This window comes from Malania oleifera, chromosome 5 (assembly GCF_029873635.1).
Source record: "Malania oleifera isolate guangnan ecotype guangnan chromosome 5, ASM2987363v1, whole genome shotgun sequence".
NCBI classification, from domain to species: domain Eukaryota; kingdom Viridiplantae; phylum Streptophyta; class Magnoliopsida; order Santalales; family Ximeniaceae; genus Malania; species Malania oleifera.
Window position 1 is genome coordinate 34,076,755 of NC_080421.1, and position 144,179 is coordinate 34,220,933.

General features: G+C 36.0%; 2 protein-coding genes across 11 annotated transcripts in view; both read right to left on the reverse strand.

Moving 5' to 3' along the window:
- Nucleotides 1-38,854: 38,854 nt before the first annotated feature.
- LOC131156291 (uncharacterized) lies at nucleotides 38,855-91,269 on the reverse strand. 10 transcript variants are annotated; one of them, XM_058109843.1, is made up of 5 exons: nucleotides 91,026-91,269; nucleotides 84,558-84,896; nucleotides 84,326-84,395; nucleotides 52,294-52,473; nucleotides 38,855-39,692 (listed from the first exon to the last, which is right to left on the reverse strand). In XM_058109843.1, the coding sequence occupies exons 2-5, from the start codon at nucleotides 84,578-84,580 to the stop codon at nucleotides 39,024-39,026; spliced, it is 942 nt and encodes a 313-aa protein (XP_057965826.1). In that variant the 5' UTR covers nucleotides 84,581-84,896; nucleotides 91,026-91,269; the 3' UTR covers nucleotides 38,855-39,023. The 10 variants fall into 10 exon arrangements, with proteins under 10 accessions (XP_057965826.1, XP_057965827.1, XP_057965823.1 ...); XM_058109844.1 differs by having other exon boundaries at nucleotides 91,030-91,262; XM_058109840.1 differs by lacking the exon at nucleotides 84,326-84,395.
- Nucleotides 91,270-143,810: 52,541 nt separating this feature from the next.
- Nucleotides 143,811-144,179, reverse strand: part of LOC131155383 (uncharacterized) — a 1,026-nt gene continuing 657 nt past the window's right edge. The window contains exon 1 of the mRNA XM_058108467.1: nucleotides 143,811-144,179. This exon is cut by the window's right edge and continues 657 nt beyond it. Within this exon, the coding sequence (XP_057964450.1) occupies nucleotides 143,904-144,179 (276 nt within the window). The 3' untranslated portion in view covers nucleotides 143,811-143,903.

The window sequence follows — 144,179 nt, forward strand, 5'->3', positions numbered from 1 at the left end:
TCTACATGTGGAAATACTTATGTTGTCTCAATCAATACATCCACGCTTATTTCTCACAAAATTTCAAGGGAAGGAAACTATTCAATGTGGAACTCCCAAATGACAAATCTTATTTTTGGGTATAATCTCATGGGATTTGTAGATGGAACTCATCCATGCCCACCAGCTAATGATCCAAAGTACAAAACTTGGATTCGTCAAGATCGACTACTTCTTCTTACTATCTAAATAGATGTCACTGGACCAGTAGGACCAATTGTATCTCGATGTAAAAATGTTGAGGAAGCATGGTGCAAACTCAAAACCACTTATGCCAATAAATCTAATACTCGGATGGTTAGTCTAATTAATTCCCTCATCAAGGTTAGTCAAGCAAGAAAGAGTATTTCTGAATTTATGCAAACTATTCAAACCATTATTGATGATCTTGCTATAATTGGGCGCAATACGAGTGATGGAGAAATAGTAGTACATATGCTCAATGGTTTCTTAGATGATTAAAAAGAACTTAAAGTTGCCGCATGTACAAGAGAATCGCCCATCTCCTTTGAAGAATTAGTGGAAAAGCTTATGGACTATGAAATGAGTCTCAAGAAATTACACTCGACAGACTCTCACATCACTACCCAATATTCAAAAAAGCAACATAGTAAGAAAGGCATAAACGACACCTTTAATACCTTTCAAAAATAGTCACAATTTAGAGGAAACAATAATGGCTACCTAGGGAACAAAAACAATCAACTCCAATAAAATTCCTATAGAAACCGTGGCAACCAAAATTTTTCCAACAATTTACAAACTCAAGGAATCTTGTCAAACTCAAATCGGACTTGGTGGCCTAACTTCAATTGGAATCAACCTCGAGTCTTCTGTCAGTTGTGTGACAAGCCCGGTCATGTTTCCAAAGTATGCAGATCATGTCCCTTACCTATCTCAACCTCGAGTCTTCTGTCAGTTGTGTGACAAGCCTGGTCATGTTTCCAAAGTATGCAGATCATGTCCCTTACCTATCACCTGGCCGCAAGCCAACTTCACAACTTATGAAACTCTGACTAATCAGTCAGGTTGGATAGTTGACTCTAGGGCATCTCATCACATCACCTTAGATTTTCATAACCTATCTATTCACTCCGAGTATGGTGTCAATGATTGTAATGACCCAGGAATTAAATAATTAGGAAATATAATGAATGAAATGGATTAATGGGTAATAAGGGACAAAGTAAGGATTTAAGAAGGAAAAGCAGGCCCCGTTGACGAATGTCCTGTCTTTGTCGACGAGTGTCCTTCTAAGCTTGTCAAAAACTCCAGTTTTTTGTCGACGAAGGAATCCCAAGAGAGTAAATTGGAAACTTTGAATTTCCTCGACGAAGGTATCTTCTTGTCAACGAAGTCTCTATAGCGCCTCGTCGATGAAGCCCTGCCTATAAATAGACTTTTTCTTCATTTTCTAGTGAAAACTCGCCAATCCCCTTCTATCTCTCTCTCTCTCTCTCCAAAATGGTTTTCCCACCTTCTCTCCTCGATTTCGGGCCGAATTTGACCCGGTTTGACCGTCCGAAACCACCACAAGGTTTGTGGGATCGTTCTCTACAAGACTGTAGGAGCTAATCAGTGGGTTGTGAGGTTTGGGAAACATCCCAAAATTAGGGTAAGTGAGTTATTATGGGATTTCCTTAACGAATGTTGTTATTTGGAGTCTAGGAAGTAGTAAGTAAGTATTTTTCTTAAGATTTGAGTTAATTAGAATTTATTTTAATTAAATTAGGATTTTTGGATTCAAGGTCCAGGTGAACGTTGTGGGTATGAGTTTGGGGATCCTACAGGCGTAGTTTGAAAGTCAGTTAAGGGGTAAATTTATATATTAAATTAGGTTTTTCATGAATTAAAAAGGATTATGTGTGATATATATATATATATATATATATATATATATATATATATATATATACACACACACATATATATGTTTTTATGTGAGTTAAAAATGTCAGCCATGAAATTTATGTTTTTTGAGCTTAGGATTGTTTATATAGCTATGTATATGTGAAAGTAAACGAATGAAAGTGAAATAAATTTTCTGAGGATTTAAGTAAGAAATGAAATGTATTTTCAACATATAAAGGTTAATTATGGGTTGGCTTATTTTGTAAGGAATGTATATGAATTTTATAGTTAAACTGTGTGGCATGAGATTCTGTACAAATATATGTTAAATGTATGAGATACGGGCTAAATAAGTAAAGTATTGAGAATAAAATATAATATGAACAATGTTGCTTGTGTATGTTAAAGCAACCATATAAATGTAAGACAACTGAAAAACAGTCATGTTAGTAGATTATAACGTATTTCTATGTGAACTAACTGTAGCAGATTCTAGCGCATTTCTATGTGGACTAACTGATGATGGCTAAAGACCAGTTATAGTACAAAGGAATGAAATGAAAATGTTATGCAAGCAAATGACAATGAAATGGCAATGAAATGAAATGACAAATGTGAACGATGTAAATGGGAAAGAGAAATGAAATGAAATGTTTAAGTTATGAACATGAACAGATGTGTATGAATGAATAATGAGAGAAAGAAATAAAGTATATAATATTAGAAGTATCTATGTATGTAGAACACGTTACGATTGGGCAAGGCAACCTCTTCGCTTGAGCGCTTGCTGAGAAAGGCGAGTGCACTAGTAGCTTCAGATGTGGCAGTAGCTACATAACGTTCTAGGGCAAAGGGAACCTATTTGTATGGGCAAGTAGAATTTTCTATCCTTAGGGTCTTTTCCGGTAAACTATTGTTGAATGCATGAGTACGAGATTAATCTAACATTTAAGGGCTTACTAAGTATGGTAAGTGCCCTGATATGCTTTAGTTGTGACCTTAGGATTACCTAAGTATCAGAGCAGAGGGATGCGACTTGTATGGGTGGGTAATCACCCCTATCCTTGGGTAATCTCATGGGTTAAATATTTGCATGTAATTTTTTATGTTTAGAAAACAATTTCAATGTTAAAAGATGTTTTTCAAATTTAATTAAAATGATATCTACTTACCTCATGTTGGCCACACGCTGTTTTAATATGTATGTTTCTTCCCTTACTGAGATGTGTCTCACCCGAATATGAATGTTTCTTTTTTAGGACATCCTCGAGGTCGGGCTTAGGAGCTCGAGGGTATTTTAGCATTTTTTAGGACTATATAAGAAAGGGTATATGTTGAGCATATTTTGGGGATGTATATGTTTATGTTTTATGCCTTTATGTTGTATGGCTATTGAGTAAGGATGGTTGTGAAAATACTGAAATGTTCTAGAGATGTATGTATTTATGGAAATGCAGGTGATGGTTGGTTTTTATGGATTTATAGATAGAAAATATAAAATTCTAGTATTACGGTATTATGGTATATGTTGTATGGAGATTATGCCTATGTTTTCCGCTGCGTATGTATATTATGGATTATCAGGATTTTATCAGGTATAGCACACCAGACCTGAGTTTAAGGGTTCGGGGCGTTACATTATGGTATCAGAGCGATGATTTTTGGGATTTTAAGGATATAGGAAATTATCTATACCGGAGTATAGGAATAAGTTAGGATAAAAATAGGAGATGAATAGGTTAGGTATTAAGAAATAGGTTTGATATAGAGAAGTATAGGATTGTGTTTTGTAATTTAAAGGCGAAAATACATCGATGATTTCCTATGATTTTTCTGAAGCAGTCGACGGCCTTAGAAAAGCCACGGTAAACCTTAGATGTTTTTGTTTCTGAATTGTGAGACTGGTCCTTATGTGAAGATTTTGGATTTTTATTGGATTTTAGTTAATGATTATGATATTTGAAGTTATAATATGGAAATCTTATCTCTTTTTTGTCCTATTTTCAGGATGGATTCTAGAGATGAGAATGTAGAGGCTGAAGGAAGGAAGGATTCAGTGACCTCTAGTGAGGGAAAAATAGATACCTCTAAGGTGCTGCGAGGTATCGTTTGTCAAGTTAAAGCAGAAATGAAGAAGGATCCAAAGGAACAGAACTTTCCACCTGTAGGACAGGATTGCAGCATAAAAGAATTTATGAGGATGAACCCTCCAGCCTTTACAAGAGGACTTGATTCAGTGGTAGTAGAGAATTGGGTACAAGAAATAGAAGAGATTATGGTTGTACTCGACTGCACCGACGAACAGAAGGTCCGCTATGCCGCTTTCAAGATGACAGGAGAGGCGAAGAGCTGGTGGCTTTCTGCGAAGCTGCTAGAGGATCAAAGGGCTGTAAAGATAGCTCTTACTTGAGAGAGATTCAAGAAGCTGTTCTTTGATAGGTATTTTCTTTCATCTGTCAGAGAGGAGAAGATTGAGGAGTTTACCCATCTGACTTAGGGGGATATGACGGTTGCGGAGTATGCGGCTAGATTTGTGGAACTGTCGTGTTTCACTCCATTTCTGGTCCCAAATGAAGTAAGAAAGGTTAGGAAATTTGAGAAAGGCCTGAGGCACAAGATATATAAGTAGGTGGTCGGGTTTCAAGCTTTTCAGAACTAATTGATAAGGCCTCGGTGTTGGAAAAAAGTATCCAGGGCAGTACTAAGCCTTCAAAGTAGAAGAAGAGACCTACATCATCCGGCTTTCATTCTGAGGCCAGTTAGGGATCAGCGAAGAAAGGGAAAGAAGCAATGGGCTCTGTATGCCCAAAATGTGATAAAAGGCATAGGGGTGAATGCTGGTATGGCACTCCGAATTACTACAGGTGCGGTAAGCTAGGGCACCACAAGAAAGATTGCCGAGAACCCTTGCCTATGGTAGCTGCTCAAAATCAGGACAAGGGAAAGTAGTAGATACCACTTGGAAAAGGTGGTCCACCTCAGTTGTATACACTTCGAGCTGAGGAGGATGTCATTAGAGAAGCACGTATGATAATTTTATTTAATGAGAAATGATGGAATGATTTATATGATGATATGCATGTAGAGTTCTTATAGTGGTAGTTAGCAAATGAATTCAAGTAATGTGAAAGCATGATTAGTTGGTAAAATTTTGAGGACGAAATTTCTTAAGGAGTGGAGAATGTAATGACCTGGGAATTAAATAATTAGGATATATAATGAATGAAATGGATTAATGGGTAATAAGGTATAAAGGAAGGATTTAAGAAGCAAAAGCAGGACTCATCAACGAATGTCCTATCTTCATTGATGAGTGTCCTTCTAAGCTCATCAACGAACTCCAATTTTCCGTTGACGAAGGAATCCCGGGAGAGTAAATTGGAAACTTTGAATTTCGTTGACGAAGGTATCTTCTCGTTGATGAAGTCTCTATTGCGCCTCGTTGACGAATCCACGTGTCTCATCAACGAAGCCTTGCCTATAAATAGACTTTTTCTTCATTTTTCAGTGAAAACTTGCTAATCCTCTTCTCTCTCTCTCTCTCTCTCTCCAAAAACGTTTTCCCACCTTCTCTCCTCAATTTCAGGCCGTATTTGACCCAGTTTGATGATCCAGAACCACCATGAGGTTCGTGGGATCGTTCTCTACAAGACTGTAGAAGCTGATTGTTGGGTTGTGAGGTTTGGGAAACACCCCAAAATTAGGGTAAATGAGTTATTATGGGATTTCCTTAATGAATGTTATTATTTGGAGCCTAGGAAGTAGTAAGTATTTTTCTTAAGATCTGAGTTAATTGGAATTTATTTTAATTAAATTAGGATTTTTGGATTCAGGGTCCAGGTGAACGTTGTGGGTATCAGTTTGGGGATCCTACAGGGGTAGTTTGAAAGTCAGTTAAGAGGGAAATTTATATATTAAATCAAGTTTTTAATGAATTGAAATGGATTATATTATATATATATATATATATATGTTTTTATAGGAGTTAAAAATGTTAGCCATGAAATTTATGTTTTTTTAGCCTAGGACTGTTTATATAGCTATGTATATGTGAAAGTAAACGAATGAAAGTAAAAGAGATTTTCTAAGGAATTAAGTAAGAAATGAAATGTATTTTCAGCATATAAAGGTTAATTATGGGTTGGCTTATTTTGAAAGCAATGTATATGAGTTTTATGGTTCAACTGTGTGGCATGAGATTCTGTGCAAATATATGTTAAATATATGAGATGCGGGTTAAATAAGTAAAGTATTGAAAATAAAATATGATATGGACAATGTTGCTTGTGTATGTTAAATGCAACCATGTAAATGTAAGACAACTGAAAGACAACCACGTTAGCAGATTCTAGCGCATTTCTATGTGGACTAACTGATGATAGCTAAAGACCAACTGTAATACGAAGGAATGAAATGAAAATTTTATGCAAGGAAATGACAATGAAATGGCAATGAAATGAAATGACAAATGTGAACGATGTAAATGGGAAAGAGTCACTTAAAGTGAAATGAAATGAAATGTTTAAGTTATGAACATGAACAGATGTGTATGAATGAATAATGACAAAAAGGAATAAAGTATTATGATATTAGAAGTATCTATGTATGTAGAATACGTTACGATTGAGTGAGGCAACCTCTTCTCCTGAGGGCTTGCTGAGAAAGGCGAGTGTACTAGTAGCTTCAGATGTGGCAGTAGCTGCATAATGTACTAGGGCAGAAGGAACCTATTTGTATGGGCGCATAGAATTCTCTATCCTTAGGGTCTTTTCCGGTAAACTATTGTTGAATGCATGAGTACAAGATTAATTTAACACTTGAGGGCTTACTGAGTAAGGTAAGTGCCCTAGTATGCTTTAGTTGTGACCTTAGGGTTACCTAAGTATCAGAGTAGAGGGGTGCTACTTGTATAGGTGGGTAATCACCCCTATCCTTGGGTAATCTTGTGGGTTAAATATTTGCATGTGATTTTTTATGTTTAGAAAACAATTTCAATGTTAAAAGATGTTTTGCAAATTTAATTAAAATGATATCTACTTACCTCATGTTGGCCACATGCTGTTTTAATATGTATGTTTCTTCCCTTACTAAGATGTGTCTCACGCGAATATGGATGTTTCTTTTTCAGGACATCCTCGGGGTCGAACTCAGGAGCTCGAGGGTATTTTAGCATTTTTGAGGACTATATAAGAAAGGGTACATATTGAGCATATTTTGGGGATGTATATGTTTATGTTTTATGTCTTTATGTTTTATGACTGTTGAGTAAGGATGGTTGTGAAAATACTGAAATATTCTGGAGATGTATGTATGTATGGAAATGCAGGTGATGGTGGGTTTTTATGGATTTATAAATAGAAAATAGAAAACACTGGTATTACGGTATTATGGTATATGTTGTATGGAGATTATGTTTATGTTTTTTGCTACATATGTATATCATGGATTATCAGGATTTTATCAGGTAGAGCGCACCGGACGTGAGTTTAAGGGTTCGAGGCATTACAATGATGATGTCATGGTTAGAAATGGTAATAACGTTCTGTTAGCCGTACAAGGCTTAAAATCTTGTTTTGATGTTAACAAACAAGTGGAACTTAACATTTTTTGTTGAGTGGTGATATTTCAGAACTCACAAGGATCACATATGTGAAAGTAAGGTCAAAGTGCTCATAAGGATCAAATGAAGTTTAAAAGAATCAAAGCATGGGAAGCTAAAACCAGCTCAAGCAAACATCCAAGGGATTTCAAAGCAAATATAAAGTGGATGATTTCAAGCTTAGCATATAAGGTTTTAGGAAAAACAATGTAAGTACTTCAAAGTCAAAATATCTATTAAAATATCTTTTGAAGCTTTTTAGGGGAATTATATGGACTTAGAGACCTATTTAAAAACCCTGTAAAAAGTTTTATAAAAGGATAAATAAAGAGATCAAATCATATTTTGAATTGAGTTTTAAAAATCAAAAAAACAGAACGTCTGAAGACTGAAGTTTCTGCTTAAAAGCCTAAAGTGGCAACTTCAGATAACTGAACTCCAAGTTCGGTCGTCTGATGAATTACTTCAGACGTCTGAAGAAAAAGCTCAGTCGTCTGGAGAATTATTTGTGAAAGACAATAACTAGCAGAAGCACTTTAGACGTCTCACCCTTGACCTCGGTCGTCTGAACTCGACTCTTTAGTCATCTGACCTTTGACCTCGGTCATGTGACCCTGTATCCAGTTAATTTTTTCAAAAGGCTCAGGAACTTCAGATGATTGAACTCAAATGTTTAGTCATCTGAACACTGTTAACGGTCATATTTTTTTAAAAAATTATTTTTTAAATATCCGTTGCTTGTGCTCCAAATTTTCTTAAAACTTGGGAAATACACCAAGTAAGCTTGGGTAACAAGAAAACCCTTTTAAATGCTTATAAACACATGGTTATCCAAATCAAAACTCACCAAGTATTGAAAAATCTTCTATAAGCTCTTTTGCTCTCAAAGTTCTAACTTGCTCATCTTTTGCAAACTGAAAGTGCTGGTGTTCTGAGATCATTGATCATCAATCCCTGAGATATACTTGCTGATTTCTTATCTGGAGAAAAGGGAGTTTGGTGAATTATATTCTTAAGCTTCAAAGTGTATTTCATTCTTGATATTTAAATTTTGAAGTACATAGATTTCAATTGTACTAATCAACTCTTTGTGTGAGCATTCTTTGTACAGATCTATTTGATTTGTATCTTGTAGATTGATGATTCCAAGGAATGTTTGGATCTTTGGCTAAGCACAAGGGGATATTGCTTAGAGAGGCGGGCTTTAGCCTAATTGAACGAACGAGGGTAGATTGTTTGGAGAGGCGGGCTCTAACCTATTGAAGGAGTATGTAAAGGTGTTCTTCCGCCCGATAAAGGAACAGATTTAGTGAATCCTTTGGTGGTTTGCCAAAGGCGAGGATGTGGGATGGGTATAATTTGAACCTCGTGAAAATCCCAGTCTCACTATCTCTTTCCCTTACTCTTTATTTTTGAGCACATATTACTTGGTTAAACACCCAAAGATAAATTAACTAAGATTTTATCTAAATTCTAAATTTTGGAAAGAGTGTGAATGTTTTTGTTGAAGATCATTTTGAGAAAGCTAACTCATTATCAAAAGGATTGCATTAACAACAGGGCTGCACACAAGTTGAAAATGCTAAGAATTTTCATTAGTTGCAACGTATATCTTGATTGAATGTGTTTGATTGGTTTGAATAGTGTGATTGATTGAAAGGTTGATTGGTTACTTAATTGTTTAAGTACTTGTGTTGTGGTTGTGGATTGAATTTTGTTTTGAATATCTATTGTGTATCTGATAGAACAACAAGAAAACGGGAATTCATTAAAAAGACTTAAAAGAGGTTAAGGATTCTTGAAGGGAATTAAAAGAAATTTTAAAACCCAATTCACCCCTCCCCCTCTTGGGACTACACCTTACTTTTCATTTGGTATCAAAGTGGGGTTGTAGAAAATCTTAAGTAGTAGCTATAAAAAGATCTTAATGGCTCACATAGGCATAGCTCCCTTTGGAGAGGGACAATCTTCAACTAAGCCTCCTATCTTTTTTGGACATAACTACACTTTTTGGAAAAAATGAATGCAAATATATCTTCAAACTATGAATTGGAAAGCGTGTGAGGTTGTCATGGATGGTGACGAAATTCCCTTTAAACTAGTAGATGGAAAACAAGTTCCTAAGGAGAAAAATGATATGAAAGACTTAAATCATAAGATGCTGCAAGCTAATTCTAGTGCCATGAATCTTTTATATTTTGCTTTAGATGCTATTGAATTTAATAGAGTAATGGCTTGCAAATCGGCTAAGGAAATATGGGACAAGCTAGAAGTCACTTATGAAGGCACTATAGATGTTAGGGATAATAGGATTGATATGCTTACAAGCGAATATGAAGCTTTTAAGATGAACCCAGATGAATTTATAACTAACATGTAAACTAGGTTCACTTACATAATAAATTCACTAAATGCCTTAGGAAAAACCTACACTACTTATGAGATGATAAGGAAAATTCTTAGAGGGTTGCCACCTATATGGGAACCAAAAGCCACTGCCATAACGGAAGGTAGGAACCTTAAAACCACTTCTTTAGAGGAACTTATAGGTTCTCTCCTCACATACGAAATGACAATGAATAAAAGGAGTGGAAAAACCAAAGCTCAAGAACCAATAGCCTTTAAAGTCTCAAAAGAAAACTCTAGTAGTGAAGAAGAAATGAATGAAGATGAACTAGCCTTCATATCTAAGAAACTTGCAAAAATCCTTAGAAGGAAAAACAAATTCAAAAGAAAAAACCAAGACTCCGAACCAAAAGAAGAAGAAATTAGCAAAATGAAATCAAAGAATAAAACCCTCACATGTTATAATTGCAACAAAGATGGACATATAAAATCAGAATGTCCACTACTAAAGAAAGAGTCTAAGAAGAAAAACAAAAAGGCCATGAAAGCCACTACTCGGGACAACATGAGTACAAGTAGTTCGGAATCTGAACCAAGTGACCAAGAGGTTATTTATACTTGTATTCTGGCATGGGACGATGAGGAAGGCTCCTCATCCAAATCCTTAAATAATTCTTATAGTGATTCATCAAATGAATCCAATGATGAGTGTATGTCATCTTATGATGAATTACAAAATGATTTATTCAAAGTACATAAGATGTTAATCAAAGTAAATAAACAAAACACATCATTGAAAAACAAAAATGATGGAATAATGAAAGAGCTAGAATCAATTAAAATTGCTAAAAATGATAAAGATTCAAAACTCAAGAAAATAGAAAATAAGTACGAAGTTGCAATAAAAGAATTAGAAGCTAAAAATCTTGTTGACAAATAAAAAAACTTGAAAATTAAGAAATTAGAAAGCAATAATGAACAGATGATAGAAGACCTTCGATCTCTATCCTCTATGGAATATGAGAAAGATATATATATTTCTGAATTAGAAGATAAAATCAGAAAATTATCTCAAGAATTAGAGAAATCACTAAAGAAAGTTGATAACTAGAAAGATATTGAGATAAATGATCTTGAAAATCAAATTAAAGATAAAGAAAAAATCATTTACAACTTCACAAAAGGAAAGACAAACTTTGAAAAATGATAGGCTCACAAAGGATGACCTTAAACAAAGAAGGCATTGGATTTAATGGGATTGAAAATAAAAAGAAAAAGAATCTTTACATGGGTCATCCAAAGATTATGCTAGCACATCTTCTAATGCTTACACTAACACCATATGCTACCTATGTAAGAAAAAGGGTCATATAAAGTTTGAATATCCATTAAAGAGAAAGGATGTAAGAATTAAACAAGTATGGAGAATAAAAGAAAAATCAGGTCTTATGAAACCTTCTTGACCCAAGAAAGTATGGATACCTAGATAAAAGACCTTAAAAATCTCAAAGAATTTATTAGAACAAATAAAAACACAAATAACATTGTTGGCCAAAATCATACAATGATTCATACAAGCTTGAAATAGAGAGTTTTAAAATTTTTAAAGAAAATTCATATGAAAGCAAAAATCAAGCATATTACATGAATATTTTGATAAGAAACGTTTTAAGAATGAGAGATACTTGAAGACAACTTGAGCAATATGACAAAGCAAATGAAAATGAAATACATGTTGTGCTAATTTGCTATATATACTACATGTATGATCATGACTTGACTCATATTAATAATGTATGGCTCATTATATTGCAAACTTGAGCATGATTATGAAGCTAAATCTTGATATAAGAAGTATGGAGTTTGAGCATGAGATTATTGAGCATGAGCATAAATCTTGATATAAAATTAATTTTTGACTATGCATGCTAATAATGAATCAAGTGGATAAATTTGTCTTGTGCTGCTATTTATATTGGTATCCATGAATTATGAATGATATTTTTGATATCCATGAACTATGCATGATGTCATATTAGCTTTGATATCTATAAAGTATTTTTGGTATCACATTTTAAAATTTTTAATTGGTATCACAATTTAAAAGGCTCAATTGGTATCACAAATTGATATTTAAGAATGATAAGCATAATTGAACTCATGAGCATGTTATGATATTGATGATGTTAACATGATATTGGTATTTGGTGATTGTGTTCATGAGAACATACAAGATATGAATCAATATATGAAGCATGGATAATAAACTTAAAAGCATAATTGGTATCAAATCTGAATGAATTAAATTCAGGGGCAGTATTATGACTTATTGCTTGTATTATGTTTCTTCTCTAATTATTAAATTGGAATCATGGAATAAATAATTGGTATCTTGAATTATTATGCATGCAGAAGTTTAAAGTACTATATTTTTTATGGTTGCTCATAGCCTTAGTACTTAAAGTCTTACTCTTTTTGATTGATGTCAAAAGGGGGAGAAGTTTTGGCGGGCAAAAATTGAGCGTGATATTGAAAATTTATGACCATGATAGATATATCAAAAGGAGGATGAGTACTTGATGTTGATTAATATTGATATTGAATAATGTGATTTTGATATATGAGCATGATACGTGAAAATATTTTTCATAATGACCTTGAGATTGCAAAAATTGTTAAGATGATGCTTATTGAAGGGGGGGCCTTTTTAAGGCTTACTCAAATTTTTGCCCATTATTTGTCATCATTAAAAAGAGGGAGATTATTGGCCTTACAAAGTTTAAAATCTTGTTTTTATGCTAACAAACAAATGGAACTTAACATTTTTGGTTGAGTGGTGATATTTCAGAACTCACAAGGATCACATATGTGAAAGTAAGGTCAAAGTGCTGACAAGGATAAAATGAAGTTTAAAAGAATCAAAGCATGGGAAGCTAAAACCAACTCAAGCAAACATCTAAGGGATTTCAAAGCAAATATAAAGTGGATGATTTCAAGCTTAGCATATAAGGTTTTAGGAAAAACAATGTAAGTACTTCAAAGTCAAAATATCTATTGAAATATCTTTTGAAGCTTTTTAAGGAAATTATATGGACTTAGAGACCTATTTAAAAACCCCGAAAAAAGTTTTATAAAAGGATAAACAAAGAGAGCAAATCATATTTTGAATTTAGTTTGGAAAATCAAAAAAATAGAACCTCAGAAGACTGAAGTTTTTGCTCAGAAGTCTGATGTGGCAACTTCAGATGACTGAACTCCAAGTTCGGTTGTCTGATGAATTACTTCAGACGTCTGAAGAATAAGTTCAATCGTATGAAGAATTATTTGTGAAAGATAGTAACTGGCAGAAGCACTTCAGACGTCTAACCTTTGACCTCGGTCGTCTGAACTCGACTCTTCAGTCGTCTGACCCTTGACCTCGGTCGTATAACCCAATATCCAGTTCATTTTTTCAAAAGGCTTAGGAACTTCAGATGACTGAACTTGAGTGTTCAGTCGTCTGAACACTGTTAAGGGTCATATTTTTTAAAAGATTTATTTTTTTAAATATTCATTGCTTGTGCTCAAAATTTTCTTAAAACTTGGGAAATACTCCAAGTAAACTTGGGCAACAAGAAACCCTTTTAAATGCCTATAAATACATGGTTTTCCAAATCAAAACTCACCAAGTATTGAAAAATCTTCTATAAGCTCTCTTGCTCTCAAAGTTCTAACTTGCTCATCTTTTGCAAACTGAAAGTGCTGGTGTTCAAAGATCATTGATCATTAATCCCTGAGATATACTTGCTGATTTCTCATCTGGAGAAAAGGGAGTTTGGTGAATTATATTCTTAAGCTTCAAAGTGTATTTCATTCTTGATATTTAAATTTTGAAGTACATAGATTTCAATTGTACTAATCAGCTCTTTGTGTGAGCATTCTTTGTACACATCTATTTGATTTGTATCTTGTAGATTGATGATTCCAAGGATTGTTTGGATCTTTGGCTAAGCACAAGGGGATATTGCTTAGAGAGGCGGGCTTTAGCCTAATTGAACGAATGAGGGTACATCGTTTGGAGAGGCGGGCTTTAGCCTACTGAAAGAGTGTGTAAAGGTGTTGTTCCACTCAATAAAGGAACCGGTTTAGTGAATCCTTTGTTGGTTTGCCCAAGGCGAGGACGTAGGCTGGGTATAAGTCAAACATCGTCAAAATCCCGGTCTCACTATCTCTTTCCCTTACTCTTTATTTTCAACACATATTAATTGCGTGGATGGTTTAAATTGGTAATCATATATACTACGTATATTTGGAAATCAAGTAAACTTAAAGTCTAATTTTTATTTGGGTTGCGAAAACCAAAAGGGAGTACGTTGATTAAACCATATTTTTCGGAAACCATAAGGGAGTACGTTACTTGGTTAAACACCTAAAGATAAATTAACTAAGAGTTTATCTGAATTCTGAATTTTGGAAAGAGTGTGAATGTTTTTGTTAAAGATCATTTTGAGAAAGCTAACTCATTATCAAAAGGATTGCATTAACAATAGGGCTGCACACAAGTTGAAAAGGCTGAGAATTTTCATTAAGTTGCAACGTATATCTTGATTGAATGTGTTTGATTGATTTGGATAGTGTGGTTGATTGAAAGGTTGGTTGGTTACTTAATTATTAAGTACTTGTGTTGTGGTTGTGGATTGAATTTTGTTTTGAATATCTATGGTGTATTTGATAAAACAACAAGAAAACAAAAATTCATTAAAAAAACTTAAAAGAGGTTAAGGATTCTTGAAGGGAATTAAAAGAAATTTTAAAACCCAATTCACCCCCCTTCTTGATACTACACCTTAGTTTTCACGTTCCTATTACTCATATTGGATTTACCACTCTTAATTCCTGTGATTCCACTTTCAAACTCAACAATGTTTTGTGTGTACCCAAAATCAAGAAAAATCTTCTTTTCTGTCTCTCAATTTTGCTCTATAACACCTCTATTGAATTTTTTTTCTTGATTTTTTTCTTATGAAGGATCTAACTAAAACTAAAGATGTAACCCCAAAAGGGGGTGAATTGGATATTTTTAAATTATTTAGCAAAATTTCGGTTTATCTTAAGCCTTTTAAAATTAATCCAACTACAACCTCACACCAATAACAACAACAAAATACTAATCAGTGAAGGTACTATACCAATCGACAATCCTAGGTATATATATAAAGTCGCAAATACAATCCTAATCTAAACTTCGATTATTTCAATATTCAGTTGAAAATTTCAGCAACAATTAAAGATTTTCTCAAGGCACAAATTTAGTAATATAAGTTAGGTAATCTTGAAACTTATGCTTCAATCAAACAATCATTCACAATAAATTTACCTCAGACAATCACACCTGAATTTAGATATTAGTTCTTATCTGATTTTTCATCCAACAACATAAACTCACAACCAAGTTAATAACTTGATTCAAATACCATCAAATCTCAGTATTCATCAAATTTCCTACCGAATTTAAAACATACATGATGTTGACCTTATAGGTCATACCCTGTTTTCATTATGACAAATACTCTGGTATTTAATGTCTGTCAACTTTGTATGTGGGATCATATTGGCAAGATCATATGATGGCATGAGGTGACTTGAAGAAGATAAAGACCCAAAATATTTATTTTCTTTTTAATTTATATCCTTTTCAATTCGGGTCTTTAATATTTAATTAAAAACAGTTTTAATAATTAATGCACATCATACATATAGGAACCATAAGCTCAAAAATGACCTTAGAAAGACGCTAAGTCCTCGCACTAGCACTTAGGTTAGTCCCCATTATCACATATGCTATCAGAGAAAATTTTGATTTAAAACAGGACTTAAGGTTATAAAGTGATAGGGTTTCGAGTGACCAAACTAGGTAAGATAAAATAACTCGATCGACCGAACGTTTGAAAAAGTCAAAGTGTTGACCTAACTTCTGGGGACCGAACCAAAAAGACCTTAGCGTCTTCGGTCAACCAAACATTTATCCTGACTTTTTTCCACAACTTGGGCGCTCGAACATTTACATTCAAAATACCCTCGAGCGACTGAAAGTGTAAGTTGGTAAAACCGAACTTGAGACTAGGCGACCGAACCTCAAGCAGGTTGGAAAATCACCTTGGTCAGCAGACTGAATATTTGTCCAGGCACCCAAACATGAAAAACTTGTTTTTTTCTCATGTGTCTTTTTGGGCAACCAAACCTATGGCTTGGTCAACCGAAACTCTCGAGTTGGCCTAATTTTTACCAAATTTAAATGGGATTAAACAGAGTTAATTTTTTAAAACTCATTTAAAACAATTCTAATAATTCTCTTGGTGTCCCCAATGGTTATAATTTTGGCCATGTCTATAAATATAGGTTCATTTGATCAATTAAGGGGCAATTAGCATTTTTATTAGCCAAAAAATTCTCTATATTTTTTAGAGAGTTTTTTCCAAACACAAAGCATATATACTCTCATACTACTATTCCTTTGCTAAATCAAGCCTTGTGAGAGTACTTTGAGTGATTATACTTTATTCTCATTTGCTAGAAACTCTCATTGTGCTCATCGTATGTTTGATTTTTGGTTTGATTTTTGTGGGTCTTGGCATTCGAATTGCAAGACACCTTAGCTTGTGTTTTTATTTGAGCAAAAAATCATTTTCACAAGCTTACGTTTCAAATATCTCTTGTGCTTGAATCTTGAGAAAATAATTTTAGAGATATTTTGATTATTCTTGTGGGAAATCTTTGAAACCCTAAACTGTGATTGAGATATATATCTATACGTAGTTTCAAAGATTAGCTTGTTAATACACTTATTGCACTTGATCAATCATAGACATTATTCTGAGTGTTTTTGCACACATATAGCACTGAGCTTATAATTCTTATATTATTGATGTGCTTTGATTAATATTGGTACAAATCTGCTTGTTAAAGAAGCATATATTTTGTACAGATCTTGTATTGTGAATTGGTTGTATTATAAGCGTGGCTTGAGGGGGCGTTAATCCAGTCTAGAAGGATTGGTTGTAAAGATTGAGGTCAGCCCTATGTTAATTTGACCTGGTTGTATTTTGGTGCAGCTCCACCTTTGAAGTGAGCCTTAGTGGAATCCTTGTGCTTATGAGCCAAGGCAGGGACGTAGGCACATTTTTTGAACCTCGATAACTTATATAGTGTTATTTCTCTTTACTTACTTTACTGTGCATGCATAATTAGTTTACTTGTGTAATTTAATTTTAGCTGAATATATTGATTTATTTTATATCTACACTAGATTGGCCCTAGGGTTAAGTAACACTGCTGCTAGATATATGACCTAGGGGAGAAAATTTTTAAGTACTAATTCACCCTCCCCCCCCCCCCCCCCTCTTGGGATTACAGTAAAGCTAACAATTGGTATCAGAGCCTAGTAGCTTAGACTGAACCATTTTTTTGCAAAAGATCTAGATGGCTCATAACACTATAACCCCTTTCCTTGAGGGACCCTCTTCCACACGTCCTCCTATTTTCAGTCGTGTCAATTACACCTTCTGGAAACAAAGGATGCGCATTTACCTTCAGAACATTGACTGGAAGGTGTGGAGAGTTGTCTCTAAAGGAAACTATGTTCCCATGAAAACTGAGGGTGAAATTAGAGTTCCTAAAATTGAAGATGAATATATTGATGAGGATATGAAAGCTCTTAGTATAAATGCTAATGCCATGAATAATCTCTATTGTGGACATGATGTTAATGAATTTAACAGAATTATGACATGTTCTTCTGCTGAGGAGATATGGGATAAGTAAGAGGTCACCTATGAGATGTAAAGGATAGTAGGATTGATATGTTAACCAGTGAGTATGAAGCATTTAGAATGAATACTGGTGATTCCATTCAAAGCATGTACACTCGCTCCACACACATTATTAATTCACTACATGCATTAGGTAAGGCCTATCCCATGTATGAAATAATTAGGAAAATCCTTAAGGATTTGCCTCCTATTTGGGAAGCAAAGGCTATGGCCATATATGAGGGTAGAGATCTTAAGGCTATGTCACTAGATGAACTGATAGGTTCACTTATCACCTAAGAGTTAGCTATTAATGAGAGATTGAATAAGCACAATAGAATGAGAAAAGTGGCTGCATTAAAAACGTCTACTAATACATGCAGTGAGTGTAGTGAATCTGAATCTAGAGACGATATGGTCAAGCTAACCAGGAAATTCAACAGGTTCTTCAGAAAGAATAGTAGGACATACAGAAAGTTTAGAGATTCAGTATCTGAGAAGGGAGGGCCTAGTAAAAGAAAAAAAAAATCAACGCTCCCACATGCTACAATTGCAACAAGGTCGAGCATATCAAACCTGATTACCCATTACTGAAAAAGGAGTTTAAGAAAAAGAAGAAAACCATGAAAGCAGGCACCTCGTGGGATAGACAAAATAACAGCGATTCAGATTCAGATTGCAGTGACTTTGAGATTGCCAACTTGTGCCTGATGGCACGGGATGATGAGGTATTGTCTTTTTACTCCTTATCTTCATATTATTTTAATGATGATTGTGATTCTGATAGCATGCCTACATATAAGGGATTGCAATATGAATATATTCGTGTATCTAAATTGTTAAACAAAATGACTAAGGAAAATGATGTTTTGAAAAAGAAATGTGAAAATTGGTTAAATCTTTTTGAAATTGCAAAGAAGTCTCATGTATCGACTCTCAAAGAAAAAGATTTGAACATTACCAAGCTTGAGAGAAAATTGGAGGATGGCTCCATATTTATAAATTTACTGAGGGCCAACGCAATTTTGAAAGACTTCTTGGGGCCCAAAGAAACTCTCTTAGCAAAGAAGACCTTGGATTTAGTGGTATTGAAAATGTGAGACGAACTGATCTTTATTTGGGACATTTCACTCAAAAATCAAAATCCCAAATTCATCCTAAAGATCCTTGGTGTTGAATGATATGTTTTAAATGCAAACAAATTGGTCATATTCAATTTGACTGTCCACTTAGAAATAGACATGTAAGAATTAAAAAGGTGTGGAGAGTCAAAGGTGATCCAGGCACTCCTTTGGATCCAACAGAATTTGGGGACCAGCATCAGTTACTTAGATTTTCTTACAGGTGTGCTTAAGATCGTCTTCATCCAAGGACAAGTGGTACTTAAGCAACAAGGCCAAGTTTGCATGCATCACTCCCAATAATGGAGGGTTCGTAACATTCGGGGATAATGCAAAGGGCTGAATCATCGGTGTAGGTAAGGTTAATAAGAAACCTTACCTAGTTATTCATAATGTATTACCTGTTGATGGTTTGAAACATAATCTATTAAGAATCAACCAATTTTGTGATAAAGGGTATAAAGTATCTTTTGAAAATGATAAATGCATTGTTGAGAGTAAATCTGATAGCAAAGTACTTTTTAGTATTGTACGTCATGAAAATGTGTACACCACTAGTTTTGATAATTTAACTTCTCAACAAGTTACATGTTTTTCCACTCTAAATGAAGCTAGTTGGTTGTGGCATAGACGTTTAGAACATGCAAGCATGGATCTGTTATCAAAACTTGTGAAAAAGGATTTGGTTAAAGGCTTACCTAAAACACCTCTTGTGAAATATAAGATTTGTGATGCATGTCAAATAGGTAAGCAAACAAAATCAAGTTTTAAGAAAAAGAAATTCATATTTACCACCAGACCACTCGAAATGCTACACTTAGATTTATTTGGTCCTAATCAAGTTCAAAGTCTAGGTAGAAAATTATATGTTTTTATTATCATGGATGATTATTCTAGGTTCACATGGGTGCTATTTCTCTCTCATAAAGATGAATTATGTGAACAATTCACTAAACTATGTAGAAGAATTCAGAATGAAAAAGGCTACAAAATCATACACGTAAGAAGTGATAGGGGAACTAAATTCAAAAATGATGGCATAGAAAATTATTGTGACCTTGAGGTCATTTCACATAATTTTTTTGCATCTAGGACCCCACAACAAACCGGAGTTGTAGAAAGAAAGAATAGGTCCTTGCAAGAAATGGGTAGGACAATGCTAAATGAATACAAATTACCCAAATATTTTTGGGCCAAAACTGTGAGTACTTCATGTTATGTCATGAATAGAGTGCTAATCAAACCCTCACTTAATAAGACTCCATATGAATTGTGGAATGACCATAGACCTAACATCTCCTATTTTCATGTCTTTGATTGTAAGTGCTTTTTACTTAGAGATAATAAGCACCTAGGGAAATTTGACTCTAAATCTGATGAAGGTATTTTCCTAAGCTATTCACTTAACAGTAAAGTATACTGAGTATTTAATAAGAGAACATTAATTGTTATTGAATCTACTAATGTTGTGTTTGATGAATCTAATCCATTTTCCAAAAGATATGATGAAGATGATATTGAAATTAGAAAATGTTTAAATAAGCTATGTTGACCTTATTAGTCACACCCAATTTTGATAACGATAAATACTTGTTGTTTTTAACGGCTATCTAAGGATATGTTCAGGTATACAATTGGAAAATCAAAATTATGGCACAAGAAGTAGAGATTGAAGACCCTGAAGACTTTGTTTGTATTATATTTCATTTCATTATTTAATATGGGTCTATAATAGAAAATAGGATCTGGGTTATAATAATTAAATGCATCACATGCATGATATGAAAGGTAAGCTCAAATGAAAAAGACCTAGAATAACCCTAGGACACTCATGCATGCTTTAAATATATATGCTCACATGAATAGGGTTTATGTATAAGGGACTTGAACCGAAATGTATGAAAAATACATGTTCGGTCGACTATACTTGAAAGCACTATATGCCGTGATCGACCAAATTGATCTGAGTCAACGGTTTGACCAAGGAGTTTGGTCAACCGAACCCTGCCAGTTCAAGTCACCCAGTCCACTAAACTCCCTCCAGGTCAACTATTTGACCATACAATCGACTGCACTTAATGCTTAAGCCAACCGCCTGGTCGATCGAGTCCCCATGTGGGTTTGGCCAACCGCCCGGTCGACCGAACTACTCAATACAAATCCACACGGTCGACTGAACCGCGCAAAAATGAAAAAATCGCCTTTGGGAACCCTAGTCTGGTCGACCGAACTTTCAATTCAAATTTTTCCCAGTCGACCGAACTTTGTCACTGGGTCAACCGAACCTCAAGTCTGGTCAACCGGTGCTCTCGGGTTGCCAAATTATTTTTGCCGCGGTTAAATTTTTTAAACAGGGTTAATTGGGTTAAAATGGTTTAAAATAATACTAATAATACCCTATGTGTCCTGGACGGTTATAATTTTGGGGTAGTTTATATATACCCCCTCTTTGAAAAGATTAGACACTGATTAGCAAACTTGATTAGTGAAAATTCTCTGAAATCCAAAATCTCTCATACTCACTTCCAAGTATCCTACACTCATGCTTACCTTGCCATATTGCTAAAAATCCCTTTGTAAGTGTGAATTGAGTGTTCTTAATTTAAAGGTTTGCTCTCTCCAATTTGTGATTGATTGAGATTATTTTTTTTTAGAGCAAGACCTTAAGTTTTTCTTATGAGACTTTATCAATAAGTCTTCCCTAAGAAAACTTCATTTGAGCTTCTGAGTGTTGCATTGTTATTGCAATATCTTAAGGAGTTCTTATTCAATTTTGGTTGCTAAAAATATTTTCAAATCATTTTCAAATATCTTGTGTGTTTCATTTTTAGAGAAAAACTTGGAGAGATATTTGTTTATGTTCTAAAGATCTTTGTTGCAATATTCCTTTATTAGCATTAAATTTTGAACACAAAGATCAAACCATTTTACAAACAAAATCTGAATATCTCTTAAGGCTTATACTTTGAGAAAAATATTTGTTGAGATGTTTAAAGTGTGCTAAGGATCTTTGTTTGTGTATTATGATAGAAATCATTATTTTGACACAAAGATCATATTATTTACACTCTCATGCACTGATTGCAACATTTGCATAAATATTTGAGAGTAGACATTTAGACCACATTGAGCTTACTTCATTATATCATTTGGTGGTGTGTGTGACTATTTGTATTGTGTGCATATCTGCTTTACAAGAAAGCATAATCATTGTACCAGCCCTATTGAGAAAAATATTGTTGTATTCCAAGTGTGGCCTGAGGGGGCGATAATCTAGTCCGATAAGGATTGTGTGTAAAGGTTGAGGTCAGCCCTATGCTAATTGACTTGATTGTTTAGGTGCCACTCCACTCGCATAAGTGAGTATTATAGTGGTAATCTTTGTGTTTTTTAGCCAAGGCAGGGATGTAGGCAATTCGCCCAACCTTGATAACACTTCTAGGTGTTACTTACTTTTTACTGCTTTCTAGTGCATGCTTGGTCGATTAAATTGTGTTATTTAATTTATGCTACATATTGCAATTGATTTATTTTACATGCACTAGATTGACTTTAGGGTTTTGAAAATACTGTTGTTAGGGTATTGACCTAGGGCATCAAGTTTAAAATACCAATTCACCCCCCCCCCTCTTGGGATCACGGTAAATCTAACAAGCTAGCTATTGAAAATAATGTGGACATCAATTCAGAAGCAAATAATAAATCAATTTAAAATGATAAAGTTGAAAGTGAGGTTCAAGAGCTACCTAGGGATTGGAAATTCATTTGGAACCACCATTTAGATTAAATTATAGGTGAACCTTCACGTGGTGTAGCCACCTGATCTTCCTTAAGAAATATAGTTAGTCATTTTGCATTTTTATCTTAAGAAGAACCCAAAAATATTAAGGAAGTCATAGAGGATGAATATTGTGTAATGTCTATGCAGGAAAAGCTTAACCAATTTGAAAGAAGTAAAGTTTGGACCCTATTTCCTAGGCCCAATGATCAAACTATTATTGGAACTAAATGGGTTTATAGAAATTAAAAGGATGAAAATGAGGTAGTAACTAGAAATAAAGTTAGACTAGTTGCCCAAGGATACAATCGAGAAGAAGGGATAGATTTTGAGGAAACCTATGCTCTCGTAGCTAGAATGGAGGTCATCCATATGTTCCTTGCTTATGCCGCTTTTAAGAACTTTAAATTGTACCAAATGGATGTTAAAAGCTCCTTCTTAAATGAATACATAAATGAAGAAGTATATGTAGAACAACCTCGAGGATTTGAAAATCATAAATATCCTAATCATGTCTATCAGTTGTCAAAAGCCTTGTACGGATTGAAACAAGCTTTTAGAGCTTGGTATGAGAGGCTTAGTGGTTTTCTCTTAGAAAATGGTTTTACCCGGGGCAAAATTGATACTACACTTTTCATCAAATCTAAAAAAGATCATATGCTCCTTGTGCAAATTTATGTAGATGATATTATATTTGGAACTACTAACGATGAATTGTGTAATGTGTTTACCAAATGCATGCAAAGTGAATTTGAAATGAGCATGATGGGTGAACTCAGTTTTTTTTTAAAGACTGCAAATTAAACAAGTTAAATATGGGACTTTCAAATGCCAATATAAATATGTTGGGGACTTGCCCAAGAAAGTTGATATAGAAGATGGTAAAATTCTTGGTACTCCTATGAGTTCTTCCACCAAACTTGATAAAGATAAGCAAGGAATCCCTGTTGATGTGAAACTTTATCGTGGCATGATTGGTAGTCTCCTTTATCCTATAGCTAGCAGGCCTGATGTTATGCTTAGTGTATGCATGTATTCTAGGTTTCAGGCTACTCCTAAGGAGTGTCATCTTTTAGTGCTCAAAAGAATTCTTGGGCACCTAGTTGGGACTATAGAATTAGGATTATGGTACCCTAAGCATACGACATTTCAGATTGTTAGTTACACCGATGCTAACTTTTCCAGTAGTAAGGTAGATAGAAAGAGTACTAGAGGCACTTATCACGATTTAGGACAATCTCTGGTTATTTGTTCTCCAAGAAACAGAACTCAGTTACTTTATCCATAGCCGAAGCAAAATATATTGCGGCTGGAAGTTGTTGTGCTTAAATGCTTTACATGAAGCAACAACTTATGGATTTTGGATTGCACTATGATACAGTTCTAATTAAATGTGATAATACTAGTGCAATCAACTTTTCAAAGAATCTTATCTCACATTCATGAACCAAACATATTGAGATTAGACATCATTTCATTCATGATCACATGTAGAAAGGGAATGTGGCACTTGAGTTTGTGTGCACTAATGAACAGTGGGCTGATATTTTCACAAAACCTCTTCAAGAGGATAGGTTTATACAGATTAGATGAGAGTTAGGTCTGATGCATAGTAGATAGGCCACATAGAAAATTGATAGAGTGCACAAACTTCGGGGGAGCTACTCAACGTAGAAATATATGGCTCTAAAAACTTTAATAAATCTATCAAGGCTTTATACCTTGTGAATTTGTTTATGGTTTGCAATGCATGGCTATCATATCTCTTGCATGTTGATATCTATACTTATGTTTTACTATTTTGGTCCATATTGGATTGTTTGAGTTAGCTATTTCGGATAATTGTAAATTTGAACTCAATCAGATCATTTATATACAAATATTTTTGGGAAATGTTCTATTTTCAAACGGCATACTGCCGAATTTTCTAAAAATCTTCCCAAACCATATATTGTACTTAAAAGATTTTTACTCAATGTCTTGCCTATATGCGTAAAATTTATCAGGGCCCTTTTTGCTATTGCCAAAAAGGGGAGAAGTTAGGCAAAATTGGGTACCTTGAGAAAATGTTTGAATTTTTTTAAATCTTTAAAATTCTCATTATGCATATTGTCAGGGGGAGCCTTTCTTGGCTGTACCCACTTTTGTATCATGTATTTTTCATCATCAAAAAGGGTGAGAATATCGACCTTATAGGTCATACCTTATTTTAATTATGACAAATACTATGGTATTTAATGTCATTCAACTTTATGTGCAGGATCATATTGGCAAGATCATATGATGGCATGAGGTGACTTGAAGAAGATAAAGACCCAAAATATTTATTTTCTTTGTAATTTATATGTTTTCAATTTTTGTTTGTAATATTTAATTAAGAATGGTCTGTAATAATTGATGCACATCATGCATATAGGAACCATAAACTCAAAAATGACCTTAGAAAGACCCTAGGTCCTTGCACTAGCACTTAGGTTAGTCCCCATTATCACATATGCTATCAAGGGAAACTTTTGATTTAAAACAGGACTTAAGGTGTTAAAATGATAAGGCTTCGGGCAACCGAACCAACCAAGGTAAAATGCCTTGGTCGACCGAACGTTTGAAAAAGTCAAAGTATTGACCTGACTTCGGGCGACTGAACCAAAAAGACCTTAGCGTCTTCGGTCAACCAAACATTTGTCCTGACCTTTTCCAACAACTTGAGCGCCCGAACATTTACGTTCAAAATACCCTCGGGTGACCGAAAGTGTAAGTTCGGTAAACCGAACTTGAGACCAGGCAACCGAACCTCGAGCAAGTTGGAAAATCGCCTTGGTCAGTGGACCGAATATTTGTTCAGGCACCCAAACATGAAAAACTTGCTTTTTCTCATGTATCTATTCGAGTGACCAAACCTATGGCTCGGTCGACCGAAACTCTCAGGTTGGCCTAATTTTTACTAAGGTTAATTGGGGTTAAATAAGTTTAATTTTTTAAAAATCAATAAAAACAATTCTAATAATTCCGTTTGTATTCCCAACGATTATAATTTTGGTTATGTCTATAAATATAGGTTCATTTGCTCAATTAAGGGGCAATTAGCATTTTTATTAGCAAACAAATTCTCTGTATTTTTTAGAGAGCTATTTCCAAACACAAAGCCTATACACTCTCATACTACTATTCCTTTGCTAAATCAAGCCTTATGAGAGTACTTTGAGTGATTATACTTTATTCCCATTTGCTAGAAACTCTCATTGTGCTCATTGTATGTTTGATTTTTGGATTGAGAGTTGAGCATAGGTTTTCCCCTGATTTAATCTAATAAATCTATTGTGTGGGAAACCTTAAAGCTTGTGGGTCTTGGCATTCGAATTGCAAGACACCTTAGCTTGTGTTTTTATTTGAGCAAAAAATCATTTTCACAAGCTTACGTTTCAAATATCTCTTGTGCTTGAATCTTGAGAAAATTATTTTAGAGATATTTTGATTATTCTTGTTGAAAATCTTTGAAACCTTAAACTGTGATTGAGATATACATCTATACGTAGTTTCAAAAATTAGTTTGTTAATAGACTCATTGCACTTGATCAATCATAAACATTATTTTGAGTGTTTTTCCACACATATAGCACTGAGCTTGTAGCTCTTATATTATTGATGTGCTTTGATTAATACTGGTACAAATTTTCTTGTTGGAGAAACGTATATTTTGTACACATCTTGTATTATGAATTCGTTGTATTCTAGGCATAGCCTGAGGGGGCGTTAATCCATCCGAGAAGGATTGGTTATAAAGGTTGAGGTCAGCCCTCTGTTAATTTGACCTGATTGTATTTTGGTGCCGCTCCGCCTATGAAGTGAGCCTAAGGGGAATCCTTGTTCTTGTGAGCCAAGGTGGGGACGTAGGCACATTTTCCAAACCTCGATAACATATCTTGTGTTATTTCTATTTACTTGTTTTACTATGCATGCATAATTAGTTTACTTGTGCAATTTAATTTTAGCTGAATATATTGATTTATTTTATATCTGCACTAGATTGACCCTAGAGTTAAGTAATACTACTACTGGATATAAGACCTAGGGGAGAAAATTTTAAAATACCAATTCACCCCCCTCTTGGGATTACAGTAAAGCTAATAAACACAAATTATAAGGTGCCAAAATTAAAGAGAAAGGGAAAAAGAGCGAACACTGGATTTTTTACAAGGTTCGGCCTACAGCCTACGCTCCTAACTCAAGCAATTCACTGTGAGGATTTCCTTTATGACTTAGTTTATTAGGTGAAGTAACCCTCTCTCCATTGGTAGGTGAAGACCCTTCTCTAACGAGAACACCCTCTCGCAAGGCAAGTATTCAACAAACTTGAATAGTCAAAAATTGTAAAATAGCAAGACAATATTCGTACAAGAAAATAACTCTCAGTAAAGAAAAATTTGTACATTTTTAAAGCACAACATACTTCAAATAATCAATATCAGATTGAAGCTCACCAGTAATCTAAAGAATTCTGATTGTTGAATGAAGATTTAAGAAGAACGAATCAGAATATCAACTAGGGATTTCAGGAAAAGCTCACCACAGTTTTTCGGAGAGTATAGCAACAGTATAACACGAATTTGAATTGTATATGTGAGTTTGGTTTCCCTAGTTTGCAAAAAAAAAACAATCTCTATATAGATTAGGAAACTTTCTTACCATTTTTCCCAAGTTTGGAAACTCAAACGTTTGAATTTGCCCCACTACTAGGACTTTAAAACATAAACTTCAGTCACCTAATCGATGAGGTCAGTTGCCTAAACTTATTGAAAATAGTGCATCAAAATAAGCAATAGCAGTTCAATCGCCTGATCTCGAGGGTTCAGTCGCCTGATCCGACTATGTTTCTTATTAACACTGGCAATAGCATAAAGTCACCTGACCACTAAACTATTTAATGTTTTTCACATGTTTTTTTTTTTTTTCCAAAACTTGTATATGTTAATTTGAAAACGTATTTTAGACCTTACAAAAATATACTCCATGTTCTAAATCAAGTCTCTAAGTTCAGAATGAATCCAAGGAGCTTCATAAACAATATTGACCTTAGAAGTACTTAGATGATACTTAACAATATAAATGCTAATAATGTCCTAAGTCTTCATGTTGCTTCAACAATTGTCCAAGCTTTGATCAACTCTTCAATATTCTTCATATTCCTCATGACTTGTAGCTTTAATTCTAAGCTTCATTCAATCTTTTCAAGTTGAATCACTTTGCGTTGTCAAATACTTGATTCTGAAACTTAATTTGAAAGCACACTTAGAAAACTTAATTTGTTATCATCGAAACGAGATTAAGCCTTGTTAGGCCAACACTAACCATGGGGGCATCCTTGGTGCAAGGTCGGAATAAAGGAAACATCTATAATTGGCAGACTCTAGTTAGCCGCACAACCTCTTTACCACAACACTCGGCTCTCATAACAACCTTGTCCAGACCTTCCCTCCCAACCATTAGTCTCTAGTACAATCATCTTGGTCATCCGTCCTCCAAAATTCTACATCAAATCATTGCATCTCATAAACTACCTTTCTCTAAGTCCAGTTCCTTGTCTCATTCTTGTAATGCATGTTTATGTAATAAAAGCCACAAACTCTCTTTTAGTGTTTCGTCTTTAACTTGTTTTAGACATTTGGAAACTCTATTTATGGATGTTTGGGGACCTTCTCATCTCCCCTCCTTTGATAACTTTCACTATTATGTTATTTTTATGGATTACTTTACCAAATATACTTGGCTTTATCCTATCAAGAAAAAAATCATATGTAACTTCCGTATTTGAACGTTTTAAGTCTCTTGTTGAAAATTATTTTTCTACAACGATTATACAGATGGATATACAGATGGAAGTGGCAAAGCCACTAGTTTCAGACATTTTCTTTCTTGAGTTGACATTCAACATCTCAAATCTCCTTGTTAGGCCAACACTAACCATGGGGGCATCCTTGGTGCAAGTCCAGAATAGAGGAAACATCTATAAGTGGCAGACTCTAGTTAGCAGCACAACCTCTTTACCACAACACTTGGCTCTCATAACAACCTTGTCCAGACCTTCCCTCCCAACCATCAGCCTCTGGCACAGTCATCTTGGTCATCCGTCCTCCAAAATATTTCATCAAATAATTGCGTCTCATAAACTACCTTTCTCTAAGTCCATTTCCTTGTCTCATTCTTACAATGCATGTTTATGTAATAAAAGCCACAGACTCTCTTTTAGTGTTTCGTCTTTAACTTGTTTTAGACGTTTGGAAACTCTATTTATGGGTGTTTGGGGACCTGCTCCTCTCCCCTCCTTTGATAACTAAGCGTAAACATCGTCATGTTGTTGAAACTACATTAGCCTTGCTACATCATCATTCTATTCCACTCAAATATTGGTCCTTAGCATTTCAAGCTGTTGTTTACCTCATCAACCGAATGCCCTCTCCGGTAACACGTCACCAATCTCCCTTCTTTCATCTCTTTAAGCAGTCACCGAATTATTTATCCTTAAAAACATTTGGCTGTCTGTGTTATCCATGGTTAAAACCCTACACCTCCCACAAACACCAACCACAGTCCCATCCTTTCTTTAGCTACTGAACTCCACATCATGCATATATGTGTCTTGATCCCTCCACCAATAAAATCTACATCTCTATACATGTCATGTTTATGGAACAAAATTTCCCCTTCAGAATAACAAATCCAATACTATGTCACCTTTCACCCTACCTTCCTCCACCAATTGTCTATCCAAATCAACTCAAATGCCCATTCTTGCATCTTCTCCTAATCACTTCTAATTTCCTGTCACCTCTACCCTTCAAGTTGAATCTATATCTCCAACTCTTACTTCTACTTCACATAGTGAGTCTTCTTCCTACCAAACTGAATCTCCACACCAGGCCATTTCATTCTTGGGACCCTCCTCCACTCCTCCGCTGTCGAATGCATCCAATCCTTCCTAGGTAAGTATCTCATCTTCGATATCCTCTCCCGCATCTATAATTCTAGCAAAATCTTGCCCTTATAATATCTGGCTATGTAATAACATTACAAAGCCAAAATGTATTTTTGACCTTCACACCACCACTACTGCCTCCACTATTGAACCTTCCACCTTCAAACAAGCCCAACAACACCAATCATGGCGTCAAGCCATAAGCGAGGGATACAATTCCTTACTCTCCAATCACACGTGGTCTCTTGTTTCACGCAATCCTACACAAAATGTTATTGGGTGTTGTTGATTAAGGTGTAATCCCAAGAGGGGGGGTGAATTCGGTATTTTAAAAATTCTTTGAAACCTATTTACCAATCAATCCCTATTTCTATGTTTAACTAATTAATGGTAGGGACTTATGTCTGAATTAAAGTTATTTTATCAATGAATTCCTTTTTACCCAATTAAGTGCGTGTAAAGTTATTCAACATACACAAGCAAGCAAGAAATTAAAATACGATGCGGAAAATAAAAAGGATAAGGGAAGAGAGAATGCAACCGAAATTTTATGAGGTTCAGCCAACTCGGCCTACGTCCTCGCCTTGAGTAACCCACTCAATGATTCCACTATAATCCCTGCTCCTTAAATTGGGACGAAACTTCCCTTACAATCCGTTGCTTACAAGAGATACTGCTCCCTCCTAATCCGCTACTTACAAGAAATACAGCTCTCTCCTCACACCCAGTTCACAAACTGAACCTTGAATACAATTTAATCTGCAAAACACTCAATATTGCTTCTAACAAAGCTAGTGAGTACAATTCAAAGTCCTAATACATAATCATATGATGAAACTTGAAGTTCAGAATGTATGGAAACAATACAATCGTTTTATCAATGATTATGCTTCAACACACAATACTCTTTTTATGAAATCTCCCAAATAAAGATATATTTAAGCACTTTGGAGAATTTTAGGGTTCTAGTTCACTTGGTAAAAATGCACAAATATATATTTTGTGAACTTATCAAAAAGCTTTGAAGATTATATCAATTACAATCAAAAAGGTTCCTTTCAAATATTCAATCTCAACACAATCTTTGTTATATGCAAGCATGTGTATATATATATATATATATATATATATAGATAATGATGTTCAACACTCACAAACTGAATATATTGTTGTTCAGAAAAATATCCCTCAAAAAATGCATATTTATAAAAACGAAGGATATTTAATCAAGCGTTAATATATCTAAAATATAGATCCTTTAACAACCACACACTAGAATCAAATCTTTTTAACCAATAAAAAAAAACTTAATCAAGTAGTGAGATTATCCAAATAATCTATGTGAAAATATATTCACTATCAATCACCCGGCTTATTTCAACAATAGATTTGGAATGAGAAGTTCTTTGAAAAATAGATTTACTCTTGAATCAAACACTATTCAACCAATAGCTAAAACCTTTCTCAAGTAATGATCTTGTTAAAAAAATATTTATATGTATATGCACATTCAAGATCAATTTCTCTAATGATATTCAATAACAAGTAATGAGATGAGGAGTTCTTGAAAACAATAACTTGAATGATCAAACCTCAATACTAGAATGAAAAAACAAGATGAGTAAACAAGTTCCCTTCAAGATTCTGAGTTGATGTGCCCAAGTTTGATGATTAGAAATTGAAGTGTAGGCAATCGTATAGCAATAGGAGCAAGTATTCCAATATTCTTTCAACAAGATGGGTTCTTCTCTTTCTTATGTGTCTTAGCTTAGTTCTAGGGTTTAGATATTTAGTATTTATAGTGTCTTACCCTTAGGATTGATCTCAACCGTTGGATCAAAAAAATAGTTCGCGAGTTCGTTTAATAAAAATATGTTTTTTAAACTTTCCCGCGACTTCAGGCTACTAATGTTGAAGTTCAGGCTCCTAAAGTGACTTCAAGCGACTGAAGTTCCACGGTCAGGCAACTGAAGTACCCCGACCTTCTTGTTGTGTTTTCCCATTAATTCTTCAGGCTACCGAACTTAATCTTCAGGCTCCTGAAGAAATTCTTCAGGCTACTGAGGGTGAGTTCAGGCTACTGAAGTCCCTTTTTTCTCAATTTTCCTTTTATTTTCTTTTAATTTAAAAATCTATTTTACTTTCTTTCTTGGCTCTTTTATAAAGGTACTTTCCGAGGTTTTAAGAATATTTCTAAGTCCATAAAAGTCCTCTAATGATATACATTAAATGCATGAATCCTAAAATCATTCTAAGTTATGTTGAGCATCAAATTAAATCATATGAAAATGTAAGTACATGAGTTCTAAATACCCATTCCCAAGATGTTGTTGAACTTTGCCGCTTGCATCTTGATTCTCGTACTCTTTGAGTTCCATGGATCTTGCCAAGATTTGTTAGCTTTACTTTGTGACTTCCATGACTCGTTATCCTTCCGTCCATGCTTAACATAGGTCATGTTCACAAACTCAATGCACAGATCAAATACCAAGTGATTTGTCATTATCAAAACCGGATTGGACTCGTAGAGTCAACAGTTGTAAGTGGGTCTATAGGATTAAGAGGAATCCTAATGGGTCCATAGCTTGTTTTAAATCTTACTTAGTGACCAAAGGTTTCCATCAACGACCTGGGATAGATTTTTCGAAAACCTACAGCCCGGTTGTCAAACCTGCAACTATTCGGTTATTACTTACTCTTGCTGTGACTAACGATTGGTCTTTTCGCTAACTAGATGTGAATAATGTGTTCTTGCAGGGCTTTTTATCTGAGGCAATTTTCATAGACTAGCCCCCTGGCTTCACCCACCCCGATCTTCCTGATCATGTCTGTTGCTTACGCAATGCCATATATGGACTTCAACAAGCCCCTCGGGCATAGTACCATGAACTTCGCAATTTTCTTATCTTGGAAGGCTTCACCAACTCTTAGTCGGATACCTCATTGTTTATGTTCTACTCTTCCAACACGGTTATTTATCTATTAGTTTATGTGGATGACATCATCGTCACTGGATCCTCCACTGCTCATGTGACTACCTTCATCACTGTTCTTTCTAGACAATTCTCTCTTAAGGATCTTGGTAATCTCTTATATTTTCTTGTGGTTGAAGCTCACTTTACCTCTAATGGTTTGTTTTTGTCTCAAAGGAAATACATCTAAGACTTCCTACATCGATTTAACATGGTCGATGCCAAGCCTATCTCTACCCCTCTTGCAACTACTGAAGCTCTCACATTGTCAGATGGCTTTCCACCAATTGATGCTACCTTTTATTGCCAAACTCTTGGGTCATTACAATACCTCTCCTTGACATGTCCTAACGTGTCCTTTGCCATTAACAAGTTGTCCCAGTTCATGCATTCTCCTTCCACACTTCATTGGTTAGCAGTTAAACGCTTGCTCCACTATATGATTGGAACTCTTGACTATGGTATCATGCTTCGCAAAAACTCACCTTGGAAACTTCATGCATTAGCCGATGCTGATTGAGTTAGTGATCCTAATGATTGGACTTCAACCTCTGCTTATATTCTTTTTCTTAGCACCAATCCCATCTCTTGGAGTTCTAAAGAGTAGAAGACTATCACTCGCTCCTCCACCATAGCCGAATATCATGCCATTGCCTCTACTGCAGCAGAAGTAAATTGGGTAATGAATCTCTTTCAAGAGTTACGTGTACCCGTATCCCCTACTCCGGTAATATACTGTGACAACGTAAGTGCTACTTATGTATATGCCAATCCAGTCTTCCATTCTCGTATGAAACACATCGCCATCGACTTCCAGTTTGTTCATGATCAAGTTGTTATAGGTCACCTATGTGTTTCCCATGTTCATACTTCTGATTAATTGGCTGACTCTCTTATCAATTAGCTGCCTCAGTTCCCCTTTCTTACTCATCGAACCAAGATTGGTGTCCTCAATGGCCAGTCAATCTTGCGAAGGCATGACAAGTCAACACCTGCCATTGCATCTCCGATCATGCCCTCCATCGCTTCTCCAATCAAGCCTTGAATCTCTCCTTGAATCTTGGCTGCAATTACTGCATTAACTATGTATATTTGCATTTACTATGTATATCTCCAACGTTCATCTCTAAACATGTATAAAGTCATGTATAGCCTTGTGTCATTAACAAATGAAATATATAAGATTCATACCTTCTCTTTAGAAGAAAGGAGCCTCTAGCTGTCTTAATGACAATCAAGTATGATATTAGCTAAAGTAACTTAACAAGATACAAATACAAGCTCACAAGTTAGAAATACAGTGTAGTAGATAAAGGTTCAGATTTTTGACAAAGAGTATTCTTGTCAAATATATGTATTTCGATTGCCCATTTTGCTTTTAGAGAGGATCTTGATATAAGTGAATCAACTCTTAGCTTTTTGGTGTTTCATTGCTTTTGAATCAACAGGAATGCCCAACATTCATTTTTCTTGATGGAGAAGGTCTTCACTCATACATCTTGTATCTTTTCAAAAATAAAAATAAAAATAAAAATAGTTTGTTTCTAAAAAATTTCAATTTTGGTGAGGAAAATTTAAATCATTAATCTATCATCTAAAACAAATGTGGATTCAAAAATATTATTAAATCATCTATAGCTTTCAAAAGAATTTCCAAAGGTTGAGAAATAACTAAAGTATAATACTCAGATTTACTTAGTGTTAGTACCATAATACTCTGATTTACTTGGTGTTAGTTGCAGCTGTCATATCATCCATGTAGGCATCTGTTATCACATTTGAACAATGCATCTATCACTGTTGTGTAGATGCATTTCTCACTGCACCTATCATTGCATCTACACATTTTGCTATTTTTGTATGTGCATCTGACTATAATCAATTTAATAAGACCAACATTATACAACAAATGATACACACACACAAAATTTTATCCTTATTTTGATATGTTAGTTATTATTTGAACATATATATAATTTAATTAAGGGGTATTGAGGTTCTTTTTTTTTTTTTTTTTCTTTTTTCTTTTGGGAAGATGATTGAATACAAAAGATTATTGAAAACTCTTTTGAGCCTTTCTTAACTAATAGTTAAGATATATTTTTCCCAAATCATCTAGGTATCCTTCCTTTGAAAATTTAATATATATTGATTGTTAACATGTGAATAATAGTGCTTTTTTTAAATGTGATGACTCAAGAAAAGCATATTCAAAGTTATTCTAATCAATAGTAAAGATATGAACAAATGTTTTAAAATTATGACACTAATAAGAAAAACACTCATTATATACTGGAAAGTTATAATAGGGTATTGTAGGAAAATAAAGGTAACTGAAGTGTGCAAATTTGTTTTTTTTAAATCAATTGTCCCGCCCCATAATTCAAATGCACTATTGTTCTTTAATAAGTTAATTACACTAGTATGAGTTAACTACACGAGCAATTTTCTTTACTCAACTCTATTTATGTGTCAACAACCACAACAAAATAATATGTTGTCGTCACAATTGCCACCACATATGATCATCACATGTCATCACTCTTGCCTCCACCCTCTATTTATGTCACAATGATGATCAACACTACCCCTAAAGTTGTTGTTGTTGCCAGCACCACACATACCATGCCATTGCTTAGATACATTGGCATTGACTACTACTTCCACTATACATCGTCAACATACCTTTCATTTAATTTCACTCCGTAAATACTAAGTTTTTTTGTTGAAATCAACAAAAACTAACACACATTTCTTTTAAATCATTCATTAACAAAAAGATGAAACTTATAAAAAAAAATACCATAATTAGAAGAAAAAAAAAAAGATATTTTTGTCCACGAGATTTTCACTTTTAGTATTTTGCCGCTTATGAAAAGTAATATCAATCTAATTCATTAAACCATCGTCATTATAGAAAACATGTGAATCATACAAGTGTTAGAAAGTTTAGACTCGGGTAATAAATCCAAAAACCTCCTTTTGGGAAACATTTTTAATCATGTAGATCTTGTTTTGAATTACATTTGATTCATGGTACAATTTATTGGGGCATAGTGAAGCTGTTAAAAATTCCACTTGTGAGTTTGTCTCACATTGGAAAAAAGGAGTAAATGATGGGTATTTATATACATGGTTGGGTCCAGGATCTAATAGGCTTAAGTTTTTGGGTCAAGTTAGTGCTCACCCATGTATATCAAGCACACCTATGGACTCCTCCAGTGCTAACAAGTGGTATCAGAGTCGACGGTTCATAACTCTGGGTGTGGGAGTTTGTGACCGACGGTAAGAAGGATCACCTAAGCTGCCAAGATAAATCCAAATAGGATCAAGACGTGGGAGGTAGGATTGGTTTAGAAGCCCACTTGGAATACAATCCGAAACACGTAAGACGTAGTGGTAAGACCCACTTGAACAAATTGTTAGAGAATTAGTCCCATGAGGGAGAAGATGACTTCCATTCAAGGGGAATCAGTTGGAACTCACAAGTGAGGGAGAGATTGTTGAGAATTTCACTTGTGAGTTTGTCTCATATTAGAAAAAGTGAGTAAATAATGGGTGCTTATATACATGATTGGACTCAAGATCCAATAAGTTTAAGCTTATGGATCAAATTGATGCTCACCCATGTGTATTAAGCACGCCTATGGACTCTTCTAGTGCTAACAGAAACATGGGGCAATTCATTGAATTTAAGAGAAGTTCAATGAGACCTTCACGCTAGATGTAATAGCCCAATGAACTTTAAAATAGAACAAATAATATGGGCCCCACCAAGTCTACATTCATTGTGAATCTACTATTCATAAATTTTGGACCAAAATTTTACTTTGATTCTAAAATTTCCATTCAACCCTAATTGTGAGAAAATGTGAATGAGGTCAATTTTAATTTTGGAAATAGTCATTATCATCGCTCCCGAGCAATTATCTCACTTACTATCAAGAATATATCTCCAAATAAAAATACTCATTCCCAAATCATCTAGAGCTCAGCCTCCCATTAAAACTCTTAACTATCAAATCAATCTAATACCCTAAATCCACCCCAAATATAAAATTATACCAGTTTCAAGTTTTAAATTTTAGTTAAATTTCTCATTTTTTATTTTTAGATTTTTTATCAAGTCTAACATTTTATTAGAGTTTGAACAATAAATACATGTCTATTTTATATTTATATTCTTAATCAAGAATAATCAAAATGCAACGATCACCAAGTCACCTATATTCATTTACATTTAAAACTCAATTGCACAACCGAAACATCTACCTAAATCTTGAATTCTTGAATGCTCTGCCTCCATGAAGCCCATTTGTTCAATCTGGGTCTGGGTGTCGGTTGCTGATGATCACACACTGGTGAGAATAACTTAAAAAGGGGCAAGGACAGAAAGACCCACTGGGGGAAAGTGATGTATCTGCTTCACCAGCCAACCCAACCTAGGGAATCTCAGAAGTCTTGCAAATAAGAGAAAGAAAACAGAACACGTAGATCATCCTTACGTGCATGCAATTGCCTCCAGTGGTGACAGACTTTGCTGCTATTTAGTTTCCAAAATCTGCATCAAGCAATTATCAAACAAAGACTTCTTAGTCGTAGGCAGCAAAAACAACATGCTGAGGATAATGTTCACTTTGGGTAGGTTGGATAAGGATGAATGTCACCATTGCACGAGCAAATATGACAATTTTGAAGTTGCTTAACAATTTTATTTTCATACTGTGCTTGAGAACATGAATTTCAACCCTTTAATTTGAATTTGGATGAATTTAGATAAATTTTAATATAATTATATATTACATTTTATTCAAATCAAACACAAATTCAAATCTAAAGGCTCTCCAAACATGAGGTTAGTATTTTCTGAGTGGCAAGTTTTTTTTCCGTTCATTTTTTCCTCACTTCAAAAAAATAAAAATTCCCACACCCCCCCCCCCCCCCCAAACTTCTATATTTTCCCCAATTTTTACTGACTAATAAAAATAAAATAAAATAAAAACTTCGCCTACTTTCCCCAGCTCTATCTTGTCACCGACGTTTCAATCCTTGAGCAAGTTCATTTCCACCATTCCTTGTATTAGCATTCTCTTTGATTGAGAAGTCTTCTTCTATTCATTTTTCATTTAAAACATACTTCGTCTACATTTATTTTTCCTTCCCCTCAATTTTCCACACTACCAATCAAAAAGATGAAAAAGACATATCAACCATTTTTCCTTTCCCTCTTTGAAGTACCGAATTACAAATCTAAGCTCATAATCTCAATCCAGGCTTAGATTTTTATCAAGAAACTACAAGCACAACGTGAAAAATAGATAAGTCTTGATCACCCAAAAAACGCACAACTTTTGACTGGCACAACAGTCCCCTCTTATGTAAAAGAATCTTACAAAAAAATAGAGTCCTGGGCAGGTAAGTTTTCAAAGAAGTCGCAATTCATATTCAAGTCTTCATGCCACTTCTAACACCGTAATTAAAGCAAACACAAATTTGACTTCAGGCAATTACTGGACTAACCATGATTTGTCATTTAGATTTTTGGGCTGCGCAGATGAGATTAGGAGACAAAACCCAATAAAAGTTGAGGCATTTAGGTTCAAATTCAAGGTCCCAAACTTTTTTAAAATACAAAAATGGGCTTGGATTTGGACGAAAAATGCTCTTGGCATTTATTCAGTGAAACAGATGAACTGTTACAAAGCATGCGCACATTTTAATGGGATGGAGGGTAAGGTAACCCCAAGCCCACCGACATGAGGCATAGGAACCACTTGGTGAACGTCAAAATTCAGACATCAGAAGTCATTTCCATGGCAGCTGGTCCTCCAATGCCCTTAACACATGTTTTGAAAATTTGTACTAGAGACTTTTAATGAGGAGCTGATAACTGCAAGACTGGAGAATAGGAAAGATTTGTAAGTTTGGGTAAATTTGACCAAAATAGTATACAAAATTGTCTCATGTTTTATTTTTAAATCTTAAAATCTGAAGCCTCAAACACAACAACCAATCTTCAATTTAAAAAACAAAAAGGATATTGAGATAGAAATGGAGTTTGGCACGGGATGTTCCCAATGCATGCTTGTCCATGCTTCATATAATAAGCACAATACAGAACTACCTAGCTTAACCTTTTATCTGCAACATTACTTTTTGAAACATACTTATCATATGAAAGTGGTCCATCTGAACATCTGCATGTGCAGACTGCAGAGCCAGCCAGATGAGTTAAATTGATTCCACCCCTTTGAGCATATGTAACGCATTGTCATTCACTTGTAATAGTCAAACCTGCATCAGTGTATGGTCCTAAAAAACAAAGTAACAATCATATCATGCACAGTACACTGAGCAAAAAGCAACAGCCTCAGAAGAATCACAACAAAAGTGACTACAGTGTCGAAACAACTCTATATAATTCTGCCTTGACTATATGTTTATCCAAAATCTTCAAAGAGAAAATAGACTAATCAATTCCCATAGTACACAGTAAGTGAAACAATGTAATGGTAAAAGTTGATGAACTGTACAAAAGAGTAGTGAACCGGGGTTCTATGCTAGGAGGAGCGAGCCAGCCAGCTTACCGTCCCACTGACAAATCTCAAGGCAAGCGGACCCAGCATTCCAGCAACTATGGGCAATGATGGGTAGGTGAGAGTGCCAAGTATAAACCAGTTGAAGCTTAGAAGAGCAACTGCATCAGAAGCAGATTTGTTTTTAATGGCCAAGAAGAACTGAACTACACTCTTCAACGAAATTCCCACAACAATGAAAAGTGCCACCACGAGGGGCATGCAAGGGTCCCCAGCTTCCCAGATAATCATTCCAACCAAGACTGATAGTACTGCACTAAAAAGAGACTGGGATACCACATGTCCTCTCTGTTTGTGGATAGTTTCATTTAAGTTTGAATTTCTGGGAACAGTCTCAGGTGTAAATGCTTGGATTGGTTCAATGGCTTTTGTTTTTGTATTCAAGGGGTGAGGCAATTCACCCTTACTATTGCACCTGCCCTCCCAAGCTTCTCTTTGCATCATAAGCTCTTGGAGAAGGATGCCTCTTCCATTATAACTGGATTTCCAGGATTGAATCCCGTATTGAATTCCATGGTCATCAGCAGTTTGAGTTCTTTGGTCACTGCTTACATCATCTTGGCCCTTGAAGCTCCAAAATTGTTCACCTTGAATCTCCTTCAGCCGCATATTTTCATTCCTCAGATCCTTCAACTGTTGGTACAAATACAACGCTCAAAACAGACCAACTTTATGTAAACTATAACGCATAGTACAGTGAAAAATAACAAACAAAAAATTAAAAGCAAAACTGAATTCAATGCAATACAATGCCACTTAAAATGTATGTGAAATCATGGAATTCGGTCCTTGCATTGGGGATCATGTGGAATTGAAAGAGTATTTAATTTTACCCAATTCTACAAACTCCAAACTAAGGACTCAATTTAATGTTCTCAACCCAGAGCCGAGGCTATTAGCATTCTCTATTCTCATAAATGTGGGTTCAAACAATTGCTTTCCCACCTCAAAATATTTACCCTATGTTTGAATAGGTTTTGGATTTGAAGTTGTACTAGATTTAGATAAAATGCAATACATAAAATAATAGTAAAATTTGTCCAAATCCATGCAAATCCAAATCCAAGGTCTGAAATACATGCTCCTAAATGCAGCTTTAAAGAATTGTGTTTGAATTTGAAGAGAGCATGAACCTAACGTCCATACCAATAATTTTTTAGATAAACAAGACAACACCAATAGTTAAAACCTTATGGGCTATTTGACATCGTTTTTGTTTTCGGTTTTCTATTTTCGTTTCGCTGTAGCAAAAAAACAAATTATGAAAATGCATTTGTTTATGTTGTTGGTTTTTTATTTCTATTGATAGTTTTTAGCTATTTTTGAAAAATATGATTTTTACTCGTTTTGACAACCTGTAGCCAGGATGTTTTGCTATCCAAAATATTTTTGTAAGCGGGGAAGACTTGAATTCTTATTGAATTAATTTTTCATATGTACATCCCAATCTTATATAATACAATCACCTATTCTAAACAAGGAAACAATCCCCTTACCGAATAATATCAAATCCTCCACATTTACCCACTTTCCTAATTTGTTTATTATTTACAATGATACTTGGGATTTTAACACTCCCCTTCAAGTTGGATCATAAATATTAATCATCTCCAACTTGCTAATGAGATAATCAAAGTTCTGTCGTCCCAACCCTTTAGTAAAAATATCTACAGTTTGTTCCTTGGTAGGTACATAAATCATACAGATAATTCCTTCTTCAATTTTCTCTTTGATAAAGTGTCTGTCCACTTCCACATGTTTAGTCCTGTCATGTTAAACGAGATTGAGAGAGATGCTGATAGTTGCCTTATTGTCACAATCGAGTCTGAAAGGAAATTTCACCGGGACCTATAATTCTTCCAACAGTTTCCGTAACCACAGTCCTTCACATATCCCGTGAGCAACTACCCTAAATTCAGCTTCAGCACTACTACAAGCCACCACATTCTGTTTTTTGCTTCTCCAAGTTACCAGATTTCCCCAGACGAATGTGCATAACCTATTGTAGACCTTCAATCTTCCACTGATCCTGCCCAATCTGCATCTGTAAAGATCTTAACTTCCTTGCTTTCACATTTCTTAAAGAAGAGTCCTCTTCCCAGGAATCCCTTGAAATATCGTAGGATCTTGTACACGGCATCTAAGTGGGCTTCTTTTGGTGAATGCATGTGTTGTCTTACTACACTGACTGCAAATGCAATATCTAGTCTAGTATGTGATAGGTAGATTAGCTTGCCAACCAATCTCTGATACCTTTCCTTTTCAACTGGTATTCCATAGTCTTCAACCCTCTTTACCGCTTCAATCGAGGTTTCGTTGGGTTTGCATCCAAGCATGTCAGTTTCAATTAGGAGATCAGTAACATACTTTCACTAAGAAACACTAATTCCCTTTCTCGTTCTCGCCACTTCCATGCCCAAAAAATACCACATTTGTCTCTCAAGTCTTTAACTTCAAATTCAGCAGCCAGAACTTTCTTCAATCTCTCCATCTCTATAGTATCATCACCAGTAAGGATTATATCATCAACATACACTATTAGAATTGTTCTCTTACCTCTTTCAGACTGTTAGAAGAACAGGGTATGATTTGATTGCCCTTGTCAATAACCTTGATTCTTTATTACTTTTGCAAATTTGTCAAACCATGCTCTGGGAGATTGTTTGAGTCCATACAAGGACTTCTTGAGTTTACACACTCTGTTCTCTTCATCTTTCCCACTGAATCATGGTGGTACAATCATGTATACTTCTTCTAACTCGTCATTTAAAAAAGCATTCTTAATATCAAGTTGTTGTAGTGACCAATCTAAGTTGGCTGCCAAGGATAAGAGGACCTGAACTCTATTTAAGTTTGCCACTAGTGCAAATGTCTCCATATAGTCAATGTCGTAAGTCTATGTAAATCCTTTTGCAACAAGTCTGATTTTATATCTTTCAACTGTCCCATCAGATTTATATCACTGTGAAGACTCATTTACAACCCGCTGGCTTCTTCCCTCTCGGTAAATTTATCAACTTCCAAGTTCCATTTTTTTCTAGGGCCCACATTTCCTCCATGACTGCCACTCTCCATTTGGGTATTTCTAGAGCTTTCTGAATATTCTTTGGAATTCTCATCCTGTCAAGGTTAGAGACAAAAGCACGATATCCTGTAGACAATCTTTTATAAGACATGTAATTAGACCAGGGGTACCGAGGACATGACATGATTTGTTTTCTGATAATAGGTAAATTGATATCATCAGGTACAAGATTATTAGAAGAAAGCTCAATTACCAGATCAGGATTGGGCGTGGACTCATGGTTATTCCGAACCATCACCGGTTCCAACGCTCTTGGTGCATCAGGTATGAGATTCTCCCTATTCTTTGTGTTCGGCTTTCTTGAGTAAACAAGTATGTCTGCGTTGTTTTGATTTCCTATATCTCCCCCTGAGGTTAAGTGTTATGTTGTGTTTGGCAGGTCCAGAAGTGATGCAATGGAAGGCTCGATAGATGGGTTAGGGAATGAAGCAATGGGAGGCTCAATAGGTGGTACGGGTTCAGATGACAAGGATTCAGTAGTAAAGAGGTCAAAGAACCGATCTTCACTCCGTTTCTCCCCCTAAAGAGAGGGTTTTGGGAAATAAGGAGTGGTTTCAAATAAAGTAACATCAAGACTAACAAACAACCTTTTCGAAATAGGATCATAGCATTTGTAGCCTTTCTGGGTAGGGGAATAACCAAGGAAGACACATTTAATGGCACGGGGATCCAATTTATCTTGGTGGTGTGCATGAACATAAACAAAAGCAGTACAACCAAAGATTTTCAGCGAAAGACTAGAGGGGAGTCGAGAGGTAGGAAAGTGTTCCTGGAATTTCTGAAGAGGGGTGACAAAGGAAAGTACTCGACTCAGCATTCGATTAATGAGATGTGTGGCTGTTAAGATGGCATCACCCCAAAAATAGTTTTTTATGTTGGTGGTGAACATTAATGCCCGGGCTACTTCAAGTATATGTCTATTTTTTCGTTCAGCAACCCATTTTGTTAAGGGGTATCCACACAAGAACTCTGATGAACAATCCTATTTTCTTGAAGATAAGTTCCCAGAATAGTATTAAAATATTCCATACCATTATTAGTAGGTAAAATTTGAATATTAGTCTGGAACTGTGTATGAATCATGGAATGAAAACTGATGAAAATGGAGCGGACTTCAGTTTTTTCTTTCAACAAGTAAACCCAAGAAAGACAAGTATGGTCACCAATAAAAGTAACGAACCATTTTGTATTGGTGCGATTGAGGGAACGTGAGGGACCCCACAAATCACTATGAATCATAGTAAATGGGCGAGATGGTTTGTATATGGATGATGGGAAAGAAGTACGACGGTGTTTTGCAAGCTCACACACTTCACATTGAAATTCAGAAGACATTTTATTTGAACAAATAGAAGGAAACAAATGTTTTAAATATTAGAAATTGGGATGACCCATCCTTGAATGCCATAACAAAAGTTCACTATCTCTAGAAATAGATGCAAAATCACAAATTGCAGTATTACATAGTTCACTCAAGTTTGCCTCCTCAAAGTAGTAGAGTCCCTCATACACCTTAGCAGTGCCAATCGTCTTCCTCGATGATAGGTCCTGAAAAACACAATGAGATGAAACAAATTTAGCAGAACAATTTGAGTCTTTTGTTAACTAGCTGATGGATAATAGGTTGCAAGATAACTTGAGAACATGTATGACAGATTGTAAAGTTATGGAGTCGGATATGTGAATACTTCCTTTACCAGCAACTAGTGAGAGGGAGTCATCTGCAATTTTACTCTCAAATTCCCAACATATGGTGAGTAGGATGAAAACAATTGATAAGAACCATTCATATGATCAGATGCACCTATGTCAATTATCCATGGAAATTTGTAATAGGATGTAGTATTTAAAGCTGACAAATAATTACCTCGATGAGCCAGGGAACCAGAGGAAGACTGACCTGATGTTTGAATTGATGAAATCATTTTATACATCTAATCTAACTGCTCAGGACTGAATGCACTACTTTAGGAGGTATTGGTTTTTCCTCGTAATTTTTCAATTAACCCGTCAGTGCTAGCCTGGTACCCACGATTTTTTTGGTATTGTCTCGGCTTGCCAGTTTTCCATGAATCTCCCAACACATATCTTTTAAATGACCTATTTTTCGACAATGTTCACACCATAATTTACCTTTTTGTGGTCGTTGACTGGATCCCCCTAGGCCTTTTGATACAAGGGCCGAGACATCAGGCCCATTAGTGTGCCCATTTGGATTTGGGGCGGATACAAGGAGGTCCAGCCCAACACGGTCACTTTGGGGCCTTAACATCACACGCCTCCTACTCTCCTCCCTCCTAACTTCTACAAAGACCTCTCGGGTTGAAGGAAGAGGTCGTCGGCCAAAGATGAGTCCCCTTACGTCGTCCAGATCTCTATTAAGGCCGGCAAGGAGCTCGAAGACCCTTTCGTTTTCGAGCCTCCTTCGGTATCGTGTGCTGTCACCGGAGCACTCCCACTCCTCGTCGATGCTGAGGTCGAGCTCTTGCTAGAGACTGGTCAACTCCATGAAATACTCAGTAACGCCTCTCTCACCTTGCCTCATCTGCCATAATCGGGTCTTGATCTCAAAGATTTGTGAGTAACTCTCGACGTCGGAATATGTCTCGCGAACGGCATCCCAGACGTCCTTCGCCGTTGGCAAGAACAAGTAGATTTTCCCGATTGACGACTGCATCGAGTTGACGAGCCAAGCGGTGACCATGGAGTTTTTGGACCTCCATTTTTGCAAGCCTACAACGTCGGTAGAGTCTGGTTTCCTCCATTCGCCGGTAAGATAACCTGGCCTCCCTTTTCCTAGCCCATTCGAACCCCTAACAGATGTGGCCTCTGAGTCGCCGTCGATATTTTAAGAAAAGGTCGACCCTCTGCTGTTGACGGTGCCGCTGGCCATAGTTAGCTAAGGTTGAGAAACCCTAGCTCTGATACCATGTAAGAGGAAGCCTTGAATTCTTATTGAATTAATTTTTCATATGTACATCCCAATCTTATATAATACAATCACCTATTCTAAAGAAGGAAACAATCCCCTTACCGAATAATAACAAATCCCCCACATTTACCCACTTTCCTAATTTGTTTATTATTTACAATCATACTTGGGATTTTAACAATTTGTGCACCAGGCTGCTCTAAATTTGTCATATACAATAAGATTGTGTTCTTGTATAGTGGATTTTAAAATATACTAATTAAGTAAAATAATTATCATATTTTTTATTTTTAGTATAGAATTTTTAATTATATTTCCTTTTATTATTATAATCATATTTTGTAATTGTTATTTGATTCAAGGACAAAATGAGCATTTGTTTAATCAAGTTATTAATTTATTTTTTTCTAGTTTTCCATTTTTAGTTTCTGTTTTTGGTTTTTAGTTTTCTTTTCTTGTTTTAGTTTTAATAATTTTTTATAGTGATACCAAACGGCCCCTAGCAAATATGGAAGAAAGATATCTCCTAGCATAGATGCCTATACCACTAGGTTTTGGATAACAACAGATTTGCAATGTACACAATAGCTCTCAAATCATTTGAAACAACATCAATGCAATTGAAAATTTCACAAACTGGTTTCCACAAGATGCACAAACATTTTCCGGTTCTGACAGTGAAGTTTCAGAACACATATTAAGAAAAAAATGCGTGGAGAATTTCTAGCAGTGCTCACATAACTAGGGAGACCCCTGGTTGCACCAAATATGAGTCTCGTGACAAAACAGTTTTTGTTAAAATCCCAAGTATTATTGTAAATAAATAATTAGGAAAGTGGGTAAATGTGGGGGATTTGATATTATTCGGGAAGAAGATTATTTCCTTGTTTAGAATAAGGAATTGTATTATATAAAGATTGTGATGTACATATGAAGAATTAATTCAATAGAATTCAAAAACTTCCGCTTACATGGTATCAGAGCTAGGGTTTCTCAACCTTAGCTAACTATGGCCAACGGCACCGTTAACAGCAAAGGGTCGACCTCGTCTGCAAATATTGACGGCGACTCAGAGGCCACTTCTGTTGGGGGTTCAAATGGACTTGACAACATCTCCTTTCCACTCTCAGTGGAGAAATTAAACAAGAAAAATTATCGTGAGTGGACTCAATCCATAAAGTTGGTGATTAAAGGAAAAGGGAAACTTGGCTATCTTACCGGCGAACGGAGGAAACCCGACTCTACCGACGTGGTTGCCTTGCAAAAATGGAGGTCCGAAAACTCCATGGTTACCGCCTAACTCGTCAACTTGATGCAACCATCACTCGGGAAAATCTACCTATTCTTGCCGACGGCAAAGGATGTTTGAGACGCTGTTCGTGAGACGTATTCCGACATCAAGAGTTACTCGCAAATCTTCGAAATCAAGACCCGACTGTGGCAGATGAGGCAAGGGGAGAGAGGCGTTACGGAGTACTTCATCGAGATGACCCATCTCTAGCAGGAACTCGACTTAAGCACTGACGAGGAGTGGGAGTGCTCTGGCGATAGCACACGATACTGAAGGAGGCTCGAGAAAGAAAGGGTCTTCGAGTTTCTTGCCTGCCTGAACCGGGATCTGGACAACGTGAGGGGACGCATCCTTGGCCGACAACCTCTTCCCTCAACCCGAGAGATATTCACAGAAGTGAGGAGGGAGGAAAGCAGAAGGCGCGTAATGCTAAGGCCCCAAAATGACCCTGTCGGGTTGGACATACCCGTATCCGCCCCAAATCTAAATGGACACACTAATGGGCCTGATGTCTCGACCCTTGTATCAAAAGGCCTAGGGGGATCCAGCCAATGACCACAAAAAGGTAAATTATGGTGCGAACATTGCCGAAAAATAGGTCATTCAAAAGACACTTGCTGGGAAATTCATGGAAAACCGGCAAATTGGAAGCCGATACAATACCAAAAAAATCGTGGGTACCAGACTAGCACTGACGGGTCAATTGAAAAATTACAAGGAGAAAAAATCAATACCTCTTCAAGCAGTGCATTCAATCCCGAACAGTTAGACCAGCTATACAAAATGATTTTGTCAATTCAAACATCAGGTCAATCTTCTGGTTCTTTGGCTCACCGAGGTAATTATCTGACAGCTTTCAATACTACATCCTGTTACAAATCTCCATGGATATTTGACTCGGGCGCATCTGATCATATGACTGGTTCTTATCAATGTTTTTCATCCTACTCACCATATGTTGGGAATTTGAGAGTAAAAATTGCAGATGGCTCTCTCTCACCAGTTGTGGGTAAAGGAAGTATTCGCATATCTGACTCGATTATTTTACAATCAGTCCTACATGTTCCCAAATTGTCTTGCAATCTGTTATCCATCAGTCAATTAACAAAAGACTCGAACTGTTCTGCTAAATTTGTTTCATCTCATTGTGTTTTTCAGGACCTATCATCGAGGAAGACGATTGGCACTGCTAAAGCGCATGAGGGACTCTACTACTTTGAGGAGGCAAGCTTGAACAAACTGTGTAATACTGCAATTTGTGATTCTATATCTATTTCTAGAGATAGTGAACTTTTGTTATGGCATGCAAGAATAGGTCATCCCAATTTTCAATATTTAAAACATTTGTTTCCGTCTATTTATTCAAATAAAAAGTCTCCTGAGTTTCAATGTGAAGTGTGTGAGCTTGCCAAACACCGTCGAACTTCCTTCCCATCATCCATGTACAAACCATCTCGCCCATTTACTATGATTCATAGTGATTTGTGGGGTCCCTCACGTTCACTCAATCGCACCAATACAAAATGGTTCGTTACATTTATTGATGACCATACTCGCCTTTGTTGGGTTTACTTGCTGAAAGAAAAAACTGAAGTCCGCTCCATTTTCATCAATTTTCATTCCATGATTCATACACAGTTCCAGACTACTATCCAAATTTTACGTACCGATAATGGTACGGAATACTTTAATACTATTCTGGGAACCTATCTTCAAGAAAATGAGATTGTTCATCAGAGTTCTTGTGTGGATACCCCTCAACAAAATGGAGTGGCTAAATGGAAAAATAGACATATAGTTGAAGTAGCCCGGGCGTTAATGTTCACTACCAACATGAAAAACTATTTTTGGGGCGATGCCATCTTAACAGCCACACATCTCATTAATCGAATGCCAAGTTGAGTACTTTCCTTTGTCACTCCTCTTCAGAAATTCCAAGAACACTTTCCTGCCTCTCGTCTTCCATCCAGTCTTCCGCTAAAAATCTTTGGTTGTACTATGTTTGTTCATGTTCATGCACACAACCGGGACAAATTGGATCCACGTGCCGTTAAATGTGTCTTCCTTGGTTATTCCCCTACTGAGAAAGGCTACAAATGTTATGATTTGGTCTCCAAAATACTGTTTGTTAGTCTTAACGTTACTTTCTTTGAAACCACTCCTTATTTCCCAAAGCCCTCTCTTCAGGGGGAGACATGGAGTGAAGATCAGTTCTTTGACTTCTATACTATTGATTCTGTGTCATCTAAACTCGTACCATCTATTGAGCCTTCTGTTGCTTCATTCCCTGACCCATCTATCGAGTCTTCCATTGCATCAATTCCTGACCTACCAAACACAATAGAACACTTAACCTCAAGGGGAGATACAGGAAAGCAAAACAACGCAGACTTACTTGTTTACTCAAGAAAGCCGAACACAAAGAACAGGGAGAATCTCATACCTAAGGAACCAAGAACGTCGGAACCGATGATGGCTCCAAATAACCATGAGTCAATGTCCAATCGTGATCTGGTAATTGAGCTTTCTTCTGATAATCCTGTACCTGATGATATCAACTTACCTATTGCAATGAGAAAACAAACCAAGTTGTGTACTCAATACCCCTGGTCTAAATACATGTCTTATAAAAGCTTGTCTACAGGATATCCTGCTTTTGTCTCTAACCTTGACAGGGTGAAAGTACCAAAGAACATTCAGGAAGCTCTAGAAATACCTAAATGGAGAGAGGCAGTCAAGGAAGAAATGCGAGCTTTAGAAAAAAATGAACTTGGGAGTTGATAAATTTGCCGAGAGGGAAGAAGCCGGTGGGCTGTAAGTGGGTCTTCACAGTGAAATATAAATCTGATGGGAGAGTTGAAAGATATAAAACCAGGCTTGTTGCAAAAGGATTCACACAGACTTACGGCATTGACTATACAGAGACATTTGCACCAGTGGCAAACTTAAATACAATACGGGTTCTCTTATCCTTGGCAACCAATTTAGATTGGTCATTACAACAACTTGATATTAAAAATGCTTTTTTGAATGGCGAGTTAGAAGAAGAAGTATACATGACCATACCACCTGGATTCAGTGGGAAAGGTGAAGAAAATAGAGTGTGTAAACTCAAGAAGTCCTTGTATGGACTCAAACAATCTCCCAGAGCATGGTTTGACAGATTTGCAAAAGTAATAAAGAATCAAGGTTATCAACAGGGGCAATCAGATCATACCCTATTCTTCCAGCAGTTTGAAAGAGGTAAGAAAACAATTCTAATAGTGTATGTTGATGACATAATCCTTACTGGTGATGATACAATAGAGATGGAGAGATTGAAGAAAGTTCTGGCTGCTGAATTTGAAGTTAAAGAATTGGGACAAATGCGGAATTTTTTTGGGCATGGAAGTGGCGAGAACGAGAAAGGGAATTAGTGTCTCTCAGCGAAAGTATGTTACTGATCTCCTAATTGAAACTGGCATGCTTGGATGCAAACCTAGTGAAACACCGATTGAAGTGGTAAAGAGGGTTGAAGACTGTGGAATACCAATTCAAAAGGAAAGGTATCAAAGGTTGGTTGGCAAGCTAATCTACCTATCACATACTAGACCAGATATTGCATTTGCAGTTAGTGTTGTAAGCCAACACATGCATTCACTAAAAGAGACCCACTTAGATGCCGTATACAAGATCCTTCAATATCTCAAGGGATCCCCAGGAAGAGGACTCTTCTTTAAGAAATGTGAAAGTAAGGAAGTAGAGATCTTTACAAATGCAGATTGGACAGGATCAGTGGAAGATAGAAGATCCACCACAGGTTATTGCACATTCGTCTGGGGAAATCTAGTAACTTGGAAAAGCAAAAAACAGAACATTGTGGCTCGTAGTAGTGCTGAAGCGGAATTCAAGGCAGTTGCTCAAGGGATATGCGAAGGACTGTGGTTACGGAAACTTTTAGAAGAATTACAGGTCCAGGTGAAATTTCCTATCAAACTCTATTGTGACAATAAGGCAGCTATCAGTATCTCTCTCAATCCAGTTCAACATGACAAGACTAAACATGTGGAAGTGGACAGACACTTTATCAAAGAGAAAATCGAAGAAGGAATTATCTATATGATTTATGTACCTACCAAGGAACAAGCTGCAAATGTTTTCACTAAAGGGTTGGGACGACAAATCTTTGATGATCTCATTAGCAAGTTGGAGATGATTAATATTTATGATCCAACTTGAGGGGGAGTGTTAAAATCCCAAGTATTATTGTAAATAATTAATTAGGAAAGTGGGTAAATGTGGAGGATTTGATATTATTCGGGAAGAAGATTATTTCCTTGTTTAGAATAGGGAATTGTATTATATAAAGATTGTGATGTACATATGAAGAATTAATTCAATAGAATTCAAAAACTTCCGCTTACAGTTTTCACTGGCTTCAATAAATCAGAAACAATAACATGGTGATCTCTATTATATTCCACGTAAAGAGTATGTCCATGTGCAGGAATTTTCCACTAAGTGTCATTAATTAAGAACTGCTGAAAATGACACAAGGAAGAAAACAAACTCATATGAATGAGACCACTCTCTTAGGCATAACCCACTCCAATTTGGTTCATGTTCATTTTTTGTGCATTTCAACTAGTTTAACATGGAAAGATCTTCAGCATCTTGTCTTGTATAAATTTTCTTCAGAAAGAGAAGGATAGAGCATCTCTTGATATTAACTGAAGAAAGCAGAGGTTGACAAAGTGGCTTGTGGAGCCTCCTTGCCAGCAGTCACCAACCAAAAGCATAGGACATACCAGATGAAAAATCTGTCTACAGGTTTGTGGTGCAAAGGCTGTTTAAAGAGTTTTAGGCTGGATTAGAAAGATTATTATAGCTCAAGACCAGCAAAGATCTGACATTTAGGGTTTTCAATGGTGTACTGCAGGATTCTGACTAGGGTTTGAAACAAAGAAAAACAGATAGGATTGATTGCAGAGTCTGTGAAAACAATGTCATATGAGCATCCAGCATCCAATATGCCGAAAAAAAAGAGGAGAGATAAGCCACTGGGCTCTCTTACCTCAGAACTCAAAGACAACTTCGAAGTTGGTGATCAAGAATACTTGGCAGCCAAGCAAACCTGGTGACCAAGAATATACTTGATGGCCAAGTATTTGACTAGACTTTAGACCCATGAACCAGAAAAATTACAACCCATGCAGAAACTGCAAAATTACTAAAATATCCTGAAAAATATTAAAAATAAATTTTCCTGTTGGATTTCAAGAAAATTATTGTTCTGCCACTGAGAACAACAAAACCAATATTTCAAGTACCATTGATCCATGGCTGCACCAATCTATGCAGGATGGAGAAACTCCCCCCAAGCATTGAAGCATCAGAGCATAAGAATTCTTAAAATTGGAGCTGTAACCTTTTCTTCTGCCCTTGGAAGCAACAAATTTGAGAATAAAGATAATTCATTTCACTTCCACATCAAAAAGGGGAGCCTAGGCGCAACGGCAAAGTTGCCGCCATGTGACCTAGAGATCACGAGTTCAAAAGGCATGGAAACTAGCCTCTTGCAAAAATGCAAGTAAGGCTGCAGGCTATAGACCCATCTTGGTCCGCCCCTTCCCCGGACACCACACAAGCAGGAGGACCCATCCAACAACAAACGAGGTCGTTCTTGGTTTTATAACCATGATATATATCCTGTACACTAGTGTACTGTCAGTGCACAAGGCTTCTACACCTTTGTGGATTCGGGATGGGCATGATGTACATAGCCTATCTTCCACATTTGGAGAGTGAGCTTTTTGGTACTCGAACTTCTGACCTTCAAGGTTGGGTGTAACACCCTCGCACCCTTACCACTGGGTCAAGGCTCACCCTTATACTAGTCAATATGACTAATATTAAATATTTATTTGTAAGGTGATCAAGTGTTTACCTCACCCTCTAACAATTCAATTTTCATAATAGCTTTGTCATTTTCCTCTTCAAGTTCTGAGAACATCAACTCCATCATTCTGTGCTCCTTTGTGGCTGTTTGCATTTGTTCTTCAACTTCGTTTTTATCCCACACAAGATTCTCCAACTCTATTTGCATCTCATCCAAATGCATTTCCAGCTGCACATTACAAATGTCATCAAATCAATAAAAAATTTGCAGTGTGAGTTTGGAGAAACAGTTCAGGCTTTAAAGAAAGATCCACAACTGTAAAGAACGACTAATTGAGATCATTGTGCCTGGTAGATATAAATCAACTCACTGAAAGGGCACAACAAATTTACAAATTTTAAGAAAAAAACATAAAATAGAACATGTATCAAAAAGAGAAGGTGTCATACACGCCTTAGTGGCTTGCTCACTATTTATCTGAGACAAAAACTGACTTAACAATTTTAAAACCCATTAATTCTTAGTCTGCTAATGAGTACAGAATAACATTTGAAGACAACCTAGAAGAAATTTATCACAACTTAGCTGGATGATAACATCTGAAACTGCAACAAAATTAATTTCCATTGTTGCGTATCAAAATCCCAGAGTTCTCACAAAAGTTATCTCCACCTATTTTTTAAAAAATAAATAAAAGGTAAATTTATAGAAGCACAGTGCAAGTCATCTGACAGTACAAACAACAGAACCACACAAGTTGCCAACTAAAGGCTCTTGCAGCCCATCCCAACCTAGGCGTAGGGTCAGCAACTCGGCAGTCAAAAATGGATTATGAGTCATAAAGCAGCTCTAGGTATGAAAGAAATGAACAAGTTCTAATTACCATAGTTAGAACCTGGACCTTCCGCGGTTAGTGAGTGAAAATAGAATTGAATTTCTGTATTTCTTGAATAATAATTTTGTACAGCCCAATTTACAATATATATAATACAATTGAAAGTTCTAACTATGGAAACAATCTCCTAATAGAATCACTCTTAATAATATACAATCTCCTATCTTTACATACTTTCCTAATTTATTCAAGATACACGGAGATACTCGAGATTTCTACACTCCCCCTCAAGTTGGATCATAGATATTGATCATATCCAACTTGCCAATGAAATCATCAAAGCTCTATCGGGCTAATCCTTTAGTAAAGATGTCTGTAATTTGTTCCTTGATAGGTACATAAGTCATACAAATAGTTCCTTCTTCAACCTTCTCTTGATAAAATGTCGGTCCACTTCTACATGCTTAGTCCTGTCATGTTGAACTTGATTGAGAGATATACTGATAGTTGCTTTGTTGTCACAATAGAGTTTGATAGGGAATTTCACTGAGATTTGTAATTCTTCCAAGAGTTTCCGTAACCACAGTCCTTCACATGTCCCTTGTGCAACTGCCCTGAATTCAGCTTCAGCACTGCTTCGAGCCACTACATTCTATTTTTTGCTTCTCCAAGTTACCAAATTTCCCCATACAAAGGTGCAATATCCGGTGGTAGACCTTTTATCTTCCGCTGATCCTGCCCAATATGCATCTGTGAAAATTTCTGCTTCCTAATTTTCACATTTCTTGAAGAAGAGTCCTTTGCCCGGAGAACCCTTGAGATCCCTGAGGATTTTATACACAACATCTAAGTGAATCTTTTTCGGTGAATGCATGTGTTTACTTACCACACCGCAAATGCTATGTCGAGTCTGGTATGCAATAGGTAAATTAGTTTACCAACCAATCTCCGATACCTTTCCTTTTCAACTGGTATTCCGCAGTCTTCGACCCTTTTTATGACTTCAATCGGGATTTCACTAGGTTTGCATCCAAGCATGCCAGTTTCGGTTAGGAGATCAAGGATATATTTTCGGTGAGACACTAATACCCTTTTTTGATCTAGAAACTTCCATTCCCAAGAAGTACCGTTTTTTGTACCAGGTCTTTAACTTCAAACTCAGCAGCTAAGACTTTCTTTAATCGTTCCATCTCCACCGTATCATCTCCAGCTAGGATTATATCATCAACATACACTATCAGAATTGTTTTCTTACCACTTTCAAACTGTTGAAAGAACATAGCGTGATCTGATTGCCCTTGTCGATATCCCTGATTCTTTATCACTTTCGCAAATTTGTCGAACCATGCTCTGGGAGATTGCTCGAGTCCATACAAGGACATTTTGAGTTTACATACTCTGTTTTCTTCACCTTTCTTGCTGAAACCTGGTGGTATAGTCATGTAAACTTCTTCTTCTAACTCACCTTTTAGAAATATATTTTTAATGTCGAGTTGTTGTAGTGGTCAATCTAAGTTAGCTGCCAATGACAGGAGGACCCGAACTGTGTTCAATTTTGCCACTGGAGCAAATGTCTCCGTGTAGTCAATGCCATAGGTCTGTGTAAACCCTTTTGCAACGAGTCTGGCTTTATATCTTTCAACTGTCCCATCAGCTCTATATTTCACTGTGAAAACCCATTTGCAGCCTACTGGCTTCTTTCCTCTCGACAAATTCATAACGTCCCAAGTTCCATTTTTTTCCGGGGCCCATATTTCTTCCATGACAGCTTCCCTCCATTTAGGAATTTCCAAGGCTCCTGAATATTCTTTGGAATTTTATCCTGTCAAGGTTAGAGGTAGAAGCACAATACCATGTAGACAGAGTTTTATAAGACATGTATTTTGACCAGGGATATAAAGTACATGACCTAGTTTGTTTTCTGATTGCAATGGGTAAATTGATGTTATCAGGTTCAGACTTATCAGAAAGAAGCTCTTGGTAATTTATTACCTGATCGGGACTAGGCATGGACTCATCGTTGCTCGGAGCTATCACCGATTCCAACTCTTTTGGTGCCTCAGGTATGAGATTCTCCCTGTTTATTGTTTTTGGCTTTCTTGAGTAGACAAGTATCTCCTTATTAATTTGTTTTTCTGCATCTGCCCCTGAGTTTTAAGTGATCATTTGCATATGACAGGTCAGGAAATGATACAATGGGAGATACAATGAGAGACTGGAGACTCGATAGATGGGTCAGGGTATGATGCAATGGGAGACTCAGTAGTAGAGAAATCAAAGAACCGATCTTCACTCCTCTTCTCCCCCTGAAGAGAGAGCTTTTGGAAATAAGGAGTGGTTTCAAAGAACGTGACATCAAGGCTAACAAACATTCTTTTTGAGACAAGGTCATAACATTTGTAGCCTTTTTGAGTAGGAGAGTAACCAATAAAGACGCATTTAATAGAACAAGGTTCCAATTTATCCCGATTGTGAACGTGAACATGAACAAATGCATTATATCCAAAGATTTTCAAAGAGAGATTGGAGTGGAGTCTAGAGTTGGGGGAATATTCCCGAAATTTCTGGAGAGGAGGGGCAAAAGAAAGAACCCGACTCGGCATTCAATTAATGAGATGTGTAGCTGTTGAAATACATCGCTCCAAAAATAGTTTTTCATATTTGTAGTAAACATCAATGCTCGAGCTACTTCAAGTATATGTCTTTTTTTTACATTCAACAACCCCATTTTGTTGAGGGGTATCCACACACGAACTTTGATGAACAATTCCACTTTCTTGAAGATAATGTCCCAAAATATTATTGAAATATTCCATACCATTATCAGTACGTAAAATTTGGATTTGAGTTTGGAATTGTGTTTGAATCATGAAGTGGAAACTGACGAAAGTAGAACGGAAATTAGTTTTATCTTTCAACAAGTAAACCCAACAAATACAACTATGATCATCAATAAAAGTAACAAACCATTTCGTATAAGTGTGATTAAGGGAGCGTGAAGGGCCCCATAAATCACTGTGAATCATAGTAAATGGGCGGGATGGTTTGTATGTAGACTTTGGAAAGGAATTACGCTAGTGTTTTGCAAGCTCACAAATTTCACATTGAAAATCAGAAGATGTTTTATTTGAACAAATGGAAGGAAATAAACGTCTTAAATATTGAAAATTGGGATGACCCATCCTAGAATGCCATAACAAAATTTCACTATCTCTAGAAATAGATGCAGAATCACAAATTGCAGTATTACATTGTTCACTCGTATTTGCCTCTGCAAAGTAGTAGAGTCCCTCACACGCCTTAGCACTGCCAATCGTCTTCCCCGATGATAGGTCCTGGAAAACACAGTAAGATGAAACAAATTTAGTAGAGCAATTGGAATCCTTTGTCAACTGGCTAATGGATAACAAATTGCAAGACAACTTAGGGACATGTAGAACAGATTTTAAAGTTATAGAATCGGATATTCGAATATTTCCTTTGCCTGCAACAGATGAGAGAGATCCATCTGCAATTTTAACTTTCAAATTTCAAGCACATGGTGAATAGGATGAGAACAAATGATAAGAATCAGTCATATGATCAGAGGCACCCGAGTCAATTATCCATGGAGATTTGCAATGGGATATGGTATTTAAGGCTGACAAAAAATTACCCCGGTGGGCTAAAGAACCAGTGGAAGACTGACCCGATGTTTGAATGGAGGAGAACATTTTATATAGCTGTTCCAACTGCTCTGGACTGAATACACCACTTGGAGTGGTATTGTTATTTTTCTCGCCTTGTGACTTCTCAGTTGAATTATCGATAGTAGACTGATAGCCACAATTTCTTTGATTGTGCCTCGGCTTCCAAACTGCAAGCTTTCCATGAATTTCCCAGCAGGTATCTTTTGAATGGCCTAGCTTGCGGCAATGCTCGCACCATAATCTCCCTTTATGTCACTTTTGTCCAAATCCTGTAGGGGCTTTTGAAATTAGGGCCGAAACATTAGGCCCATTAGATTTCGGGTTTAGGGCTTATATTTTAGGCCCAATTTGGCTGATAGGTGTCTTCAACATCACGTTTCTATGGCTCTCCTCCCGCCTCACCTCTGCGAAGACTTCTCAAGTCGATGGTAGGGGTCGTTGGCCAAGGATCCTTCCTTGCACATCGTCCAAATCGCGGTTAAGGCCGGCCAAGAACTCGAAGACTCGTTTGTTCTCGAGTTGTCTCTTGTAGCAGGTGCTGTCACCGGAGCATTCCCACTCCTCCTCGACACTTAGGTCGAGTTCCTACCAGAGGTGTGTCATCTCCATGAAGTACTCGGTGACATCTCTCTCACCTTGCCTCATCTACCACAATCGAGTTTTTATCTCAAAGATCTAAGAGTAACGCTCGACATCAAAGTACGTCTCTCGAACAGCGTCCTAGACGTCCTTCATTGTTGGTAAGAATAGATAAATCTTTCTGATTGAAGGCTTCATCGAGTTTACGAGCCATGCAGTCACCATGGAATTCTCATACTTCCATTTTTGCAGTGTTGCAACATCGGTTGAGGCGGGCTTTTTTTTTCTCTCTAGTAAGATATCCTAATCTCCCTTTGCCTTCAACCACAAGTTTGATGGACTAAGCCCACTCACGAGAATTTTTTCCGTTTAATTTCTCCACCAAGGGTGAAAAGGCCGAGTTGTCTAGCAAATTCAAACCCACAATGGATGTGGCTTCAGAGTCACCGTCGAGATTTTCAGAGGAACTAAACCCTCTGCTGTTGACGGTGCCGTCGGCCATTGCTTAGCTAAGGTTTAAAAACCCTAGCTCTGATACCATGAAAACAAAATTGAATTTCTTTATTTCTTGAATAATAATTTTGTACTGCCCAATTTACAATATATATAATACAATTGAAAGTTCTAACTATGGAAACAATCTCCTAACAGAATCACTCTTAATAATATACAATCTCCTATCTTTACAAGATACACAGAAATACTCAGGATTTCTACAGCGAGCAAATCCACAAGTGTGATAACCTGAGCTCGCCAGGCGCCAACTATATGTGTTAATGGTTTGGTTCAGTTCGGTTCAGTTCTAAGGATAAATGCAAATGAAATCAAACTACTTGAGCCCCCTAAAATCATAACAGGTACCTATCCAAACCACCGCTGAACCAAGTATAGATCTATATTGCTCCAAAATTCTAAAATCTCTCTTACATATATTTTACATTTATACATATACACGCTTGAGCTTCACATCTTTTGGGAATAGAACCCTAGGGTCAAAGTTTGAATAATAAAATTGGATGGTATGTCTATGATTTGAAAAAATAAAATAAAATAAAGTGGAGGTAGGCATAGAGATATGGAGAACAATGTAGCTTTAGCGATTTCTAAAAACAAATCTCTAAAAATTTTAATATGCATTATGCATAAGATCGCCCCCAGTGACCAAAAATCCTAAATCCACCACTGCTTTAAACCGAACCTAATTGAAGTTTTCTAATTCAGTTCGGTTCAGTTATGAGCAAACTAAACTTTACAAATGGTAAAATTATATATGTATAACAAAAATGAAATTTGACATTCATTCTAAACTTCTAATAGCTAAGAATTGGGAAAAAAAAAATTCATATAACTTTCAATATTTAATGTAAACCTAATAAAATTTTATTTTTTTTTTCATTCCATTAATAGACAAGGCTATCCCCGAGTCCCACCCAGATATTCCAACCTGTACCTAGCCACCTTAACATATAACATGCACAAAAGCCGCTGCATGCAACCTCCTTGTGAATTTCATCTAATATCTAATTACTTAGAAAAAGGGCAGCTCTCTGGAGTTTATTCTACTGAAAGGAGATGGACCTTGAAACTATTCACCGGAGTCTCCTTCCCAAATTGCTCAGATCACAATAAGGATGAAAATTCAAGCTTAAGAGAACTCCCCATTTATATTCTGCTCGCCAGCAATGAAAAACACAACCAGTGCTGCAGACAACCTCTCTCTCTCTCTCTCTATCTCTCTGTGTGTGTGAGTGTGCGTGAGTGTGAGAGAGAGAGAGAGAGAGACCAAAGGGGGGATCATAGAAAATGTTACATTGTTCAAATGCCAGATGATAAATAAACAGCAAGAACAAACAAAGAAAGAACGAAAAATGCAAAGGTCTATTGTCTTAACACAAAAGGTCTATTGTCTTCTACCATTAATTGTAAGTAGAACATTCATACAAATTAATTACTCTTTTGGAGTAGCCACTAACCAGATTTCAGATTTCTCTACATGAATGACCCTCACACCAAACTACAAGCTACTAAATCCAAACATAAGAAACTCCCCATTTGTATTATAAATTGCCAGCAATAAAAACACAACCAATTCTGTAGACACGCTGTGTGTATCAGTGTGTGTGAGAGAGAGATATAAGTAGGTCGTCCAAAATGTTCCATTGTTCAAATGCCAAAAGACAAATAAATAAATCAACAGCAAGGGAATAAGAATGAAGGAAAGGGAAGGGACACTAAGTGATAGTAACGGAGTAATTTATGAGTGGAGGCTGGGAAGTTGTGTTACAAGTTGGGAACTTGAAAGTTTTCTTGTAATTTATTTTTTACCTGATTTAATTTTAGGGAACGTTTGTTTCGCAGCATCTTTCAAGATTCCCAAGAATGTGCTGCCTATGGCATCTTATTCCCACGTTTGATTGATAATTGGAATCTAATGTGGTAGGCATGTTCACATTCCGAGGAACGAAATGATTCCCATGGAACATAAGCATCTTATTCCCACCTCCCCTATGGATAAGTTTCACGGAAATCCTACTTTTTGGATCAAATTGCCCTCACTACTCTGGCTTTTGGACAATAATGCCCAATAACAAATTATTAATGAGATAGAAGTAAAAATTCTAAATTAGCATAAATATTAATTATTTTCATTAAATAAATACCATGTCAATTAAAGACATTAATTATAAAGTTTTAATTAAAATTTAGTTAATTTTTACATAGGCAATAAATAAAATTTTAATTAGAAAATATTAAAATGGCAGTTAAAAATATCAATTGATATAACTCTAATATATTGCAGCCCAACCTGGTCAACGTCGGCTCGTTGGCGCCTTGGGTGGTTGGGAAAGGTTCGTTCCCCCTCCGATGGCCTCACCGACGGCGGGGAAGGCCGTCCAAGCTGGTTCCGAAGTGCAGTCGTATGCGCAGACCGTGAATAAAAAAGTGGAGATACTTGCGTTCAAAATTCCTATGAGATTGCTAGTTAATATCAATGGTGAATTGGGATTTATTTTCTCAGAAGCGGAAATGGTTAAGGTTGAGGAAGAGTTTCGTTTTGCATTAGTGATGAAATTTTTGAGGAATTGGCCATCTATTGATAAAATTGGATTATTGATTGTGAAAATGTGGGGCTTGACGGAAATTCCAACGATCAGTGTTATGGATGATTACCATGTGCTTATACACATGAAAAATGAACGTGATTTTGCGCATGGGTGGGCAAGGGAAGGTAGAACGATGGAAGGCAATTCATTTCGGCTATTTAAGTGGACGAAGGATTTTGATGTCAAAAAAGAATCTCCATTGGCTCCTCAATGGATTTTCTTACCGAAGTTACCAATGCATCTTTACTGAGCGAATTTTCTTCAAATTATAGCGACTCATTTTGGTCATTATCTCGAGACTGATAATGCAACAATTAACCATACGAGAGCCTCGGGGGCATGTATTTGCGTGGAAGTCGACCTGACGATGGAGCCGGTTAAGGGATTTCCTCTTATTTTATCTTCGCGACAATGTATTTGGCAAGATGTTAAATATGAACAAATGGGTTTTTTTTACTCTAAATGTTGCTGGCAAGGGCATACATTGATCGTTTGCAGGGTAGAAGAGAAGCGAAGGGATGAGGGAAAATATAAAGAAAAAAAGATATGGAAACCAAAGATGAATGACGGTGTAATGGATATCAGTATCGATGTAGATAAAGGGGCAAAGAGGGTGGAGCAAGAAGCAGGACCAAGTAATGTGCCAATGACGAAGACGACTAAGGATAGGTGCCTTGTATTACCGGAAATTCCTGCGACTTAAGAAAAAGAGGATTATGCAATTCAAAAATTTGATGTACTGCAGAAAGGCTTGGAAAATAATATGAATGAAGGTTCAACAGAAAGTGATGAAGAGGAGTGTGAGGAAGTTGGGTGTGATGATGATGCTCGAGTTTCATATGGTAAACCTATGTCTCAAGAGAAAGTGGATCATGCGGACAGTATTAAACAGACTAAAGGTGGGAACCATGGTTTGCATCAGGGGGAATTGGCTCTGGGCTATTCGTCCAAGAGGGAGGAAGGTGAAATTTCAGTGTTAAAGGGCAAAGAAAAAATGTATGACTCTGATACAAGGCAAGCATGGACTTTTGAAAACACCAAAACCGGAAAGGAATAACCTGTGAGGAAATCTCAGAGGGTTCACATCAAACCGCATAAATTAAATTTATGACTGATACAATTTTTTTTTTTTTTTTTAATATTAGAGGGTTGGGAAGGTCTAGAGGCAGGTTAAAGAAGCTGATCAATAAGTTTAATGCTGGTTTGTTTGCTATTTCATCACCTTTCGCATCTGAGAAGCAGATGGTAATGCTGGGTAATTTTCTAAATTATCACCATTTTATATCTAATGAAAATCACCTTTGACGTGATTTCAATCACAATTTAGATGATCTCCGGGTGGTTCTTCAGGAATAGCCAAAGGATTTTGGTGAGTTTTTTCTATGCCAAATGTTCTTATGTTGAAAGAAAGGAATTATGGCAGCAACTGGAGGCATGCCAATGGGATTTCCCTTGGTTGGTCCTAGGTGATTTTAATGTTATTTGAACGGATGCGGAAAGAATTGGTGGAAATCCAAGACCACTCTTACCTATGATGGAGTTTAATGACTGTTTACATCATTGTGGTCACTTTGATTTATCAAACACGGGCTCTCGTATGTCATGGTGCAATGACCATGAAGGGGTGGCTCGTAATTGGGTTAAGCTTGATCAAGTTCTTATTAATAACGTTTTTTCCAACCTATATGGTTCGGATAAATTCAAATATCTGAGTCGGAAGTCTCTCAGATAATAGTCCTATGATGGTGTATACAAATACGTCATTCTCTTTGTATGGCCCTACCCTATTTCTGTTCCTTAATATATGGGGTTCGCATGATTTGTTTTTGTCATGTGTTAAAGATGTCTGGATCAGGAATGACTCGGTCTCGGGTCTTTTGAAACTTGCTATTCGTCTTAAGAGCACTAAAGTTGCGTTACGTGCATGGAATAAAAATTTTTTTAGGAGAGTGGGAGAAAGCCTACAAGTTCTCAAGGAAAGGATGGAATCTCTAGAAAACCAGCTGCAATTAGGTTTTTTTGAGGAGGTCAAAGCTGATTACTTGACTACTAAGTTGGAGATTCAGATGTGGGAGAATAGGGAAGCATCTCGCTTAGGACAAATTGTGAAAAAAAAAAAAAAAATGGTTGATTGAGGGGGATCAAAACTCTAAATTCTTCCATTCAGTTATCAATCATAGGCAGATAAGGGTCATATAGACTGCATGGTTCTAAATGACGGGAGGATTTTAGATGGTGTGGAAGGAATACAAAATGAAGTTGCTGCTTTTTTTCAGAATTCTCTCAGAGGCTTCAGTAGTAGAACCTTGTGATCTCTCCAAGTTAATTCAAAGGCAGATTTCAGATGCTGATAATAATTTTCTCTGTGCCGATCCAACGGAAGAAGAAGTTAAAAGAGCGGTGTTCTCTATTCCCAAAGAAAGCAATCTAAGACCAGATGGGTTTGGCTCTGAATTTTATATTTCTTGCTTGGACATTGTTAAAAAAGATGTTTTGGATGCAGCAAAGAATTTTTTTCAGGGCACTCCTCTTTCCAGGTTCTTTTCCTCTTCATTTATTGTTTTAATTCCGAAGGTGGACAATCCTTCTAGCTTTGATAAATTCCGGCCTATTAGTTTGTGCTCTGTGGCTTACAAAATTTTTTCCAAGATTATTATTTTTAGGCTAACTGAAATTGTTGATAAGTTGGTCTCACATGAGCAAGGTGCCTTTATTCCCAGGCGTAGTATTTTTGAGAATATTACGCTTGCACAAGAAATGGTTCATTCTTTGCACACAAAAAATGGCTGGCGACAATTTGATGGTAAACTGGACATGGCTAAGGCTTATGACAGAGTGAATTGAAATTTTCTTCTAGAGGTTCTTAAAGCTTTTGGCTCCTTTGAGAAGTTTTGGAAGCTCATAAAAAATTATGTGGAGTCCCCGTGATTTTTCGTTATGATGAATGGAACTCTTAAAGGGTTTTTTCAATTGACTAGAGGCTTGAGGCAAGGGGATCCACTTTCTCCTTATTTATCCATCATAATGGAGGAGATTTTGACAAGGTTGCTTAGGAAAAACTATGAGATAGGTTGTATTGGACAATTTAATCATCCGATTGGGGCTCCTTTGGTTTCGCATTTGCTTTATGCTGATGAAATTCTTATTTTTACAAATGGTGAGAAAAGGTGTATTAGAAATTTGGTTTACACTCTAGAGATGTATGAGAAGTGGTCGAGTCAAAAAGTCAGCAAGACAAAGTATGCATTATTCCTTTCGAAATACATTACTCTTGCTCGGAAACGTGGGTTATTAAGAATCACGGGTTTCATGGAAGGTAAATTCCCAATTACGTATTTAGGTGCGCCTTTGGTTTCTGGAAAATTGTCTTCCAGGATCTTGAAACCTCTTGTGGAGAGGGGGTGGAAATATAAGTTGCTCTCGCAAAGTGGAAGATTGATTTTATTAAGACATGTGTTATGTAGCATGCCGATACATTTGATGTCAATTATTAATGTTTCACAGGTCACATTTTCTCACATCAACTCTCTTCTTGCTAATTTTTTTATAGGGAGAGGTGAAAGGTAAAAGGAAGATTCATTTGCGCTCTTGGGAGAAAATTTGTAAACCCACCTCTGAAGAGGATATGGGCTTGAGAGATCTTAAAGAAGTCCAAAAATTGCTTCTCATGAAATTTGCCTTAAGACTGCTCACTTCTAACAATCTATAGTCAAGTTTTTTCAGGGCTAAATATTACAAGAAATGATCATTTATTAATAAGGAATGAGAGACCAAATGATTCTCGGTTCTAGAAATCGGTGATGGCCACCATTCCGGAAGTTATGGATAATGTTAAAATTTTGGTAAAAGGTGGGAATTCTTCTTTTTGGTTCAATAGGTAGCTTACATCAAGCCTGTTAGCGGTGCGCATCAAGGATATTTCGAACAAGAAGCTGTGTATTAAGGATTGTTGGCTGAATAACAACTGGAACTCTGATTTATTAATGGAATTGGTTGGGGCCAACAGAACAACGGAAATCTTGCATAATGTGCCAGTTGGTAAAAGTGGTAAGGATATATTCATCTAGAAGCCTACCCCTGACGACAATTTCTCCACAAAAAGGGCATGGGAGGCAGTGAGAAGCAGAAGTGATAATTTTGAGTGGAATGACTTGTTTTGGAATTCTCTATTGGCTAGAAGAATCTCAATGTGTTAATGAAAAGCCTAGTTTAGATGCTTGGCAGTAGATGATAGAATTCAGACAAAAGGAATATCGATGGCTTTGGCTTGTGATTGCTGTGTGCAGAAAAGTCAAGAAAACACTTATCACATTCTTTCTTTAAGCGAGGTGGCTTCAGAGGTTTGGCGTCGGGCTAGTGTGGTGTTGGGGATTCCTTTCCAATGGTTCCTTCCCTAGAAAAATAGAATTGCAAACTGGTTCCACTATGCTCGAAAATCATCTATTAAAGGTATTTTAATTGGTCTGATTCCGTGTTTGATTAGGTGGTGCCTCTGGAATCGAAGATGCAAAGTAAGAATGGAAGGAGTTTACAAAGTGTGGATGAGACGTGGAGAAGTGTTTGATACTAGGTTAGTTCTTTAGCTAAGAGCTTTAATTCTTTTTGAAAATTGAAGATATCAGACATTACAATTTTGAAAGAGTTTCAAATTTAGCATCAAGGAATTTGTGCCAGGCTTAGAAAAATTATCTCATGGGTTAAACCCCCAGCAAGGTGGACAAAACTTAATTGTGATGGAAGCTGTAGGGGCAATCCAGGTACTTCAGGAGATGGAGGAATCATTCGGGACTGCCATGGCATGGTGAAAGCGGTTTTTTCAAGTTATTTTGGCAATGGTACAAACAATAGTGCAAAATTACAAACAATATCAAAACAAGTTGGAAAGAGTTTTTTTTGGAAACAAGTTTTAAAAACAGTGTTTTAACTGCCCAGGCGACTAATCCTTGTCTAGTCAGGCGACATACATTTATGCTGAATTAAATTTGGGAAGACAATATAGGCCCAGGCGACTGACCTTTGTGAGTCCAGGCGCCTAACTCTATTCTGACTGTGATATTAAGCTGAATTTCAAAAGCCTAGTCGACTAACCCTGATGAGTCCAGGCGCCTAACCTTTATAACGGCTATTTTTAAACAGCGTTTATGTTGCTTGTGCCCCAAATTTTGTTAAAACTTGGGAAACACTCCAAGTAACTTGGGCAACAAGAAAATATGACTTTTTAAGTCTATAAATACATGATTTCACAAATCAAAAAATACATCAAGAATTCATAATAGCAATCAAGCATACAACTTTCATACTCTTCCAAAAGATTTCTTACTCACATACTTGCTGGAGTTTTTCTGAGATTTGCTAAGCTATTTTTTCATCGATCTTTGAGCATAAACTCTAAGTTTGATCAATCCAAAGAAAGATCCTGGTGATATAATCTCTGAGCTTCAATTCTATTCTTCATTGATACTTAAATTAAAGTATTCTTAGTTGTACTCTAACTTGTACTAATATGCTCTTTTTGAGAGTGATTCTGGTACGCAAGAAGTGTTTCTTGTTTTCTTGTTTCTTGACGGTTCAGGGATGTTGAATCGTTGTACCAAGCGTGAGGTATCGCTTGGAGAGGAGGGCTCCAACCTATTGAAGGATTGTTGTAAAGGTTTGCCCTGCCTATAAAGGAGTAGTATAGTGGAATCCTTAGGTGTGCTACCTAAGGCGAGGACGTAGGCGGGTATAGCCAAACCTCGTAAAAACTCGGTCACTCTCTCTTCCCTTACTCTTTAATTTTTTGCATATATAAATTGCGTGGATGTTTATTTGAATGCTGGGAATTAATTTAATATTGAGATTGAGGAAACTTTAATTAAAGAAAGTACGTTGATTGATCTTTTGCGGAAACCTTAGAGAGAGTACATTAATTAATCGTTTGCGGAAACCTTGATTAAAGGAAGTGCATTGATCAAGAAAGCTAATTGATAACAAAGTTTGAATCTTGGAAGCACTGCTGCAATTCATATATTCTTTAATTGAATAACTTGTGGATTTTGTTGGCTTATTGGATGATTGATTGGGTGTTGATTTAATTTGCTGCAAGATCAAATTGAATTACTCTTTCATAAATATTTAAAAGTGAATTTGATTCTCAGCTGATATTGTGATTCAAACCATCCTTGTGTGATTGCTAAGAATAAAATAAGTTGAGAAAGAATTTATAAAAAAAGTTTTTAAATGAAATTTTTAAACCCAATTCACCCCCCTCTTGGGACTACACCTTATTTTTCAATTGGTATCAGAGCGAGATTGTAGCAAATCTTAACCTAGAAGCTACACAAAGATCTTATGGCACAACTAGGCATAGCTCCCTTTGCCGAGAGTCAATCCTTAACTAGGCCTCCTGTTTTTTTGTGGTCTTAACTATACTTTTTGGAAACAAAGAATGAGAATCTACCTACAAACTATGTATTGGAAAGCGTGGAGGGTTGTCACATATGGTGATCTTATCTCTACCAAACTTGTAGATGGAAAAGAAGTTCTAAAAGAAGAAAAAGAAATGACCGAAAATGATCATAAGATGTTGCAAGTAAACTCAAGTGCTATAAATGCATTATATTGTGCCCTTAATATAAATGAATTCAATAGAGTCATGGCATGCAAAATAGCCAAAGAATTGTTTTCTTACCACTTTCACTAATGAAAAAACATAGTGTGATCTGATTGCCCTTGTCGGTATCCTTGGTTTTTTATCACCTTTGCAAATCTATCGAACCATGCTCTAGGAGATTGCTCGAGTCCATACAGGGACTTCTTGACCTTACATACCCTATTTTCTTTAGCTCTCTAACTGAAACCTGGAGGTATTGTCATGTAGACTTCTTCTAACTAGCCATTTAGAAACGCATTCTTAATGTCGAGTTGCTGCAATGGCCAATCCAAGTTGGCTACCAAGGACAGAAGGACCCAAACTATATTCAATTTTGCCACTGGTGCAAATGTCTCCGTGTAGTCAATGTTATAGGTCTATGTAAACCCTTGTGCAACAAGTCGGACTTTCTACCATTCAACTATCCCATCAACTCTATATTTCATTGTGAAGACCCATTTACAACCAACTGGCTTCTTCCCTCAAAGCAAATTCATAACGTCCCAAGTTCCATTCTTTTCCGAAGTCCACATTTCCTCCATTACAGCTTCCCTCCATTCAGGAATCTTCAAGGCTTCCTGGATATTCTTTGGAATTTTTATCCTATCAAGGTTAGAAGTAAAAGCACGATACTCTGTAGACAAGCTTTTATAAGACATGTACTTTGACCAGGGATATTGAGTACATGACCTAGTTTGTTTTCCGACAGCAATGGGTAAATTGATGTCATCAAGTACAGGCTTATCAGAAGGGAGCTCATGGTCATCTATTACCTGATTAGGATTGGGCATGGACTCATGATTGCTCAGAGCTATCACCGGTTCCAACTCTCTTGGTGCCTCAGGTATGAGATTCTCCCTGTTCTTTGTGTTTGGCTTTCTTGAGTAAACAAGTATTTCTGTGTTGTTCTGTTTTTTTGCACCTCCTCCTAAGTTTTAAGTGATCTTTTGTAAATGATAGGCCAGGAAATGATGCAATGGTAGACTCAGTGTATGGCACAAAATCATCAATAGAGAAATCAAAGAACCGATCTTCACTCCATTTCTCCCCCTGAAGAAAGGGCTTTGGGAAGTAAGGAGTGGTTTCAAAGAATGTGACATCAAGGCTAACAAACAATTTTTTTGTTACAGGATCATAACATTTGTAACCTTTCTGAGTAGGAGAGTGACCAATAAAAACGCACTTAATGGCACGAGGTTCCAAATTATCCCGATTATGAGCATGAACATGAACAAATGCAGTACATCCAAAGATTTTCAAAGAGAGATTGGAGTGGAGCCGAGAGTTGGGAAAACATTCTTGAAATTTCTAGAGAGGAGTGGCAAAAGAAAGAACTCAACTAGACATTCGATTAATGAGATGTGTATCTATTAAAATGGCATCGTTCCAAAAATATTTTTTCATATTTGTAGTGAACATTAATGCTCGAGCTACTTCAAGAATATGTCTATTTTGCGTTCAGCAACCCCATTTTGTTGAGGGGCATCCACACAAGAACTTTGATGAATAATTCCATTTTCTTGAAGATAATGTCCCAAGATATCATTGAAATATTCCGTACCATTATCAGTACGTAAAATTTGAATGTGAGTTTGGAATTGTGTTCCAATCATGGAGTGGAAACTAATAAAAATAGAATGCACTTCAGTTCTATCTTTCAACAAGTAAACCCAACAAATACGAGTATAATCATCAATAAAAGTAACAAACCATCTCGTGTGAGTGCGATTAAGAGAGCGTGAGGGCCCCCATAAATCACTGTGAATCATAGTAAAGGGTCTAGATGGTTTGTATGTGAATTTTGGAAAGCAATTACGCTGGTGTTTTGCAAGTTCACAAATCTCACACTGAAATTCAGAAGACGTTTTATTTGAACAAATGGAAGGAAATAAACGTCTTAGATATTGAAAATTTGATTGATCCATTCTAGAATGCCATAACAAAATTTCACTACCCTAGAAACAGATGCAGAATCACAAATAGCAGTTTTACATTGTTCACTCACATTCGCCTTCTCAAAGTAGTAGAGTCCCTCACACTCCTTAGCACTGTCAATCGTATTTCCTGATGATAGGTCCTAGAAAACACAATGAGAGGGAAGAAATTTAGTAGAACAATTGGAATTCTTAGTCAACTGGCTAATGGATGGTAAGTTGCAGGATAAATTAGGAACATGAAGAACGGACTCTAGTGTGATGGAGTCAGAGAGTAGGATATTCCCTTTGCCTACGACAGACGAGAGTGATCCATCTGCAATTTTAACTTTCAAATTTCCAGCACAAGGTGAATATGATAAGAAAAGATGATAGGCATCAGTCATGTGGTCAGAAGCACTTGAATAAATAATCCAAGGAGTTTTGGATCTAGAAGTTATACTCCAGGCTCGCAAAAAATTACCTCTTTGGGCTAAAGAACTCGAAGACATATTTGTGGAAGAAGCCAATACCTCAATTAGCCCGTCGTGTGGAAAAATTGCCTCGGGCCTTCGAAGTGCTTTTCCCCCAATTTAGGGTCAGAGGGTGTCGTCATCGCGAAAAAGGTCAAATTCAGTGTTTGACACCGAATTCGGCCTCCCGATAGAGTGAAGAAGGCGATCAACATCCCTACTTGTTGAGTATCCCAAATGACCACTGCGGTTGCAGTAGTAGTGGTGGTCTTCTAGGGGTTGCGATTGTGAGAGGACAGCGACTGTGCAATTGTGACTTGAGGGTGACGGCTGCATCTACTGCCAAATGATGGTTGCAACTCAAGGCGAACCTAGCTCATCGACGTTTTTATGGCCGAGTTTTGTCGTGGATGTTCCAAGGTTTTTTGGCTCATGGTGTTTCAACTGCAGAATCAGAGGCTTTCCGTTTGACAGCACTAGCACCTTCATTGCAGCCGACTGATGGAACTTCGAAGAAGGCATCGACTGCGACAACTCAAGGCTCACTCTCTCGTGCTTGCTTGGAGAGAGTTTTGGCGAGGAAGGAATCATCCTTGATGATGATGACAATGGCGACAACGATGATGATGAGGAAATTGAAGCTTCACGACACAAGATCAAGAGGCCTCTAAGAATCCCATCCCGGTCATCGTCGGGCAATGTAGCCAGGATGCTAGATTTCTCCGCCTGCGGGATCCCGCGATGACGTCGGCAGTGCGCCCAATCCGTGTCGGCATCGCCAGTCCAGAAGATGTCGTCTACGTCGAGCTCGTCGCCATCGCTGCCACCGACTGCAGTTTTCGATTGAGATAGAGAGCGGCTGTCGAGGAATCGATTGGACGACGGAGCTCTGCTGTTGACGGCACCGTCTACCATTGCTAACTAAGGTTTAGAAACCCTAGCTCCGATGCCATGATATCAGAATGAATAATTTCTGTATTTCTTGAATAATTTTGTACAAGCCAATACAAAGTACTTATAATACAAACTCTACTCTAAATATGGAAACAATCTCCTAAAAGAATCTCACTCAATAATATACAATAAATACCCCCTAAATCTCTCCAATATACACGGGATCTCTCCAATATACATGAGATTTCTACACTTATACATAACTCCAAGAAACCAGCACAAAGCTCTAACAGCACCAAACAGCCTCTATACAGTAAAAAATCAGAAATACACAGTGAGCATCCTTCTGGAATTCATGGAGACCATCCCAACACACAACATTTAACCATTGGAGCAAACTACAAACACACGATGAACAAGATAAAAACAAATCAAGAGCACAGCAATACCACTGCTTCAGGCCTCAATGAACTCAATAAACATTGACCAACAGCTTCGGGCATTATCAAACAATCATTCCTAGAATGCCGCACATGCGCAGCTGAAAAGGTGATATCTTTAGACAAAAAAGATGACAAACAACTTGGTATTATGGTGTGGAAATGATTCAAGAAATTTGGGTGGAAATCAGAGCAAAATGATTGCTCAAAAGTATCTCACGTGCCAGTGCATGGAGGCTCCTCTAGCTGTGAAATTTTGAAGGTGGCAGATCAGCAGGTTCAGTGGCTTGCTACGTTGGTTAGTTTTGCAAAATATGAGGTATTTCTTGAGGTTTTGAAGAGGAAAGCAGCATTCAGGATCCTTCCAGCCACTGCATATTTTTCCGGCAACTCCTGAACCTACTCCTAGACTTTGGTGATGCTGATGATCCTTCTACAGAAGAAAGTTGCGTGATATTATGATGTTTAGGGTTTGATTTAGCGGAAGTCATGCCATTAGGGTTTAGGTCAGATCTTGCTCAAATACCATGTTGACTAATTGGGTAAAATGGAAGACTTAACATCAATGATAGGTCTCTCTCTTTATTTATAATATATGTCAAGTGCAATGTCAATAACCATAATACCCTTACTAACTCACACTTACTAACATAACTCTTTAACACATACTAATAATGCTAAATGACTAAATAAGCATTAATAGAGGCAAGGGATCCCCTATCCCCATTTTTCTTTACCCTATCTAGATGTGCCGAGTAGGATGTTTAATCATGCTCAAGGTCTCAATGTCATTCAAGGCCTTACGGTAGGTAGAGAGGAGCTCATGGTGTCCCATCTCCAATTTTCCGATGGCACCCTTCTTGTTTCACAAAAAGATCGCGACATGAAGTTTCATAAGAGACCCTTACTCCACCAAAAATCTTCGAGAATATTTTAGGCCTTAAGATTAACATGTCTAAAAATGTTGGAGGTTCCACTTGGAGGTTGACTCCCTTTGGCACATGGTATTTAAAAGTAAATATGGCACATGGTATTTAAAAGTAAATATGGTTCACATCAGAACGGGTGGGATACTAGAGGAAGCAGAAATGCATCTCACGCAAGTCCTTGGAAATTCATTTCTCCTATAACCGACCTATTTTACACTCTTACTTGCTTCCAAGTTGGATGTGGAAATAGTAATAGTTTTTGGGAAGATATTTGGGTACGAGAGATTTCATTGGTGTGTTCAGTCCCTCGTCCTTTTAGACAGTCCAGGCTGTATAATACCCCAATAATTGATTTCTGTTCATTTGAAGGGGGTCACTTGGGATTTTTGTTTTTCAGATATCTCAATGAGAGAGGTCGATGACTTGACTATTATGTTGAGTGTGTTGGATTTTTTTTCTCCTAGAGCAAGAGATTACTTGAGGATTTGGGCAGAGGACTTTCTAGATCTTTTCGCAGTGCATCTTTTTTCTCACAACTTATGAAATCCTCGAGTCCTAGTTCTTTACCCTTGAATAACTTCATTTGTGAGGCAAGGTTCCACTCAAAATCAGTGCCTTCATGTAGATTTTGGTCCATAACCAGCTTAATACCAATGAGTTGTAGCAAACAAGGAGACTTTACATGGTGATTAGTACAAATATATGCTTCGTGTGCCTAGAGTCAAACGAAATGACTAACCTTCTATTTCTACATCGCCAGGTAGCCAAGGGATTATTTGGAACCACTTATGTAGAAGTGTTTTCAAAAAAACATGCTGAATTTAATAATTTGTGATAATAAGTGCTAAATAGGCAAAGTGCTAAAAGTTATAAGTGGTATTTGGTTGCGTTTAAAATAAGTGATATTTGGATACTTACTTTTATTGTAGGGTGCTATATGATTATTTTTAAACACATTTTAAATTAAAAACATTAATATTTTAAATTAAAAATTTTATTAATTATTATTTTAATTATTTTTAATTAAATTTTAAATATTTCCAATTAAATAAAATAATATAAGATTATTATTTTTAATTAATAAATGATAATAATCTTGTTGTTAATGCATATTTATAACATATTACTACCATATTAATTTATGATAAAAAAATATTATTAATCAAATTTAAAATAATTTATTTAATGTTAATTTAAATTAATAAATAGTTCTTGTTCAATCTTGAATTGAATTATAATAACTAATATGTCACAATACATATTAAAATAATATATAATTATTTTTCAATATATTTAAATAAAAATATTGATATTTTTATAATTAAAATTTTAAATGATAATTATATCAGATATTTTTTATTAATTAAAATAATATATTATTATTTATTAATTGAAAATAATTTTTTTATTAATGTATATTTATAACATATGATTATCATAATAATGTATGTTAAAATAGTATTAATAACTAAATTAATTTTTTGATTTATTTAATGTTAATTTAAATTTATAGATGGTTCCTTTTATTCATACCAAATTTAATTATATTTTATTAATAGTTAATATGTTAGAATAAATAATAAAATAATATATGATTATTTCCTAATTATAATATTTTTAATTAAATTTAATTAATAATATTGTTAATTGTTATTTCTAATTAACATTTAAATATTTTTATTAATTAAAATAATATAATATTATTATTTTATTAACAATAATAGAATTTTTTTTTATTAACAATAATCTTCTTCTTAATGTATATTTGTAACATATGATTATCATACTAATTTATGTTAAAATATTATTAATTAAACTAGTATTTTTAACTTTTTTTAATATTAATTTAAATTAATAGGCAGTTCTTTTTCATTCTAGAATTGAGTTTTGTTTCATCAATAATTATATTATCGAACATAATAAAACAAAACATAATTATCTTCTAATATATATTTTTTTAAATCATAAAATAGCCACTAAATGAGGATATGCAGCAAGATCCCAATTCGAGGATGTTTTAGAACTTGGTCTCACGAGCACAAATCAGGACTCAATTAATGAGTCTAAACCCCCTTAGCCTTTCTTCAGGTTGCCTTATCATTTGGCTGCGAAGCTGCTTTATCATTTGTCACGTCATTTGCAGCATGTGGCTCCTTATTGGGCATATACACCCCTTGCCATGTATCACCCCTCAGTTGGGCATATATTCGTCCCTCTTTCCATCGGCAGCACATCCATGTAGAATCTTCTTGTTGGATATAGAGACCAACTCATGCTTCAGCCCCAAATATATACTCCTCACACATCATGTGGCCTACACTTCAGCCACAAATCTCTCACTGGTCATTAGAACTTCCTGATCTACCGCAACCTATGCTTGATCTTTCTACAAATTGCTTACTTCGCATATATAAGAGCATCATTACATGCGTACAACACAATCTCTCCTCTTATATAAAAGGCCCCTCTACAATATGCAATATAAAACAAAATAAATCCATTCAACTAGAATGAACATCCAAACTTGCCCTTCATTAAAGCAAGCATGTATGTAAAATTTTGAGATTGGTCAAATATTAACATCTTTTTTGTCACCACAAACCTTGTGCATGCATGAGTTAGTAACCTGAAAGGCACAATATATATATATATATATATATATAGATATATGTATGTATCAACTTTATCAATTAAACAATCATATAATTTTATAATTTAAACAGTCATCTCTATCATAGTCAGGATTTGAATAGGAAACAACCTCTCTACATAAAAGCAGTGGTAAGACTGCATATACTCTGACGACCCTCCCCGACCCTTGCAAAGTCGGGAGCCTTGTGGCCCAAGGAGACCCTTTTTGTCTCTATTCGAAGTCAAAGAATCTCATCAAACATTCTCATCAACACAAAAACAACAACAAACCAAGCCTAAGTCCCACTAGGTGCGGTTAGCAACATGAATCCTTTTTCATCAATTTATGCGATCATGGACAATTTCCTTTAAAAAATTCAAGGCTATTAAATCCTTACTATCTTATTCCAAGCTATTTTAGGTGTACTCCTAGCCCTTCTATCACCCCTTACAATAACTAACTCATTTTTTCTCACTGACGCATCATGTGACCTATGTTGCAAGTGTCCAAACCATCAGAGTCATCCCACCCTTATCTTATTTTCTACAAGAGTTACACCTAACTTTCCGTGAATATGTTCATTTCTTAATTAATGTTTTTACATTATACCACTCATTCATCTTAACATTCTTATCTTGGCAATTTTTACCTTTTGGATATGTTGTTCTCTTAGTTGTCAAATATTAGCATAGCTAATCTTACAGTTGTTCTATAAAACTTCACTTTTAATTTTAAAGGTATTCTACGAGCACAAAGCACACTTGAAGCACTTCTCCATTTTATCCAACTTGCTTTAACTCTATGCATTACATCTTCTTATATTTCTCCTTCATCTTGCATAATAGATCTAAGGTATCGAAATCTACTAGTGCTATTGATTTCTTTATCATCAAGTTCAGCGTTATCTCCAATATTCCTCCTACTATGACTGAAATTACATTTCATATATTCTATCTGATTTCTACTTATCCTAAAGCCTCTAGATTCTAGAGTTTTTCTACATAACTCAAACTTAGATTCTACTTCATCCCTAGTTTCGTCAATTAATACAATATCATCTACAAATAACATACACCATAGAACCTCATTTTGGATATGCCTTGTTAGTTCATCCATCACTAAAGCAAAAAGATAAGGGCAGAAAATCCTTGATGTATGCCTATTGTGATTGGAAATTCTCTAGCTTTCTCCACCTATGCCTAACACTACTCATTATGGTCTTAAATAATGACCACGACCGTTACATAACGCCATTACGTAACGGTTTTTTGGGATACCAATACCGTTACGCACTATGAAATTGGTGGGAAGAAAAATCATAGTTGTAGCGGCTGTTACGGACCGTGACCGTTACGTAAAGGCTGCTACAGCCATTATGTAACCACTACAAGACTATGACGCCAAAAAAAATATTTTATTTTTTACTTTTTCTTCTCACTTTTTCCCTCTTTCATAAATCATTCTCAATATACCATGTGGTGAGAGGGGGAAAAGATTATATTGAGGATGACAATGATAGAAAATTTACTATTTCTTTAAATTCTCACAAGAGATGCATTAATTAACAATTTGAAAATACTAACTTGTTGGGAAAATATTTTATTTTGATAATATATGTAATGTGAAGGATTTTTTAGAAGAAGAATAACTATTCTTATTGAATTTCAAGAGACACGATTACAAGATAAATAATAGTGGAAGACCACCAAATTAGGAAGGCTACAAAATCAGCAAATCAAATCAGCAAATCTCTAGCAGCAAACTGAAACTGATAGGAACTGAAATAGTAATTTCAGATTTTAAAAAATAGAATTTCCTAATTTATTCCCTAGAAATCCGACACCCCCCCCCCCCCAGCCCTTCTCAAGTTGGAGCGTAGATATCTATCATGCCCAACTTGCTTACAAGGAGCTCAAAACTAGGTCTGAAAAGTCATTTGGTGAAGATATCGACTATTTGTTGAGTAGTAGGAACAAAAGGCAAGCAAACAGCTCCACTATCAATCTTCTCTTTTATGAAGTGTGTGTCAATCTCTACATGCTTCGTGCGATCATGTTGTACCGGATTTTGAGCAATACTTATGGCAGATTTGTTGTCACAATACAACTTCATTGGCATGTTCACCAGCATCCGTAGCTCTTCAAGAATTCTCTTCAGCCATAGCATCTCACAAACTTCGTTAGCCATAGCCCTATATTCTGCTGCGGCTGCTCATTGCAACCACATTTTGTTTCTTACTTTGCCATGTAACCATATTTCCCCTAGACATAAGTACAGTATACTGACGTGAATCTCCTGTCAATAACTAAGCCTATCCAATCTACATCAATGTATGCCTCTATGTTCTGCTGTGTGGTCTTTTGGAAGAGTAAACCCTTGCCTGGTGTACTTTTCAAGTATCTGAGAATTCGTTAAACTGCTTCAAAATGTTTCTCGTAGGGTGAATGCATAAACTAACTCACCAAACTCATAGCAAAAGCAATATCGGGCCATGTATGTGATAAATAAATTAAATTTCCCACCAACTTTTGATACCGAGTTGTATTCACTGGATCACCTTCCTTGTCATCTCCAATTTTCTGATTGCAATCTGTTGGAGTGTTTGCTGGCCTACAACAGCTCATCCCAGTCTCCTTAAGGAGGTCAAGGACATACTTCCAATGGGAGACAACAATCACTTTCTTCAACCGAGCAACCTCCATTCCAAGGAAATACCTCAGAGATCCTAAGTTCTTGATCTCAAATGTTGATGAGGGGAAAGTCTTCAATCGATTCATCTCAAGTACGTCATCTCCAGTGAGAATTATATTGTCTACATACACAATCAGTATCACTATCTTCCCATCCTGTGAATGTCTTATAAACATCATATGATCACCTTGCCCTTGAGTATACCTCTGACTTTTAACAAACTTAGTGAATTTCTCAAACCAGGCTCATGGTGACTGTTTTAACCCATATAAGGACTTCTTCAGTTTACACACCTTTGTGCCAAACTTTTAACCAAATCCTAGAGGTGCATCCATGTACACTTCTTCCTCCAGGTCTCCATTAATAAATGCATTTTTTACATCCAACTATTGCAGAGGCCAGTCACGATTAGTTGCAAGTAACAAAAGAACTCTTACAAAGTTTAGCTTTGCAACTAGGGCGAATGTTTCCAAGTAGTCAATGCCATAGGTTCGAGTGAATCCGTTGGCGACCAATCGAGCTTTCTACTATTCTAGAGAACCATTTGCACCCTACAGTTGTCTTTCCTCTTGGTAGATCAACTAACTCCCACATGCCATTTTTTTCAAGAGCTTTCATCTCCTCAAAGACAGCCTCCTTCCACTCAAGAACTTTCAGAGCATCCTGCACAGTATTAGGTTTCTCCATACAGGACAATTGTGAGGTAAAAGCACAAAAAACAAGTGAGAGATTTTCATATGACACATAATTGGACAATGGATGTTGGGTGCAAGACCTCACACCCTTCCAGACAGCAATGGGAAGTTCAAAATCATCGAACTCAGGATTGGAACCAGACTCGGGTTCAGACTTAAAGGACTCAGAACTTGAAGATGAAATGGACTGAACATGATGTAAAGGTTCGGTGAGGACATTACCTGGAGGGTTTACGGATTCTAGACAGTGTAAAGGATTGGAAGACCCTTTCTTTTGAGTTGTCCTCTGTCGCGAGTAGACAATGTCAAATGGTACCAATGCTGTGGTGTTTTTTTCTTTTTCTCCTTTGTTAGTCATTATAGGATCATGAACATCATGAGATGGCACTGTAGGAAGACTTGCCTTTTCAGTATCTAAAAAACTCGACTCACTTTCTCTTGGTATAATAAATCTTGGGTTTTCAAGTTGAATAATCAAAGTTATTTTGCGAGTCTTTAGCTTGGAAAAAATCATGAAACATAGCCGAATCTTTGTTTTGGTCTCCCCCCCCCCCCCCCCCCCTTTCTCTCTCTGAAGATGGGCATAAAATAGGGATGTAATTCAAAGAATGTAACATCCATAGTAACAAACGTTTTTTTGGAAATGGGTTCGAAACATTTATACCCCTTTTTAGTGGGAGCATAACCAACAAACACACATTTTGTGGCTCAGGGTTCAAGTTTTCCTCGAGTATGACTATGAATATGAACAAAAGAAGTACAACCAAATATCTTTAGTGGTAAGGAAGAAGACAGCCGATTTGTTGGATAAAACTTATGAAAATCATCAAAAGGTGTTTCAAAGCTTAAAACCTCATTAGGCGTTCCATTTATGAGATATGTAGGAGTAAGAACGGCTTCACCCCAAAGAAATTTAGGTACCTAATTAGTAAAAAGCAATGCCCGAGCTACTTCCAACAAGTGTTTGTTTTTTCTTTCAGCCAAACCATTTTGTTGCGGAGTGTTGACACAAGAGCTTTGATGAACAATTCCTTTTTCAAGAAAAAATTGGCCCAAAATGTTTTTGAAATATTCTCGACCATTATCACTCCACAATATTTGAATATTTTTTTGAAATTGTGTCTGTACCATGGTGTAAAAATTTTTGAAAATTGTTTCCACTTTAGATTTTTCCTTTATATAATAAACCCAACTTAATCTTGTGTGATCATCAATAAAGGTCACAAACCATTTTTTGCCTAAATACGTAGATGTTCAACATGGGCCCTAGATATCACTATGAATTACAGTAAATGCTGTAGTTGGTTTGCAGGGTTGGGTGGAAAAGGATGCATGATGATGTTAGCAAACTGAAAAACTTCACATTAAAAAGAAGATGGACTTTTATTCCGAAATAAATTAGGAAACAAGTATTTTAAATATTGAAAACTTGAATGGTCTAACCTATAATGTCATAACATGATATCATTATCTTTGAAAACAGAAACAGAATTTAAGCAAGTACTTTGACATTGTCTACTTGAGTTAGGTCCATCGTCAAAATAATAGTCCATCTTTTTCCTTAGCACTTCCAATCATCCTCCCCGTGGTCAATTCCTAAAACTCACAATAAGAAGAGTAGAAATTAGCTTGGCATTGATGATCAGAGGTAATTTTACTGATGGACGGAAAATTGCAAGACAGATTTGGAAAGTGGAGCACATCATGGAGAGTTAACAACGAAGTGAGTTTGATAGTTCCTATCCCAGAAATTACTGAGAGTGAACCATCTACAATTTTGACCTTTTCATTGCCTGCACACGGACTATAGGATGAGAAAAATTTGGAGCAACCAATCACATGATCAGTTGCGCCAGAATCAATTATCCAAGAATGAACAGAATTAGGAATAACACCTAAAAATGCAGTAGCAAGAGAGTTACCCGTCCGTACCAAAGAACAAGACAGAGTTAAGGACAGTTTTGTAGATTGAAACAATTTGTACAGGTGCTCTAATTGTTCCTTGGTAAAAGGGACTGCATACGAGTTGGTAGAAGGCATCTGAGTCTCTTATGCAGTGGCTTGGTAAGCGTGACTGTCACGTTTGGATTTTGGCTTCCAATTTGCTGGTTTACCATGAAGCTTCCAACACGTCTCCTTCGTATGCCACGGTTTTTTGCAATGCTCACACCATGGTTTCTCATGCCCTTTGAGTTTTGTAACTGTGGGACAAAGGGCTGAATTCTGGGAATAGTAATCAGCAGTTAATAGATTTGGGTGGAATAATGGGATTGGGTGGAATGGTTTCGGAAGTATCGGAAGAGCCGGTAGGATTTCTTTGGGCGCCGGTCATCGCCGACTTATACGACATCATCATCAAAAGAAAAGAGCACGAGGCTCTAATACCATGAAGGATTTTTTAGAAGAAGAATAACTATTCTTATTGAATTTCAAGAGACAGGATTACAAGATAAATAGTAGCGAAAGGCCACCAAATTAGGAAGGCCACAAAATCAGCAAATCAAATCAGCAGATCTCTAAGCTAGAAAACAAGAAACTGATACTAGAAACTGAAATAGTAATTTCAGATTTTAAAAAATAGAATTTCCTAATTTATTCCCTAGAAATCCGACATAATGGGATATTTATGTTCAATATTTTTCAACTTCAACCTTCTTTCTTTTCTAGTTATTTTATATTTGTATTATTCGTATGTCTTATGTGTCTAATAGATTAATGGAGTGTATAATGTATTTTGCTTTATTAATTAATTTAGTACACATAAGAATTTATCACAAATAAAAACAATGCATGAGAAGTATAAATACGCGCACACACGTAATTTTTCTATCAATGGTGGCTTAAAACAAATGTAAACTTGTTGCCCTTACCAAATAACTTAGTTAGTCAAACTAAAGGATCCAAAATACACAAACTCTTTCTAAGAAGGGCTTAAAGCTTAAAACATGCAAGTATGCTAATATGCAAAAGGTTGTGCGTGCTTCAAAAAAATTCACAGCCATTACACCCGCTTCCCGTTATGTAACATCTGCTACTCCCGCTTCTCGTTACACCCGTTACCATTATGTTACACTACCCGCTACCGCGATTTAAAACCAAGCTACTCATTACACCATCATACATATCCTTAATGACATCATTATACCTACTACATGCACTTTCTTCTTCTTTTTTTCTTCTTTTTTTTCCCTGAAGCCCGCCATAGAACTTCCCAAGGTACCCTATCATACGCTTTCTCAAAGTCAACAAATACCATATGCAAGTCCCTCTTCTTTTCCCTACACTTTTCCATTAATCTTCTTAAAAGACATATAGCTATTGTAGTAGATCTCGCAAGCATAAAACCAAATTGATTTTCTGAGACATTCATTTCTAGCCATTATCTTCGTTCAACTACCATTTCCCACAGTTTCATTATATGACTTAAAAGTTTAATTCCACAATAGTTATTATAATTTTAAATATCTCCTTTATTTTTGTACATAGGTATTAAAGTGCTTTTCCTCCATTTGACTGACATTTTCTTAGTTTTTATAATTGGTTTATATAAATTAATTAATCATGTAATTTTGTTATCACCTAGGCATTTCCAAACTTCAATTCAAATGTTATCCGGTCCTATAACTTTTCCAATTTTTATTTTTTTTAGTGCAAACTTTACTTCATTAACTCTAATTTTATGAATAAATCTCATATTTTGTCTTTTCCTCATTTATTAATTCTAAGTTTGAGTGTTCTACTTGATTTTCATTAAATATCCTACTAAAGTAACTTCGCCATCTCTTTCTTTTATATCTTCTTCCTTAACCAAGATAGTATCATCCTCACTTTTTATACACTTTACATTACCTAAATACTTACTCTTTCTTTCTATAACTCTAGCAACTTTAAATATGCCTCTTTCCCTTTCTTTTGTATCTAATCTAGGATACAAATTATTAAAGGATCTATGTTTTGCTTCACTAACGACCTTTTTTACATCTTTTCTTGCCCTTTTATACTTCTACAAGTTTTCTATATTCCTACATTTTTGTCATATCTCATACCAAATTCCTTTTGTCTTTATAACTTTTTGGACATCTAATTACTACCAACTTTCTTTGCCATTCAAAAATCTTCCTTTTAATTTACCTAAAATCTCTTTTTGCTATCTTTTCAACAAAGCTAACTATCCTACTCCAAAAAGTGTTTGTGTCAACGCCACACTCTATTGTCCAACCTCCATTTCTTTTTATCATCCTATTTTTATTTTAATTATATTCTCTCTATAGGTTCCACCACCTAGTTCTCTTGCACTTATTTATTTTATCATTTCTCTTCCATTTTTTAATATATATATCTAACACTAAAACTTTACGTTGAGTGGTTAAGCTTCTCCTGCAATAATTTTATAATCCTTACACGACAAATGATCTACCCTCCTAACTAAGAAAAAATCTGTTTTGACTTTTATTTTTTCTACTTTTGAAGGTTATTAAATGTTTTTATCTCATCTTAAAGCAAGTACTCATTGTAATAAAATCATGTGACATGGTGAAGTCTAAAATCATCTCCCCCTGCTCATTTTTGTCTCCAATCTATATTTGTTGAGCTAAAATGGAAACAGAGAGTATTGATGAGTCTTGATGAGCCTTGATGAGGATGAGCTCCGGATGAGGATGAGTTGCAGAGGAGCTAGCTTTGATGCGCTGGAGTGAGAGTGTCGGTGCTAATCCATCCCGTTGAATCTCATTAAACACCTTCCTTTACTATCCATCTCATTAAACTATATAATGGAGAAGTGTGTGCGTGAATATGATGTATGTGTGTGTGAGAGTAATCGTGCAGAAGGTGAGAGAGAGAGAAAGGTGTGAGAAAGGGTGAGTTGAGTTGAGTGGTGTCTCCTCCTCTTCTTGTATTTTCTCCCAAGTTATAGTGAAAGTCGGTGTGCTCTGTGGATGTAGGTTAGATTGGACCGAACCACGTTAAATCTAGTGTTCCTATTTCGCTTGTTTTTTCAATTGTTATGTGATTGTTGTTCCTAGATCTCTATCAATATTCTTCGTATATCCTCTCATAACCTTTATTATTTATTCCAACATGTCCATTCCTATGAATATTTTTTCAGTCTTTGATATCCCTTATATAATACTACTATCCACATCTTCCCAAAATTGTCTAAGGGCTAAGCCTACTTGAGGAGCATAAGCACTAATGACATTTATTATCTCTTGGCTAATTTCATCTTGATTTTTATACTTCTATCCCCCAACACCTACAACGCTATCTTTTAAGTTTTTGTCTACAACAATTTCTACCCTATTCTTATGTTTTTCTTTTCCAACGTACCAAAGTTTATATTCTGATTTTTCAATTTCTGTAGCTTTCTCCACCCCCCCAACTTAGTTTCTTGAAAGTAGATTAGATTAATTTTTCTTCTAATAATCACTCTGTCCACAATTTCCATGCTTTTACCCATGTCCCAATATTCCAAGTTGCTAATCTAATCCTAACATCCTGAACTACTTTACCCACCCACGTCCAAAATGATGCATAAAGCCTTGCATATTTGACACTGTACCCAGGCACCGACACGATGCATTGCTTCGGGGCCACGACCTAGCCCACCTTCGCCCACTTTTCTCTATACCTGGGCGGTACAAGTAAAATGCGTCACCCACAAGGGATACCCTAGCGAATAATTGGTATGGAATCATATCATATTGATCTAACAAGTTTTACACCAGCTGTCAGCTACCTAACGCAACCCTCCTCCTTTACTCGAGCATGGGACCGACAATGTGTGAAAAGATTAGGACATTAATTGCATCAAAGATTCACTAGTTTCAAATCTCAAATTGTATACTATGCTCGCGTTCAACAATCGAGGGAAAGATTCTTCCATCTTTATTAACATGCATAGAGTACAATCAGATAACGTAATATTTGAGCCTACTTACATGGAGTTCTTCTTATTTGATATCCCCTTTATATTTATAAAAAAAACCACTTTAAAAATCAATGTGATAGCTTTCATGCCTTCTTTTATGATCCACAATTCTATGAACTTAATCAAATTATTAGACTAAAAAGGGCTATCATCCGCTTTTGAGTCTAATAATCCAATTATTAAACTCAAAAGGGTCATTGTTCGCACCCCCAAAAAAAGGAAATGAGGGGAATTAATTTTTCCGATAGTGATTGAGTACAGATATAATCATTTTTCTTTCAGGGGTGGGTGAATGCACACAAGATTGTTCTTTTGTGATATGATATACTAATTTTCAAAAGGGTTCTATAATTACATAATAGCCGTTATGATCTGCAAAACAAGTTGTGCAGCTGATGGTTCAAAGTGGAAGTTCCAATATCTAGGCAGGTGATAAGACAAAATACTTATGTGATTAGCCGGTTATATCCTCTACAATTTGAATTTGTATGTGTGCGCATAAGAGCAGGCACAGGGAGGTATGTTTGTGTGGGAAGCATGTGGGACCTTGTGTTCATGTGATTTAATTATACAAAAGCAGCACAAAGCACAATACTTTGTCATCAAATGGTAACATACTGGATATTATTTAAACAATATAACACACCTGTAAGCATGAGTCTAACATGCATGAGATCGTCATAGCTCTCCACCTACACTCTAAATTTCTTTCTCCACTTTTGCAAGTCAAAGTTCCCAAATGTCAATAGAATTAGGTATGCATAAATAAGTCATTATGAATTTTAGGAAAAACTGAGGAAAAATAGATCATTGTGTGTGTGTGTGTGTGTGTGTGTCAAGATAGCACTCATGCATAATTAAGGAAGGAAAAAACTAACCAGCCTCTCCCTCTGCAATGCATTCAGAACTCGGGCAGGAAAAGAAATAAGAGTAACTACCCAAATCACAATACTCCAGAATATATTCAGTTGAAAGAAAATTGTAGCAGTCACCAACTCCATCCAAATGCAGATCACAATACAGATACTTTTAACACCAAGCATGCACAGCAATTTAAACAGAGAAAAAGGCTTTGTCACCAAAATTATAATGGTAGCCACTAATTCAAGAAATAATTCCATCAGATCCACAATTATCCTTCAATATCAGTTCCTTCTCTGCTTAACTACATTTCCTCAATAGAAGAGTTAAAAGAAAATTTTTAAGCTCCCCATATCCTGCAAAATAGTATTGTCACAATAAGAAAATACTCTCTCAAAAAAATAAATGAATTGCTCTCATTAATATATTGCAAAATAAGTGAAAACATAGGCAGTAGTCATGCAGACAGTAAAAGCAATCAAGTCAACTACATACTGCACAACTAGATCAAATATTCTAACTTAAATAAGCTTTTGTCACAGACCTCTCTGAATCACAGAAAACAAAAAGCACAGCCAAACCCTGTCACAAAATAACATCTGCCATAAATTTCAAACAGAGAACAACATGTTACCATTTCTAGACGTATGAGAGAATGACACTAAATCATATGTATTCAGATATCTATCATTTTTTGCTGTAAAAGGAAAAACAGAACTTAAATGAAAGATTACTTAAACGGTTAAACCACAGAACTTTCAAATTTTCTCAAGGTTTCTTAGTTGAAGTTGGAAATGATTATCCCAGTATTTCATGGGAAGTCACCGTATGGGCTTCACATGGAAAACTTTAACGAGGACTACTATTTATCCAGATTTTAGGATTAATCTAAATTTGGGTTGGGAATACTTGGGTCTACGTAAAACCAAACCAAGCATAATTCTTTTCCCCTCAAGTCTTCTTAAAGCAGAAACGAATGTGAACATGGAATAGAAAGCAACCAAGCAACCAACTTGATAGCTAAACATGATTTGGAAAGAATGAAAGAATGGATGATTGTTAGTCTTTTAAATGATTGTTTTTTTCTCTTGGCCCTAAAGGGCTCAATTTATACAGCTTACTTACGCACATGGATCACATGGTTTAATCCATAGAAGGTGGGTATTTATACACATGAATCACATGCGTTAATTCATACAAGGTAGGTATATGCATTCCGTGGGTAAATTTACATAAGGTGGGAATATATACATGGATGTATTTATGCACAAAGTTGTATCTTGCTAACAAATCGACTTGAGTTTGGAAACTAAGTGCTAAAAACAACCAGGACGGGCGCTTTGATGAAGATGTTAGTCAGTTGTTCGAAGGACAGAAGACAACTTAGGAAGTAATGGCACAAGGTGAAGCGTGGCCATAGTAGTCCACAAATTTGAGGCCGGAGAGGAGCACGCGGAACTAGGCGGCCTAAGAGTAGATCTGAGCCTGTAGAGGGGAGCAAGGAGCTAGGAGCATATCTAAGCCTGGACAAGAGAGCAAGGAATTAGGAGAAAATTTGAACAAAGAGCGGGGAGCAAGAAGCCAAGAGCATGTCTGAGCTCAGACAGGTGAGCAAGAAGCTTAGGAGCAAATCTGAACAAGAAGAGGGGAGCAAGGAGCTAGGAGCATATCTAAGCCCAGAGAGGTGAGTAAGGAGTTACGATCAAATTTAAGCAAGGAGATGGGGGCAAAGACCTAGGTGCAGATCTAAGCCCGAAGAGGTGAGCAAGGAGCTAGGCAGCCTATGATGACATATGAGCAGTGTTGATGGGGTGCACAAAAGGTAGAGTTGGTGTGCATAGGTGATGTTTGAAAGAGAGATCTTGTGGATGGTGGGAGCACTTCGGTGATTTTGGAGCACTAACGATGATAGAGGTCCAACGATGACAAGCAGTGAGTAATGATGGGGAGCACAAGCCATGGTGGAGGATTGGCAACCATGGCTCTAATACCATGATAGCTAAACATAGTTTGGAAAGAATGAATGAATAAATGATTGTTGTCTTCTGAATGATTTTTTTTTTATTTTTTTCTCTTGGCTCTAAAGGGCTAATTTATATTGTGCACTTACATGGATCACATGGCTTAATCTGTAGAGGGTAGATATTCACACATAGATCATATGTGTTAATTCATACAAGGTAGGTATATGTATCACATGGGAAAATTTATATAAGGTATGTATGTATACATGGATGTATTCACACACACACACACAACTGTATTTTTCTAACATAGCTAAATCAATCAGATCCAAATTTGCCCAAGTTTTAGTCTAAAAATTCACTTGGAAATTGCGCTCTTCATAGAATATCACACTTCGCTAATATTTTAGAACATAAATTGATGTTTTAATTTATTGTGAAATTTTTGGACATTGCGACCAATTTAAGTAGTATTTAATGATATGTCCGAACTCATGAGCAAAAATGTAAAGCCAATACTTTCCTTCAATTCTGTACGCCAGAAACTAGAGGTGATTTTGCCAAATGCTTCCCCCTAATACTTCAAGCAATGCACAATGTTGGCCATATGTTATCCTACTTCTGATGGTCTTACAAGACAAATCCCAAGAACTAACCACAAAAATCAACGAAGGGAAAAAAAAAAAAAGCAAATAGATGCAGAGAAGAATATTTACCCAGTGGGGCGTGCATGTGTCCATGAAGCAAGAGACAAATTAGCTTATCTAAGAATTATTATTGTAAAATCCTCTCAATGTATCTCTCTTGGCTTGATATCAAAAGTGCATGTGTCCTTGAAGGAGACAAGATAAATTCATCACCTAAAAATCATTGTTATAGAGACCGTCTTATATTATCTATTTTGACTTGAGACTAAATGTGTAAATTGAACAAACTAACTAATGCCCCAAGGAACATATAGATGCAAAAGCACTGAAATGCCAAAGAGCACTATAACATTATTGTGGAGCCTCTGGTGGCAGGGCAGGCCCTTCCGACATAGGAACGCCTATCCTTCAGAGTTCAGACTACCCTTCCAGAGTGGGAAAACAGATCAGAGAATAGCATATTCCAGTCAATAACAGAAAACTCGTGTGTGAAAAATAAATACATAAATAATTAAAACTTAAAAAATAAAACACCATAACTCTATAGTGCTTGGCAGTAGGGCAGACCTTCCCTACACAGTAGCACCATGTTCCAGATCACCTTTCCAAACAATAAATCTTCTGCATCAGAGAATAGTTCATTATTTTGTAAAATTCTAGCACAAGTGTGGGTGGTGTGTGCCAAAAAAATTAACTAATAAATAAAACCACTGTTTTTTATCATTGAATTTTCCAAAAAACATTTTAAACCAATTTACAGAGCGTAGAAAATATTTTTCTCCTATTCTGGACAGCCAAACTTTGAGACAACTTTACCAAATTACTCCACCACATCTTCTTCCAAGCCATCCTCAATGAGGCCCCATAAAACATCCTACTTTACTTACTAAAGAGACAAGATCAAACCCCATGAACTAACTATAGAAGCAATAAAGAAATAAAGTGAACATAAAAATAAGTATATTCACCTAGTGTGGCAGTGTGAATGGTCTCTGCAAGACTCACAGACCAATTATGCCAAATAAAGCAGAATAACTTGCAGAAAGGGGGAAAAAAGAAATTGAATTCAGAGTTTTTTAGCAGAACAAGCATTCCCCCATCAACTTCTAACCCGCATATCATAATGCTCTCTTTCTTTCCTTCTTTACCTTTTTTCTTCTTCTTCTTCTTCTTCTTCTTCTTCTTCTTCTTCATGGGTGCTCAAATTTTCATTGGTACCAGATAATATTTTTGTTCTCTCTCTCTCCATCATAATCCATATTAATCATATATTAATTTGAAGGTGACACTAAGCAAAACTTCAAACACTCGCCATGGTCAAGGTACATCAAAATGTAGAAATTCACCATCATGAATGGATAACAATATCATTAAATTGATCATACAACATTGGTTGTTGTGCTGGAAGGTTTTGGAGTTTGAAAATTACACATGCACATAAATAAAATAACATAATATTTTACAATTTTTATAAAAAATGTATAATTTTTCACTTTTACTGTCTACCCTCTCTTGAAATTTGACCGTTACTATTCCACCAAGTATAGAGCACATTAGGCGAAGAAGTTATAATGCTCAATGGAAGTACTTCTGCCTTGCATATGTTTCAAAGCATTTCCTATAACAAAATTTTCTGCACGTTCTTTGCAAGGTCGATCCGGCTTGAAGGAATTTGTAATGGGAGGTACTTCAAGCAGAAGATGGAAAACTTAGCAGCTTCTCTTGTTTTATATCCCCCCAGTTTGAAAGAATTTGTAGTGGGAGGTCCTTCTTTATATTTGTAGTGGAAGGTCCATGTTACTAGAAAATGCTAACACCCTAGCAAACCACATATAAAACATTTCAAAACATGGTACATCTTCATTAAAGAACACTAAATCTAATGACCCAAAGTTTAAATTCAATATTTTTTACATAGTATATTTTTTATCATTTAAAGTGAATAATTTTTGCATTATAATTCTGTTTTCAGTCATTATTAATCTATTTAACAAAAGAAAATCTCGTCTAGACTTTGAAACACTTATACATCCTCCCCATGCAAAAAAAAAAACTATACAAGTGTTATAGCATATTTCTCACCAACATATCTATATAAGAATACCCTTAGCATTCCTTTGCGATCCTCTTCCTGTTCCATGAACAGGAATGTTCCACACTCTAGGAAACACTGGCCAAAGGCCCTTCCAGGTGCTGACAAATGGGGGCTTAATGCTCCAAAGGGAGCTTTGGTATTTGAATAGATCTGCAAAGTCATTCTCTACCTTGAAAGCAACCAATTGTTTTCATCCTGGAATTCATCAAAACTCTTACCTTACGTTTGGGAGTTTGGATTTATGTGGATTTGGACAAAACGTAGTATAAAATTGTATTGCGTTCCTTCTAATTCCACAAAAATTAAAATCCAAGCCCTTAAATTGATGCTCCCAAACACTAATTTAATATCCAAATATAAATTTCATTATCTTCCCTAATAAACCAATCCTTCTGGCGTAGATTTATAATTTTGTACTAGTTGGTAAAAAATTTCTGGGAAATTTAAAGCAGTCACAAAATTGTCTTACCGATGGACACATGATCATGTCATGAATCATAAGGCTTACGTAGCACTGGTTTTGTGAAGAAAGATTTACCATCACAAGGAAGACTACAAAAGATTATCTTTTAGGGCGAAAGAAACTCACCTCCCCTGAGGTTTGGCGAAAAAAGACAGAAAACTCCCTTGAGGTTTCAAAAATGCCAAAGACCTCCCCTAAAACTTCAAAAATGTCATAAACCTCCCCCTGAGGTTTGCTAAAAAGACACTGACATCCCCTAAAAAACCTTGTCTTTTTTGTAAAATACAAGGAAAGATTTGTGTCTTTTTGACAAACATTAAGGAAGGTCCTTGAGATTTTTAATCTCAAGGAAGGTTTCTGAAATTTTTGAAACCTCAAGGGAGGTTATTGTCTTTTTGTGGGAGGTCCTATCTCTTTAGAAACTTAGCCAACATTTGGTGGTTGGCCAAATTGGGGCACTAGAATTGTAATTGGAGGCTCTAAGTCCAATCCTAATATTCTATAGATTTTTATACCACTGAAATTCAGATTGAATTTGAATTTCACGAACCTGTCATCTACAAAGTGACTCCGCAGCAGATGCAAGGTTTTCTAATTTTAGAAAGGCTCTAAATCCAATCCTAATGTTCTTCCTACAAATGTTCAAGTTAAAAAACAATTTGACATTATTCCAATTCTTTCAAAATCTGAAAATAAAAAATATAAGATATTTTCCACACCGAACAAGCCCTCAATTTCTGAAGAGTATACTATTCAACAAACATGAAAATAACCAAAAAAAAATGCAGAACAGGGAGGCACAGAAAGCCCAATAACATGGATTTTGATTAATTATTTAAACCCTTGCTGCAACTTGGTGTTGGTGCATAAGAATAGAATGAAACGAAAACACATGAAATTAAATTTATCACTTGATTTCATCTTGTTGTCCATTCAAATTTCATTCTATTCCATTCCATTCCCACTACATTTCATTCCACAAATCAAACATGACTTTAGTTGCCAATCAGAATTAATGGGGAAAAAATAAATAAGGCCAATCTTTGTTCCCCTCACACAACCACAAAACCACCTTTAAATCTTGCGTAAAGCAGAAGACAAACATCATTAGTTATGTAAAACCCTTAGCTGCCAAACAGAATATATGAAAAAAAAAAAAAAAAGATAAGGTAAACATTTGTTCCTCTCTCACATACACAAGTAACAATCGCAAAACCCCCGCTAAACCTCGTATGAAGCAAACGACAAACATAGGTTCCATTGCAAAAAGCCAACAAAGCAGAAAAACCAGAAAGAATCAGAGCCAGCAAACGTACGTACGAAGGCCAAAAGAGGACCAAAAAAGAGAAGGCTGATGCACAAGTTTGTTCTTCTTCATTGTTCTGACTCTGCAGAAAATGGCGAGGAGAAAGCTCACATATGGAAGAAGAGGGAGAGTGACGTTGCAATGGAATTCAGAGTGGCAAGCGGCAACGCGTCGATCCATGCTGCTGACACGACACTGCAAGCGTTGCTAAGTACCAGCTCAGGCTTCCACGCTTTTTTTTTTTTTTCAAAATTAATTTTTTTAAGCAAAATCTAATATTTATCTGTAGAACCGTAGAAGTTCAGAATTTAAAAAATGTCAAATAATATTTATATATATATATATATATATATTAGATAAGTTAAAAAGGAAAGTTAGAAATTTAAATTATTTGTAGGTGACTCTTTTTAAAAAAATAAAAAATAAATTTGAATTCTGAATTTTGATAATGGATTCAATCTAAATATTAAGATCAATACTAAAAATATAAAATTGCAACGATATATCATTTTAAAATGAAACATAAATGTAAATATAATTTTATCATTAATAAAGAGTATAGGAAAAACATATTAGGAATATAATATATCATTAAACATTATCTTTAAAATATATAATACAAATAACATTCAGATATAACTTTTTATGTGCTTTTAGTGAGATTAATTGTCATACGTATGTATTTTGATAATTAATTTTGACAATAATATCATAATTTAACAGATTAATTTAAATTATTTGTTCAACATAATTGAAACAATTTGATAAATTCATATAAACAATATAATATTTATAAAAAATTGTATCTAGTACGTAAAACTTTGAAAATATTATGGACATATATATATATATATATATATATATATGATATACATTTATTTGTGGCGGATTAATTTAAATATAAAATTAATTGAGAAAAAATAAAATACAGACATAAATCATAATAATATTGAATGAGGATTTAAAATGCAAAATTTGAGTAAAATTTTAAATATTTTAGTTTATATCATACGAAAAGTTGAACACTTATTAAATTACATATGTTTATATATTTATATATAAGAATATATTTATACATAATAACAATTTTTTAATATTAGAACCTTTTGGTGGAAGGTAAGCGAGAAAACACTTATTCTAATTTTAATATATATATATATATATATGTAAACAGAATTGTAACACAGTATATACATTTTAGTAGAGAAAAATTGTATTATACTATATATATTATATTGAATATTTTAAAAATATTTGCAATTTTTTATGCTAATTTTAATGTATATAATGTATCTAAATAAAAATGCAACACGACATATATGTTTTATATTTTCGAACAATATAAATTAAAATTAATTCTATATTTTTAGTATATGTAAATATAAACAAATACTAAAGAAGAAAGTACAAAATAATAATTTGAATTAATTTTATAATATAAAAGTATTGAAAAAGAAAGTGATGAAAAGTTGTTGAGTTTGGATTATTTTTCAAAAAAATTATTTAGTGAAATTTGGGAATTTTTTAGTTTCTTTTAATAAAAATAGAAAATATTTTTAAAAATAATATTTTAAAATTTTGATGGAATCAATATATAGAGAGGAATTTAGTGGACCCGTGTGAGATCAATTAAAAAAAGAAAGTTTAAAAAATAAATTTTAAAAACTATTAAAAAATTAGTAGGGCCCACATCGGGCCCCTAAGAGAGAAATGAATTTAGGAAAATAAAATATAGATGTAAACCATAATAATACCAAATGAGAATTTAAAATATCAAAATTTGAGTCAAATTTAAATATATATTTTTTTTTAGAGGTTGAAGGTTCATTACTTTGAATTCACATGCATTTATGTATTTATATAATCCGCTTGCAATATGCCAATTTGAGTGAAATTAATTTAGGAAAATAAAATACAGATTTTAAAATATAAAATTTGAAAAAAATTTAAATGCCTATTTCTATAAGATATGAAAGGTTGAACACTCATTAAATTTACATGCTTTATATATTTTATATATACAAATATAAAGTAGGTGAAAAAAAATTATTGTCTTGTATATATTGTAGTGTACTTTTATAATAAAAAAAAAATCCAATCACTTTGATTATTTAAATGTATATAAACGTAAACGTAATATCATGGATTGTTTTAATAATTAGAATTTGAATTAATTATATTATTGTTAATGTATGTAATAGAAAGGTAACATGACATATTTGCTTCTATACTTTTGAATAATACAAATTTGAATTAATTATATAATTTTAATATATGTAAATATAGACAAAAGACCAAAAACAAAAAGTGGGAACTAATTTTTATAATATGTTTTTAAAAAGTTTCTCCTATAAAAGAGAGAAGTTTAAAAAAATAGACAAAAAGATTTAGTAGGCCAAATGTGTGTGTGTGTGTGTGAGAGAGAGAGAGAGAGAGAGTGAGAGAGAGGTTTAAAATAAATTAAAAAATATAGTTGAGCTGGACATGAAAAGAAAGATTGGAGGGAGAGAGGAGTTTTAGAAATGAATAAAAAAAATTAGTGGGGCCTATTAATTTTGTACATTTACTCATTATTTTAAAAATAGTAAATAAAAAGATTATTAAATTCAATTTGGGGATAATTCTTAATTAATTAGATTTTGTTCATAAAACAGATGGGTAGGGGGTGCGAATACCTTCCCTTCGCATAACCAAACTTCTAATCCCAATTATAGTATATGAAGACCGAGGCTACTGGTTTCTTGGTTTTGGTTTAGTCTAGTGACCAATTAAATAAATAGTAATTAAGCATTCTAATCATATCAAGGAAAGAAAAAAGTTCGTGACGATTTCAAATTCAAAATCTTCAAAAAATCATATTTTAATCCCTCGCAGTCCTGGCCCCAATCCAGCACATCGCAACACGTGGGAGGCTAATCCGCAAGGGCTCCTATACTATGAGAGTGTTTGGAAAACACCACAACTTTTAATGGTGAGTCAATTTCAAATATGTTAGCACTGGAGGAGTCCATAAGTGTATTTGATACACATAGGTGAGCACCAACTTGATCCAAAAGTTTAAATTTATTGGATTTTGAGTCCAACCAGGTATATAAGCACCAATCATTTACTCACTTTTTCCAATGTGGGACAAACTCATAAGTGAAATTCTCAACAATCTTCCCCTCACTTGTGAGTTTCAACTGCTTCCCCTTGAATAGAAATTATCCTATCTCTCATAAGAGTAATTCTCCAACAATTTGCTCAAGTGGGTCTTACCACTGCGTTTTATGTGTCTCGGATTGTATTTCCCAAGTGGGCCTCCAAGTCAATTTTACTTCCCACATTTTGATCTTATTTGGATCTATCTTGGCAGCTTAGATGATCTTTATTGACCTCAGTCACACACTCCCATGCTCAGAGTTATGAACCGTTAGCTCTGAGTCAATTTCAAATATGTTAGCACCAGAAGAGTCTATAAGTGTGTTTGATACACATGGGTGAGCACCAAATTGATCCAAAAGTTTAAGTTTATTGGATTTTGAGTCCAACCAGGTATATAAGCACCAATCATTTACTCACTTTTTCCAATGTGGGACAAACTCACAAGTGAAATTCTCAACAATCTTCCCTTCACTTGTGAGTTCCAACTGCTTCCCCTTGAACAGAAAAGTATCTTATCTCTCATAGGACTAATTCTCCAACAATTTGCTCAAGTGGGTCTTACCACTGCGTCTTACGTGTCTCGGATTGTATTTCCCAAGTAGGCCGCCAAGCCAATTTTACCTCCCACATTTTGATCTTATTTAGATCTATCTTGGCAGCTTAGATGATCTTTATTGACCTCGGTCACACACTCTCATACTTAGAGTTATGAACCGTCAGCTCTGATGCTACTTGTTAGCACTAGAGGAGTCCATAGGTGTACTTGATACACATGGGTAAGCACCAACTTGACCCAAAAGCTTAAGTCTAATGAATCTTTGGCCCAATCATGTATATAAGTACCCATCATTTACTCACTTTTTTCAATGTGAGACAAACTCACGAATGAAATTCTCAACAATATAAGGATGTATTTACATATTCGTATATGGTAATTACATGTATTGATTAATTACAAATGAATGGAAAAAATTAAGCTATCTACAATTACGGGTCAATGGATATACAAATTGAAAGCCTTAGATTAAGGTAGAGGATCTGCAACATGATCCTTAAGACCGTATAGTGATCAAATTGAGTTTAAGTGACAAGTTTAGTAACCAAGCTTGTCTTTAACGCTTCACCTCAACTTCCAAACACTTCTACATCTAAAGCATTCTCCACGTTACAAGAAGTTCTTAGTCTCAGGTATATGCATGTTGTACTCCTATAAAATATTTTGATCAGAAAACTTCACCCAAAATCTCTAAGTCTGATGAAACCTCAACTGATGATGAACAACATGATCATAAGCTGACTTGATAGAGAAACTACCACATCTGCGATCAAATTTATTAAAATCCCATTGCTGGTTTCTACTCAATGTGCTCATCAACTTATCCATGCACCTTTACTGGAGGTTTTTGTTGGGAATAAAGAACAAATTCCCGAAACCTGTGAGAAACAAAATAGAGAAAAATAACGCCAAAGAAAAATCAATCACACGCACAAGATAATATTTACGTGGTTCAAAAATTTTACCTACGTCCACGGAGTTGCAGGGATTTCAATATTATCAAGAAGAAAAACACAGAGAGTGCGGCGATACAATGCTCTCCCTCTCGCTCTCTCGCAGGTACAACCACGCGAACCCTAATCACCCGAAAGCAATCCTTTTTATATGTTGCGCCTAGGGTTCTATTCCGAATGGACTCCAAAATTTTCCCGGAGGCGTTGCCCCCGGACCCCCACGAATACGACTTGTACCGCTTTGTCCATGGAGCGAAGGCTTGGGCTGTAAGGATAGAAATCTCTAATTAAATAGGAGTCGGGTCGACATCCAAATTAAAACACAACTAGGCTCCACAAAAGCTCAACAATTTTTGAAATATTTATGACCAACAACCAAAAGAAAACTATTTGGACTTGGTTTATCAAATGTTAAATCTATGTAAGTTGAATATTTAATCAAAAGTTGGAGTCATTTTATTAAAAAAAAATTGAATATGTTAGTAAATGCATTAATTTTGCTTTATTAATTTAATTTTGTTGAAGAAGAAGTGTGCATTTTTTATCAAATTTTAAGAAATGTCTGTAAAATGTTGAAATCTTAAAAAGGTTCGCATCTTTTTGCCAAGTGCAAGAAATGTTTGCGGAATTTTTAAATTTTAAAGAAAAATTTCACTAGACATAAGAAAAGGTATGTGTCTTATTCTGTTGAAAATGAGAACTTGCATAACTAAACTTCAGTATTTTTCCATGAATAACATTTCCTATAGTTATGAGAAGATCAAATTTTGCATAAAAAGTTTTACCTCATCCTAGGGATGAATTCCAACTCTGCCCCACCAACGATCTGCTTCGACAGACTTGGAGAGAACTTCCCCATGATCGTTGTGGTGTCCTCAGATCATCGATCCGACAACTAACGAGGCTGAAATCAAAGAGAGAGAAGGAAGGAACCATAGAGGACAGAGAGAGAGACAGAACTTGTTGCTGATTTTTTGCGTAAAAATCCAAGTTTTAGGCTATTTATACTATGAGCTTTGTCAATGAGCCATGTCACCTCGTCAACGAGGTCAAGAAGGCTTCTCGTCTATGAACCCTCCCTCTCGTTGACGAAATTCAAATTTGCCAAAAAGATCCTCTTGGTATTTTCTCGTCGACAAAGCGTACCCTCGTTGACAAGCCTAAAACACCACGTTGAAGACGAACGCTTCGCATTCATCGACGAAGTCTGCTGCTGCCTTTTCATATTCCAGTTTACCCCTTTCTCTATTATTTAAATATCATCAATTTTCAGGTCATTACACTCTTCCCTTATAAAATTTCGTCCTCGAAATTTACTATTCATATAATTCATTATCCCTTAAAGGCAAATGGTCTACTTATTTTATTACTTACCCTCACTTATGGCAGAGGAATACTGTGGTTACATTTCGAGTCCTGGGAGATTACATAAGTAAAATAAAATTTCCCCCAAAAATAAAATATTACTTACTAACTAAATTATTACATGTACCTGCAAAAGAAACATTATACAATCACTTACATTTCCTAGTTACATCTGATCTTCTTGGAACAATTGTGGGTATTTCTATCGAATTTGTTCTTCGAGTTCCCAAAAAGCCTTTTCTATTACATGATTCCTCCATAGATCCTTTACCAAAGGAATCTATTTATTACGTAGTTCCTATTCTCTTCTATCCAGTATCTGCACTGGTACCTCCTTATAGGCTAGCAAGTCACTGAACTCTAATTCACCATAACTGATTATATGAGAAGGGTCTGAGATGTATTTCCTCAACATGGAAACATGGAATACGTCATGCATCCTGGATAACATAGGTGGTAAAGCTAACCTGTAGGCAGCCAGCCCTACCTTCTCTAAAATCTCAAACGGACTGATAAACCTAGGGCTAAGTTTATCCTTCCTTCCAAATCTCATAAGCCCTTTAACGGAACTATCTTCAAAAATACATGATCACCAATATCAAATTCTAATTTCCTGCGGCGATTATCGGCATAACTCTTCTGTCGGCTCTAAGCTACACTGATTCTATCTCGGATGAGCCAAACCTTATCGTACGCCTGCTGCATAAGCTCTAGTCCCATAACTCGGCGCTCACCCATCTCGTCCTAATACAATGGAGAACGACGTCTCCTACCATATAAAGTCTTAAACGATGTCATGCCAATGCTGGCCTGATAACTGTTATTATACGCAAACTCTACCAGCAGTATAAACTAAATCCAACTACCCCCAAAATCTAATACGCATGCTCGGAGGATATCTCCTAATATCGGTATCGTCCTCTCAGTCTGCCCATCTGACTGAGGATGGAATGTTGTGCTAAATGATAGCGGAGACCCTAAAGCCTCCTGCAAACTCCTCCATAAACGTGACGTGAAACGCAAGTCTCGATCTGACACTATGAACACAGGAACTCCGTGAGGACGGACTATCTCTTGAATGTAAATCTTCGCTAAATGGTTAAGGGAGTAGCTAATCTTAATAGGAAGGAAATGGGCAGTCTTACTCAATCAATCTACAATTACCCAAATCGCATTCTGGGCATGCGATGTCGACGGCAACCTTGAAACAAAGTCCATGGATATATGATCCCACTTCCACTCTAAGATAAATAGCGGTTGCAACTAACCCATTGGCCTCTAGTGCTCAGCTTTTACCTGATGGCACGTCAGACACTGTGCTACATACTCGACAATTTCCTTCTTCATACCACTCCACCAGTAAAGCTCTTGCAGATCCCTATACATTTTCATACTGTCGGGATGAACTGTATACAAAGATCTGTGAGCCTCCTCTAAAATGGTCTTCCTGATGTTAGGATCCAGGAACACATAATCTGGAACGGAACTACAAGGCTCCATCATCTAAAATGCAGAATTCCTCTCCCTAACCAGTCTGTACCCTAACCATCACCTCTGCTAATTCTGGGTCTTCCTTCTAAGCAACTTTAACTCTTTCCTGCAGAGAAGGTTGTACCACTAAACTAGAAATACATACTGAAGGATCACTCTCCACCAACTCTATGCCGAGTCTCTCCATATGCATCATGATCGGACACTAGATCTGCGTAACTGCTAACACTGGTCTCGCAAACTTCTTACTCAACGCATCAACTACCACATTTGTTTTTCCTAGAAGATAACTGATGGTACAATCAAAATCTTTAATTAACTCTAACCACCTTCTCTGTCTCATATTCAATTCTTTTTGAGTAAAGAAGTATTTTAAACTCTTGTGGTCGGAGAAAATCTCACACCGCTAGACGTATAGGTAATGCCTCAAAATCTTCAATGCATGTACCACTGCAACTAATTCAAGATCATGTGTAGGGTAGTTCTTCTTATACTCTTTCAACTGTCTGGACGCATATGCCACCACCCTGTCATGCTGCATCAATACACAGCCAAGTCCCTTTAAGGACGCATCACTGTAAATAACATAACCTCACCCCCTGACAGGATAATTAGTATAGGTGTTGTGACAAGTCTTTGTTTCAATTCTTGAAAGCTCTGCTCACAGTTGTCGTCCCATTTGAATCTAGCATTTTTCTTAGTAAATTGTGTTAGAGGCCCTGATAAAGTTGAGAACCCCTCAACAAAATGACGGTAATAACCAACTAACCCCAAGAAACTCCTGATCTCCTAGACCTCGATCTAGCCCAATTCACTACCGCATCAATCTTACTGGGATCCATAGAAATTTCATCCCCTGAGATAAGATGCCCCAAAAACACAACTTTCTTGGGCCAAAAGTCACATTTACTGAACTTAGCATACAACTTTTTCTCCCTGAGTGTCTGCAAAACCTACCACAAATGTACCTCATGCTCATCATAGATCCTTGAATAGACCAGCACATCATCAATAAAAACAACAACAAACTGATCTAAATATGGATGAAAAATCCTATTCATCAAATCCATATATATCGCAGGAGCATTCGTCAGACCAAATGACATAACAAGGAACTCGTAATGCCCACATCTGGTCCTGAAAGTCGTCTTCGATACATCTTCCGCTCTTACCTTTACCTGATGGTAGCCTGATTTGAGGTCGATCTTAGAATATATCCATGTACCCTGGAGTTGGTCAAACAAATCATCAATACGAGATAGAAGATACTTGTTCTTGATTGTTACTTTATTAATCTCCGTGTAATCTATGCATATCCTCATAGACCCATCCTTTTTCTTCATGAATAGTACTGGAACTCCCCATGGGGATACACTAGGTTGTATAAAACCCTTATCAAGTAAATCCTGCAATTGATCTTTTAGTTTTGCTAACTCTGTCGGCGCCATTCAATACAGTGCTTTAGAAATCGACACTGTACCTGAAAGTAGATCAATGGGAAAGTCTACCTCACGATCAGGTGGTAGACTTGGTAATTCATCTGGAAACACATTTATAAATTCTTTTACTATTGGCATATTAATAAGTTTCAATTCATTCTCTGACATTTCATTCACAAAAGCTATGAATCCTTGACAGTCACTCTAAAGTAGTTTCCTTGCTTGAATAGCTGAGACCATCTTAGGTAGAGATTGCACTTGTGGCCCTAAAAATCTGAATTCTGGTCTTCCTGGAGGTCTGAATATCATGTCTCTCGCACAGCAGTCTATAATGGCAGAGTTAGCAGCTAGCCAATTTATGCCGAAAATGATATCAAACTCATGCATGTCTAGTACTATTAAATTAGCAGATAAAATTATCCCCTGAACATCAACTAGATAGTCATAGAGTACTCTACTACACCTCACCGCTGACCCAGTTGGTGTAGCCACTAATAATTCAACATCCAATGATTGTGTGTCTGCCTTACATAAGTTAACACACCCTGAAGACATGAATGAGTGTGTGGCACCTGAATCAAAAAGTGCAATAACTTTAAATAAAAACATATTAATCGTACCTGTCACAATGTCGCTGACTGCCTCAGCATCACCTGGCGTTAGAGCAAAAACCCTGGATGGAGCCATGTTCCTCTACTGGTCTCCACGTGACGCCTGGTAGCCTCCTCAAGCAGGTCTAGGAGTAGGAGCTGCACCAATCTGGGCTTGACAATCCCTCATCACATGCCCTGGCTCCCCACACCAGTAGCAAATACCTCGCCTGGCACGACACTCCCCTAAGTGTCTCTTCCCATAAATCGGGCATGCTGGAAATGGCTGCATCCCCTAAAAACCACAATTCACGGTCTCATGCCTTCGGTCTTCATTGTAGCCACCTCTCTTCCACGAACCAGGACCGACACCCGGCTGGAAACCAGAAGGTGTGGACCTCTTCTTCTGCCTCTGTTCCTTAGCCTCCAACCTCTGCTATAGTGGCCCTATCAACCAGCTTGGTAAAATCCTACAACTTCAATATCGACACCTACTTATATATTTCTCTCCTCAAACCTCTTTCAAACTGTCGTACCTTTTTCACCTCATCTGGAATAATGTATATGGTGAAGCGCAATAGTTCGATGAACCTCACTGCTTACTGCTGCACTGTCTGCTGTCCCTGCTTCAGATTCAGGAGCTCCTCAATCTCAGCTTCCATAGATGAAGCCGAAAAATACCTATCGAAGAATATCTCCTTAAATCGCTCCCACGTCATCTCCACAGGTACTGTCCTCTGCTGCTCTAAGAATTTCACCGCCATCCACCATCTCTCAGCCTCTCCCGTCAGTTTATATGTGGCGAATAGCACCCTCTGCTTCTCAAAACACTACAGTACTGCAAATACTTTTTCGATCTCCTGCACCCAGTTTTCAGTGATAGCAGGATGAGTTCCTCCTAAGAAAGCCGGAGCATTCTTCTTAATGAATTTCTCTGTCGAGCTGCCATGGCCTACAGATGAACCACCCAGCTCCTTAGATATCTCAACAATTTTAGTCATTACCTGTTATGCCACGCTACGTAAAACTGCATCTGAATCACAGCCCACAGCACCTGAGGGCCCAGCACCTTCATTTCCACTAGCATGGGCACTACTGCCTCCATGGTCCATCCTAAAAAATAAACAATTTAACTTAGAACCGTATCACCATACATATCATCCAACTAACATATCCCTAATTAATTCATCTCCCCAGATCATAATTTAAGGTTCAATCTTGCAACCTAAAAACCTAACCCGATGATAGTTTACCACAACTTTCCTGAAATCGTCGCCCTAGGAAAATCACAAAAACCACCACGGAACTCCTGTATATAGACTAGAAAACCAAACATCAAATTCCTTTATCCTATGCTCTTATATTATTACTGCTGCATTCTAGAGTCTAGAAAACCAAGTATCCTAAGTTCTGATATCAAACTGTAACGACCTGCTTATGTAATCATATACTAAAGCATAAGTAGTAAAATAGTCAACCCGAACCCGAGGGTAACGGGGACACCTGTCAAACACAGCGGAACCTAGGCAGCAGTAAATGTAAATTACAACCTCATAACTACAAGGTACATAATACCAAAGTCAAATATAATCCAAAAAAAGGTGTTTATATACAATCTCCCAAAAATACAAAAATATCTCTAGGATCCCACATCAAAATCTCCTGATCCTAGTTCAAACTTACCCTCCTAGCGGGGTAGCACAACAGACTTAACGGCGGCCTCGATCCTCCGGTCTTTCTGGGTTTCTTAAAAATTATTTAAGTTTGGGGGTGAGACACTTCTCAATAAGGAAAAATAAACTAAATACAGCGGTGTGGCTACATGAATATTTAGTGCTATAGTACTTATACAATACATTTCATGAGCTAGAAAAACATTCATCATAACATACTGAATAATCGTATACTTTCATAATTTCTAATAATTCATACTGATCATGAAATGTCTGATATAACTTATAATACTGTCATTTACTCAGGATGTATAACTAGCTGATGTCATGTATTACCCCCATGATGGGTTGTGCAGCCCGAAGACGGGACCCAACAATGGCTGGCCGACCACTGCCATGTCAAAATGTCTATAAGTACGATGGGCCCGCCACACCCTGGTCTAGACTGCCAGGTGGACATCTACAACTCTACACTGAAAGCCACATCAACTATCCATCTCCCACCCCCTCTACTAGCGGGGGTGGTTAGCACAAGTCTGAACATAATAATCTGATTTGTATAGCTACGATACCGTGCTCCTATAACTGAACTAAACTAACATCCGGGCTCTGATAACATATTGTACATGATAATATATTTGTCTACCCTAAAAAGATTTATACCATTTTATGTAATAACAAATATACATACATATATATGGCCCTTCCCCGATTCTTTCATATCTGTGGCCTTGCGCTGAACATCTCATAAATACGACCTTGCACCGAAATCATACATATATCACGGCCTTGCGTTGGCTATCAATCACGGCCTTGCGTCGAATATTTCATACATATCATTTTGAATTAAATGGTTCATTTATCATGTATTTCAAAAACCATAATGTACTGTATTATTTCATAATCTCTAAAAACGTGTTTTATTCATAAAATTGGCGTAACATACCACTTTTCATGTAAAATAATATTCGTGCCACACGATGCTGAATAAACCATATATTTCATTCTAAAATCATATTTTCTGGAATTTCATACTAATATATATACATTTCAACATAATGGCAGTATTTTCCCAAATATGCATTTTTACCAATCTTCTCATATATATTATACATGCTTCTTGAAAATAAATTTGCTAATAAATAATTATATAATTTGCATAGAAAATAACTGCTTTAGTTTATTCACTTGCTTGATTCCTGGGAAGAAATCCCCTAAAATACACTCGTCCTGCACCCGTAGGGTTCCCCTTTCAACACCTTGAAAACGACAACTTGCAGAACTAAATTTCAGTATTTTTCCATGAATAACATTTTCTATAGCTATGGGAAGACCAAATTTTGCATAAAAAGTCTTACCTCAACCCAGGAATGAATTCCAACTTTGCCCCACCAACGATCCGCTCCGGCAGACTTGGAGAGAACTTCCCCAAGAGCGTCGTGGTAGCCTCAGATCATCAATCTAGAGACTAACGGGGCTGAAATCGAAGAGAGAGAAGGGAGGAACCATAGAGGAGAGAGAGAGAGAGAGAGAGAGAGAGGGAGAGAACTTTTTGCTGATTTTCTACGTAAAAATCCAAGTTTTAGGCTATTATACTATGGGTTTCGTCAACGAACCACGTCACCTCGTCAACGAGGTCAAGAAGGCTTCTCGTAGATGAACTCTCCCCCTCGTCGACGAAATTCATATTTTCCAAAAACATCCTCCTTTTATTTTCTCATCGACGAGCCTAAAACACCACGTCAAAGATGCACACTTCCCGTTCGTCAATGAAGTCTATTGCTGCCTTTTTATATTCTCGTTTACCCATTTCTCTATTATTTAAATATCATTATTTTTTTTATCATTATAGACACCGTTTACAACACCTCACTAGGATAGTGCACCTAGTTCTCTTAACCGGGTCTGAACTAGTTTGAGACTTTTCACAATGCAAGTCTCCCTCTTCTGAACACACGTCGGGAATACAACAGATAATCAAATAAATTTTTGCGTACAAACAAATGTGCTTCTTCACTAAGCAGATATGTACCACTATGCTTAATCAATCAGTGCACTCACATATGATAGGATATTAAACTCAAGTGAGATTTTTTTAACCAATGTGTTAACTCTCAACAATATGTATGTCAATATGTGTATGTGAGAGTAAGACTTTTGATTTCAAGATAATGTGCTTGTAATATGAATAATCAAAATGTCTCTATAACCCTTAAACAAATATCACAATAATATTTTTCAAATGTAAAACACAATAGATAATAGGGTTTAAGTTTGCTAAAAATATTTTTGTCAAAGCACAAGCAAGCTTATGAATCTTGCAATGAGGATGCAAGATCTTAAGTCAAGTAAAAGTCTTTCCCAATACAATATTTATGAGTGAAATATTATGGGAAAAACCTTAAGCAGCTCTCCAAAAAATCAATACACAATAAAATAAAATGAGGGAGAGTTAAAGCTTGTAAGGTGAATATAAAACACTAATCTCTCTAAAAATAAAAGACTAGATGAGTATGTAGAAGAGATTTTGGCAATAAGTATGAAAAATATGGAAGTAGGAAAGATTTTTCCGAATAAAGTTTTCAGAGAATTTTGGCTAATCTAAAACCCTAATCTTATCTTAAATTTGTAAATGAGGGCCTATATATAGAGATGGGAAAAATTATAGCCGTTGGAGATGCGCTGGGTATTTTGAAAAAATATTAATTGAGTTTAATTAAAAATAACTCAGTTTAACCTTAGTAAAAATTGAGCAACTCGAGAGGTTCGGTCAACCATTTTTAAGGTTTGGTCGACCGGATTGCTCAGTTTGGTCGACCAGGGTGTTTTTGAATTGAGAGTTTGTCGACCAGACATGAAGCGATTTTTTAACCTCCAAGGTTTGGTCGACCGGGCTTAGTTCGGTTGACCGAATTTGGATGTCCGGTGGACCAGCCACTTTTCTACTTTAAGTTCGGTTGACCAGGGCATTAGGATTTCCCTATGTGCCTGTTCGGTCGACTGAAGGTCTTAGTATGTTTTGGTTTGGTCGACCAAATGGTCAACTGTTGACTTCAGGATGTTCGGTCAATTGAAGTTATTCTGTATGTTTGGGTTCGGTCGACCAAACACACTAACTTTGTGCGTTCAAACTCTAATTTCTTTTGAAGTCATCCCTATTCACATGATTATTACTTCCAAGATATATGGGGGCTTTTCATGCAATATATTGGGACCTATGGTGAGTCTAAGGTCTTTGAGCATTTTAATTAGTCCTAAAAATTCGGTCTTGATCCTTAAAGTTCTTCTATGGTCTTGAACTTATAATCCCTACATGCATGATATGCATTAATTATTACAGACCTTTCATTATAATTAGAAACCCAAATGATAAATATAAAAATATAACTTAAAACAGACAAAGGCTTCATGCTCTGCTCCTCAGGAATTCCATGGATTGCGTCGAAAGATGTGCTTGTTTGAGTGCTTCTTGGCTTCCATTTCTTATCTGTCGTCTGTGCTTTAGAAAGGTAGACCTATTCATACACTAAGCATATAGATGAGATACTATGATTTATCATTATCAAAACAGGATACGGACTCAAAAAGTCAACACATTCTCCGCCACCGACATTTTAACAACACATTCTCCGCCACCGACATTTTAACCGAACTGGATTTGTCGTAGGAGCGTTGTAGGTACATATCCTAGGATAAGGTAAACTCTCACTCTCTCCTCAATTTTCCTTAAATATTTAGAAAAATTGACGATAGAACACCACCACGGGGTCCTAACTCCAATCCTCATCATTTTAATTAGAGCAGATTTTTAATTTGGGTTTCCTAAGCACCACTCCAAGGTTAGGGTGAGAATAGTGGAATTATATCCATTATTTTTAAAGTATAATTAGCTATTGGGAGTGTGTGAGCCTAGGCAATATTAAAATAATTATTATTTTGGGAATTAACCTGCCAACATTATGTTATGGTTTTCATAACAACAGTATCAAAATCTCATTTTTCATAAATCGGTAAACAGCCAGACAAATCACATTTCGTATAAAACCATCATTCTCAGTTTCAGTATAAATCAACAACCAGTAAAAACACATTCTAGTATAAAATCATCATCCTTAGTTCCAATATAAATCACATCTCATACTCGATAGTATCGCCATCATATCGTAACTGGTAAAATCATCATATTTATCTAATCCATAAAACATCATCCTCATGCCACACAATTTTTTTTTTGATAAATTATAATTTATATCCACCCAGGAAAATGTAGATTGTGCTAAAATATCATTTCCCACATGCATAGATAATCTAGAAAACATTTATATAATATTCCCAAAAAACCCTGACATAACCAATTCCCCTTACCCATTTACTGAGAGCATGTCAGCGAGTACCCTAAATCGATGCCTGTGGCGTTCCCACAAATCCCTGCATTCACATGCCTAAGTTCAATCAGTTCAACCTCGAAATTATAATTATTTAACGTTCCTAGTCCACACACTCCATTAATTAGTTAAATCTTATAGCAACAACATAATTAAATCCATTACCTTAGCTTTGGAGTAGTGCCCAGGATCCTCAAAACAAAATTTCACTCCAATTAAACTGATGAAGATCGACCCAAGAACCCTGTAGTAATGTCTAATCCTTAATTTGGGCGAGTTTTGAGGGGGAAAATGAAGAGAGAGAGAGAGAGAGAGAGAGAGAGAGAGAGAGAGAGAGAGAGTGGTTTCCTGCAGCTAATGAGAAAGTGAGGAAAAAAAATCTAATTTCTCTCAAAATAAACATAAGTCCCCTTTATATACAAGTCTACCCTTGATAAAACCGTTGATGGTTTCCCAAAAAATAGTCCACGGTTTGGCTTTTTAACCAAACCTTTTTTACCGTTTTACCCTTAACCAAGTCACAGTAATTACAAAACCGTCAATAGTTTTCTGTGCCCCTACCAAATCGTCAATAGTTTGGTCTATACCAAACCAAATTCCTTATTTTCTCTATTTTTATTATTATTTATATTTTCTAAGTCTCTACATCCTCCTCCCCTTATAAAAATTTCGTCCTCGAAATTTGCTATCTTTCACTTGCACCAACCTTAAATAAAAAAATTAAAATTTTATTAATTATCCTCACTTATGGAGGAGGAATACCATGGTCACAATAGGTTCATGATATATTAAAATCAATCACATAAAAGAAAACTCTCCCAAAGTTATTTATAACCTAAAACCAAAACATGAACTACCCTACACAGTACAAGTCAATAAACAAACCATCTAATTCAGTTCCGGGCGTCACTGAACATGTAATAACTCAGATAATTAGTGGAATTAAATAATAAAAGAAGAAGGAAAGAAAATTTTCAAAAAGGGCTAAAAAGGTCTCATCAACGAATGCAGGACTTTGTCAACGAGTATTCTACTAGGAATTGTCGACGTAGACACGTGTTTCGTCAATGAGAAGTTACCGAGAGGAGGTTTGGCAATCTGAAATTCGTCGACAAGGGGTTCATGTTCAGCGATGAACTTCCTTCATGGACTCGTCGATGAGACACGTCGTCTCGTTGACAAATCTGGGTCTATAAGTAAGCCAAAAATCAGATTTTTCATAGAAAATTGCGCCTGAACTCTCTCTCTCTCTCTCTCTCTCTCTATAAAAACTGACCCTCTCCTCTTCTCTCTTCGATTTTGGCTCCATTTCTCACCGATTCGATGATCCGAGGCCACCATGACACTCATGGTAAAGTTATCTTCAAGCCTGCCGAAGTGGATCGTTGGTGGGGCTGACTTGAACTCCATCCCAAATTCAGGGTAAGGATTTTTATTTAGTATTTGCCTTTCTCATAGTTATAGAAAATGTAGTAGTTAAAGAAATACTGAAATTTTGTTTAGGGAGATGTTATTTTGAGGGTGTTGAACAGGAAACCCTGTAGGTGTAGGACCAATCATATTAGGGGCTTTCCAGTAGTTAGGTAAAGAAAATATGCTATGCCAGTTAAAATAGATATTTTTACCAGTAAAATATAGTATACGTTTATGGGTTTTCATAATAGGAAAATTATACGATTTTATAAGTTATATTTAATGAGTTTTAATTATTGTGTGGCATGAGAATATTGATATAGTACAAAATTTTACACAACTTTTTATAGAATTATGATTACATAGTTTCTACAGAATCATGATATACAGATTATACAGTTTTATTACAAAGCTATGGCTACATAGTACTTACAGAATCATGTATTACAATATATATACAGAATAATGTTTTTACAGTATTTTTAGGATCATAATTTACAGTATATACAAACGGGAAGATGTTTTTACAGTTTTCATAGTACCATGATTATACAATTTCACATTATCAAGAAATATAGATCATAGAACCATGACATACAGAAATACAGTTGATACAAAAATACAGTTTATTACAGCGTCATAGTTAATACAGTTGATACAGAATCATGGTAAAATAGATAGATTTTATATAGAAATATATTATATAGTATCACACCCGAATGGACAATTACAAATCAGTTTACAGAGCATGGTACCGTAACTATTTATAGTTCAGAGTGCAACCACATAACTTAGAGAGTATGTGGATTTACAACGGTCGATCGTGCCTATGTAGTGGACAATCTCCTCGTCAGTTAGAGTTGAGGAGGCCGATATGACTTTTGGAGTATAATGATTTATCCTGGTAGGCCAACCAATGAAAGGTCCCACCTACGGGCCGCACAACCTTGTCATGAGGGGTTAAATCATAACATATAGTTATCCATACAAGGAAATTTTCTCAGTTATTATATGTATATTCAAAAATATAGAAACAGTAGTTGTATCTATGAATATTAGAAGTATTATGAATAGAAAATTCATAAGGACAGTTATGTTAAGTAACATAAGTATAAGTTATATTGTACGCTATTTATACATGTTTTCTCATATTTAGTTATCTATGGTATTTCTAGATTAGATTTTACAAATATGTAAGTCATTTGCCACACACTAGTAATAGCATATTTCGTCTTATTGAGTGTTGTCTCATCCTAGTGATTTAACATTTTTCAGGTGATTTAGTTAGGCGAGCAGATCAGGCTCACAGATAGAGGGGGCTACAGTACTGCCCTATCTATAGGGTGAGTATTTTGGGAGATTATTTTTGTATAGCTCTAGTTTCAGTTGAGGGTATTTTTGTTTTTTGGAATGGTTATGTATGTATATTTTGGGAAATATTTGGACACTCTGGTATTGTATATATATGGTTATGGTTTTATGAATTCAACTTCTCACTATTTAGGTTGTTTGTTGTGTCTTAGATTCCATGGGTCCTATTTGAACCATGATGAGGGTTTGATTTATATTAAAAGGCATCAGAGTAGTGAAATTTCACAGTATATATTTATTTATAATACAAAAAAAAAATAAAAAATCAGGTCGTTACAGTTTGGTGTCAAAGCTTAAGTTGCTAGGTTCTGTAGACTCTAAAGTGCAGCGGAAGCAATACCAGAGTATAGGAAAGAATTTAATGTTTTATTCTGTAGTCTGGGTATAGGATATTTGTGGTGGTTTCTGTGTCTTTCTTGGGGTAACGATTTCAAGAAAGTCACAGTAAACTATTTTTGGGTCGTGTATCTAGGTTATAGGATTTGATTTTGAAATTTAGAACAGGGGGAATAGTTAAGTGTGAATATGAGATTTCAGTTGAATGAAATAGAATAGGTTTGCATGGGAGATATGGTCTTTAAAGTGTGTTCTTTGTTTTTCAAGATGGACCTAGGAAGTAATGGTAGGAACCCTGGGGGAGATGGACCAGGACCTTCCAGGTTGGGAGGTGGAGATACAAATGTAGTATTGCGCAGCGTCGCCTAGCAGGTGATGGCTGAGATGGCCAAGAGCTCAGGGGAGCATAGTTGCACGATTGAACAGTTTACGCAGATGAAGCCCCCAACTTTTGCTGGAGGAGTTGGCCCAAGTATAGCTAAAAATTGGGTTTAGGACATTGAAAAGACATTGGCAATGCTTCCATGTACAAACGAACAGAAGGTAGTATTCGCGGCGTTTAAACTGACGGGAGAGGCAAAACGCTGGTGGAGATCAGCGAGGTTGATTAAGGAGTAAAGGCTGGATCCAGTGCCAGTGACGTGGAGTTGATTCAAGGAGCTGTTCTTCAAGCGATATTTCCCTACTATCATTCGGAGCGTGAAGGCAGTAGATTTGATGCACTTAGTCCAGGGGCAGATGATAGTATCTCAGTACGCAGCTCGATTTATTGAGTTGTCTCAATTTGCCCCATATTTGGTACTAGACGAAGAGAAAAAGACAAGAAAGTTTGAAAAAGGTTTGAGGCAGAACTTGTTTGAGTAGGTTATTGGTTTTCTGGCTTAGATAATTGTGGAGGTCTTAGGAAGGGCTACGATTATTGAGAGTGGCATGCAGAGAGGTATTACATCTCAGAGTCAGAGAAAGAGGCCCATGCCTCAGGGTTTTCAGGCAAGTTCCAATTGGGGCCTATGGAGAGAAGACCGTTATAGGGGAGATCAGAGACAGATGATAGGAACTCATGAGAATCAGGGTATGTAGACCCACCCAGTGTGTTAGGCGTGCGGGAGACGACATTTGGGGGAGTGCTGGGTAGGGAGAGATGTTTGCTATCACTATGGAAGACTTGACCACATGGCACGAGCGTGCCCAGGACCGCTGATCCAAGTCCCAGCTCCCAGACCCTATCGGAGAGGTTATCAGGCGCCTCATGGAGGCCAGTAGAGGAATATAGCCTCGGCGAGGGTTTATGCTTTGACGCTGGGTGATGCTGAGACTACTGCAGATGTAGTGACATGTACTTTTATTGTTCTACCATATCAAGTTATTGTTTTATTTGATTCATGTGCTACTCATTCCTTTGTTTCTATGACCTATGTCAAATTGTCTGGAAATAAGACCCAATTATTAGATGTAGAATTGTTAATAACTACACCGTCAAGGTCAGTGATGAGGTGTCGAAGAGTGCTTAGGGGTCATCCAATGGAAATTCAGGGAAGAGTATTACTAGCTGACCTGATTGTATTAGGTATGTATGAGTTTGATATAATACTGGGTATGGATTGGTTGGCAGTTAACCACGCTAGTATTGATTGTCATCATAAAGAAGTAATTTTTAGACCCCCTGGTGAGCCAGAATTTAGATTTGTTGGTTCGCGCGTACGTGCTTCGTCGCAATTAGTATCATCCATGCAGGTAAGTAGACTGCTCCTGGATGGAAGTCAGGGGTTTATGGCTTTTGTAAAGGAGGTGTCACAAAATGAATCGATGTTTGACAGTACACCAGTGGTAAGGGAATTTCCAGATATTTTTCCAGAAGAGCTACCTGGGTTGTGTCCTAATTGTGAGGTAGATTTTGCTATAGATTTGCCTCTAAGGACAGTGTCGATCTCTAAGGTTCCTTAGCGTATCGCTCCAGCTGAATTGGGATAATTAAAGGATCAGTTGCAAGACTTGTTGGATAAGGAATTTATTCAACCCAGTGTATCGCCGTGGGGAGCTCTGGTGTTGTTCATAAAGAAGAAAGATGGGTCTATGAGGATGTGTATTGATTATAAGGAGATAAACAAGGTAACTATGAAGAACATATATCCTCTACCTTGTATAGATGATTTTTTTTATCGGCTCCAGGGTACACTAGTGTATTCCAAGATTGACCTCAGATCGGGCTATCATTAAGTGAGGTTAAAAGTAGAGGACGTCTCAAAGATGGGCACTATGAATTCCTCATTATGCCTTTTGAATTGACGAATGCCCCAGCTGTGTTCGTGGACTTAATGAATAGAGTCTTTCATCAATATTTAGACCAATTTGTTATGGTTATTATTGATGATATATTGGTTTACTCGAGGAGTTTTGAGGATCATGAGGCGCACTTAAAACAGGTACTGCAGATGCTTAGGGAGAAGAAGTTGTATCTCAAGTTTAGTAAATGTGAATTTTGGCTAGAGAAAGTGTCGTTTTTGGTCACGTGATCTCAGGGGATGGTATTTCCATGGATCCCAGAAAAATGGAAGCGGTGGTGATTTGGGCCAGCCGAAGAACGTTCAGGAAATTAGAAGTTTCTTGGAACTGGCAGGTTATTACAGTCAATTTGTTGAGGGGTTTTCAGCCTTATCAGGGCCTCTCGTGCATTTGACTAGGAAAAATGCCAGATTTGCATGGGATGATGAATGCAAGCAGAGTTTTCAAGAATTAAAGCAACGGCTCGTCACTGTACCAGTACTAACGATTCCATCAGGAGGTGATGGTTATGTAATTTATAGTGACGCGTCTTTGAAAGGGTTCAGCTGTTTATTGATGCAATATGGTAGGGTGGTAGCGTATGCTTCCAAGCTGTTGAAAGCGAATGAAAAGAACTATTCTACTCATGATATGGAATTGGCTGCATTACTACACGCACTAAAGATTTGGAGGCATTACTTGTATGGTGAGAGATGTGAACTATTTTCTGACCATAAAAGTTTAAAGTACTTCTTTACGCAAAAAAGAGTTGAATATGCAGCAAAGGAGATGGTTAGAAGTTATCAAGGATTACGATTGCACCATCAGCTACCACCTAGGTAAAGCAAATGTGGTGACTGATGCACTGAGCCGTAAATCAAAGAGTGTAATGCAGTTAACAGTAGTAATTCAGTACCCAATTCAGATGGACTTAGAAAGGCTTGGCATGTAGAGGTTGATCCTCAAGCATTTATTGCCAGCCTAGTTTTGCAGCCTACGCTATATGAAAAGATTAAATCGCTCAAGGGAATGACCCAGAATTAGCCAAGGTAATAACCAAAGTACAGGATGGTCAAGGAGAGGAATTCAGCATTTCTGACAATGGGGCTCTCAGGTTTCGCACCAGATTGGGTGTGCCTGCGGATGATGATATTAGGAGAATGATTCTAAACGAGGCTCATAGATCTCTATACAAGGTCCATCCTAGTAGTACCAAAATGTATAGGGATTTACGAGAGTATTTTTGGTTGAGTGGCAAGAAAAGGGAGATTACCAAATTTATGCAGCAATGTTTAACATGCCAGCAGGTTAAGGCTGAGGACCAAAGACCGGCAGGCCAGTTACAACCATTATTTATCCCTGAGTGGAAGTGAGACCATATATCTATGGACTTCGTCACTGGGCTACCGCCAGCACCACATGTAATGACCCGAGTAATAATGGTATTTAAATAATAAAGAGGGAGGGCAATGGAGTCAGTAACAAAAGGAGGCAGCCGACTTCATCGACAAACACAGGGGTTTCGTCAACGAGGGTTCTTCAAGACCTCGTCGATGAGGTCCCATCTCATCGATAAGAAGATACCAAGAGAGGAATTTTGGGAAGTCTGAAATTCATCGATGAGGGTGCAGATTCATCGATGAACTTCCTACAGGACTCATTGACGAGGTGACGTCGCTCGTCAACGAATCCCGCAGTATAAATAGTGCAAAACTTCAGATTAATCACAGAAAATCAGCGCTACTCTCTCTTCTCTCTCTCTCTCTCCCTCCTACGGCCTCTCCTCCATCTCTCTTCGTTTTCATCCCCGTCAATTGCCAGATCGACGATCTAAGGCCACCACGATGCTCCTGATGGAGTTCTCTTCAAGTTTACCGGAGCGGATCGTAGTCCAGGATAAGGTCTTTCATTCAGAATTTGGCTTTCTAGTAGTTGTAGAAAATGCTGTAAACGTAGAAATAGTGACATTTTGTTCTGGCGAAAATAGTTTTTAGGGTGTTGAGTGGAGAACCCTGTGGGTGTAGGACCAGTTACAGTAGGAGGGTTTTAGCAGAAATCAGGTAAGGGAAATATGCTATGCTAGGTTATTTGAGTATGATTTCAGTATAAAATTATAAATGTTCTACCAAAGTATTATTCACGGTAGAGATTTATACAGTTTATCAAGTATGATTAATATGTTTTAGAATTACTGTGTGGCTTGAGAATATAGATATAGTACAAAAATATGTTTTATAGTATTTTCCTGAGTTATGTTTTACAGACTATACAGACAGTGAATATATTTTACCGCAATTACATAAATACCATGATTATACAGTTTTATAGTACCATGACATAAAGATTTACAGTTAATTACAGAAGCATAGTTGATATAGATCTAGTTTTCCACAGCGTCATGGTTTATACAGTTATTACAGAATCATGGTAAAACAGATAGTTGTATATAGAGATGTATTATATAGTATCAGACCCTATTGGACCATACAGTTTACAAAGCACGGTACCGTAACTACATACAGTATATAGAGTGCAACCACCTATTCAAATAATACGTGGTATAAAGGTCAATCGCATAGAGCCCACAAGTGGATAGGCTCCCCATCAGATATGGGTTGAGGAGGTCTGATCAGATTATGGAGTATAGTGAATTATTCCTGGTTGGCCAGCTAGGGTAGATCCCGTCTACGGGCCGCACAACCCTGTCATGAGGGGTTAAATCATGACACACAGTTATCCACAGGGAAGATTTCAGTTATTACTATGTTTATACAGATTTACAGAAACAGAAAATATATATATTTATTAGAAGTATTTTGAGTAGAAACCTAAAGTATAGAAATGTTAAGCAACAGGTAAAATATGAAGATTATATTACTAGTATTGTACTTTACAGATTCAATGATACATGACTATAGTAATAACTTTTCACAATATTGTAACTCATTTGCCATACGCTAGCAATAGTATATTTCGTCTTACTGAGCGTTGGCTCATCCCAATTACTTTAATATTTTTTTCAAGTAATCTAGGTAGGCGAGCAAATCAGGCTCGCACCTCGGTATTGCCTTGATAGTAGTGTGAGTATTTTCGGGAGTATTTTTGTATGGCCCTAGCTAGTTGGGGGTATTCTGGAAAACATACATAAATGTATATTTTGGGAAACACTTTAGCACTCTGGTATTGTATATAACTACGTATGGTTATGTTTATTTAATTTTTTGCTTCTTGCTACTTAGGTTGATGATTGGGTTTAATTCAGTATGGTATCAGAGCATGTTAAATGTCATAGTATTAAAAAAAAAAAAAACTTATTTAAATAGCAGGTTGTGACACCACATGGTTAGAATGTCATCTGGGTAATTGTTGATCGGCTAACAAAGACGGCTTATTTTCTAGCTGTTAAAGTTAGCTATTCTATGAACAGATTGGCATAGATTTACATTCAAGATATTGTTTGACCCCACGAAGTGCCAGTGTCTATAGTCTCAGATCGTGATCTACGCTTTACATCATAATTTTGGAAGAGCTTGCAGGAGGCTTTGGGCTCTCAGTTAGCATTCAGCACCGCTTTTCATCCTCAGACAGATGGTCAGACAGAAAGAACAATTCAGGTACTTGAGGATATGCTGCGAGCGTGTGTATTGGACTTTGGGGGTAGCTGGACCTAGTATTTGCCGCTGGTTGAGTTTGCCTATAATAACAGCTATCAAGCCAGCATAGGCATGGTGTAACGACCTGCTTATTTTACCATTTTTTTTCTTTTCTTCCATAATAACAAAACCACTATAATAAACCTAGCAGATCATAATCAACCTGAACCTGTGGGTACCAGGGATACATTAGAAACACAACACGTAAGCCTAGGCAGCAGGAAACATAATATCATATACATCCCAACGCACCATTTAACACAATACCAGAGTTACTCATTCATCATATACAACCCAAAACATTCAAAAACCAATCCTAGGGTCATCGCCCAAAATCCATCTGACCCTAGTAAATACTTACTCTTCAGATAGGATAGAACTAACAAACTCTAGCGCTACAAAGTTTTATTTGCTCTCCTATCTAGGGCTCCTGAAATGTTCATATAATTCGGGGTGAGACACCTCTCAGTAAGGGAAATAAACTAATACCAGTGTGTGGCAACATGAGTATTTACATGTTATACATAAAAACATACATAGGCATATTTAGTAAAATTGTCTATACTATTTCTGGGGAAAACATGTATAATCATAGCATGGCAGAACATACTGGATTTTCATAAACATAACTCATCTCATATAATAATAATACAAAAACAATCCTGGAAGGTTAGTTGGCTGGTGTCATGTCTTACCCCCATATGACTCGGTTGTGTGGCCTGATTGTGTGACATGAGAATATTGATATAGTACAGAATTTTACATAGCTTTTTATAGAATTATGATTACATAGTTTCTACAAAATCATGATATACAAATTATATAGTTTTATTACAAAGCTATGGCTACATAGTACTTACAAAATCATGTATTACAATATATATATATATATATATATATATATATATATATATAGAAAGATGTTTTTACAGTATTTTCAGGATCATGATTTACAGTATATACAGACAGGAAGATGTTTTTATAGTTTTCATAGTACCATGATTATACAGTTTTACAAAACCATGAAATAAAGATCATAGAACCATGACATACAGAAATACAGTTGATATAGAAATATAGTTTATTATAGCGTCATGGTTAATACAGTTAATACAGAATCATGGTAAAACAGATAAATTTTATATAGAAATGTATTATATAGTATCAAACCCGAAAGGACCATTACAGATCAGTTTACAGAGCACGATACCGTAGCTATTTATAGTTCAGAGTGCAACCACCTAACTTAGATAGTATATGGATTTACAACAGTTGATCGTGCCTCTGTAGTGGACAGGCTCCCTGTCAGTTAGGGTTGAGGAGGCCGATCTAACTTTTGGAGTATAGTGACTTATCCCAGTAGGCCAGCCAATGAAAGGTCCCGCCTACGGGCCGCACAACCCTGTCATGAGGGGTTAAATCATGACATACAGTTATCCATCCACGAAAATTTTCTTAGTTATTTTATATGTATTTAGAAATATAGAAACAGTAGTTGTATCTATGAATATTAGAAGTATTATGAATAGAAAATTCATAAAGACGGTTTTGTTAAGTAACATAGGTATGAGCAATATTACGTTATTTATACATGTTTTCTCAGATTTAGTTATCTATGATATTTCTAGATTAGGTTTTACAAATATGTAACTCATTTGCCACACACTAGCAATAGCATATTTCGTCTTACTGAGTGTTGTTTCATCCTAGTGATTTAACATTTTTCAGAAGATTTAGTTAGGCGAGCAGATCAGGCCCATAGATAGAAGGGGCTACAATATTGCCCTATCTGTAGGGTAAGTATTTTGGGAGGTTATTTTTGTATAGCCCTAGTTTTAGTTAAGGGTTTTTTTTTTTTTTTTTGGGGAATAGTTGTGTATGTATATTTTGGGGAATATTTCGACACTCTGGTATTGTATATATATGGTTATGGTTTTATGAATTCAATTTCTCGCTGTTTAGGTTGTTTGTTATGTCTCAAATTCCATGGGTCCTATCTGATAGGACCGTGATGAGGGTTTGATTTATATTAAAAGGTATCAGAGTAGTGAAATTTCACAGTATATATTTATTTATAATAAAAAAATAAGAAGAGAAATTAGGTCATTACAGAACAGGTGTGATATTTCTGACGCATCTTATCCTCCAATTCCCATGAAACTTCTTCTACTGTGTGATTGCACCAGAGTACTTTTACTAGTGGGATACTTTTAATGCGTAGTTCCTGTTCCTTCTGATCCAGAATCTATACCAGCGCTTCTTCATATGACAGAGTATCTTTAAGCTCTAGTGCCTCATAGCTGATCACATGTGAGGGATCTAGGAGGTACTTCCTCGACATAGATACGTGGAATACATCATGGATCTTAGATAGCACCTGAGCTAATGCTAACCTGTAGGCGACTCGACCCACTCTTTCTAATATCTCAAATGGTCCAATAAACCTAGGGCTCAGCTTACCCTTTTTCCCAAATCTCATAATTCCTTTCATCAGTGCCCCTTTCAAGAACACATGATCCCCTACACCAAACTTCAGCTCTCGTTGGCGGGTGTCATCATAACTTTTTTGTCGACTCTAAGCTGTTATGATTCTGTCTTGGATGATTATGATCTTCTCTAAAGTCTGCTGAACCATATCCAGCCCCAAAACCTGCCTTTCACCAGTTTCATCCCAATATAACGGAGATTGGAACCTTCGACCATATAATACTTCATATTGTGACATCTCAATATGTGCCTGGTAGCTGTTATTATAAGCAACCATTGGTAAATACTGGATCCAGCTACCTCCAAAATCTAGCACACAAGCTCGCAGCATATTCTCCAATTATGTATGGTCCTCTCTGTCTGTCCGTTGGTCTGAAGATGAAATGTTGTGCTAAACATCAACTGAGAACTCACGGCTCTTTGCAACCTTCTCCAGAATTGATATGTGAACCGTGGATCTCGGTTCGATACAATGAACATTGGCACGCCATGCAGCCTAACTATCTCCTATATGTATAACTCCACCAATCTACTTATAGAGTAGTTAATTCTGATTGGTAGAAAATGGGCAGTATTCATTAGTAGGTCAACGACTACTCAAATTGCGTCTTATCTATGCAGTTTCGGCAATAACCCTGTAACGAAGTCCATAGAAATGTGCCCCCACTTCCATTTGGGGATGTGAAGTGGTTGCAACGTTCCCGCCGGTCTCTGATACTCAGCTTTCCCTTGCTAGCATGTCAAACACTGCTCTACATATTTAGAAATTTCTTTCTTCATATTATCCCACCAAAAAGACGCTCGTAGATCCTTGTACATCTTAGTGCTTCCAGGGTGCATTGTATAAAGGGATCGATGTGCCTTCTCCAGGATGGTTCTTTTAATCTCAGCATCAATAGGCACACAAAGTCTGGTATGGAATCTCAAAACTCCATTATCTGAAATATTAAATTCTGCTCCCTGTGCACTCTGCCCTATATCTGTAATTTTCATTAATTCCACATCTTTCATCTTAGCAGCTTTAATCCTTTCTTGCAAAGTGGGTTGACTTACCAGATTGGCGATAAGTGCTGGGTGGTTTCCCCCTACTAGCTCTAAACCAAGCCTTTCTAGATCCATCTTGATCGGATGCTGAGTTACTATTGCTGATATTAAGGCATCCCTTGATTTCCGGCTCAAAGCATCAGCTACCATATTAGCCTTCCCTGAGTGGTAACTGATGGTGTAGTCGTAATATTTAATCAATTCCAACCACCTCCTTTGCCTCATATTTAATTCTTTTTGTGTGAAGAAATACTTCAAAGTTTTATGGTTGGTATAAATTTCACATTTTTCGCTGTACAAATAATGTCTCCAAATTTTCAATATATACACCACTGTAGCTAACTCCAAATCATGGGTAGGGTAATTCTTCTCATACTCTTTAAGTTATCAGGAAGCATATGCCACAACTCTCCCCTGTTGCATCAAAACACATCCCAACCCTTTCTGTGACGCATCATTGTAGATTACAAAATCCCCTTCTCCTAAAGGGATTGTCAGAACCGGTACAGTGATGAGTCGCTGCTTCAACTCCTAAAAACTCTATTCACACTCATATGGCCATTCAAACTTCATACTTTTCCTGGTCAGTTTTGTCAATAGACCTGGCAGTTTAGAGAAACCCTTTACAAACTGGTGGTAGTATCCTACCAATCCCAAGAAACTCCCGACTTCCTACATATTTTTCGATCTTTTCCAGTCCACTACCTCCTCAATCTTGCTTAGATCCATAAAAATGCCACTATTGGATACCACATTTCCGAGGAAGGTGACTTGCCTCAACCAGAACTCACACTTCTTGAATTTTGCATACAATTTTCTTTCTCTCAGTACCTGAAGAACTATCCTCAAATGTTCCTCGTGTTCCTCAGGATTCTTTGAATATACCAAAATATCATTAATAGAAACCACAACAAACTGATCTAGGTACTGATGAAAAACCCTATTCATCAGGTACATGAAAATGGTAGGAGCATTCGTTAGTCCGAACGGCATAACTAGGAACTCATAATGGCCGTACCGGGTTCGAAATGCCATCTTTGCAATGTCCTATACCCTGACCTTTACTTGATGGAACCCATATTGTAGATCAATTTTCGAGAATGTCTTTGTCCCCTATAGCTATTCAAACAAATCATCAATGCAGGGAAGCAGGTATTTATTCTTGATTGTCACTTCATTTATCTCTCTGTAGTTGATATACATTCTCATCAACCCATCCTTCTTTTTCACAAACAGTACCGGCCCTCCCTAGGGTGAGTTAGGCCTGATAAACCCCTTGTCCGGCAATTCCTATATTTATTCTTTCAACTCTTTTAATTCCACTGGATCCATTTTGTATGACACTTTAGAAATCGGCGTTGTTCCTGGATACAGGTTGATAGTAAACTCGACCTCATGATCAGGAGGCAATTCTGGCAGATCCTCCGGAAACACGTCAAAAAAATCTTTCACTATCGGAATATCTTCTAACCTAGATTCCCCTTCTGGCACTTCCTTTACACAGGCCAGGTACCCCTTGGCATCCCTCTAGCAACAACCTCCTCGCTTGAACGATTGATAAAATCTATTGTGGGGAACGCACACATGTCCCAAAAATCAGTAATCCTGGAGGTCTGAATACTACTTCTTTCTAATGGCAGTCAATATTGGCATAATTGGCAGCTAACCAGTTCATTCTCAAAATTACTTTGAAATCGTGCATGTCTAAGACTACCAAGTTAGTTGGAAAAGACCTCCCCTGAATACTGATTGGACAATCTTTGAATACCCTCTACACAACACTGCGGTCCTAGTTGGTGTAGCCACTGATAAACTAACATCCAATGGCTGAACTTCTATTTCTCATAACTTGATAAACTCCTAAGCAATGAAGGAGTGAGTCGCCCCTGATTCAAATAAGAAAATAGCTTTATATGATAGAATATAAATGATACATATCACCACATTGTCGGCTGTCTCTACGTCTCCCAGGGTTAAAGTATAAACCCTTGTCGGGGCGGTATTCATCTGCTAATTGCCTCAGGGTGCTTGACTGTTCCCCCGGTAGCGATTTGGAACGGGCGCCTGATTCAACAACGTACGGCAGTCTCATACAGTATGTCTCTATCTACCACACCGATAGTAGACAATCACCCTAGCTCGGCATTCACTTGGATGTCTCCTATTACACCTCGGGCAAGTAGGGGGTGCTAGATCAACCTGAGGGACTCGATGTCCCACTACTTTCCGCTGGCCCAAATCATATCTCCTCCACTGCCCCTAAGTGGTACTGGACTAAAATCTAGGAGGTGTGGGCCTCTTTTTCTGACTCTGTCCTCCTGTACCCTTCTACAGACTAATTTTTGCTACAATAGCCTTGTCCACCAATTCTGAAAAATCCTGTATCGGCAACACCATCACCTAATCATATATTTCCTGTCTCAATCTTTGCTCGAACTTCTGTGCTTTTCTGAATTCATCTAGGATCATAAACGAGGCAAAATGTGACAGCTCCACGAATTTTTTAGCAACATACTGTGGCACTGTTAGATGGACCTAAGTTAGATTTAGAAACTCCTCCATTTTGGCATCTCTAACGGAGGCGGGAAAGTAGCTGTAGTAAAAAATCTCCTTAAATCATCCCCAAGTTAGTGCTACTGATGCTAGCCTCTACTCCTCCAAGAGCTTCCCCACTGACCACCACCATTCTGCCTCCCCTCTCAGCTTGAATGTAGCATATAAAACTTTCTGCTCATCGGTAGAGTGTAGTACTGTCAGGATCTTTTCAATCTCTTGTATCCAGTTCTCTGTCATAATTGGGTCTGCATTTCTTGAAAAGACTGCGGGATTCATTCGGGTGAATTGCTCTATAGTACAACCCTAGTCCACTAGCAGGCAACCTTGCTCCCTAGAAGTCTATGCTATCTCAGTCATAACATGCTGAGCAACACTATGCATGAGTGCATCGAAATCGCTGCCGTCCATGCTAGAAGGCCCCGCATCATTACCACCCTCAACATGAGCATTGCTATTCCCAGGGTCCATCTTGAAAATAGGACAAAAATAATCTTAGAATTTCAATACCTTAATATAACTGTACTACTATCTAACTAAGATCGTTATGATATCCTCCTTCACCCAATCAACCTAACGTCCTTATCCCTAATTTAAGATTTTGTCTTACCACTGAAAAACAAGAATTGGCGATATTTTACCATGGCTTTCCTGAAATCGTCACCCTAAGAAAAACACAGAAACCACCACGGAATTTCCCACCTCTAGGCTACAAGACAGAATCCTAAATTTCACCTTAACTTCCATAACAATATTCTACTGTACACCTGATCCTCCCATTTCCTATCCTCATCAAGATCCATTCATATACTCTAGTATTGTACCACTTAAGTCTGCAAAACCTAACAACCTACGCTTTGATACCAAAATGTAACGCCCACATTTTTCTACCATATTTTTATTTTTTTATATTTTTTTCTGATACCATAACTTAGAATTAATTTAATACATCTAAGCAGCGAAATTGTAAACATCAAAACCGAAATACAATACCAAAGTGCTAGAACTACCAAATATACATAAGTCACTCTCCAATAATGTTACCAAAATCCCAAGCGTACAGGTACATCTCCACATACAAAAATGAATCTCACCAGCACTCACTTTCAATATACTCGATCCTCCCGAGGTCCTGAAATATTGGAATAATTATTGGGGTGAGACACCTCTCAGTAAGACGGGATAGGTTATCATCAGTGTGTGGAAACATGAGTTTTAATATAATAAAACATATTTATTTAATCATTAATTCAACTGAGAAAAAGATTCAAGCATTTCTCACGCATATAGATATATTGTGATAACATATACTTTTCTCAGAACATGTTCAAGTTCAGTAAAATGTCTCCATGTAAATGAAACAACATATACTCCATCTAGAACCTCCCCCATAGGGTTTCACTGACTAACATCATGCTTCCCCCCATGACAGGGTTGTGAGGCTCGAAGGTTGGACTTAACCGAGGCTGACCACCACCAAGTTAAGTCAACTTCAATATATGTTTGTAGTACGATTGGCCTACCGCAACTAGTCTGGATCCAGGGTGGGCAACATATCTCTGCAAGCCCAATTGACTGTCAATCACCTACACTACCATCCCAAGTCAATGTGGTTGCACTCAATCCTTTAATACTGTAGCTACAGTACTATGCTCTTCACATCAACAGTCCACTAGAGTTCTTAATTCATATATATTGTCATTTACATAGTGTTATATAATATCAATATAGCGAACTCCTTATATCTTACCAATGTTATATTGGTATATATACATAACGAAGAATATAACAAACTCCTCATATCCTGCCAACGTTATATTCATAACCAACAATATAACGAACTCCTCATATCATGTCAACGTTATATTGCGGTTTCCATAAAATTCATAAAACATACAATATAACAAACTCTTCATATCCTGCCAATGTTATATTGCAGTTTTCCATAATATTCATAAAATCAAACAATATAACAAACTCCTCATATCCTGCCAATGTTATATTACCATTTCATACCCAAAAATATAACGAACTCCTCATAACCTGCCAACGTTATATTGTGGTTTTCATAACAACAGTATCAAAATCCCATTTTTCAAAAATTGGTAAACGGTAAGACAAATCACATTTCAAATAAACCATCATTCTCAGTTTCAGAATAAATCAACAACCAGTAAAAACACATTTCAGTATAAAATCATCATTCTTAGTTCCAATATAAATCACATATCATATTCGTCAGTATCGCCATCATATCACAACTGGTAAAGTCATCATATTTATCTAATCCATAAAACATCATCCTCATGCCACACAATTTTTGTTTGATAAATACCCAGGAAAATTTAGATTGTTCTAAAATATCATTTCCCACATGCATAGATAATGAGAAAAAACATTTATAAAATATTCCCAAAAATCCCTGACATAACCTATTCTTGTGACCCGTTTACTGAGAGCGTGCTGCGAGTACCCTAAACTGACGCCCGTGGTGTTCCCGCAAATCCCTGCATTCACATGCCTAAGTTCAATCAGCTCAACCCCGAAATTATAATTATTTAACGTTCCTAGGCCCACACACCCCATTAATCAGTTAAATCTTATAGCAACAACATAATTAACTCCATTACCTCAACTTTGGAGTGGTACCTAGGATTCTCAAAACAAAATTTTGCTCTAATTAAACTGACGAGGATCGACCCTAGAACCTTGTAGTAACGTCTGATCGTCAATTTGAGTGAGTTTTGAGGGAGAAAATGAAGAGAGAGAGAGAGAGAGAGAGAGAGAGAGAGAGAGAGAGAGAGAGAGAGGTTTCTCATAGCTAGTGAGAGAGAGTGGGGAAAAAAATCTAATTTCTCTCAAAATAAACATAAGTCCCCTTTATATACAAGTCTACCCTAGACAAAACCGTCGATGGTTTCCCCCAAAACTGTCGACGGTTTGGCTTTTTAACTAAACTTTTTCACCGTTTTACCCTTAACCAAGCTGCAGTCATTAAAAAATCGTCAACGATTTTCTGCACCCCGACCAAACCACACCAAACCAAATTCCTTCTTTTCTCTATTTTTCTTATTATTTATATTTTTCGGGTCTCCACACAAGGTGTAGTTACACTTGATTTGCCATGATCTGCTGCAGTATTTATTTCCGTAATACTACCATGTGAGATCTAATATTTGAAATGATTTTATTAGATGATAAGACTTGATGAGAGAATGATGTTGATTATCAGGAGGAGCCTAGGAAGTTCCACGGGAAGGAAGGGGAGGCAGCCACATGAGGACAACTTCTTCAAGGTAACCAAGCTTTGGAAAACATCACACTTCAAACAAAAACATTAATGCAGCTATGAATCTTTTATGAGGCCCGATGCTGTGGAGGCATCTACATTATCGCTCCAAGCTGCTTAATAAGTGTTGAATTCTTTGTAAGAAATCAACAACTTATTTGATTAATATTTATTAAACTAAATAAATTATATATGTAGTTAAAAAAAATACTCATTTTCGTCTTTAAATCAAATAATATTATAAAAATAATATTTAAATAATAAAATTTCAAAATAATACACCTTAAAAATACTATAATAAAAGCAAAAATTATTATACTTTGAATTTTATTTTACAATAAAAGTTTTATTGGACATGACAATTGAAAAATAGTAAAAATATTTTATGATTTTCTTTTTTATTATTTTTTGAAATTTATGCATATTTTAAATTTAATTATATTCAAATTCATATAATTATTTTATTTTTATTTTGATTTAAAAGTGTAAGAATGGATGATTAAATCTAAAAGAACTATTTTTTTGATATTAATATTTTTGGTATAAAATGAATGATTAAATCTAAAAGAACTATTACTTAATATTAAAATTTTTGATAATAGGTTGTCAAAAAAATTGAAAACCATAAAGTTTGGTTTTCTGTTTTTTCGCAAACAACTAAAAACTGACAACATAAACTGAAAATTGACAACGTAAAAAATGTAAATTTATAATATATTTCTTCGTTGTATAGAAACAGAAACAGAAAACCTAAAACAATGCCACAAATAGACCCTTAGTTCTAACCTGAGTTATTTAGTGGTTTTATTGGCTTGAGTAAAAGACATAACACAAGTAAGTACTCTCAACTTAAAAGAGTAGTGTTTCATTTACAACTCAAACATTGCACTTTTATTTACCCAATGCTTTATATACTTACACCAAACACATAATGCAATATGTACAAGATGGTAGATAAAAAAAAAAAAAGGTGTGATATTTAGAAGTTGAGTATAACATTTTTGTAACTTAAATTTAGTGCGAAAAATGAGATAATACTATTTAGGAGGGAGGGTAATAACCTGTTCACATAGTATAAGCGTAGCCAATCTCTCTTACGTGTAGGATATTACTTTCTTTTTGTTTATTTTTTTAAAATATCATTATTAGTTTCAAACCACTCTGAGAGGGGATATTTTCAAATAATATAAAAAATAATATCTAGAAGTATATAAGTTGAATATTAGACATGAAAGTGTAAGGACTAGGAGGGGAATTACAACCCCTACTAGTTGAAAATTAAAATTTCTTTTATTAGGACACGTCTCAAACAAGTTGAGGACACATTGGGACATGCCCAAGATAGTAGGGTCCCATAAGGGTTTTAGGATCAGTTATTTCAATTCATTAGTTTGGAGCCCTTGAAAACTAGTCTTTTAATTCAGCTATGGAAGTCTCCTTCCAATAGGGTTCAGCAAATTAAGCTCCTCTCCTTCAAGCTTCTTGGCTCTTTAACCTGAACATAGCTGATAATATAGTATTATCTTTCATGTTTATGTTTTCTTTGACCTAGTAGATATATAGTGGGGATAATTTTTTTTGAATATTTGGATAAAAAGTATGAAAATAAAAAGTTATAGAGATTATTATCTTCTTTTTTCTTTAGGTCTTCATAAATATAAAATGGCAGTTCTAAGGGTGGTATATGTTATTGATTTTTTGTCAAGGCATATTTTCATCGCTTGTACAAATTCTTATTATCGTGTAATTATTTCTTAGTTTTTTTTTTTTCGAAAAAAACATGTAGTCAAAATTATTTTATGTACTGCTTAGATGATTAGGCTTTATAATCTAAGTTAGAATTTTAAGTAATTCATTTAAGGTTTGGCTATCCAATTTAAAGATATACGTAATTTTGGTCATAAGATTACAAATGAGTCGAGTCATTCATGAGCTATTTGGTACTTAACTAGATAATAGCTATGTGACAATCCGAATAAAAATGGAATTTAAATAATAAAGAGGAAGGGAAATGGAAGTGGACTTCAGCGTTCGTCGAAGACATTGCACTTTGAAAGAAATAACCGAGGGAATCATCAGGGCTTCGTCGACGAATACAGGGGATTCGTCGACGAGGGTATAAGAGAATTCATCGACGAATATAGGGGATTCGTCGACGAGGACAAAATTTCGTCGATGAAATTATTAGAGGATTCATCGACGAATGACGTGGCTCGTCGACGAATTCCCTGCTCTATAAATATCAAAATCCAGATTTTTAACCTTCTAATGAAGCTAACACTTTTCTCTCTCTCTTCCCTTCGGTTCTCTCTCTCTCTTTCGTCGATTTCGGGCTAAATTTACGCCAAATCGACAATCCGAAATCACCACGACGCTCCTGGGGAAGTTCTCTCCAAATCTGCCGGAACGGATCGTTGGTGAAAGTAAGTTGGAAATCATCCCTGAGTTGAGGTAAAGTTTTTTAAGCCAAATTTGGTCTTGCGGTAGTTATAGAAAATGATATACGGGTGGAAATACTGAAGTTTAATATTAGGAGTTTTCATTTTCAGGGTATTGGTCAGGAAATCCTTCGGGTGTTAGACTAGAATATTTTGGGGGCTTTCTCAGTAGCTAGGTAAGGGGATAAACTAAACTAATATTTTATGAAAAATGTATGTATATTATTATAAAGTTTGATTTCAGGGAAATGAATATATTTATATATGATTTATATTTGGGAAAATACGGTTAAAATGATAATATATTAAATATGCGAAAAATCTGTTCAGTGTGGCATGAGCATAAAATGTTATGAAATACTGTTTTCCGGAATGGGATTATGATACAGATTTTTATAATGGGAAAACTGGTGTACGAGACGATATTTTTATATATGTTTTCCGACGTACGGGTCGTGCTATGATGTGATTTGCCAGCGTACGGGCAGTGCTATGATGTGTTTTTCCAGTGTACTGGTTGTGCTATGATTTGCCGGTGTATAGGCCGAGTTATGATAAAATGTGTGATACCAGCGTACGAACTGATGATTTTCATAATATACGTATATATGCAAAATGATATGATTGATCTGATAATTAATGATATGGGATATTCATGTATCACAGTTTCAATATATGTTATATGATATCAGAATCTAGTTGGCTTGGTCTAGGCTAGCACTTGCACGGTACTGTTACTATGTGTTCATGGTCTTCGTGATCATGATATTTGTGTCAACGCCGTTGTACGGAGTGGTGTGAGATTGGATGGTTGATGTGGTTTTTAAGAAGTGTGTGATCGCCCCTGGTGTATGGACTAGGTCAACCAGACCCATCAGACTTATAGACTGTACTTTTGACTTGGCAGTGGTCGGTCAACCATTGTCAGGTTCCGCCTTCGGGCCACACAACTCAGTCATGTGGGGGTAATACATGACAACAGCTAGCTAGCCTACCAAGAATGTTTTTATGTTATTATTATTATATGAGATGAAATATATTTATGAAAATGTAGTATGTTCTGCCATGTTTTGATGATATATATGTTTTCCCAAATTTGACAAAACGGTTACCGAATGTGTTATGTATGGTATATGTCGAACACGGAATACTTATGTTGCCACACATTGGTATTAATTTATTTCCCTTACCGAGAGGTGTCTCACCCCAAAATTTTATAACTTTTCAGGAGCTTCAGATAGGAGAGCGGGAAAAGCCCCGTTGATCTAGAGCTGTTATTTGCCCTTTTGGAGGATAAGTTTTAGTAGGGACAGTTGGATTTTTGTGGGAAATATCCCTAGATTTTGTTTTCGAGGTGTATATATACTGAAATACAGTGGATATAGTGACTATGATATTTGTAGTAATGTGATGGATGTTCTGTATTTATAATATTGTGATTATATGTTTCCTGCTGCTTAGGCTTCCGTGTCGTGTTCTGATTTATCCCTGGTACCCACGGGTCCAGGTGGATTATGATCTGCTGAACTGGGATTTGTGATATTGATTTTATTTAGAAAAAAAATAAAGTGGAAATTAAGCAGGTCATCACAAGCTAGTTTAAAGTCATTCACTAAGAAAACTGATTCAAACTCGAGTTTAGATTTTGAGCTTAAAAACTAAATAAGTGGAACTTGAACTAAACAATTCTTGACTTGCTAAACTCATGGGTCAGCTCATTTAATTGATTTGTAACTTAAATTTTTTAAAATCTAAATAATAAGATTGTTTAATAAGCTTAGGAGTTAACTAATAAAGTAAGTTCATTAACTTTTTAATATGTAGGATAAAAAATAAACTTGCCTATTTGCTTGTCAGGAGGCTTATTAATTTATGTATTTGATTTAGAATTGGTTTTAAATTTATATTATTTTACAGATATATATTTAAAAGTATCTTCTCTTTAGTCATTACTATTCACATAATTTTTTATCTTTTAAAAATTTTTAATGACATAAGATAGTAAAACATGAATTAAAATGTTAATTTTATATTTCAATAAACTGTCGAATTCTCTATGTTAATTTTATATTTCAATAAACTGTCAAATTCTCTATCTTCTTTTTATTTCATTTATTTACAAAGGTATTATATAAATAAATGTAAAGAGATTAACAACCCTATCCTTGGCTATATAGATTTTATGGCTATAATCATGCTAAAATCAGGTTTTAGGAATTATAATCTTGGTTAATCCCTTGATGGAAAGGATTTTGTAGTTATGACTATTCCTATAATCTCTCTTATTGGTTTATTCCTATAATCTCTATGATTTATTTAACAACTCACACCAACACTCCTCTTTAAGTGGAAGCATCCAACTCTTCAATGTGCAATTTGTCTAGTAAGTTGTATAAATTCTTGCTTGATATGGCATTTGTAAGAATATCTGGCAGTTGGTCTTCGGACTTCATGAATGGAAACCGAATTATTATATGTTTGAGATTTTCTTTGATAAAGTTTTTGTCAACTTCCACGTGTTTGGTACAATCATGCTGGATAGGATTGTGAGCAATGGTAATAGCTGGTTTGTTATCACAAAAGAGATCCATCTCAGAGGTAGGAGCAAACCCAATTTCAATTAGAAGTCTTTTGAGCCGCAAGAGTTCACAAAGTCTCTTAGCCATTCCACGAAATTCTACTTCAACACTTGATAATGTCACCACATTTTGCTTCTTACTTCTCTATGTTACAAGATTCCCTCCGACAAACATGAAGTAACCTAAAGTGGATCTTTTGTCTGTGGTGTTCCCCGCCCAATTTGCATTTGTATAACCATTAACTCTGAGATGGTTATTTTTCGAAAACACAAGCCCTTTTCTCGGAGAGGATTTTAAGTATCATAAAATCCGAAAAACTACTTCCATACGATCCTTACTAGGTTGGTGCATAAATTGACTTACTACACTTATGTGAGAGGTAAATAAGTTTACCAACTAATCTTTGGTACCTTCCTTTATCCGTTGGCATTTGGCTTGGATATTCATTGAGTTTGTGGTCTTGAATGATTGAAGTGTTTACTGGCTTACAATCCAACATTCCAACCTCAGCTAGCAAATCTAATGCATATTTTCACTGGGAAAGAAATATACCTTGCCTTGATCTAGCAACCTCTATTCCCACGAAATTAAGTCCTCTTAGATTTTTCATCTCAAACTCAGTCACCAAATAGTTCTAAAGCTTAGCGATTTCCTCTGTATCATCCCTTGTGATGATTATATCATCAACATTTACAATTAAAACTATTACCTTGCCCTGTTTTTGCTTCAAAAATAATGTATGATTTGCATTGCTTTGGCGGAAGCCATACTTCTTCATTGCCAAACTGAATCGTCCAAACCATGCTTGAGGTGATTTTCTTAGTCCATACAGTGCTCGCTGCAATTTGTACAAAACTTCAGCTTTTGAAGATGCTTTTTAACCTAAAGGAATATCCTTGTAGACTTCCTCTTCAAGATCACCATGGATAAATGTGTTCTTCATATAAAACTGATGCAATGACCAGTCAAAGTTGGCTGCGAGAGATAACAGAACCCTGATTGTATTTTACTTGGCTACTGGCGAAAATGTTTCTTGATAATCTATGCCATATGTCTAAGTTTATCCTTTGATACCAGCCTTGCCTTGTATCATTCTATAGATCCATCTACCTTGTGTTTGACAAAGAAGACCCACTTGCACCTGAGTGTTTTCTTTCCTTTGGGCAGTGGAACCAAGGCCTATTTTTAATTCTTTAGTAGTGCCCCCATTTCTTCCTCTATTTCCTGAGTCCACTTGGGATCCGTTGACGCTTCCTGAATTGTAGTAGGAATATGACATGTGGAAAGCTCATGTGTGAATGTCTTGAGAGGTTCAAGTAGCTTTTTAGTGGAGACATAGTCGGCAATTGGATACCTCGACCTCCTTTCCTCAATGTCTAGAGAGTATCTGTTTGGTGGCTTGCCACAATTATGCCTGAAATGTAATATATACCCAACAGAAGTATCGATGTTATTCATAAATGAGAGCATAGTGGAATTGCTTACCTCAGGAATATTCTTAGGAGATGGATCTATAGGCACTGAGAGATGAGGGGATTCTGGTTCGTCTCCTGATGATGTGGGCTCAATTGTTGAAGGCCCTCTAGATTTAGAGGATATGTTCGACCCTGAACATGTATCCATTTATTCCTCGCCAATTATTGGTGTGTCATTCCGATCTTCAAGCCAATCAAAACTCAGCCAATTCAACTCTTCATCCAGTATCTCCCCCTAAAAAGAGGAATTGGATGCTGAAGAAGGATAGAACAATTCGGACTCCATAAAGGTGACATCCATAGCCACATAGATACACTTGGTAGCAGGATCATAGCAGCGGTAGCCTTTTTTATGCGTAACATAGCCCAAGAAGAGACATCGAAGAGCACATAGGTCAAGTTTGGTCCACTGGTTCTTAGGGAGGTGCACATATGCCACACACCCAAATATGTAAGGAGGGAGCATGAAGGCCATAGGTAGGGAGACCGAGTTTGATAGGGACTAGAGTGGGGTCTCAAAATTTAAAATTTTTTTTTTATGGAAGTTAGTTGATTAAATGCACGATAGTGGTAACAGCATCAGGTTAATGTCATACAGGGACATGAGCGCCTAAGAGGAGAGCCTGTGCAATTTCAAGAAGATGTCAATTCTTCTGTTCAGCGATCCCATTTTGCTAAGGGGTTTTGGGACATGAAGTCTCATGGATAAGACAATGATGTTGAAAATAGGTATGAAAATGGTGATTAACATATTCACCACCATTGTTAGAGTAGAGAATCTAGATCTTAGAGGAAAACTGAGTTTAAACCATAACATGAAATAACTGAAAAACAGGAAACACCTCATCCTTATGTTTCATCAAATATAGTCAGGTCATTTAGGTGTAGTCTTTAACAAATATCACAAACTAACGTACACTAGAGACAGTGGATATAGGGGAGGGTCCCTATACATCAAAATGAATTAAAGCAAACGGTGTTTCACTTTTATTCATGCTTAATGGATAAGAAGCATGATGAATTTTGGCTAAAATGCAAGTATCACATTTAAATTCAGAAATATCCACATTGGATAATACATAAGGAACAAATGTCATAAGTAATCGAATGACGAATGTCCCAAACAACAATGCCACAACCAAACCTGTCGAGCTTTAGAACTAGGTGAAGAAGACATGTGATGCGCACGACCCAAACTGAAATCTTCCATGTAGTACAATCCCCCTCCCCTCTTAGTATCACGCCCAATGATCTCCTTAGTGAGAATATCTCGAAGAAGTCAAAAATCGGGATAAATTAGTACCACACAATTTAGATCTGTAGTAACTTGGCTATCATATAATAATTTATGGGATAAAGAGGGAACAAGTAGAGTGTTGGATAAATGAAAAGGCGGTAATAGGGTCATAGATCCGACCCCTGTGACAGGTGAGACCACTCCTAGCATTTGTAATGCTAGTGTTCCTTGGAGATGAGTGGTGGACGAAATCTGCGGGATTAGAAGTCATAAGATCCGTGGCCCCAGAGTCGAGGAGTTAAGGACCACTGTTCACATCATGACGATGACTAAGTAAGGCATGACCAAGGTTACCTGGGTCTGTAGAAGACAAGGTATCGCCACCATCAAAATAGGTGGTAGCAACAGAATCCCAAACCAGTTTGGCTTTGGGAAATCTAATGAAATTACCTATTAAAGTCAAATCCATGGAGTTGATCAGCCTGCCTTTGACAATGGCATTGTTAGTGCTTGCAAAAGGATGGGTCGGTTGGACATGGCGGAGGTAACTTGCCATTGATGTAGCCCAACTTATCTTTGCCGGAGATGTAAATCTCGACAACTTGGGACCATAAAGCATAGTTGGAACCATCCAATTTGATTCCAATCAGGACAACCGCAAGTTTAGGAAGCATGATCGGGGCTTGAGCTTTGGACAGAGCTTCGACCATCCTGGTGGTAAATAATTCAGAGAGGAGCATATTAGGATCGATGGTATAGTCACCAAACTTCGTCGAAATTCATCATTGTCTCCTATATGAGAAGGGATCGGGAAGAAGGAGGCTATTGTTAAAGCTTGATATACATTATTGGCCCACAACCTAAAATTTTAAACTTTAAGGTAAAGTGGTCATCTAACATGGTATAAGATGCAGTTTCGAGGAGGTCATGAGTTCTAGTCTTGTTGCTTGCATTTATTCTGTGGTATTTAAAAAAAAATTATTGTGTTTCTTATAATGGGTGTTATTTATCGTGTATTTATCTCTCCACGTGCTGTTAGGTTGCACGTACAGGGGAGTGTTAAAGCTTGATATGCATTGTCGGCACACCATCTAACAGTTTAAACTTTTAGGTAAAGTGGTAACCTAACAACTACGTGCTAGGGGTCAACATGAACCGAGAGCTAGATATCGTGTGGCTATAACTTTCTTACTGTTAACAATGTATCATAGCTCAACATACTCAGATGGCAATTTTGAAGCAAAACCGTCAACGGTCACATTTGTCCGCTGCAGATTTAAATGGCGAAGATTCGAGACAAATTATCACAATAAAGATTAAGGAGCATCAAATATCCAAAGTCAATTTTCTGAGGATCATATATGCTAACAAATCAGAGCTTATTAATTTAAAATATATATATATATATATATATATATATATATATATATATATATATATATATGGCAACAAAGCAGATCTTATCTCAAATCATGGGATTTGTGATATCTTATTCATCATTACCTATATTATGTAATAGTGTATAAATTCCCCTACTTGTATCCTCTTTAAAGCACGTAGTGTTCACAACTCAGTTATTTGAATAAAAATATCATTGTTCTTCATGTTTTTCAATTTTTGTTTATGGTTTGAGAGTCATTGTGAACACTATGTCAAAAAAAAAAAAAACCCAGCCCCTGTATTATTCATATCTTTTTTTTTTTAACCATTGTGTACACTACATCTCAATGCTATATCATAGTATGGTGGAAGTCTGACCGTCTTCTTCGAGGATGGATCGGACCCGTCAGCACCATTTCTCAATTACAGATGCAAAAGTCATCAACAGATCAACTACCTTCAGAAAGAATATCACACAACAATAGTCGAACATATTCATACCCTCAAAGGTTACTCTTCATTATTTATTTATTTTCACAACAAACTTTGCCTCCAATCTTGGCAAAGTTTGTGGGAGGGTGTTAACAATGCATCACAGCTTGACACACTCAGAAAGCAATTCTGAAGCAAAATCGTCGATGGTTACACAAAATCGTAAATGATTTCACCAAACTGTTGACGGTCACATTTGTTCGCTGCAGATTTAAATGATGAAGATCCGAGCCAAATTATCACAATGAAGACTAAAGAGCGTCAAAAATCCAAAGTCAATTGTCTCTGGATCATATATGCTAACAAATCAGAGCCTATTAATTCAAAAAAGATGATATATGGAAACAAAGCAAATCTGATCTCAAATCATGGATTTTATGTTATCTTATTTATTATTACCTATATCATATAATAGTGTATAAATACCTCTGTTTATATCCTTTTTAAAGCACATAGTGTTTTAGGCTTAGTTATTTGAATAAAAATATCATTGTTCTTCGTGTTTTCAATTTTTCTTTATTTATGTGTAGAAAAGCGTAGCCAATATCTCTAATGTGTAGGATATTACTTTCTTTTTATTTATTTTTTAAAATATCATTATTAGTTTCAAACCACACGGAGAAGGGATATTTTAAAATAATATAAAAAAATATAATATCTAGAAGTATATATGTTGAATATTAGACAAGAAAGTGTATGGGCTAGGAGGGGAATTACACCTCCTCCTAACGGTTGAAAATTAAAATTTCTTTCATTGGGACATGTCTCAAACAAGTTAAGGACACACTGGGACATGCCCTAGATAGGTGGGGATAATTTTTTGAATATTTGGATAAAGAGTATAAAAAATTAAAAGTTATAGAGATTATTATCTTTCTGTTTTTTGGGTCTTCATAAAGATAAAAGGGCAGTTTTAGTGGTGATATATGTTATTGATTTTTTGTCAAGGCATCTCATTGCCTGTACAAATTCATATTATTGTGTAATTATTCCTTGGGGTTTTTTTTTTTTTTTGCACAAAAACTTGTAGTCAAAATTATTTTATTTACTACTTAGATGATTAGGCTTTATAATCTGAGTTAATATTTTAAATAATTCATTTGAGGTTTGACTATGCAATTTACAGATATATATATAATTTTGGACATACGATTATAAATGAGTCGAGCCATTCATGAGCTACTTGGTGCTTAACTTGATAATGACTCGTTCAAACATATTCATTAAAATGACTAATTCAAACTTAAGTTTAGATTTTGATCTCAAAAACTAAACGAGTAGAACTTGAGCTAAACAATACTTGACTTGTTAAACTCATGAGTGAGATGCTCCAAATGGAGGATCTGATGATGGGGTGGGCAGAGGGCTTTTCGGGGAGGGAGGATAGGATAGGATCTTTTGTGACTTTCTTATGAGAGCATTTGTAGATAGTCTAGGTCGGCTCTTCTCAATATAGAGCTCTAGTCGAATAATTTAATCAATTATCCTTAATATTTTGTTTAATTTTTATTTTTATTTAAAATTAAATTTTCTAACTTTTTGAGATGCAAAATCACAAATCAATGTTATCTTTATTATTATTATTATTATTATTATTATTATTATTATTATTATTAGATTCTAATTCCATCTCTGGAATTGATTGCTCGTTTTTTTGAAGATTTTCATCTTACTCATTTATATTTTGTTTAGAATTAAAAATAAATTTATCAAGAGCTCACTTTTTGAGATGATACTAATTCTTCTATTTTTTTTTTCTTTCTTCATTTTTCATATCCAGAATCATATTTTCTTGTTGACATAACTAAATTTCAAAATTAACACTAATTATAAATTGACAAATTATGTAAAAAAATAAAAATAAATTTAATAAATCTATAAAAATAATAGATTGAAATTATATAACATGATTATTATTATTATTGCCAACGATCGGCGAGCGAGGCTTTAGAAATATCGGATTCTTACCGGATACAATGCTCTAACCTCAAAGTTTCCAAAATCTACGAAAAAATAGAAAAAAAGAATATTCAGAGTGAAAATAATAGAAAATTAGTGTACAAACATTGAAATCAAAATTAGGGTTGATGAAAATTACAGAGAATTGGAGGCTCGAAGATGATGAACACAAGAGTCAGAGCAAAAATCATAAAGAGACCGAGAGATGAGAGTGAGAGAGTGTGAGAGATGGAAAGATTTTTTTAAAGAGGCTAAGAGAAAGATATGAGAGTAATAGATAGTTAGAAATATAATAAAGTTGTTAGTTGGGAAGTTAATGAGACTTGAAAAAAAAAATTAAATTACATTTATTTTACATTTTAAAATATAATTTCATTTATTTTTTAGCTGGTAAGTCAATGTATAGGAAGAGAACATAATAAATAATGTTAACATTATTTAATTAAAAAAATTTGGGACCCTAAAAATATATTATTATATTAAAAAATATTTTGGGGGCTCCAAGACGAACACCTTAACCGCCTAATGGTTAGCCAGCCCCGAGATGGTGTGAAAAAGTTTCATCCCATTACTCTTTTCATTGCCAAGAAATAAAGAATTTTAAGCTATAACTCAAGTATTAAAAAAATAATAATAAAGTTGTATCTGCAAGAATACATATTGAAAACTCAAGCATACCTCATATGGCACATATCATGATTTTAAATAATAGTTATACTGTCGAGACCCATTTTCTCCCATATTTTTGCAAATTTCTTTTTATTTTGGCTTCATTCTCCCTTTCTTAGCACTCTTCTACCCTTGATCTACACATTCTAGGCCTCAAAGCACAAAATTTAATTTGGATTTTCTATTAAACTTGAACTTTAAAAGGAAGAAAGTTCTTTTTTTTTTCTTGAATTTTCCATCCAAATTCTTTTTCGTTTGGAAGAACTTTTGTTGATTTCAATTAGAATTCAAGTTTTTAACTTGAAATTTCATGAAAAAGAAAGAAATTTTAGGGATTACTGTCAATTTGGTGCTTGAAGTCTTTGATCATTTTTTCTAGCCTATTTTTTTTTTTTTTTTTTCCAGTTTGAGGTATGCTTTTTTCTGTCTTCTTATTTTACTTTTCGATTATTGTTTTATTATTTTTTTTTTATGACTAGGACGAATCATTTAGACCATATTAAAACTGGAATGAAGAATTCTCCTCTGATTCAATTAATGAAAAACATTACATAATGTCTTTTTATACATATAATCGTAACTGAATTTGTACAACGGAAGAATAAAATTTATAACTAAGAAAATTCTGCTGTAACTAATATATAACTGCTGCTTGTTGATAATCTGTTGTGCGTGTTGGTAATCTGTTGTATAATAGAATTAAAACCAAGACTACTGAGTTGTTGATGTTGATAAATTGCTGTGTTGCTATGGAATTGGAGAACTGAAAAAACTGCTAATACGCCCCCTCAAGATGGTGCTGGGGAATAAATATTCAACACACCCATCTTGCTCAAAAGATGATGAAAAACAGCAGAACCTAAAGCTTTTGTGAAAATATCCGCTAATTGGTGATGAGTAGAGACATGAAGAAGATTTAAAAAACCAGCTTGAACCTTCTCCCGAACTAAGTGATAATCAATGTCAATGTGTTTCGTTCTTTCATGAAAAACAGGATTGGAAGCAATGTGCATAGCAGCCTGATTATCACAAAATAAAGAAATGGGTAATGAAACTGAAACACCCAAATCATTGAGAAGAGTAACAAGCCAAGTAAGTTCACAGGAAGTGGTTGCCATAGCTGGATACTCAGCTTCAGCAGAAGATCTGGAAATAGTTGTTTGTTTCTTAGATCGCCATGAAACAAGAGAGTTACCAAGAAATATACAAAAACCAGTAACAGATCGGCGAGAATCAGGGTAGCTTGCCCAATCAGAATCAGTAAAAGCTGTAAGTTTCAGAGATGAACGAGCAGTAAAAAACAGACCCTGACCAGGAGATGATTTCAGATATCGAAGAACATGATAAGCTGCATGAAGATGAGGTAACCGAGGCTTATCCATGAACTGCGTAAGAACTTGAGCTGAAAAAGTAATATCAGGTCTTGTGATAGTAAGATATAATAATCTTCCAACAAGGCGGCGATATAGTAAAGAATCCGGTAGTAAGTCACCTTCAGTACGAGAGAGCTTGAGATATTGAGTCATGGGGAATGAAACAGATTTAGAACCAAGGAAACCAGTATCCTGTAAAATATCCAAAACATATTTTCTTTGACAAAGAAAAAATCCTTTAGAGGAACGAGCTACCTCAAGACCCGAAAAATATCTCAAGCAACCAAGATCTTTAATTTTGAAAGTTGAATGAAGAAAATGTTTAATGGCGTTGATGGATGATATACTAGAGCTTGCAAGAATAATGTCATCAACATATACTAGAAGAATTGTGAAAACTGTGGCAGACTTCTGAATAAAAATACAAGAATCAGATTTTGATTGATGAAAGCCATAATCAATTAAAGTCGTAGTAAGCTTGGAAAACCACTGTCTGGATGCTTGCTTTAAACCATAAATGCTTTTATGAAGTCGGCAAACCAAATCATTCTTTCCTTGAATTCCATAACCAGGTGGTATTTTCATGTAAACTTCCTCAGATAAATCACCATGGAGGAATGCATTATTCACATCAAGCTGATGAACAAACCAATTTTTAGATGCAGCAACAGCTAACAAACAACGTATAGAAACCATTTTAGCAACTAGAGAAAATGTTTCAAAATAATCAATGCCCTCTGTTTGATTAAATCCTTTGGCTACCAATCGAGCCTTAAATCGCTCAATAGAACCATTTGAATTAAACTTTATTCGATACACCCATTTGCAACCAATAGGCTTGTGACCAGGAGGCAAAGAAGTAATAGACCAGGTTTTGTTGTCCTCAAGTGCATGTATTTCAGCATTCATAGCATCACGCCATTCAGGAATCTTGACAGCTTGATGATAATATTTAGGTTCAGATTGAACAGATACATTTAATGCAAAAGAACGATAAGCTGGAGAAAGATGATTATATGATAAAACAGAGGATAAAGGATAGGGATTACCTGAAGAATACTGAAGAGAGCTGTGAGAAGAAGAAAGGACTGAGTTAAAATTTCTGGCCAGAGAACAATGATAATCACAAAGATAAGAAGGTGGATTACGTGATCTTGTTGAATGTCGTAGTGGAACTGAAGTAGAGTTAGAAATTGTGGATGATGGTATGAAAGTATCAGATGAAGATGGAACGTGTGGTGAAAAAATTGAATCATTAAGATCAACATCTAATGGTTGAACTGGAAGAACAGTATTTGAATTTAATGGTTTTGCAAAAAAATCAGATGGTAAGAAAGCAAAAGGAAAAATATGTTCATGAAAATTGACATCCCGAGAAACAAAAATTTGATGAGTTTGTAAATCAAATAACTTGTAACCTTTGATGCCAAAAGGATAACCAAGAAGAATACAAGGGTGGGAATGAGCTTCAAATTTATGACGATTAAATGGAAGGGTAGAAGCAAAACAAAGTGCACCAATAACTCTCATATGAGAATATGAAGGAGGTTTAGCAAAAAGAATCTCATAAGGAGTTTTGTTTGACAAAAGAGGAGTGGGGGTACGATTTATAATATATGCAGCAGCTAAACACAATCAGACCAGAAAGTTAATGGTAGATGTGCTTGAAAACGAATTGCTCTTGCAACATTGAGCAAATGTTGATGTTTTCTTCCTACAACTGAGTTCTGTTGAGGAGTAGCAACGCAGGATTTTTGATGAATGATGCCATTTGAATGATAAAATTCAGTCATATTGAATTCAGGACCATTATCAGTTCGTATAATCTTAACAACAGCCTGAAATTGGTTTTTGATTAAAGCAAAGAAAGAATGAAGTAGCATGCGAGTTTCAGATTTACACTTCATGAGATAAATCCATGTACACCTGGAATAATCATCAACAATGGATAAAAAAATAACGAAAACCTTGGAAAGAAGGAATTGTAAAAGGACCCCAAATATCTGCATGAATTAATTGAAAATTAAAAGTTGATACAGATTGACTATGTTGAAATGGTAATCTGTGTTGCTTCGCAAGGGGATAAATATTACAAACAGAATGATTATTCGAAGGAGAAAATGAAATATATTTGCGCAACATATGTAAATGACTATGAGATGGATGTCCTAGTCGTTGATGCCAAAGATCAAACGACTGGTGTACATTATTTGAAAAAGAAGAATTAACAACAGATGTAACTGAATGAGTTCCAGTTGAAAAAGGAAGCAGATAAAAGAGACCATTAATCATTTGGCCGAGTCCAATCGTCTTCCACAGCCGTAGGTCTTGAATATAGCAGAAAGAAGAGGAGAAAATTAGACAACAAGATGAGGTTGATGATAGTTTGCTTGCAGAAATAAGATTGAAATTGAAAGAAGGAATGCAAAGAACATCATGTAAAATTATAGATGATGATAACGTAACAGTTCCTATATGAGCGACAGACACACGAGTACCATTTGGTAGATTAACAGAAGATTTAATTGAAGAAGTGATAGTAGTTAAAAAACAAATATCACTAACCATGTGATCAGTTGCACCTGTGTCTATGATCCAGGAATTTGAAGAAGATAGAGAAGAAGAACAATTAAAAGAAATACCTGTCATTCACATTGGAGTTAAAGAACTACCATGAGAAATAGATGACGCAGCCAAAGCTGAGGATGAAACAGGTGATGATTGAAGAAGAGCAAACAATTGATTGCATTGCTCTTGAGTAAAAGGCAAAACAGGAGTCTCTGAAATGGCTTGATTTGCAGAAGAATTGCCTCTTTTTGATTTAGTAAATTTAAAACCTGGCGGGAAACCATGAAATTTGTAGCATTTGTGAATAGTATGACCTGAAATTCCACAATGAGAACATATAGGCCTGTCTTTCTTGAAAAATTTTGAATCACAGATGATGGTGAAGCATTCGTAGCCATGGCAGCAGAATCAAAAATTGGAGTAGAAGTTGCTATAAGTTGTCGTTGGCCTTCATCTTGAAGAAGAAGAGAAAATGCTTTGTTAATAGTAGGAAGAGGATCCATCACTAATAGTTGTCCTCTTATGGCTGAAAATGAATCATTTAATCCGATAAGAAATTGAATTGTGTAATCAAATTGTTCACGATCAAAAATTTGTTGAAGTGCTCCACAGGAACATGATGGTGAACAAGAACAATGAGGAGCTGGACGATAAGCTTGAAGTTCATCCCAAAGTGTTTTCAGATGACTGTAATATTGAGTAATTGATAATTGACCTTGAGAAAGATCCGATATCGATTTCTTTAACTGATAGACACGCGGAGCACTGCTCCTTGAAAATCTCTGTTGCAGATCCAACCATATGCTTCTTGCATTGTCAGAGAATAAGACACTAGAAACAATGTCTTTTGATAATGAATTTGTAATCCATGCGACAACCATGGAGTTGCAGCGTCCCCAAACAGATCGAAGAGGATCATTAACATCCGGCTGTGGAAGAGAACCATCAATAAAAGAAAGTTTATTTTTGGCATGAAGGGAAGTGATCATGGAACGATGCCAAGTGTGATAATTTGTTTCATTGAGAGGTGTAGTGACAAGAGCTATGCCTGGATTATCCCCATGATGTAAGAAATAGGGATTAGTAAAATCATCAACTATGGATGAATTAGAGGTAGACGAAGAGGTCATGAAAACAACAATAAAGGTTCGGAAAAAAATTGCAGAGAATACAGAGGAAGTTTAGAATTGCTCTGATACCATATTAAAACTGGAATGAAGAATTTTCCTCTGATTCAATTAATGAAAAACATTACATAATGTCTTTTTATACATATAATCGTAACTGAATTTGTACAACGGAAGAATAAAATTTATAACTAAGAAAATACTGTTGTAACTAATATATAACTGCTGCTTGTTGATAATCTGTTGTGCGTGCTAGTAATCTGTTGTATAACAGAATTAAAACCAAGACTACTAAGTTGTTGATGTTGATAAATTGCTGTGTTGCTGTGTTGCTATGGAATTGGAGAACTGAAAAAACTGCTAATAGACCAGTTCAAGTGACACAGAATCAGGAGATGAAAATATTGTTACCCGACCGTGACGCGTCCCTATAAATTACTTTTTAGTATTATTATTTAAGCCAACTTGAACTTTAAAGATTGTTGGGAGCTTGGTGGCCTTGGATCTGTTTTTTTTTTTTTCTTTCTTTTTTGTGTTCTTTTTATTTAAACAAGCTACACATTGATTATTGAGAATCTTGCTTTTCCATTTAAGAAAGCTAAGAAATGTCACAAGCTGATGTAATTATTTGAATATCTTATTTTTAATCATTAAAGTAGTGTAGCAAACCACCTTAAAATTTTCAAAACTATAAAAAAATCACAATCTTGTTAATTTTTATCAACAAAATGTCTTAAAAGACCAATATATTTATACAATCAATTAATCAAATTAGGATATATTAATTAATTTAATTAATATTCATAAAAAATTCAAAACTTACTTCCACAACAGTGACAACCACGTCTAATTCCATAACCACTTGTGAGCTCCTCAATGATAGCATTATCAATAATAGTAGTGAGTCTGAGACCGAGACACTAATTACATAATATCTTTTAGAAACGTAAATAAAAATTTTATTCTATTTCATCCCATTTTTCTATACAAAATAAATTATTAATATCTTTTAGAAATGTAACAAAATATAATACAATTTAATTTAAAATTTTGTGATAGCCGATGTCGTATTAGTTTCTTTTCCCAAGCCCACGTGTCATCCAAAGGCCAGTACACTTGTAAAATTTAAACATGGCTCGTGGCGCATGCTCCGCTGAGTTGGTGTTTCAGTGTTTCTACTTTCTAGTAAATAGGGACAGAAAGCTTCGCAGGAAAGGCAGAGTCTCTGCTGCTCCCTTGCCCTTTCTGCTCTGCATCTTCATTTACCAATTCCTCTCTTTCAGCACTCGTCCCCCAAAAATTTCAAAAAATGCGACTCATTTCTTCTACATTCTTGTAGAAGAACATTGAAAAAAATAAAAAAAAATTTCCAACACGCAAACTTTAATGTAGTCCCATATCCTCTGTTCTTCAGCTTTTGTTTAAAATCTCTTTCTTGGATTACACGATCCAATCCCCTTCTGCCCTCCAAAATCAAAATGAAGAAGAAGAAGATGATGATGAAGGTAGCCTCTAAAATTTATTGCATTTAAACTGAAAGTTCAAATAGAAATCTACTGTAGAGAGAAAGAGACAGAGAGGGGGAGATTATTTAGATTTGGAGCTGCAATAGGAGGGAATATAACTCCTGTTCAATGGGTTGAACTGGAGCTGACAATCCAAATCACACCAGAACTTGACAGAGCCCAGAATCCCCACTCTCCACCTGGTCCTCACGTGACCCTTCATGTTAAACGCGATCTTGTTCTCCTTCAGCGCCGCGTCCACGTAATCCATCGCCGCCGCGTCCAGCGGAATCGGCGATGACTCCACCTGGTAATGAAACTCCACGGAACTGTTCTTCCGGACGCTGAAGGGCTCCGC

What these genes read in the sequence shown, in the direction of transcription:
- LOC131156291 (XM_058109840.1), bottom strand. Translation starts at nt 84,800, where the DNA reads ATGGAATTATTTCTTGAATTAGTGGCTACCATTATAATTTTGGTGACA. An exon ending in CATTGCAGAGGGAGAGGCTG is followed by an intron (nt 52,474 to 84,557) that starts GTTAGTTTTTTC and finishes TGTAATGTGCAG; the next exon opens with CTGGAAATGCATTTGGATGA. An exon ending in TTGAATTGTTAGAGGGTGAG is followed by an intron (nt 39,693 to 52,293) that starts GTAAACACTTGA and finishes TTGTACCAACAG; the next exon opens with TTGAAGGATCTGAGGAATGA.